Genomic DNA, 144,179 nt, shown 5'->3' with positions numbered 1-144,179 from the left:
GAATGCCTAAATTATATAACTTGATATATAAATGGCCAACCTTATTTAGACTTTGTGAAACCCAACGGATTAAAATATATAGAAAAACAGGGAAAGACTTTTCAACTTAATTGGAACTCCATTCTAGAATACCTTGCTCTTTAAATGAATTTATGTCACAGTAAAAAATAATTTTTAAAAGTCTACAATTTTATTTGATCATGAGTTACTTTAGTTAAAGAATGCAAAAAGATACAATGTAAAATATTTTACCTCAATAAATAAGTAGTAAGCATAACATTTTTGATTCATTCATTTGAATTCCCTTTTTCTAATTTTAGGACTTGTATGAAGAACAGTTGACTTTCTAGGTTATATTTATGCAGAAATATTGAACATTCAAAAGGATTCACAAACTTTGAAATACCAAAGTACAAGTAAAACAAAGAAATAGCCAAAAGAAAGAAAAAAATCAATTCAAATCTCCTGAGAATTTATAGTCTTCCAGAAGAATTCAAGTGAATATTTAGCCCAGTAAACTTTTCATCTTAAATTCTGAACAATTCTGCTAGCAGTACAATAATAGAATAAAATGCAAACAATACAATTTAAAAATGAAGACACTCAAGTCACAAAATCAGTTAAATCTTAAAATGCATACATAAAAACATCATTTTTTCTGAAAGTTTAAACTGTATACAAAACTGTTCAAGTGTCTGAAATAGTAAGCCCCATTATGAAGCAGTTGGAGATTAGGGGTCATATACAGTACTACACTATGTGGTAATGCAAACATTGATAGAGTGTTTTGTAGTCTAGGCTTAAAAAAATTTCTGGCTCTGATTTATAGTAAGCAATCTGTTTTCTAAACTTTGATTAATGGTTTAGATTCCATATAGTTCTTGGCAACATAGGTTTATTAACAAACTCATATGACATTTCCTGGTTGAAGGATTCTTTAAAAAACAGAAAAGAACTGAAGTTTATTTATTTATTTATTTTATTTTATTTTATTTGTATACCGCCCTTCTCCCGAAGGACTCAGGGCGGTGAACAGGGACATAAATATCAAAATGCCCAAAATACAGAAATTGAAAACAAATTAAACCCTAGTGCCCAAATGCAGAAAATAAATTACATAAAAACAATAATTAAAACAAAAACCCATCAAACCAGGCCGGCCTGTTCAAACAGATAGGTTTTTAGGTCGCGTCGGAAGGAGCAAAGGTCGGGAGCCATCCAGAGCTCAACCGGTAAACGGTTCCACAGGTCAGGCGCACCCACAGAGAACGCTCTCCCCCTGGGGGTCACCAGACGGCATTCTCCGAACGGCGGCACCCTGAGGAGGCCCTCTCTGTGGGAGCACACTGGGCGGAGGGAAGTTGATGCTGGTCGCAGGTAATCCCTAAGGTACTCCGGACCCATGCTATGTAGGGCTTTGTAGGTCATAACCAGTACCTTGAATCTCACCCGGAAGGCAACCGGAAGCCAATGCAGCTCACGGAGCAGAGGTGTAAGTTGCGTTTGTTAAAGTAGAAATTAAGAACAAAACTAATCCAAAGGTCTGGAATGTATTTGTAGAAATATAGCTACTCTACTATTTTTGAATTTTATGCAAAAAGGTAGGGAAACTATATTCATTCTAGCTGAACTGACAACATTTCTATCTTATTTAGATTAGTAGTAGTACTGATACATATGTCACAATTCCATTCACCAGAAATTTATCAAAGGTATCTGGAATAATATATGCCATGACACAATGATTGATAGATGGATATTCTATCAGGGCTTTACCTAAATGTTGGAAGACAAAATAACCTTTCTTTCTCTTGTATCCTGTTTCCTTTGAGTATTGGACTGAAGCCAAATAAGCTAAACTATCAGATTAGTTACACAAGCATACAAAATCATTTTTTAAAAAAGAATGTTTTTACTCATAACATTAACAAGCCAACTAACAATGAAAGTTAAAAACTATGGAAATTATGAAGTGTTTATCACAAAGAAGTCAATAACAAAAAAAAATGATACCAGTGACAGTGTTCCAATATTTGAGGGGAAACCACAAAGAAGAGGGAGTCAAGCTATTCTCCAACGCACCTGAAGGCAGGACAAGAAGCAACGGATGGAAACTAACCAAAGAGTCAAGCAACCTAGAACTAATGAGAAATTTCCTCTGACAGTGAGAACAACAAACGGTTACAGAAATTGTGGGTGCTCCATCACTGGAGACTTTTAAAAAGAGAATGGACAGCCATTTGTCTGACATGGTATAGGGTCTCCTGCTTTTGCAAGGGGTTAGACTAGAACAGACATGTCAAACACAAGGCCTGGGGGGCAGATCCGGCCCGTGAAGTGGTTTCATGCGGCCCGCAAAGCCATCCTGGAAACAGTGAGGGAACGGCCTCCACTGCCTTGGCCCTGGCCCAGAGACCCTCCTTCTGCCAGAGACCCTCAGATCTGTCCCACTCCTGCCCAGGCCCCCATAGGCACCGTTGATGCGAACAATGTAGAGCTGGCCATGCCCACCCAGTAGGCCATACGCACTCTAGCCACACCCACCCAGTAGGCCACACCCACCCAGGCCACACCCACCCAGCCCCCTGAGGGCAACCACAATACTGATGTGGCCCTCAATGAAATTGAGTTTGACACCCCTGGACTAGAAGGTCCCTGCTAACTCTGTTATTCTGTTATTCTGTTGTCCTATTTTAATAGTAATTTTTAAATTGCTTGATTAGCACTTTTCTGCAGGAAGAATTTGCCTCCTGCCACAATACAATCAATTTATAATAAAAAATAGTAACACGTCCAACTTGTTAAAAAAATTACCCAGTCAACTATTAAGTAATATTATCAAGTTAGATACCATGTTGTAATATATATCTTAATTAGCTAACCCAAGAAATATTTTTGTTTTCGAACGAGATTGTTTTACATTCACATTTTCTTTCACCGGCTTAAGATCCTCTTCTTTCCAGTTGAGCTGACCCCTCTAATGATGACCAATACCTTCTAGTGCTCTTGGTGCCGGGCAATACAAGCCAAATTACAACTCTATGGCTATTCATGGCCAACCATCACCTTGATGGGCTATGAATGGGCACTAACTGATTTTATAGTGTGAGCCATTGATTTACAGCTGCAAGCTGATTTCTCCGCCTTACCCAGAAATGCCTTCTTGAGCCACTCTGCACATTCTCCCCAATCAGCCAAGTATCTCAGGTGTGACATAACAATCCCAAAATTCAGAATGGTCTTTTCTTTAGCCCGATTCAATTCCCCTCCACCAGTTACTGAAGAAAGATACAAAAGCAAATCCCTTCAAACAAAGATTGTGTCCATGTGGTGGTATTCCAATTGAACCATTGGAATACATTATGCTCTATTGTACCAGCAGCATGCCAGGAGCTATTATTTCAACTTCACATTAAATACCCTGATTTATTTTACCTAAAAATGCTATTATCAGATCAATCTGACTCCATTTCTCTGTCCATAGTCAAGTACTTGCTCAGTAATTTGCTCTTTACATTGTAGAATATATTCTAACCCCTTTTAGATATTTTAGACATTTTGTGTACATATGCATGGGCATATGTACATACATATATTCTGTTTTTGCTATTTTAAATAACTATGATTTCTGTATTTTACCTGCTGGCCTGTGACCAAATATTTGAAGTTGAAGATGGATTCAGATGAGGCTATTCAACTGCCAAGCAATTACATTATACTACCATACCTGGCAGAGAAATACTCCAGATTTCCATGACCATCTTTCCTTCCCTCCTTTAATTTCATCATGGCATCACCATGTAAGGCTTTGAAGAAAATTAGAAATGTCATTTATAGACCATCACCTATTTTGTTTGACGATGATGCTCTGTGGAAGCATTTTTCTGCATGTTAATAGTCACAATTAAGGAGTCAAGTATGGCTGCATTCTTGTCTTCTTATTTGACATTTGTACTGGTCTTCACCAAATGGGAATTACATTCCATGACCAAGGTCTACCAAGCATTCATTGTAGATAATCATAACACATTTTATCTGGTTTGTAAAGTTATGTCCAAAATTGGTTTGCAACTATGTATTATTACTATTATAATGAGCATGGTTGTCCAGATACAAACCAGTTCAGTTTAATGCTTGGGAAGTGGTCAAATCTTGGCTTTATATATCCTAGACCATAAACTTGCAGAGATGAAAAAAAAAACCCTGCATATATATACCACATGCTGTATGGTATTAATTTAATTTAATTTAATTTAATTTATTAATATTTCTATACCGCCCTTCTCCCGAAGGACTCAGGGCGGTGTACAGGGCAAGAATAAAACACAAAGCTACAAAAATTAAAAAGTAATTAAATACATGCCCATAAAAAACAATAAATACATTAATAAAACCCCAATAAAATGATAGTAAAAACCCCACCAATCCCCCCTCAGGCCAGGCCGGCTTGTTCGAACAAGTATGTTTTCAGATCGCACATATTTGCCATATTGTATTTTCCACAATAAAATGTAAAGTTAAGAAAACATGGTATGTAGTCCTGGTATCATCAAAACAAGAGCTGTTGTGTAATTCAACTTGTTTCTTTTTCTGTACTGTACAGGAAAGAGAGACGGTTGGTATTATTCAAGTATTGGCTAGATGCCCATTATATAAGCAATGTCCAGCATGAAACTTAATGCATCCTTGCCCTTGCAGTAGTTATGCAAAAATGAATCTTACACCAGCACCATTGCCATTCATAGAGTATATGCTGATCTGTAAAAATAAAGAATGCAATGTAAAACTCTCTGAGTGCTAAGACCAATGGTCACTTCTTGCCCTTTGATTAAAAAACAGGTTTTACCACCAATGAGGAGAGAAAAGTACACTTAAGATGTTCATTCTGATAGGTGAGTGGTGCATTAATGCATTTCAATAAAAAGGCAAAAGGCAACCTTGCCAGCTCAACTGTAATGGAAGCCATCATAGTTGCTGGACTTACAATTATTAATTTAATGAAAGCTGTCAGCAACAACTTTGCAAAACATTTTTTAAAAAATCTTTCAGCATTCTAGCCCTTATTTCATGACAGTTTATTCAAAAGAAAAAAAGGGAAAAACTCATAATAGGTAGAAATAGGATTTGAGATAGATATTGTTGAGCCTTAATCATACTTAATGATATATAATTGCATTCCCCTGCCACATTTACAATTACCATTGCACCAGCTTTCAAATTTGAGAAAAATAAAATAAACTGCAATTTATCTCTCTGAAATTCTCCTTTTTTTTTGTTTTGCCCTTCATCTGAATCCAAGACAGAACACTGACAATGTCTAATTTCTGCCAAGCCATTAATAGCACGGCCAATTTCTCTTGCACTCAGTCACAAATACAAAATAACTTTACTTCATTGCACTCTGCAGTGCCCAACATTTTCTTTCTCCCACCAGAAATTACCTCCTGGGTCAGCCGTATCAATCATCTCCGCCAGAACGTTTAAAGAGATTTGCGAGCGGAGTGGCCAGTAGGTTTCCTTGAGGTCATCCAGACTGACCCTCTCTGACTTTCAAAACACGCCGATAAACGGGGGGAGGCGTCACTGATGGTACAGTACAGGGGTTTCTCGGGAAAATTGAGTGTATTGTTTGTGGAAGGGCAATGAACCAGCCTCGTGGGGTTAGGGTGGTTCAAAGCGCTGGGCATTGGAATCACCGGGATTCACCAGATGCGGAGCCGGCATTCACTTGAATCTGTCTGCAAAGATTTTGCAGATGTGTTTGAATAGCAGTTAGAAAAGTACACAGGTCCCCCAATATCATTTAAATTAAACCCCCAGGTCCAGCCCATCAGAATGAAGGCTAGAAGAGTTCCATTTGCTTTAAAGCACAAAATAGAGCAGGAACTGGACAAGCTGGTAGACCAGGGGGTGTTAACTCCAGTCAATGGTGCGGAATGGGAGACCCCCATCGTGACACCTCTCAAGGCAAATGGCGAGGTCCGTATTTGCACCGACTATAAGGGGACAATCAACTGAGCTCTGAGCGCACATTCCTACCCGGTCCCCGCTGTTAGCAGCATCCTCGCGTCCCTGCAAGGCGGGTTGGTGTTTGCCAAGCTGGATCTTGCCCAAGCTTATCAGCAGCTACCGGTCAACCCGGAGGCTGCTAAAGTGCAAACGATAGTCACTCACAAGGGGGCATTCCGGGTAGACCGGCTGCAGTTCGGGGTAAGCGTGGCTCCTGGGATATTTCAAGAGGTTATGGAGAAGACTCTCAAGGGGATACCTGGGGTTTGCCCATGCTTCGATGATGTCCTAATTGCAGGTAGCTCCAAGGACGTTTTGGCAGACCATCTGAAAGCTGTGTTAGAAAGGTTTAGGGCTGCAGGACTGAAACTCAAGAGGGACAAGTGCAAGATTGGGGTGACTGAAACAGAGTTCCTAGGGTTCAGGATTGATGCTCAAGGCATCCACCCATCAGCAGCAAAGGTCAGGGCAATCAAAGAAGCCCCAATTCCACAGAATAAATCAGAGTTGCAGGCATTCCTGGGCCTGCTCAACTTTTATCACACCTTCCTGCCACACAAAGCAACTATAGCGGAGCCTTTACACAGGCTTCTGGACAAGCAATCACCATGGGTCTGGTCTACCACACACACGAACGCATTCAACGCACTGAAAACCCTGTTAGCAGGCAATGCTACAGTCACACACTTCAGGGAAAACAAGCCAATCTGTATTGCGTGTGATGCATCCCCTTACGGGATTGGGGCAGTTCTCAGCCATGTAGAGGAGGATGGAACTCAAGCCCACATCGCATACTACTCCAGGACATTGTCAGCTGCAGAGAGGAATTACGCACACATTGATAAGGAGGCACTGGCAGTTGTCGCTGGAGTAAAGAAGTTCCATGATTACCTGTATGGTAGGGACTTCCTAATATACACGGACCATAAGCCACTGTTAGGATTGTTCACAACTGAAAAACAGACACCACAAATTCTGTCACCCAGGATGTTACGTTGGTCCATATTTCTGCCAGCATATGCATGCAAGTTAGTATACAGGCCAGGCAAAGAGATGGGGCACGCAGATGGCCTCAGCAGACTGCCCCTAAGGGACACTGAGCCAGACCCTGCGCCTGCTGCCCAAATACTGGCAATACAGGAGCTGCCTGAATGCCCTCTCAATGCTAAGGACGTTGCCACAGAGACCCCCAAGGACAAAATCCTGAGCAGGGTGTAATCGTGGGTAAGCAGTGGGTGGCAGGACAAATCACCAGGGCAGGAGTTCATTGCATACTTTTCCAGAAGGCATGAACACACAAGGGGTGTCTGTTGTGGGGAAGCAGAGTCATTATTCCCAAGGGGCTAAGGGAAAGAGTCCTTCAGTCACTGCACGAGGGGCACCCAGGGGTGGTAAGGATGAAGGCTCTGGCAAGGAGCTACCTGTGGTGGCCAGGGTTAGACAAGGAAATAGAATAGTAGCAGGGTGCTACACGTGCCAGAGGTCACGGCCCGAACAACCACATGCACCAGTACACAAGTGGGAGGAAACACATGGTCCATGGTCCAGGGTGCACATAGACTATGTGGGGCCCTTCCAGGGACACACATTCCTAGTAGTGGTAGATAGCCATTGTAGATGGCTGGAGGTGGTCCCCATAGGCAATATGACCTCAGCAGGAACCATTCAGGCGTTAAGGGGGCTGTTTGCAACCCATGGTCTTCCAGATGTAATTGTGTCAGATAACGGAACGCAATTTACTTCATCGGATTTTCAGGTGTTCCTGAGGACCTCGGGGATTAGACATGCCACCTCAGCCCCCTTCCACCCGGCCAGTAATGGGTTGGTGGAAAGATTCGTGCGCACAACCAAGGACGCCCTCAAGTGCATTGTTCAGGGGGAATGGAAGAAACGGCTAGCCACCTTCCTTCTTCACCAACACTCAACACCCTGCTCCACAACTGGGAAAAGCCTAGCTGAACTCAGATGGGGCAGACGTCTGATAACAACACTGGACAGGCTCCACCTGAGACATCGGACCCCCAAACATCAGGAAAGTTTTTAACACTGGGGATTCCATCTGGGCGAGAAACTACAGCTCAGGTCACCCATGGGTGCCAGGGGAAATACTAGCCCAAACAGGGCCCCTGTCCTACAAGATAAGGGTGGAGGGGGGACTCCTGTGGAAAAGGCACCTAGACCAGCTAAGGAAAAGGGCTCCTGAAAGGGTTTTTGAGGACACACTGGGATCCGATGAGGAGGAGGAAGCATCAACACAAGCACCCAGCAGGGCTATCAGAGGGTCACAAGGCAACCCTACGCCAGGCAGGAAACCAGCAGCAGAAACAGGGAAACTCCAAACCCCAACAAAGGAAGGGATCAACAATACTATCAAAGTGGCCAACTAAACCCCAGCATTACACAAGCCTCTGGAACAACACACACTCACACACACAACAATCCACCACCTCCACAGCAACCAGGAGGAACAGGAGACAGCACATCACCACCAGTTGGAGCAGTCCTAAGATGGTCAAGCAGGGCCCACAAGGCCCCAAGTTATCTCTCTGACTATGGAATGTCAAAGAAATTAATTGAAGGTAACAAATTGTATATAGTTAATAAGTTGTATATAGTTGGAGAGAGGGGATAAACCCTCACTATGGGGGAAGGGGTGTAGTGTATGCGACTAAAAGCATACACAGGATGTCAGCACAGCAGGGGGCTGGACAGCTCCAGGCTATAACCGCTTTTGGCGGGAAAGCTGGTTTGCAAACAAAGCCTGACAGCCCGAGGCATGATCAGCTCAGGCGGGAAGCCAGGGTTTAAATCTATTGGTCACCTGCTCTGGTGGGAAGCCCAGGTTTTAATCCATTGGATGGTATTCACCTGGGCAGGTATACAGATACGCTAGGTAACCCCTTTTCCCCAGTCTTGTTCCTGACCCCAATAAAGAAGTTAACACTCAGCTGAGTGTCCGTCTCTGTGTGCGACCACGCGACTTAACAGTTATATTTATATTAACAGTTGTCTGAATATTAAAAACAACTCTTATATAGAACTTCAATTAAATTCTCTATTGGAGGCAAAGATTTTATAGCTGTTTACTTCTGGATGGCCAAACATTATATCGGAAGAACATGTAATTCATGTAGAATTTTTCCCCAATAGTCAATAGTTGAAATTTAATTATTCTATCACTCTGTGCAAATATTAATTAAAAATTAAAAATGTATTACTTTGAAAGGTTGTATGATCAGTGTTTTAACCTTAAACATTACATATGTGTCAGTACAGCTAATACCATACTAAATCAGATATGTTTATATTACTTTATCAGGTTAAAGGTATATTTTTTCTGACAAAAAAGGAAAAAATGCAATTGTAACACTTTAAGTTGTTTGAATTGGATGTAGGCTAGCAATTTGCCAGTAGGGGGTATTTTTTTGCTATTAAAATGAGTATTTTTATGAATACAAAAAAATTAATGCTGCTCATGTAAAAATATACAATCTACAATAATTAACAGCAAACATTTTTAAAAGAGTATTATTAAGAGGCATTAAACTAACTCTCTGTATTAAAATAAATTATGTTATAAAACAGCAACAGATTGCTGCTTAAGCATTTTTGTTGCCAACATTAATCTAGTGTTATGTGCAAATTAAAATGTAAACATTATATTTACAAATTTAAGACATTGTCATCAGATGGATACAAACACACATTTTGTTCTTAATATAAATAATTTATTATCAGTAGGGTATTTTTAAAAAATGCTTAACACAATTTCTTTCAGTTGATGTTTAAAACATATGAAATTTTCATTCACAACAGACAGTGTGAATGACTCTAGAACTTAAGTTTCATTTGCTTTGTTCATAAGGTAGCACTAAAAAGACACAACAAAGCCAATAAGAAGATTAGTAAACTAACATATTTTACTAATAGTATACAGACTAGGAAAAAGTACTGGTTTAAAGAATACCAAAAATGTAACCATAAAAGACAGATTAGAAACAAAAATTAAAATAAACAAGAAAAATGTAAGAAAACACCTGTTTGATCTTGACAGATATAAATCACAGGGACCTGATGGATTACATCCCAAAGTTCTGAAGGAGCTGGCAGATGTTATCTCAGAACCATTGCACTGTATCTTAATGGTACTCTATCTACATGGAGAGAAGTAAGCAGTGGGGTACAACAAGGTTCCATCTTATGCCCATTATTCTTCAATATCTTCATAAATGACAGATGAGGGAATAGAAGGGGAATTCATAAAATTTGCAAATGACACTAAGCTGGCAGGGTTAGCCAATGCCCCAGAAGACAAGCTCAGGAACCAAAAAGATCTTGACAGACTTGAATAATGGGCCCAAGGCAACAAAATTAAATTTAATCTGGAGAAAGGCAAGATTTTACACCGAGGCAGGAAAAACCAAAGATACAAATATAGATTAGGCTCAAAAACAGTAACTGTGAGAGGGACCCAGGAGTCCTAATGGACAATCACTTAAATATGAGCCAGCAATATCCAGCAGCAGTTCAAAAAAAGTGAATACAATCCTTGGTTGTATAACCAGAGACATAGAATCAAAATCACATGAAGTATTAGTACTGCTTTATAAAACTGTATATTGCATCCAGTTTTGGTCACCACATTACTAAAAAGATGTTGAGATTTTGGAAAAAGTGCAGAGAAGATCACTAAGATAATTAAAAGCCTGGAGACTAAATCATATGAAGAATGGTTGCAGGAATTGGATATGACTAGTCTAGAGACAAGAAAGACTAGGATGACATGATAGCAGTAATGCCACAAAGAAGCGGGGGTCAACCTATTCTCCAAACCACCTGAAGGCAGGACAAGAAGCAATAATTGGAACTAATCAAGGAGAGAAGCAGCCTAGAACTATGGAGAAACTTTCTGACGCTTAGAACAATTAACAAGTGGAACAGCTTGCTGTCAGAAGTTGTGGGTGCTTCACTACTGGAGGTTTTTAAGAAGAGACTGGACAGCCACTTGTCTGAAATGGTATAGGTTCTCCTGCTTGAGCAGAGGTTGGACTAGAAGTCTTCGAAGGTCTGGTTTTTGGTTCGTGTTTGTAGCCCTGGTGGATGCATGAAGGCGAGCCTCGTCTCCAGCATTCAGTTTTATTCCACTGAGGGACCCTGGAAAGGTTGCCCTATAGGGGCGACGAGCAAGGAGAGGATCCCCGCTTGACTGCAGAAGGGTGGCAGCCCTTTCGCTTGATCCGGAACAGCTCTTCAAACCGACAGAGAAAAGACTGGCCATAGTAATATGGCTCGTCACTAAGCTGCTGACAGTTGAAGTCAAATTTACTACCAAGCACTTTGAAAGCAACGCGGATGAAAATGGGTGAGATCTTCTCTTTACCCTAAGTACCTTCTTCCTGTGAAAGCTCTTTGAAGTGTCTTCCCCTTGTGAGGAGAGAGAGGGAAGGGAATTTCTATCCCACCCTCTAAGAATGGCGGTGTCTGACTACCAGGGGAATCAAAGCTTTAAAAGAACAATTTTAATCTAATTGGATTCATATGTTTCTGAGATTTGGGGACCAAAAATTTTCCTACCTTTACTGGAGGCTTTTGTTTTTATCTGCAAAAAAGAAATAAAACTGGAAAAAAAAGAATTAGAAAAATTCAGGACTTTTTTTTCTTAAAAAAAAAAAAGAAAATCTTAAATGGTATCAGTGACATCTTGTGGTGAAGCTTGGCATGGCAGTTTATTATTTCCTAAAAAAAAGACTTGGCTCAGAGCCCAGAACATAGATAAGACTTTTGAGACCTTGGCAATATCTGTGAGAGATTCAATTGTAAGAGAACAGCTGGGCAATAAAATTGGCCTTCTTGAACTGTGAATATAAACTTTTACTGACTATTGCTTAACAAACAACTTTTAGTAGAAAGATTATTTACAAACCCATGAAAGATGGATGAAGACCAGGAAAAAAATCTTGCCATGTTGAAAGCAATACATGAAACTATTCTTTCAACTTGTGATAAAATGAGATCCAAAATAAAAGATCTAGATGGGCTAGTCCTTCCAGAAAACTGGCAGTCAAATGGTCTCCTTTAATTCAACTAAAATATATAAGAATGGAGATTTATTTGATGATTTAAAAGCGTTGATATGGAAGCCTAGTTGGCAAAGGAAGAAAGCTAGAATAAGGTTGAAAAAATTTGGGTTTTGATTCATTAGAGGGGATTTTATATTGTCAATTAGAGGATTAAAGGGAGATGTTGAGATAAGGGGAATTTTGGTTATTAGATTTAAAATAGCTGGAAACTAGTAGAAAATAAGGATTGGATCTGTCTAATATTGAAAAATTAGATCTAAAAGGGAAAAGAAAATTAATTATCATGAATATGTTTGACTTATTGATCAACCCAGGCAATATATATAATGGTTTTGATTTATTAAAGGGGATATTGTATTATTAAGTAGATGGGAAGTGGTGGGAAATGGATAACTTTTAGAAAATAGAGTAAGATTATATTAAATAGATAAAATGTGTATTTTGGACATCATAGTTCGTTATGAAGTGAGATAAGGGAAATCTTGGTTACCCAAGGTCTGAAAATTATGGATATCAAAGGTTAAATTGGAATATTGATGAAAAGTTAAAAATTATATAAAAATTAATAACAGGATATGGATTGTTTCTGAAGATAGAGTGTAATTAAGATATGTATAAGCTAAAAATTTATTGATTAATGTCTCAAATGTCTTGAGTTAATATAATTAGAAATGTACTAGCTTGAATACGAGATAGTAAATGTTAAGGGAAAAAGAGAAGAATTATCTGATGTTGTAACCTGAGGTTCGCACTAAAGTTTTTGTTATTAAATTATTGATTAACCCAGTCACCACGTTGCTTTTTGAATGCTCAAATGTAAAATTGGGAAATTAATAAAATATTAATTATATTATATAAATAATAAAATAATATTTTTTCAGTACCCCCCAAAATCTTTATACTAAAACTAATAACTAAATGAATATTGCCAGCAGAAATGGAATTATGTATCATTTGTTCTGTTTATTTATGAATGTATAAATTACTTCGGTCAAACTATTACAACTTACATTACATTACAACTTTTTCAAAAAAGAAGACCTCAAAGGTCCCTTCCAGCTTTATTCTGACTGTCTTAAATGCATGTAAAGCATTGCCTTCCAAAATAACATCTCTGGTTCTATGGGCCTGGTATGGGACTGGAATTCATTTTCCAACAAAATAGAATTGTAATTTTATTATTTGTTTGTTACATACATACATCACATTTCTACATCACCTATCTTATCTAAGTGACTCAAGTGGTTTACAATAAAAAAATATAACAGGGAAAGGAGAGGAGATTGTGATAGCTAAATGGTTATTTGGACATCCACTCAGTTTTATGCAACAAATACTCTCACACCAACATTATACTCCAAATCTCAAATTCCACACAATCAGAAAATATGCTTTTTAGCAATATTTTTCTTCAATACTTTGTAATTTTTAACTTCCATTGGATTTAATGCCCTTTGCTGAATCTCTCTCTGTCTGCTTATTGCTTGGAACTTTATTATCATCATGCAGCACATTTTGCTACCCACATCAGCACCAAACCTGTCTCTGTTCTCTATCCCCACTCCCACCGCAGCTGAGATACCACTGTGCCTCAAACCTGGCCTTCATCTCAGCTATTAAGTTGATTCTCTTCATTTACAAACCATCTGACTAACTCAGTCAGATAATAGCCAGTCAAGATGACTTTTCAAAATTTATTGGAACCTTTGACCAATCACATTCCTTTTAAATCTCCTAACAGCCATTCAAACTGGCAAGTCCTTGACCAATCCAAATTGTAATGTATTATGTTTTGGTTAATTTAAGGTGCAGAGTTAAAGCCTGTCTTCCACCACAATTATAACCAAATCACATTAAATTAGTGCCCACTGCAAACTAGTAAATCTAGTTCTCTGAGTTATTCCATTGCATCTTAACTTGAACTATCTACAGAAATTACACAGATTAAAAACAAAGCAAAAATAATAACTGTTTCCTAAAAAATATAAACTGACAGAACTTTCTAATCACCATAGTTTGTAAACACTGTACTCAGATTAGCAATTTCTCTAATCAAGGATATACATGGATTAATTTACAATTTGTTTATCTTCAGTGACTCCGAAACTGATTGTAGACACCAATAGAGATTTTCCACTGGGATCCTTGGTTTAACAAATAGAACAGATAAACCTCTCTATAATCTATATACAGGTAACAAGCCAAACTTAGAAAAGTGCTAAAATATACTGCTCAGAAAAAGAAAGGGAACACTTAGACAACACAATGTACTGTATTTAATAGTAGGATGTCTTATTTTCTGTTCCCTTTATTTTTTTGAGCAGTATGTATGATAGGGAAGCTGGAATGGTGAAATAGTTAAGCAAAGCACTCTCTGGAATTCAATAACTTGCCTTCAATTTGGGTATGGGTAGTTTAGGACTAGGGTGATATGATAGCAGTGTGCCAGTATCTAAGGGGTGTCAACTTTCAAACAAACTTGATTGCAGCCATTTTAATTTCATTTTTGCTTGCCTCGGCAATGAGAGGGGGGAGATGCATTCTTTTAGTTTAGACATAATAATAACTGTTCTGTGAGAACCAAGATCAAGCTATTGGTGGGCTGAGGCTTTGTTAGAAAGCCCGCCAAAGTAGATAATAGGGGATTGTGATTTATGACATATTGCAGGGGTGGGAAGTTCAACTTGTCACTTTGCAACATGGGGGGGGGGACTTTCAGTCTTGGTTTCACTTTTGTTCATGCCGATACTATGTAGCCATTAAATGTGTTCTTTGAGGAAAGCAAATGCCTTGGAGTTCTTATTTTTACTGGTCTCATCTATTGGAACCACGACAAAGTTTGCCACAAAGAAGAGGGAGTTAAGCTATTCTCCAAAACATCTGAAGGCAGGACAAGAAGCAATGGATGCAAACTAATCAAGGAGAGAACCAACCTAGAACTAAGAATAAATTTCCTGACAGAACAATTAATCAGTGGAGCAACTTGCCTCCAGAAGTTATAGGTGCTTCAACACTGGAGGTTTTTAAGAAGAGATTGGACAACCATTTGTTTGAGATGGTATAGGGTTTCTTCCTGAACAAGGGGTTGTACTAAAAGACCTCCAAATTCCCTTCCAGCTCTGTTATTCTGTTCTGTTCTGATTTCTACTCTTGGAAGAAAATTAGGACTTATATAGTTATTATAGCTATGAAGCTATATCTATATCCAGGTAGTCCTCAATTTATGACTGGTCACTTAGTGACTGTTCAAACTCAACAGAATCTTCATAAAAGCTATTTATGAACCATTTTTGAAGTTACAGTAGCCACACACACCATCATGGTCACAAGACTGCATTTTGGCCTCTCGGAAATCAGCTGACATTTAAGGCCATTTGAAGCATCCAGTGGTCATGTGATCATGATTTGTGATGGGGTTTTTTTGTAAACTGTCATTTACTTCTAGTTTTGAGCAAAAAATACTCATTGGGAAAAATTGATTTAGACTACCACAAAAAAGAGCAAAAAACTAGATCTGGTCACATAATGCCTCAATTTCTACCCACAATATCTTACGATTCCAAGCTCAGTTATGGTTGTAAGTCAAGGGCTACCTGTATACAGAATTGTATTCCTCCTTTTCCTCTTCCCCCAAATCATCTTTATGCCAACCAGGTTAATTTCAGTCCCATATTTAGGCCAGAAATCAAATTAAGATGAAGTTTGAAGTCCAGAGCCAAAAATTCATCACTTGTTCCAACTTCTTGTGCAAAACTTCATGTCTTAGACAACAATCAAATAGTAAAAGAATTTAAAATATCTTATTGAATATATATGACCTTGTTCATTCTAAAAAAATACTTACACCTTTTATCTCCCTGTTCATGTGAAAAAATGAAATTGGAAGCCTTTGTTGATTTGTACAGTGTACTATGAGACAGAAAGAATTCTTCAAATATTAAAATAGGTTTAAGGCACAAGTGGATAAGAATGTACATACATACTTGGCTTAAAATACTTAATTAAAAAAATAATGTTTATTGAATATTGATTATTTATAATCAGTATTTTATCTCCCTATTGAAAATATTGATGTTTAGATGAAAGCAGAAAATCAAGACTTTGAAAATGTAAACACTGAAGACAGTATTCAGCATTTTCAAAGGTGTGTCTTCTTGCTATTATGCATTTAATTAGATCTAATGTCTTTTATATTAAATACCAAAAACGTTGGAGTTTATTAAACATCCTGTAGTGACTTTCTTAGCATTAAATGTTTGTGAACCACAGCTGAAAAGAGAACAGGTCATAAAGTATTTTTCTTATTCAAATAATTCCAATGAGATACAAATGCTTTATAGATGGCAAGCATTTCTGTACATCTAGTTGAACTTTATTTTCCTTCCTACTGTATTTTGTGAAACTATATATTGAAACTATATATTGAGTGCCACTGGTGCTTCCAAACTTTTGAAATTAAGCTTTCAATGGATAACACACCACAGTTATATTATCTGGAAAATCTTTCTCCACAAAACAGTTTTCACTTCAAATATATAAATATTTGGCATGCACACAGCTTAGGTATGAAAAGTTAAGAGAAAGCCAAAGAATTTCCTTCAATTTTATTCTCATTCCCTTCACCATCACCATCTACTCTGCTTCCTGGTTTTCATCTTGTGACACACCCAATTCACTTTTGAAAAATGGTGTATTCTTTTTATATTTGCAAGTTTTCAGGTTCTCAGAAAGCCTAATTTATAACATGAAGGAGGTTGCAGTTTTCTGGCACAAGCAATTGTGCAGATGTTATTCCTTAAGGAACACTATCTTGATTGCCTTTGTGAATAATGGCCCAGAGCTGGCTGGCATAGTGCCAAGAGTTCTTTCATAGCTGAATGTATAAAACTACTCTCCTACTGAAAGAAGACCCCCAGTAGGATAATATATTATTACGCATGATTCAAATTACAGGATCTGCGGAGGGGAACTAGTGGCTGAATAAGGATAAGCGCACATGGAATACTGATGATGGCATGATGGAATCTATCACGCATTGAAAGAGACATCGGGGGGGGGTGTTTTCCATTTAAATCCTGTATATCTTCTTTTTTTTCAAAAGTTTCTATATAGATGATTATATAAATAAATACTGTAAATTAATCATTTTACATATCCGAATGATTTCTGCCACATTTTTATTTCAAAATAAAGCTGTGCTTCTTGCCAAGCATTGCAATCCATGAGCTCTAATTTAATAAAATAGTGTGGAATTAGTCTCCTATCTGATCCAGTTACAGCTGTTTGGATATTGTAGAACAAAACTTGCTTTGTTTTTAATGGAAATCTCTGTATTCCACATCATTGCACAACAAACTACTATACCTACGAAGAACTAAATCCACATGTTTGACACATCGTTGGTTTCTCAAGCACTTTCCTTTTTAAAGAAGCTTTGTTCAAGAAACTATGCATGAAAAAGGAAGGGAAAGAAATAAGGCATTGAGTATATTTTTCTATTTGCTATTAAAAAAACCTCATCCAAGGAGACAGCTATTATTTGGGATATTAATATGCAAGTGTTAAACACACATAGCCAACTAGAGTCTATCTATCCCTTGCTCAAAATAGCCTCAAGCCAGTTCTCTTCTTAACTTCTTTTCACACACACACACACACACACACACACACACACACTGTTGTATTCAGTTATTCTAGCAAAAAGGATGCTAATCAGGTGCATTGTGTTGGAGTAGGAGGAGTGAGAATAAAATTTGTTCAGAAATGGCCTCAGTCCCATTCATTAATAAAGTGACATCTTGGCTGAAAAGTGGCAGAAAATGAAACAGCACTGAACTTGGTTTAGATGTGGCAGATGCTGCTAAGAGAAAGCACAGCATGTAAGAGGTGTGTGTGTGTGTGTGTGTGTGTGTGTGCCACAAGAGAAGTCTGAAAGCAAAGATATGTTTAACTGCAGTTGTACGAAGATGCAGAGAATGTCTGCGGCAGCACTCGCGTTACCTTGCATTACCTTCAAAGCCTTGAAAATACTACAATGCAAGAAGCTGAAGCAGAGTGGGAGGGTGGTAAACTGCATGTAAAATCAGATGCTCATTTCATTATATACAGAGAAAAGCCATTGTTAAAAAAAGAAAAGAAATAAATGCTCTCTGTGGAAAAATAAATAAATACACAGTACTCCCGTTATCAGCACCTCCCTCCTGAGACAACAATTTTCACAAAATCCCAGAGCATTTGGGAAAATGAAGCCACCATTTTGCATAGTGATTCAAATTATGCTAGTAGAATAGTTAATTGAGCGACCTAATCTTAGGGAAGGAGAAAGGGGGGTAAAAAAGATACATTAAATAAAGTTCATTACTCTATGATGTAAATGAGTTTCTCACCAATGATGTCACTGATTGGCTGAGATGTGGAGCTGGTTTTGAAGAGTGCAGCATGGCCGGATTGGCTGCTAGCTCTTCTAGTGACTGCCTGCTTGGGCAGCTCTTGAACCAGACACTTTTCTCCCACTCGTGTTGTCGTACGAAGGAAATCTTGTTCATCCCAGCTGTGTCTCCATAGTAGTGGCACCCTAAGAGATTCTCCCTCCTGCTTCCCACAGCTCATCTGTAAGGCGGTCGCTGCTGTGAAATACCAGCCTTTGGCACAGAGCCCAGACTACGTTGTTAGATCCGTCTATAATACAGAAAAGACATTTTTTTTTAAAAAAAATAGCAGTTTGTTCACCAAATTACTTTCACGGAATGATTAATAATGCCCCAATTGGAAATGGTTTGCGTACTTTGAAATTATGCCATACACAAACTTTCTAAAATACACGAGACAACCTACAGTATAAGAGAGCAGCATGAGCTTGCATAGAGAAATCACAAAAAAAGCAAGCAGGCATGATGCCTCTTTGTTTACCTTGATTATAGAATTCTTCATTTTGTTCTAAGAACTGTGACTGATTTCTTGGCAGAGACCCAACCATTTTGATTATGACTGTTGTTGCTTTACAAAAAGAAAAAAGAAAACGGGGGGGGGGAGTTAAGTCATCATCATTCTCCTACTTGCATCAATGTGGGTATTTCCCCCCCCCTCCCTCTATTCAAGAGAGGGGATTCTCAATTAGTATTCTGTTTCAGTATGTCACCAAAAGAAGGAAATGATTTCCAAGCCACCCCTGCAAATAAATAAATGAATCTGAAAGGCAGGAGGGAGAAACCTACAGCATTTACATCTCAGCTGTCAGAGAGAGAGAGAGGAGAGAGAGAGAGAGAGAGAGAGAGAGAGAGAGAGAGAGAGAGAGAGAGAGAGAGAGAGAAGAAGAAGAAGAAGAAGAATGCAGTGATATTAACTTTGCCAGACAATAGAGTACCTTACAGGCTTTCCTCCAGACAAGTCTTTTATAACCACTGAGTATTATATGCTACAGACAGTGGCCAATCAGAAAGCTCCTTTCTACAGCAGTGCACAATAGGTGCAACTGGCCATTCTGTCCTCCTAGTCCCTGACAGCAGTTCAGGTTCATTTACGGTGCATGGGAATCTGGGTCCCCCTTTAATATTTCAATCTAAAACGCCACCACCATCAGCATCTCCTTTTGTCTTTAATGCAATTATATCAGTCTAATTACTGAGTACGAGCAGCAGCACTACTGATCAGAAAACGGCAAATTGGCATTGCGTCATACAAATGTGCACGAATCTCCCTGATTATTTCATTAATAAAATGCATTAGTTGCTGATGCCCTACCCACATCCCAATTCACTAGCCCCTTTTCTTTTCTGGCTTCCACACCTGGATTAATCACATTTAGGCAGGGCTTTTTTTCCTCATAGAACGCTCAGAACGGAGTTCCGGCACCTTTTTTGGATGGAACCTTGTAGGACAGGCAAGGCGGATTTTATGACATGTGTGAGTTCCGGCACCTTTTTCTTATACAAAAAAAGCACTGCATTTAGGGATAATTTTGGTTTTTCAGTCATATATATTTTGCCAGTCTTTCTTTCTTTTTCTTTCCTATTCCTTCCACCATTTTGAGTTGTTCTTGGTCCTAGAAGAAATGAAAGCTAGTGAGGTTTCACATCAGCAAAAATGTAGATGGGAAAGAAAATTCCATTTCAGTCCTCAACTGGATCTTGGAAATAAATCTACAGATTTAAGAAAATATTACTACCGGCAACAAACTTACATTAAACACCTTATGTCCTTGATAATTAACTGCCTCCGTAATAGCAGCCTGTGAAAGCACTCATGTAACCAAAAGATTAAATCATCACTTTTTACATATTAGTTCAATGTAATTGCTTTTGTTCAAGGGAGAGAAAGGGTGGGAAGAAAAGTTGTAATACTAATTTTTGTTTTATTCATGGGATTTACATATTCATGAAGAGAATAGCCATTATGATCACTGATGGAGCAAAATGAACAGAAAGGGCAAGATTCTCCAGCATTCACATTATTAGCATAGCCTCACATACAGATCTAGAAAGAAAACAGTACACCATAAGGAGAAATTAATTGCCTTTTGTTTAGAATATCAAAATTGTTAAACACAGGAGGAAATGGCATTACTATTAATCACCCTTGCCAGTAATAAGAATGTGTTTAGAGCCTTTTTCCCTATGCCTTTGTCATAACCAATCCCATCATTCCAGAATAACAGATTAACATTTCCTTTTTTGCTTCATTTTAGAGACCATTTTAAATGGTTTTTCCAGTCAAGTTCTGTCATTGTATCTTGAGTTAATTTCACAGCATGAATTGTTGCCAACTCATCCGATAATTTAAGCATTTAGAAAATAACCTGAATTACATTTCAACTCTCTGTCAAGGTATACAATCCCTCTTGTGCATTTTGTCTCACAAGCAGAATTCTTGGTTTTTGTATAATTTATACAAAAAGAAGGTACAATAGCCATGTTTTTATTTCAATCATTCTATATCAATGATATAATTACTCAAATTACAGTTCAATGAAACAATTAAAAGTAGAAGTAAGATGCATATTAATCCAAATACTGAATAACACAAAAGAAAGCTAAGTCAATGTGTGTAGCAAAAATTGGAAATACTATTCTAATTAGTCGTTTCCCAAGTGATTAGAACCATGTTAATGGCTTTCCAAAAATCATAACAAGATTTGTGAGGCTATAGCAAGTATGCCTTTTCTTTTTTACTTTTTTATAATAAAAACACTGTCATTACCCCAACTAATAGCAGAGCAGCCCATGAACATCTATCTTAATATTGAGTGGAATACCCCAGTGGGAACCATACTTCATCATGACATAGCTTAATTCCTACAAAAGTATGTGTGTATTCTATTTTGCTATACTGAGCCCTTAATAATACCCAACTAAATGGAGGACATAGGTCAGGTAAATGAACCCGGAATTTAAAGAAATAATTTTATATGGGATTGTACAAATTACTCAAAAGTCACAATGGAGTTTGAAAACTTTGCTGCCTCCCACCCTACAGTTGTTCCAGGAGGCACTGAAAACTTGATTATCCTCCCAGGACCTGCAGTAGGATGATTGTCAGCTCCCATAAGACTTGGTTCTGTTTGTCATAGTTCCCCTTCCTCTCTGAATGTTTCTCTTTGTTCTATTGTTTATTGTTTTAGCTTTTATAAAGATCCAGTGGGAGTTGAACTGTTTTTAAATCTGAGTAGAAATAAATTTTAAAATGGGGGTGATTGGGTTATTAACAATGAAGTAGGAGGCTTAGTCCTTAAAACAAATAAGATACTTTGTTTGCTCTTTAAAATCTTCCTTTATATCCCACACACCTCCACTGCAAAAAGGGATGACAACTTGACTTCTCCAACTTTGGAGAGTCCTGGGATTGCAACTTTTGTACTTAAATTTTTGCATCCTTATTCATAGAAATAAAGGCTCAGACACATTGGTCTATGACAAAAAAATAAAAAAAAATCCATTCCCTCTCTTTGAGGGAATGCCAGAGTTGACATTTGTTCAACTCTGATACCCAAATGCTTGAATTAATATACATCCTTGGTAATATAATCTCTCTAGTAACCAGGAAAAACTATGTATGAAGTTTAATATTTCCAAGGCATTGTTTCTAATAAACATTTATCTAACATTTTATTTATGCAGAAAATATGGGCATTACCTAGACACTCACATTTTACTTGATCTTCGGCATTCAAACTACATTCTTTCTATTCTATTATCATATGTATAAAATTTTGTGCTTTGAGGAGCAGGCAATTGTACCGTTTCATTGCATCTGTAATCAATAACCACATTCTATCTTACTGTATATGTAAAACTAGACATAGATATGAATGCAGCGACAAAGCCCCAAATGCAATAAATACCATGTAATCAAATATTACAGTAGATTATAAATCCAAACTGCTGAAGAACTAACTTCAAACTCTAAATATCAACTACCTTAAAAAGTTTATGAATAGTTAGTAAGGAGACGAGCACAACAGTACTCCTGTCCCATTAAAGACACAGTGCTGCTGAAGCTAAATTTAGTTACATATGAGCAATAAATCAACCATTAGTTGAGCAAAATGATAGATGTCAACCAATTTCGATCTGCCTTCAAATAAGGAAGTCAGAGCTGTTATTTTAGGACCAATTTTTACCTAACCCGTAGTTAAAATATCACTGTAATTGCATGCTCCTTTGCTATACTGTTTGACTTATTTGAAACTTTACAGACAACTGTAAACCTTTACAGTCAGGTATCAGTCAACCGGAAGTTACCGTATTGAATTACTAAAGGTGAGCAGCAGTAAGATATCTCTATACATTTAGTGATGTTGCCTCAGTAGATTACTCTGCATCTATTTTTCATCCCAATTTATCTCACAGAGTGCTCACTGGAAGCATTTGACAAAAGCATTGCTATATAAATTGCTTTGAGTCTTGGATATCTTTAAGTACATTGTTAAAACAAATGAGAATGTCAGTCAGAAAACTAAATGATAAACAAAAAAACAGTTATACTTTGTAAAAATCCTTGACAGGATTTTTTTTAATTAGCAAGTGATAAAAATTAAGCTGATTAATTTTTTAAAGGAGAATGTTGTTAGTTGCAAAGTTGTGGTCCGACCCATCGCGACCCCATGGACAATGTTCCTCCAGGTCTTCATGTCCTCTACCATCTTCTGGAGTCCATTTAAGCTCACGCCTACTGCTTCAGTGATTCCATCCAGCCACCTTATTCTCTGTCGTCCCTTTCTTCTGTTGCCCTCAATCTTTCCCAGCATTAATAATAATAATAATAATAATAATAATAATAATAATAATAATAATAATAAGTTGGAAGGGATCTTGGAGGTCATCTAGTCCAACCCCCTGCTCAGGCAGGAAACCTTATACCATTTCAGGCAAATGGCTGTCCAGTCTCTTCTTAAAAACCTCCAGTGTTGGAGCATTCACCACCTCTGGAGGAAGGTTGTTCCACTGGTTAATTGTTCTAACTGTCAGGAAGTTTCTCCTTAGTTCTACGTTGCTTCTCTCCTTGACTAGTTTCCATCCATTGCTTCTTGTCCTGCTTTCAGGTGCTTTGGAGAATAGCTTGACTCCCTCTTCTTTGTGGTAGCCCCTGAGATATTGGAACACTGCTATCATGTCACCCCTCACTCTTCTCTTCGTTAAACTACACATACCCAATTCCAGCAACCGTTCCCTATATGTTTTGGCCTCCAGCCCCCTAATCATCTTTGTTGCTCTTCTCTGTACCCTTTCTAGAGTCTCGACATCTTTTTTACATCGTGGTGACCAAAACTGGATGCAGTATTCCAGGTGTGGCCTTACCAAAGCATTGTAAAGTGGTATTAGTACTTCACTTGATCTTGATTTTATCCCTCTGTTAATGCAGCCTAGCACTGTGTTGGCTTTTTTGGCAGTTGCAGCACATTGCTGGCTCATATTGAAGTGATTGTCTACTAGGACTCCGAGATCCCTCTCACAGTTACTACTATTGAGCAAGATACCACCTATACTATACCTCTGCATTTGATTTTTCCTGCCTAAATGTAGAACCGTACTTTTTTCACCATTGAATTTCATTTTGTTAGATAGTGCCCAGTGTTCGAGTCTGTCCAGATCCTTCTGTATCTTAAGCCTATCTTCTGGAGTATTGGCTATTCCTGCCAGCTTGGTGTCGTCTGCAAATTTGATGAGTTCCACATCTATCCCCTCATCCAAATTGTTAATGAAGATATTGAAGAGCAATGGGCCCAGAACAGAGCCCTGGGGCACCCCACTACACACTTCCTTCCATTGAGGACCACACGCTGAGTACGGCCTGTCAGCCAGCTATGAATCCATCTGGTGGTGATGCTATCTAACCCACATTTTCTATCTTATCAAGTAGTAGGTTGTGATCTACTTTATCAAATGCCTTACTGAAGTCCAAGTAAATTATATCTACAGCGTTCCTCTGTTCCACTAATTTTGTCACTTGGTCAAAGAATGTAATAAGATTTGTCTGGCATGATCTGTTTTTGACAAACCCATGTTGACTTTTACTGTAGTGATGACTTTGTTTGCATCAAGGTGTTCGCTGATTTGTTGTTTGATTATCTTTTCCAGAATCTTCCCAAGTATTGAGGTCAGGCTGATAGGTCTGTAGTTTCCTGGATCTATTTTTTCCCTTTTTTGAAGATGGGAACTACATCAGCTCTCTTCCAGTCCTCTGGTAGTTCCCCAGTGCTCCAGGATCTATGAAAAATATAGTTCAGTGGTTCTGAGATCATGTCTGCCAGTTCCTTGAGAACTTTGGGATGTAATCCATCTGGTCCTGGTGATTTGAACTCATCTAGGCTGGACAGGTGTTCACTTACCATTTTTTTGCCTATCTTAACTTGCGTTTCTATTCCATTTTTTATGGCACTGGTTTTGGTAGGTTGAACTGTTTTTTCCCTTTGTGTAAAGACAGATGCAAAAAATGAGTTAAATAGTTCTGCTTTCTCCCTGTTGCTTGTCACCTTCTTGCCACTTTCCCCCACTAATGGACCAATCATTTCCTTAACTTTTTTCTTGTTCTTTATATGCTGAAAGAAGCATTTTTTGTTATTTTTGACTTTGGTCACAAGCCTTAGTTCATTTTGAGCCTTAGCTTTCCTCACTTCATCTTTGCAGGCACGGGCTATTTGCTGATATTCTGACTTAGTTATGTGCCCCTCTTTCCAATTCTTATACTTGTCCTTTTTATCTTTCAAATTATCAGAGAGTTCTTTATGCAGCCATGCTGGTTTCTTCTCCAGTGAGTCCTTCCTTCTCATTAGGTGGCCAAAGTACTTGAGTTTGAATTTCAGGATCTAGACTTCTAAAGAGCAGTCAGGGTTGATCTCCTCTAGGACTGACCAGTTTGAACGCCTTGCAGTCCAAAGGACTCGCAGGAGTCTTCTCCTGCACCATAGTTCAAAGGCCTTAATTCTTTGGCACTCAGCCTTTCTTATGGTCCAGCTTTCACAGCCATACATTGCAACTGGGAAAACCATGGCCTTGACTATACGCACTTTTGTTGGCAGGGTGATGTCTCTGCTTTAATTTCATCCTCTTCAGCACCATGTAAATTTTGCCTTTTGGTTCTGTCCATGGGGCTTTCATGCCAAAAATACTGGAGTGGGTTGCTATTTCTTTCTCCAGTGGATTTGTCAGAACTCTCTGCTATGACCTGTCTGATTTAGGTGGCCCTGCATGGCATAGCTCATAGCTTCATTGAGTTACGGAAGCCCCTTTGCCGCGACAAGGCAGTAATCCATAAAGGGGTAAAGGAGAATAATCCTCTAATATTACCCAGTTATATCCATTTGTACAGCTGGGCATAGAGGTAGACCTTGCTTATTGATCTTGTTCAACAATTATTTGAAGTTACAATAGTGCTGAAAAAAATAACTTTAAAACTAATACCCACATTTAGGACTTTTGTAGCAATGTCAGTCATGTGAAAGCCTTTGCAGTCAGTGCTTGACTGCATTGCTATCCTGTGCTTGACCTGTAGTTTTTTCTTTTTTTTCTTTTCCACTAGGGCAGACATGTCAAACTTGCGACATCACGTGATGTCACGCAACATATCAGTACGGTTTTGCCATTGCCGGCATGGGGTGGGTGCGGCTTCCAGATGATGCGTCTGGCCCGCAGGCCGGCAGTTTGACACCCCTGCCCTAGGGCCTAGGCAAAGTGGACAGATTGGACATGAAGGAATTACAAAGGACTAAACAGCTCCTCTATGGGAAATACACCAGCTGTTTGTGTAGCATGCTTGGTGTTGCCAGCCACCATATTCTTTTTAATCTAGTATCTTATTCTCTTGTAATCCTTTTCTCTTCAAAGAAAGTAAATTATAACACTAATCCCCTTTTGGGTATTTATTTCACAACTGGGGTGAGCATTCCAAAGAGCATCAGTATGGTCAGGAGGCAAACAAAAGCCGAAAGTAAAAAACTGATTAGCTGTGTCAGTTTAGAGCCAACTATCCCAATTCTGAAATGAGCTTTCCAAAAGAAAGTAAAAGGAAAGCAGAGCTGCAGTCAGATGATTTCTCACTTAATAACTGCTTTGCTTAATGATAGAACTATCAGTCCCAATTATGAGCACTAAATGAGGATTACTATATATCATTTTTAATCTGTGGATGTTGTCTTCAACACCCTGACAGGAGACCTGGGGGGCTGCCTCTGACTCTTCTTTTCCCCCTTTTCTCTTTGCTATTATCTTTTAACATATTATTTTCAAAAGAGGTTGGGATGAAATTCACTTAATTCACATTTTAATCTAAACTTAATTTTTATTATGAAAGCTATACAGAAACCAAAGTGTTTCCTGATTTTGTGATGCTGTTTGCACCTAAAAAAAATAAAAGGTATACAGTTGGGGGGAAAATCCTATAAAAACACATTATGATAAATAGTCTGTAAAATGCATATACTAAGAAGAATATATTAAAAGACGCAATTCAAGAGAAAGTGGACCAAAACCACACATACCCATTTCTGTGCAAATTGCAAATTACTCCAGAACAGGACAAAACCAACTTTAAGCTGGAAAACAGTAAACTGAACAAAACTGAACTTACATGATAAACTACAGAAATAGTGTTGATCTATTTCATACTATCAATGGATTGTTTAATATATTGGATATAGAAAAGGACTCAATAAATTAGTGTGGGTAAAAATAAAACAAAACACTTTGATAATCTTGGCTTCAAGTGATATTTTTGAAGAGATTCAGTCTAGAACTTGTTTGTTTATTATATTTGCAATCAATGGGATGCATAATACCTACCTCCAGCATCACAATTCAAAGACCTCTGGTATTGTCCTATTTGTCTTTTTTCAGAGTCCAAGTTTCTCAGCTGCAAGTAGCAGTATATATTAAATTGGGCAGATATGCCAATTTAATCAGCAGATATGCCTAGGATAAATAATGTTACTTTAGACTAAAATGGAAGAACAAATAATCAGTAGAAAAAGATTTGAGAGCAGTTCACACCAAAGTGAATGGTATATAATACATTTGGATTTTCTAAATGCTGTCAAAATCATACCACGTAAGAATAAGCAGTGCTTTTTTTGTAAAAGAAAAAGGTGCCGGAACTCACACATGTCATACAACCTGCCTTGCCTACCCTACAAGATTCCGTCCAAAAAAGGTGCCAGAACTCCGTTCTGAGCGTTCTATGACAAAAAAGCCCTGAGAATAAGTATTAAGTATTCATATTTATCTTTTTGAGTGATTAGCTTGTTTGCATGGGAAGTATAAAGGAAGAGTGGGGTTTACAGTGCACGATGTGTAATTATAAAGGAGAGTCAAGAATATTAAGTTCTAGGCAAAGATCCATTTTAAAGTTTAGAATGGCTTCATTTGGCCTGTTCTATAGAGATATGATATGAAAATTACAAATTTCTTGGGCCACATAAATATCAAGTTCTCATCAGAAGTCATTTTAAGGGAACTAAGGGACTTCATCTGACCTATTTCAAAGCCAGACTGTATAAAGGAAAAGGAATGCAGAAGGGCAGGAGAGAAAAATATGGAATATATTGTTCAAAACTTTCTGCCAATAATTATATTGCCAGAGAAAATAGTGAAGAGTCCATGAGGATGTTTGCTAAAATCTCTTTTTGATTTCTCCAGTGATATACATTAACAATATCAAATCAAGAGCTTAATTTAAAATCACAGTATATGCAAATGATGCTGTACTTTCTATTATTCACCCAGAGTTTTAGAACCTATAGTGAATTATACCACTGTATATATTCCATTGTCAGAAAAATAGATAAAGTAAAACCTAAATGACAACATGGATCTGTATGTATGAATGTTTGTCTGTCTCTGTGTGTGTGTCTGTGTTTGTGTCTCTCTGTGTGTCTGTGTACATATTTACTATGGCAAGTATTTCATGATGGAAAAACAAATTGAAACTGTCCTGCTTAAGAACAATATCAGTAGTAACATGATATCTCTCCAAGGCATTACATTTTTTTCTAAATAACTTAAATGAGAATTGAAGAAAAGACAGAGACAAACAACTAACTTTATTTGGTCTAATAAAATACCAAAAGTGAAGTTCAAAATTCAGCAAGATTTGAAAGAATGAAATAGACTGGTAGCATCAAAGTTTAAGTTGTATTACCAGACAAGATCAGTTATATCATTTTGATAAAATATTTGATTATACAATTTTACAGCTGGACCATCTCAACAGAAGGAGTAGGATTGCCAAAGAGTTGCACAGGTACTTTTGGTTTGACAAAAAGAGAAAAATGCAATCTGTTAGACAGAGGTCTTCAAACTTGGCCCTTTTATGACTTGTGGACTTCAACTGAAGATCCCTGCTATAAGAGATCATTCGTTAATAACTAGTAATAACTAGTTTCTTAAAAGAGTGGGACAGAGAAAATTAGAATTTGAACTATATCTGTTATAGCTCTTAATTATTGCATGATAACCTAGTTTAAATGTCGAAATTAGCAGAAAATTTTAAATTTCATATCCACAGAATATATTAAAATTTTAATATATTCCAAGATACAGATTTATATACATTTTTAAATTGTTAATGTTTGTGGAAAATATTTTAAAAGCTATTTTCTGTTTCTTTTCTAATTTTTGTTTTGTCCTTTTATTGTCATTGTAAAATTATAAATTTATTTTATTTATTTATTTTATTAGATTTATATATCGCCCTTTCCCGGAGGACTCAGGGCGGTTTACAGGGCATTTTAAAATCATAACAATACAAAATACAAGTTAAAAGACAAATAAAAGATTAAATTATCCCTGAAAATAAAACCTCAGGAGCATATATTTACATTAAAATGGAGCACTTGCATAGAATATAAAAATGTATTTAAGCTATCATTGGCTGCAGAACTGAAATAGAAACTTCTTCCTCCCTTAAAATTCAATCATAATCATTCTTTAACAGCAATTAGAATTATATTTCTCATAAATATCATAAACAACTTTAAGAGCAAATATATAATCAACAGGAACTGAAACCAATCAAAGCAGAAAATGTAATGGAAGCCTGCATTTGGTTTAAAGCGACATATGGTTTGTTGTTGTTGTTAGTTGCGAAGTCGTGTCTGACCCATCGTGACCCCATGGACAACATTCCTCCAGGCCTTCCTGTCCTCTACCAACTTCTGGAGTCCATTTAGGCTCACGCCTACTGCTTCAGTGACTCCATCCAGCCACCGCATTCTCTGTCGTCCCTTTCTTCTGTTGCCCTCAACCTTTCCCAGCATTAGGCTCTTCTCCAGGGAGTCCTTCCTTCTCATTAGGTGGCCAAAGTATTTGAGTTTTAGCTTCAGGATCTGGCCTTCTAAAGAGCAGTCAGGGTTGATCTCCTCTAGGACTGACCGGTTTGATCGCCTTGCAGTCCAAGGGACTCGCAGGAGTCTTCTCCAGCACCATAGTTCAAAGGCTTCAATTCTTTGGCGCTCAGCCTTTCTTATGGTCCAGCTTTCACTGTCATACATTGCAACTGGAAAAACCATAGCCGTGACTATATGCACTTTTGTTGGCAGGGTGATGTCTCTGTTTTTTTTAGTGTGCTGTCTAGATTTGTCATGGCTTTACTCCCCAGAAGCAAGTGTCTTTCAATTTCTTGGCTGCAGTCCCCATCTGCGGTGATCTTGGAGCCCAGGAAAATAAAATCTGTCACTACCTCCATTTCTTTCCCATCTATTTGCCAGGACCGCTTCATGGATTACTGCCTTGTCGTGGCGAAGGGGCTTGCGTAATTCAACGAAGCTATGAGCTATGCCGTGCAGGGCCACCCAAGACAGACAGGTCATAGCAGAGAATTCTGACAAAATGTGACCCACTGGAGAAGAAAATGGCAACCCACTCTAGTATCTTTGCCATGAAAACCCTATGGACAGTACCAAAAGGCAAAACGATATGACGCTGTATGAAAAGCTAGGGCCAACTGGTACAGTTTCTTTATACCTGTACATTAAACTGAAAAGGCACTGAAGAAATCATAACCCCATTTTCACAAATATTATAGCAACAAACATCCATTTAGTAATTCAGCACTCTAGTTATACATAAGTACACCTTCACGCTACTGGCTGCAGTCAAATTCTAGAGTGTTCAGAGAAGCCACTACATTCACAACAAATCCATAAGACTACTCACTAACATGACTTTCATCCAAATTTATAATATTCACCTTGGGTTAATAGTTAATATTAGTCCATATATCAAGTCATTGCAGTGCTCAACACAATCTATAATATGTAAACATGAATTAGAATTCAGGGTGCACTGCCCTTTCTTTTAATATATTGGAGGCAATAATAGCAGAAAATGAGATGTATGCCATCACATATCATAAAATGATAGTACAGCACAGAGGTGAATAATTGGTGCAAAAAAAAAGAATTCAAAGAAAGCTGAGAAAGTATCCACATCCATCTTAAGTAAAAGGTAAAGCTACATCTTAAATAAATAGAATTCATTAGATCTAAACCCACTGAGAATTGTGCTTTTTTCCTGATTTTATGGTAAGGTACCTAGTAGACCCTTACCAAAAATTTCTTATACTCAAACACTCAAAAGAAATAGGTGCTATGCTGATCTTCTACTGATAAAATAGAAAACTGAGATTAGCAACAGTATGATATTAATGACTTTACTAAGTTTACAGAGCAATCACACAAATACAGTATACTCAGACTCACTACCTATCTCAAAAGGCTACCTTACCATGTAGACTGCAGATAAAGCATCAGTGCTGATTTCATACATGTTTAAAAATCACAATAGTGGTTGAAAGCAGAATTTGGAGAAAATTGGAACTATGTGGTTCTAGCTGATTGGAGTTCTTAGGGTTTTTAACGTTTTCAAGTCAACAAGCTCCCAAAAAGATGAGGATGGTTTGCAAATATAGTAATTTGTTAAGTAATTAATCTAAAAATCATACCTTTTTTTGATAGTCTGATTTTAGGTGTATTTTGTTTAGCGATAAAAGATGGGTCAGTGGCATCTGCATGTCGTAAAGAGATGGACAATTATTTTATTTAAGAGCGAATGAAGGCTCTTCCCAGGATAATGTTGCGGGATCCAATCTGGATTGGTCACCAGAACACAGGTTTAGTCTTCGGAGATTTCAGACTTGTGCTCAAGACCATCTTCAGAGAACTTCTCTGAAGTGTGTGTGCTCTGGGCTATTCTGTGTGTGGTATTTATATGGTGCCTGTTGTGTGTGGCTTTTTAGAAGTTGATTGGAGTGTAGATAAGAGTAATGAATGCCAAATTTACAAAAGGGGACAATGCTGGAGAAAAAAACACAGAGGGTAGAGAAAACTAGCAACTCGGGAAGTGCTCATAGAAGTGATACGTAGTACATTGCTCAGAGGTGGTATTCAACATTAAGCATGCATACAAGCATACAGATCTTAGTTTTATAACTTTTTACTCCATCAGTGAATGAGAACATACTGAAGGATACACTAATTTAATCAGAAAGTTTATATAAACTGTTTATCAGATCCACTGGTAGAGGGGAAAAAAATGATGGATAAATCAGTAGAAATCTGAGAAGAGGATTTAAGAGATGAAGATTTAGGAATCTATCAGAATCATTCAGACTGAGGTTCTTTATGGTTTGAGAGAACTAGCCAGCCATAGCCATTATTAGCATAATGAATGGGGGACTTGACCAATCAGAAATGCCAGCATGCCTTGAAATTTGGCCATTCAGGAATGAGAAGGTAAGACAACCAGGGCCTGAAAAAATATATAAGATCAACAGCACAGACAAGTAAATCTTTAGAGAAATTTTGCCTCTTGGTTCTAAACTATTCTTGTCACTGCATTTACTCAATTCTACAATCCTCTATTTTCTCTTGCATAAGCCATCTAATTAGATGAATCAAGTATTAACTGGTAAAGATCCTCTGTTTGCTTTTCAATTGCGTCCGCAGATAATCGCCCGGCCGCCCTGTTTAGGGTGACTCGCTCACTTCTTAATCAGGAGGTGAGGGAGGATCCCTTGCAGGGTCGTGCCGAGGAATTTAGTCAACATCTGTCGGATAAAATCGCTCGGATTCGGACCGCTTTGGACTCCAGCTGGGCAGAGTCAGGCGATCAGGACACGGACGGTCTTGTCAATGTTATCTGGGAAGAGTTTGATTCTGTGACCCCTGATGAAGTGGACAGGATTATGGGGAGGCTGAGCTCCTCCACATGTTTGTTGGACCCGTGCCCTTCCTGGCTGATTTATGCAGCTAGGGAGAGGACACGAGGCTGGCTCCAGGCGGTTATATCTGCTTCTTTGAGTGAGGGTTATTTCCCCACCGTCTTGAAGGAGGCGGTGGTGAGACCTCTCCTCAAGAAGCCTGCCTTGGACCCAGCTGTATTGAACAACTTTCGTCCGGTCTCCAACCTTCGCTTTCTTGCGAAGGTTGTTGAGAGTGTGGTGGCGCATCAGCTCCCTCTGGTCCTGGATGAAGCGGATTATCTGGACCCCTACCAATCGGGTTTCAGGCCCGGGTACAGCACGGAGACGGCATTGGTCGCTTTGGTGAATGATCTCTGGAGGGCTCGGGACAGGGGATATTCCTCTGTCCTAGTCCTATTAGACCTCTCGGCGGCTTTCGATACCATCGACCATGGTATCTTGCTGCGGCGTCTCAGGGGATTGGGAGTGGGAGGCACGGTTCTTCGGTGGTTCTCCTCCTATCTCCTGGGACGTTCGCAGTCGGTGTTGGCAGGGGGGCAGAGATCGACCCCGAGGTCTCTCGTTTGTGGAGTTCCTCAGGGGTCGGTTCTCTCGCCTCTCCTGTTCAACATCTACATGAAACCGCTGGGTGAGATCATTCGTGGTTTTGGAGTTGGGTATCATCAATATGCTGATGATACCCAACTTTTCTTTTCGACCCCAAACCACCCCAGTGATGCCCTCGCTGTGATGTCCCGTTGCCTGGAGGCGGTTCGGGTCTGGATGGGGAGGAACAGACTTCAGCTCAACCCTGACAAGACTGAGTGGCTGTGCATTCCGGCATCCCGGGACATTCAAAATGTTCCATCTCTTTCTATGGGGGGGTGAGCTTTTACCCCCCGTGGATAGGGCTCGCAACTTGGGAGTCCTCCTAGATTCACGGCTTACCCTAGAAGATCATGTAGTGGCCGTGACTAGGGGGGCTTTTGCCCAGGTTCGCCTGGTGCGCCAGTTGCGGCCCTATCTGGACCGGGATGCCCTGTGCACGGTCACTCATGCGCTCGTGACCTCTCGCCTTGACTACTGTAATGCTCTCTACATGGGGCTTCCCTTGAAGACCACTCGGAGGCTCCAACTGGTACAGAATGCGGCCGCGAGAGTTGTCTTGGGAGTTTCCCGGTACTCCCATGTTACACCTTTGCTCCGCGAGCTGCATTGGTTACCAGTTGTCTTCCGGGTGAGGTTCAAGGTCTTAGTTATGATCTTTAAGTCCCTACATGGCATAGGTCCGGGGTACCTCGGGGACCACCTGCTGCCGGCTTCAACTCCCCTCCGCCCTGTGCGTTCCCACAGAGAGGGCCTCCTCAGGGTGCCTCCGGTCAGGGAATGCCGACTGGCGGCCCCCAGGGGGAGAGCCTTCTCTGTGGGTGCCCCGGCTTTGTGGAACCAACTGCCGGTGGAGCTCCGGACGGCATCGGACCTCCGAACTTTCCGTCGTGGTCTGAAGACCCATTTGTTTGAATTGGCCGGTCTGGCCTGATGGGGGAGTTGGGTTTTAAATTGTCATTTTAGATTGTATTATTGTTTTTTAATTGGGCACTGATTTAATCTTTGTTTTAACTTTTGTATAGTATTGTATTTTTATTTATATGCCCTGTGAACCGCCCTGAGTCCCCAGGGAGAAGGGCGGTATATAAATTAAATAAAACAAACAAACAAACAAAAACAATTGTAACATCCATTTATATCAGACTTTATCCAATTGATAAAGATAGTTATCTGTAATATTTTTGCTTGCTTGTTTATTTGGTTTATTAAATAAATACCTGAGATAGCTATTTCAGATTGCTATGGATTATCTCTCAGATTATCCAACAAGACAAAAGACTAAGGAATGCCACTGAAAATTCAAGGCAGCTGCTAGAAGAAGCTTTAGGAAACAGTTAAAATATATCATTATATAATGATAAAATATATCATTACTAGAGCACATTGTTGTAAGCTTCTTAAAAGAATCAAAACCCAAGTTCTGTGGATATGTACTCTACAAATGCTCCTCAATTAAGAATAAGGATATTCTGGGAAAGATGTGTTTCCCATTCTCGAATGTAATTCATTTCTACACATAAGACATTAGTGGTTAGTATTGCCCATCCTTGGCTTACATGCTGAATACAATATTCAAGAATTAATTAATTGATGAGCAACTAATCATGGCAGACCTTGGCCAGTCAATTATGCTTCTGAGGAGTGGTCTATGCTCCAAAGAAAGATAGATTCCCTTCAACACATTTGCCAATAATTATTTTTCTACAATTATTTAATTGTGGATGTTAAATACAAAATGAATTCTGAAGAGAAGCTGCATAAAAGTGGTAAGAGCAACTTCTCAAGGAATCAGTTGCTGTTAATTGTTGATTTTCAGCCTTTCAGCCTATAGAGAAGGAAACATGGCAGCGTTTCTTCTCTTCCCATTACTACAAAAAGGACCAGTAAGGAGTCTACTAGGTGGTATCATTTTAGCAGGGCAAATAACCAAGATCAGACAGCATCAAGGACTCCACAGCTCAACACTGAGTTACATGTATCCTCTTCTATTGGAAGACTGATATATACATACAAATCTATACCTAGAGGAAGGGGTATTATCTTGTTGCGTTGGTCCATTCTGGGATGATAAAGGTGATAAACTGCCTCTATAAAAAGGGTTCCTGTTTCTTTGATACCTGCTTACATTGATAGCAGTGACATTCCCACTGTACTCACTCATTTAGGCCCACTAGCACTGGATTTTATATATCATCCTGACTCCAGAGCCAACAAGATGGAGAGCCTATTGTACAACAAGAGAGAGAGCCTGAATTAGCTGATGTATCTTCACTGGAGTAGTAAGGTCAAAAGCTGCAATGGCACTCGAAGAAATCCTGAACCATGACTCTTACAAAGGCACATCCTTCAATGGGAAAAGCCAGCTAAGTTTCTTTGCCTCCCCCACCACCACTACCTTTCTCCAGTTTAGAAAGTTGCAAACTTCAGAATTATTTAGATAACCAGCTGAGAATATTGGGAAATTATTTCTCAAATATTATGCAGAATTCTCAATATAGCACAGAAATAGGAGGCAGAAGATTAAGTAAATACGCAATTGTATCTTAACAAAAAATCAGGAGTAGAATTCAATCACGTTCTTACTTTATTTAATACCAATATCCTAAAATGTTTATGACCCATTCAATGAACAAGGACATTGATAATTCATAGAAAGACTCATTTGCACTAATACTTATTCTTCCATTGATTATCCCAAACCTTTGGTTTGGCATACAGTATAAGCTGAGAAAACATTATTCACAGAGTTATTAAAATGCAAAAGTTCCATTAAAATAAGTACGTGTATAATATATCTTGCATTCAGCAAAATGTTAACTAATTTTATTTATGAAATTTAGAAACTGCTGTCCCTGTCACAGACATTATTGCTTTAAGTAGTTACAGAATAGTGCTAGGTGCACACTCTAAAGTACCATTTTGCTTCTCACTGCTAAGCATTGGAAACTCTAGAAAAGAGGCCTTTGTTTTATCAGATTTTGTTCATTTTTAATTTCTAGCTCAGTTAATTACTTTAAATGCTTTCTTGCAGAAAGGCAATATATAAATTATACAAATAAATTTTATTGAATACTTGAGACATAGAGGATAGTACTGGAGTACTGCAAAATAAAGAATTGTCACACAAACTTTTAAGTGGTACATCGGTATTTTAAGATACATTATCTGAATGTTTTAAATGGGTATGGAATTTATGAAACTGTTCGTATTTATGAAAATATATTCTGGAAAAATGTTTTCAGAAACTTCATACCAAATCAGGCTAACATTATAGAAGAAACACAATAGTGATATAACAAACATTTGTATATGATACAGATTAATGATTTAATTCCAGTATTAAATCTAGGAGTGAAAAAGTATTTACCAAAAACAAGTAATTTATTCCTGATTTCTTTTTGCTCATTTTCCAAAATAAAAAAAAGGAATGAGAAGTATTGTAAATATTTTTCTTGCTGATATTGTTTTCTAACAATCTGCATTATTTCACAGTGAATAATAAAATTTCTGAAATATGGTCACTCTTAATTAACAAAAATATCTGGTAATTTATTAGTTTGCTAATTACTACAGTAGAAAATAAACTGTTAAAAACTTTTAGATTACAACTCAGATTACATTATTTAATCCCAACTCTGAAAGTTTGGTAGATAAACCACAAATATTGAAAAATAAAAAAGGAAAATACTAAAAACGATGATTAAACATACATTCTAGTAGTTGAATATCACTTATGTCCTAATATGGACCAATTTGGTCATATTAGGACATGTGATTCAACTACTAGAACATCTATTTTTTTAGTATTTTTTATCTTTCAGTATTAATTTGGCCATATTTGGGGTTTAAATTGATTTTGATAATGTGACTTATCTCTTTGATAAAATTCTACTTTGCAAATTGATGGTAAATCATTCTATTGAAAAGTTTAGCTAGATGCTGGGATAATGACTTTAAATCAATTATGATAAAATAGCTTTTTATAGGATTTTTATCTTTACTTCAAATTGGTCTTCCTAACTTCCTAACAGAGTGAGCGCCTGTTACTCGTCCCAGCTTCTGCCAACCTAGCAGTTCGAAAGTACATAAAAATGCAAGTAGAAAAATAGGGACCACTACGGTGGGAAGGTAACAGCGTTCCGTGCACCTTTGGCGTCTAGTCAGGCCGGCCACATGACCACGGAGACGTCCTCGGACAAGCACTGGCTCTTTGGCTTTGAAACGGAGATGAGCACCGGCCCCTAGAGTTGGAGACGACTAGCACGCATGTGCGGGGGAACCTTTACCTTTACCTTTACCTTTAACTTGCAATAGTGGAGGTTTCTTAAATTTAAACATGTTCTACTGGATCAGAAAGGCACCTGAGTTGCTTTCTTGCCTGTTGGAATCCATTGCAGAAATAAAACCTGCAACATATCTCTATCACAAACTGAATATATTTAAGGTGGACATTTCTGAGATACTTCAAATATGGTCTAAATAGCTGGATTTTCCAATAAAGTCCCATTGTTGGTTTCAGGATGGTTATTTCTTGTTTTATTATTAGTATATATTATTTGCTTTAATGTTGTGAGTTGACTAGAGTCATGAACTAGAATATTGAAATGGATGGCTATAAAAAGTTAAATTGGATAGAATTCTTATTTTGGATATCCTATACTTAGCAACAGAGCAGTCCTTGAAAGAATTTACATTGGAGTTTTAGACAGAGACGGTGATGCACGGAGGCTGGAGTGGTGTTTACCCTGGGTAATGGATGGTGCAGGCCAGACAGTAATCATTGTACGGCAATTTAGGGGTGACCAGGAAGCTATCCAGACAGACAGCAATAAGTGTGAAGTCAAATTATTGCTGCCAGCATGCTGATTAGCTATTTGACACTTGGTATAGTGCAGGGGTAGGGAACCTTGGCTCTTTTATGACTTGTGGACTTCAACTCCCAGAATGACGGAGTCAGTATAGAAGGCTCAGGAATTCTGGGTATTGAAGTACACAAGTCATAAAAGAGCCCAGGTTTCCTACCCCTGGTATAGTGGTACAGCAGTGATGGAGAAAGCAGTGTTTACAATGAACCATTCTGTGTGTCAATTAAGCTAAGTACAGCACTGGGTAAAGTACCATGACAATGTGTAACTTGCAGCTTTGGGTACCATAAAAATTTGGTTTAGCCTCTTTTCTTTTTTTCCAGTCCTGCAAATAGCAAATACTTAAAAGACTGGACTCTACCTTTTCTGTCCTTTAATTATCTCTTTAACAGAGTCTGCAGCTAAAGCAGTTTAGTTCAGATGGTGGTGCTACTAAACTTAACTTAATTTCTTATACTAGGATTTTCAGTTTCAGTATGTGGTGATTTGAAGCTTCTTAGTGCCTCGTGTCCTTTAGATGATTTGGTCTTCAGCTCCCATCAACCCAAACAAGATGTTCCACTGAGAAAGGATTGTATCACCAGCCATCATATTTCCTTAATCAGTCTATTCCCCCCACCCCTCATTAGGCTAAGGTAAAAAATCATTACAGGCATCTGGAAATGATGTGTGTGTTTTGCTTTCAAATTTGACTAATTCAGGGGAGGCAATAGTGAATATATGTGGGAGAGATCACTCCTCCCATTTTGTTTTAGCTTCCTCCTCCTGCAGGAATGGAATAATGACACAGAAAAGTACATTCAAAAGAATGAGTTAAACAGATATATAATATTATAGTATTTCCTGATATATATTTCATTGTTTTTTCTCCAGAAGGTCAGTCTAGTATACTTAGTGTTCCCTTTTCCAATTTACTTCCTCCACCCTAATTCTATAAAATTAATAGGTTTTATAAGTTAAATTGCAATACCATAACTGCACTGAAATCATGAGTTTCCATGATTGACAATTGATTTGAATTAACCTGACTCTCCCTGATCTTAATCACACCATCATTTTATCCTTCCTTTTTATTCTACCAGTTTTGCACTTTGGAGTAAATCCTTTTGAACTCACTTGAATTTACTTTTAAGTCAACCACTGTAAATGCTTGGATTGTGGACCTTATTTGAAGGACAGATTTAGTATGCATTTATTTCATTACAGCTTCATTGGATAGCATTAAACGTATTTTTCTTGCACTATAGTCTGCCACCAATACGCCACCTTTAAGCTTTCTTCTGAAATGGCTGTATTTCTTCTAGCAAATGAGCATTCATAACTCACATAGTTTTCCAGATCCTCTGAATAGGAGAGATGCAAAACATGCAGCTTTGACATATACAACCATAGAGAGACATTCCAGTCAACAACACCGCTATTTTCTTCAGCGTCCTCTTCCCCCACCCTTCCTTGCAGACATCGCACAGTTCGACTAAGAAACCTGACAGCTGTGTCATTGGACTTTAGAAAGCAGCTGATAAAACCTGACAAGGACAAGAAGTATATAATGGTCTAGCTGTGTTTAAAGGCTCAGATGATTTTTATGTAGCTATAATGGGAAAAGTTGCAGATTTCCCAAGGAGTTTCATAATTGCATTTATCCTGCTATACTATTCTACCCTCTACTGGCTAATTTGTAGGTTTGCAGAAAGACACCCTTAAGGGAGAAACAAAACCTTCAAAGGCCCATATTATGAAAATGTGTTAAATTATAGATCTATTTTATCAAAAATCATTAAGTAAAATAGCTACAAAAGACATAAATATGTTTGCAAACATGTTTTTATTTGGGAAAAAATGGTTTCCTTTCATTTATAGAGATTGGGGGAAAATATTTGCATTGTGCTTTTCTAGTGAGTTAGCTAGGTAGAAGCAACTGAAATACAAAATAGCAATTAAAAACACACGGGCACGAATTAGCTAATGACTAAAAGCTAGACAAAATAAATGCCATAATTAAGACAATTTATTGTATTTTCAAAACACAATAAATTGTATTAGGACTATCCTGTCCATGTTTTCAGTCATGTGAGCTCTGGGATGTAAAGGTTATATATTTACACAAAGTTATTTGTGCAGCCTTCTCTGAAACCTCTACTAAAAGGTTTGCGAGAAAAGGCACCACATTTTTATATATGTGCTTACATCAAGCCATAATCAAAACATTGTCTCCCAAGGCCCTTTTTTTCCTGTTGCAAGGAGGTTTTATTTGCAAATAAGATCATAGCCCTTTTGAGGCCACTTAAGTGAGAAAAGTCTTGCAGTTCTGATTAAATATATACAGTATGTTTAAACTTCTACATATATTTTATTTAAAGTAGATATATCCAGCCATAGAACCATGACATCCTTTTATTGTAATCATCAGGAATCATCTCACATTTCTAAGGGTGTTGAGAAAGTCTGCTCCCAGATTTTACAAGCTCACCATGTAGAAACACTATTGATCAACACTATTGATTACTGGGAATCAGTATTTATCAACTTTATATAGCCACCCATTTTATGGAAAGTGACTCTGAGCAGCGTACAATTCAGTAAAAAAGTAAATAAAAAAATTAGCTTAAATTATTATATAAGAATAATCAACAAAAAATAGAAATTCTAAACGCAGAGCTAAAATAGGAAAAGAGAATAATAGTCTAAGGAATATTATTATAGTTATTATAGTTAATAATAAAGCCACCTAATGAGTTCATCTGTTCCCAGGATATTCAGGTATAATCAGGTCTCGAGGGATAGCAATATTGCTTAATTGATGATGATAATTGTTATGTAATTTAGATTATTCAGTTGAGGCACCACCTGATCCCAAAGTGACAAATAATATAGTAAAATGGAAAATAAGAACTGATGGCAAGTCTAGCTAAAACAGCCACGCCTCCAAAGGAATCCAGCAGTGGGCCCTTTTCTCCAATCCAAGAACAGTAAGAACAGTGAGATTGTTGGGTACTGGGTTCGTGGCTTCAATGACGAGACGAGGCGAGTGAGTTCAGCAAAGATCATTGTTTATTTGCTTACAGGAAATGAACTGAGAAACAGGGCTGTGAATGCAGCAATTTATACCCTGACCTCTAGGTGGCAGCCAATAGGTTTAAAGCAGCCTATTGCTGCTCTAGAGGCAGCCAATGGCGGTGCTGGAGACGGGTTGTCTGAGAGCTGGGATCCGTTAGCCAGCTTCCCTGCTTAAGCAACCTACCAGCAATTAACCCACGTGATGTTCCCTTAACAAGACAAAGCCCAATACATTACACCCCTCCCCCCTAGAATGTACAAACATTATAACAACAAAAGGAGAATGATTACAAGTTTACAGAGGTACAACAGTAATGTGCAATATACACGTTTTTACATACTGGCTAATACAGAGGGTCTCCTAGCTAGCAGCACAATAATGATACAGACAACATCACAGCTCAGTTATTTCAGAACAAAATCTTGTAAATATGCAGGAGGCTTGTGAACCTTCGTGGAATGCCTGGGAGACCCAGGAACTTCCTGGCCTACCAGCTTGCCCGCCGGGCTGGGTAGACTAGTGTCCATAGGTTCAAACGAGTCTGGTTGACTCAGAATTCTCTGGCTGGCCCTTCCAGGTCGGCCCACTCCAGAGTCCAATTGCTCCGCAGAGTTAGTGCAGCGGCTGTAATGTTCTGGTTGGCTTTCTCCATCAGGGGCCCCACGTTGCACTCCTGGGCTTTCCTCCCCTATGGCCACCTCCCCGTTGCTCTGACTGCTTGGAACCTCAGAGCCTATGAATTGATCGGCCTGACTGCCAGTTTGCGGTCTGTGGATGGGACCTGGGATAAAGTCCTCACTTTGTGGCCATTCTGGAGAACGCTTTCTAAACTGATTGATATGGTGACGGACGACTCGTATGAGAGAGGGCCCGATGTTTTGGTGATTTTCCCTGGTACCCACAAGTTCCCATGCCCATAGTTCCTGGCCCACACCCCGTTGCCCACTTGCAACCCCCTCAGGAGACACATCGCATGCTAGGCATACTGGCAATGATTCCTTGAAATGAGTGATCGTGGAACTGACCGATAGAAAAGCCTTCAATTCCTGAAAAGTTTTTTCGTGAACACTAGTCCACTTCCATGCAGCATTTTTGTCCAAGAGCTGGTGTAACGGCTCTGCCACTGCGGCCTTGTTAGGAAGGAATGTGTGGTAAACATTTAGGAGGCCTAGGAATGCCTGAAGCTCTCCCTTCATTTGGGGGCTGGGTGCCATCTGAATGGCTTTTACTTTAGACTCGGCAAGGTGGATGCCATCAGCATCTATACAGAAACCCAAGAACTCAGTTGAAGGGACTCCAATACTGCACTTATTCTTTTTAAGCTTGAGGCCTGCTTCACACAGCCTTTGAAGGACGGCTCTGAGCCTTCTTGCTAGCACCTCAGTGGATTCACCGGCGATGAGTATGTAATCAAAATAGGAGCAAACCCCCGGAATGCCCTTGAGCATCCGTTCCATAAGGCCCTGAAAAATGCTGGGGGCTACACTGACCCCAAATTGCAGGCACTTTACTTTAAATGCCCCCCTGTGGGCTACAATTGTCTGTGCTGCGACTGTGGCCTCATCAACAGGAAGCTTTTGGTAGGCCTGAGCCAAATCTAATTTTGCAAAAATTGTGCCACCTTGCAAGGATGCCAAGATGTGGCTTATTACTGGCACCGGGTATGCATGCTGTTTGAGTGCATGGTTAATTGTGCATTTGTAATCGGCACATGTTCTGACCTCTCCATTGGCTTTTAGTGGCGTTACAATCGGGGTCTCCCATTCACCCCCATCTACTGGCTGCAGTATGCCCTGTTCAACAAGTTTATCTAACTCAGCGTCTATCTTGTGTTTAAGAGCAAATGGCACCCTACACGTTTTAATCCTGACTGGCACTACAGTAGGATCTAGTTTAAATGTTATTGGCGGGCCCGTGTATGTCCCTAGAGCTGAATCAAACACATCTGTGAATTCCTCGCATACTGTCACTAGACTCACGACTTGTGTCCGGTCAATTCCAGTTACTTGGATGCCTAGTGCATCAAACCAATCAAGCCTGATCAGGCTCATTCACTGACCCCACTACTATGACAACATCCAGGTGCCCAGAGAACCCCTTAAATTTAATGGCTCTCTTACTGTGATTACAGATGAAATTAAATGTCTCAACTGAAATAATAGATATGGTGGAGCCCGTATCCAGCTCCATCTTGCAGGGGACCCCTTGCAGCTCCACCTGAAGTCTAAACTTTGGCTTAATGGGGTGGCGAGCTCCTGTACAACAAATGCTTCTGTGGTTGGAGCAAAACCCCATGCTATACTGTCCTGGGGCCCCGGTACCTCTCCTGCTCGGAATGTCTGACTGGTGATTCGATGGCTGGTCCCTCTGGCAACCTCTGCAGACGGATGCAATGAGGCCAGTCTTTCCGCAGGCAGCACATGGTTGTCCGGAACCTACAGTCCAAATGTTGGTGGCGGCCGCCACACCCTGGGCACCTAAGAAAGGGATCTGCCTTGTAAGTCGCCCCTTGTTGTCTGTTGCTGTGACGCTGTTGGTCATTGTGCCTATGTAGCTTGTTGACTTCTGTGTTGTCTTCGGGGTCTTCTGTGTGTTTGCCGTCCTCGTAGTGGATGGCTTGTGTGTGTTTTGGCGGGCTGCATGGCTCGTATGGCCCCACCGGCAGCTTCGTCCACTATGATTTCTTTCAGCATGTCTGGGAATGACATAGTCTCTTTAGCGAAGAGTTTTTGCTGTAACTCTCAGTTCCAGAGACCGCAGACAATCCAGTCTTGTAGCCTCTCCTCGACATCGGAGAACTGACACAGGTGTGCGGCCTGCCTGAAGGCCGCAATGAATTCAGATGCTGTTTCACCTGGTTGCTGAACTCTCTGTTCAAATGCATGGCGCCAAGTGACTACCAACAGCTTGGGCTGAAAGTGGTCTCCGAGCTTCTTCTTCAAGTCTGTGAACGTTATGGACTCCAATGGCGTTGGCGCGAACAAGTTCTCCGCAATGTCATACGTGGCTGGGCCGCACTCATGATTGAAAACATTTTAACCAACTGCATCACTGTCTGCTTTGGTGGCAGCAGTGCCTCATATAGAAAGTCCATACAGAGAATGGTAAGGACAGCCGAGAAGTTCATAGGAAGCTCGCTTCCTGGTATTCAGGATGCTGCTTATAAGCGCTATGTGCTTAGAGCTCAAAGCATTGTTAGAGACCCCACATACCCACTTTATGATCTGCCTCTGTTGTTCCCCTCTGGGAGGAGGTTTTGAAGTATTTCTAGCAGGACTACCTGATTCTGTAATAGCTTTGTTCCCTATGCCATCCATCTTGTAAACTCACAAGATTTGTTTTTCTTGCCATGCACATGTATACATAACCTGAACTAGACTGTTGTTTCTCTGTGTCATATAATATATGTGGGTATATGCATAATTCTGTATTTATTTATTTATGTCATATTTATGTAGTGTATATCAGAGGTGGTGACCCTTTGAGAGCTGTATGCAACGAAATGTCATTTTAATGCATGCTGATTAGTGTACATTCAAAGTGACAATAAAGTTATTATTCTATTCTAATACAGAAACTTCTGTACTCAACTTGTACTTTATTACTAAACTAAGTATTTTTTCTTATTGCAGAACCTAAGAGATATTAGGTTTAAAGCTAGTTTCTGCATGTAAGGCTATAGTCTTTATTTCTATAGGGTTTTTTCCCCCAACTGATATAGAAACTTTACCAAATATTCTTGCCTTCTGATTTGTTTATGTATTTATCAGTGCCATTTTTCAAGCAGTGTAACTAGATAGGGTTGGAAGAGCATGAATTTCCATTCAGCATTCTTGTAGTACATTCATCCCCTTTATGACATATGTACTTCTATCTTATCCTGGATAGCAGGCTTTGCAAGTGAAAAGTTTGATGCAACTGGGAGCTTGATAGCTTATAGAATAACTAATATTTCACACCAAAGCTCGCAGAAAAACTATTGCAAAATGAATAGTGACAGAGACAAATGATAGATGCTGTAATATTATATCACAGTTCTGATGATCTTAAACCTCTAGAGCATTATTTCATGTTTACAGTACAGTATTATTGCAATCCCTCAGAAGAATTAGAGCCGTTCTAACTAATCTCTCCCTACTGGTTACATGATATGGAAGCTATGAAGCTCAGTTACAAAAAAAAAATACTTAATATGAATGATAGCACACAGCTTTCCCCCCCTCAACTATATTTGTAAATCTTGGAATGATAAATGGAATATAAATTATAAGTGAGCAACAAGGTCATAGCAACTAAAAGCAGAGAGTTCAAAGAAAAGTCACAATTTCACAGAGTTCATGAAAAGGCCACCGACTGAAGTTGTTCAGTGCTATTTGATAAGAACTAAGGAAGGTGAGAATTAAAAAAAATAAGATTCAGGGAACTGAAGACTCATGGCCACTAGCCAGTGGTCTGCTAGTAAATATTAAGAACTGTTTCTGCTAGTTCCATTGCCACCACCCTGTTGCTAGCTGCAGAACAACTGACTGATGCTCTAGGGCTAGGCAATCACTGTTTTAGTTCTGCTTTCAACCAACCCACTTTGCTAAAAAAATTAACCATCACAAGCCAATACAATTCATATAATGTACAGAAAGGAAAGGAATAAAAACAGTCCAGATGGCTACTTTAGAATAAATATTGTTCCTGACTTCTTGATCAAATCTACACTTTGGCTAGGAACCATTTCAGAGCATCGTATTCACATGAAAACAAAATAATAATAATAATAATAATAATTCACACATATCAACTTCAAATGTAGCAATCACATTGTTCTCTGTTCTATTCCTTTCCTCTGGAATAGCATCCTCCACATCCCTGTCCCTAAGACAGGGATAGTGGTCTCTCTCCTAGTGTTCCAAAAAGCTATTGAGGTCTTAATGTGTTTGTGGGGCCTCTGGTTTGGTTTAATTTGTTAATATTTGATTGTGGGGTTGTAGATTTTCATTTTTTTCCCTGTTTTGTATTCGTATGTGGGAGTCACGTAGAATCTGTGAAAGGTGACAGCTGTAATAAATTTATATAAATTAATATGAGCCAGCAGTGTGCTGCAGCTGCCAAAAAAGCCAACACAGTGCTAGGCTGCATTAACAGAGGGATAGAATCAAGATCACGTGAAGTGTTAATACCACTTTACAGTGCCTTGTTAAGGCCACATTTGGAATACTGGATCCAGTTTTGATCACCATGATGTAAAAAGGATGTTGAGACTCTAGAACAGACATGTCAAACACAAGGCCCGGGGGCCGGATCCGGCCCGCGAAGTGGTTTCATGTGGCCCGCGAAGCCATCCTGGAAACAGTGAGGGAATGGCCCCCACTGCCTTGGCCCTGGCCCAGAGACCCTCCTTCTGCCAGAGACCCTCAGATCTGTCCCACTCCTGCCCAGGCCCCCATAGGCACCCTTGATGTGAACGATGTAGAGCTGGCCATGCCCACCCAGTAGGCCATACGCACTCTAGCCACGCCCACCCAGTAGGCCACACCCACCGAGGCCACACCCACCCGGCCCCCTGAGGGCAACCGCAATGCTGATGTGGCCCTCCATGAAATTGAGTTTGACACCCCTGCTCTAGAAAGAGTACAGAAAAGAGCAACAAAGATGATTAGGGGACTGGAGGCTAAAACATATAAGGAACGGCTGCTGGAAATGGGTATGTCAGGTTTAACGAAGGATGAGTGGAGACATGATAGCAGTGTTCCAATATCTCAGGGGCTGCCAGAAAGAAGAGGGAGTCAAGCTATTCTCCAAAGCACCTGAAGGCAGGACAAGAAGCAATGGATGGAAACTAAACAAGGAGAGAAGCAACCTAGAACTAAGGAGAAACTTCCTGACAGTTAGAACCATTAACCAGTGGAACAACCTGCCTCCAGAAGGTGTGAATGCTCCAACACTGGAAGTTTTCAAGAAGAGACTGGACAGCCATTTGTCCGAAATGGTATGGCGTTTCCTGCCTGAGCAGGGAGGTGGACTAGATGACCTCCAAGGTCCCTTCCAACTTTTTTATTACTTTAATAATAGGTGATACATCATTTACAGAAACCCATACCAGATCAGTTGTCAGCAAGGTCCTGGCTAGCTGTTGGAGTTCCTGGGTAACTGGTGACAAATGTGCTACAGCAGGGGTGTCAAACTGCTGGCCCACGGGCCAGATGCGTCATCTGGAAGCCATGCCCACCCCATTGCCGGCAATGGCAAAACCATCCTGATATGTTGTGTGACATCACATGACATCACGAGTTTGACATGTCTGGGGTACAGGATATAGGATTGTTGGCTGAGCAACCAGGTCAGTAGCTACAGGACTACTGGAAGAAAATTTGTTTATTTGTTACAAATATAGAAAGACCAATAGTAGCAGATACCTTGAGCATAATCCCAAAACATCTGGAGTACTATTTGAACACCACAGCTGTCAATTATAAAAGGCAGCATTACTTGGAACAGTTTATATCCTGCGACAATACATTTAATACCATCAAAAGCAACTGCTGTCTATCCAGATTCTTGAGAAGGATTTATGACAGGTACATAAAAATGCCAAATCCAGTCTAAACTTCTGTCTGACTGTGTGGCCAACCATGCCGCCCTGAGTCTTCAGAGAAGGGCGGGATATAAATGGAATTAAAATAAAATAAATAAAATAATAATCCAGCAAAAGTTTCACGCACATATATTTGCCCTCCAAGGTATATTTATGGGAAGAAAAGAGTACAGGTAGTCCTCAACTTACGACCTCAATTGAGCCCAAAATGTCAGTTGCTAAGTGAGACATCTGTTAAGTGAATTTTGTCCCATTTTATGACCTTTCATGCCACAGTTGTTCAGTGAATTACTGTAGTTGTTAAGTTAGTAACACAGTTGTTAAGTGAATCCCATTGACTTTGCTTGTCAGAGGGTCACAGAAGCTTGATACATGACTTCAGGGTACTGCAACCTTTATAAATGTGAACCAGTTGCCAAGCATCTGAATTTTGATCATGTAACTATGAGGATGCTCCAACGGTTGCAAGTGTGGAAAACAGTCATAAATCATTTACAAATTAATGACAAACATATGCAAACAATTTATTCCTAAAACTGATCTGAAGGGAAAGGTTCAGTTCATGTATCTTTGTAAATATTTTGAAATTTGTTGAAGTACATGTAGCACTTCTATTTACATTTTAACTATTGTCAAAAGCACCGAAAAGCAACTCTTTTCTGGTTTATCATCCAGAAAATTATATTTAATGCTCAGGCAAAATTAATATGAACTTTTAAAGCTCCTTTTCTGTCTTTGACTACTGTCATTCCTTTCTAACTTTGCCTTTTCAAACAAAATATATCATTGTCATGACATAGGTTAGTACCAGCACTCTCACTGAAATTCTCATAGCATTGTTTAATATAATAATCTTTCAAATCTTGCTAAACTACAATTCCAAGTTATACCAAGTAGCATCACCAATAATAAAGGTTATTAAGAGTACCATTTAGCAACCACTGAATGGTTCAAGATGCCATTGTGCAGCTGTGAATGTGTCATAGAATAATATGCTATTATGATATAGAATAATTTAATGGAAATTAAATGCCATTGCATAAAAACAATAGATATTGTTGAGAGATACTTTTTATTTCTAACAAGCCCCCCCCTTGAAATATACTATGTAGCAATGTATCATTTAGAGCATAAGGGATGAAAGTAAAGGGATACTCTGAGGCTTCCAGATGTTGGAAATCTGTCACTGATTTTTTGGCAGACTCTCCAAAAATTAATGAAATGATATTTTTACTGCCTATGAATAGAATAGAAAACCTAAGTTGTTTACTTAAGCTCAGTTACATACACAATAACAATCCATTTATGACTGAAATATTTTCATAAATAAAACTAAGATAATATAGTTCATCATTTTAAACTTATATCATAGAGGTGGCATGTTTTGTATCTCTCCCAAGATGAGTTTCAAACTGGATAAAAATATATTCATTTTAATTTAATTTATGCTTCCAACATCTGGATCAATATGGGAACAATCCCATTGTTTTTCTTTTTCAATTTGGAAGGATAAAAATATAGCGATAGATGCTGTAAAATATACACTGCAATTGGTGCTCCCTATTTAAACATAAATTGGAAAATTGATAAAAAAAGCATGAATATAACCCTAATGCAACTATAACATATGCTAAAAAACTTGATATAATACATGAATATTAATTTGCTTCTTAGAAATACTTGAATTGCTTTTATTATTTCTTGACAATACAATGAAGAAATTATGGCTTTAGTTAAACATATTTTAAAATATTTTTTAGGAATTCATACACTTTTATATGAAAAAAAAATCCTTGTCATTTAGACATACACATTAGGAAGTTTGCTATAAATCATGCTGATCCCCCTTTTGGTATAAGCTTTTAACTGACTTTCAAAAAATATGTATGGTAAATCCACTTGGAAAGAATACTTACCTTGAGAACACATGGATTAAACAACCACATGAGGACCTCTGTCTATTTTCTTTATAAGACAAATATATGCCCTCTTTCAATTCTGTATTTCTATGTTCTCTGCTGACCTAACTTATCTGTAATAACTACCAGAGATTGACTGGAGTCAGTTCAGCTGCTGTAAGAAAAGAATGGAAGTCAAAAATTAATGCACTCAACATTCCTCCTTGACAGATGACTTGTCAAGAGGCTAAAAGCCTTGAAAAGCTATAGGTGAGGTAAAGCATTAGAATACTCATCCTTTAAATTAAATTGAATTTCAGTTTCTAACTAATTACTTCAGACTCCAATAATGAAGTTAAATCTCATTCAAACTGAAAGACCTAGCATTTTACTTCAATCTCAAGCATATTGTATTAAGCAAAACAACAGGAAATAACCAGCCCATCAACAATCAGACTAGACTTTGGATCAGAGACTGTCTAAGCAATCCTGTTCAACAATTTATGTCTAGACAGATATATGCTTTTGAGTTTATGCTTTTGAGTTTCTCAGCAGGTTTTGCTAAGATTGATTTTTTTGGGGAGGGTCTTAAGATTCTTTACTTTAAAAAAAATAGTAAAAAATAAAGTGAACTGGACAAACTTACCAGTCAGAGGAAAAGTTTAAGATTTTATACACACCTACGCCTACATGTTTACAATGTTTATGAAGCTGAATTAGACTTGCTAACTCAACATGAATGAGCCCATTCAGTGGGAAAAAAGTAATTGAATAATTTATTCTGATCCAGCCACTTTCATGGACATAAAGTTCCTAGATTAGGCAAGGTCATTTTATCATGTACTATCAAATCATATCCTTAAAATCAGTAATTCTTCCATTTGTTTATTTTGACTGACGTGGCATAGCCATTCTGTTCAGCCATTCTCTAACCTTATTATGGCTAACAGAGAACAAACTGAAACTGAAGTTTGACATGAAAAATAATTGAAAGAGAAGCATGGCTTGATCTTGTGAGCTTGCTGGTTCTTAAACATCCGCATATATCCTGACTTCTAGTGAGGATTCATAGCCAACTATGAAGGGGTGGGTTAGATTGGCAGCCAGACAACAAATTCTAGTTAGTGAAGTCTCTCTGTAAAAAGAAGAGACTAGTTAGATTGACCATTTGTTCTCAGAACAACTGAGTAGACTGTAAGATCTGATGTTGTTGGGTTGACATGTGAGTTGAACAGCTGGGAGTCAAGGATTCAATCAAGCTCATAGCCATCATATAGCCTATATGGACATAAGGTTCATGTTTCTTTTTCATCTCTGGAAATTGCTCATTAACAGCTTTTCAACTTTTAGTAACTTTTCAATTAACAGGTTTTAAAGCAATAGGAAAATTTCCTTTAATCTTTACTGAACGATTAAGAAAAAAGTTCAAGGACTTAGTTTAAAAAAATAGTAAAAGGTTGATTATAATCCAAGGAAATAGACTGTGATTGGCAGTGACTAAATTTGATAAATAAATAAAATAATATTGATTTTAGAAAGTTACAAACAGACTGAAGGTACAGATGGATTTGAAATAAGATTTTGAAATTGATTATAAGAAACCTTCTCATGAGAAAATGCTGTTGTTTTGAATTCTTAAAAAAAAACTTGATAGGATGCGAATTTGAAGGTTGGATGCTAAAGAAAACCAAAAGGAAATAAAGGTTACAATTAAAAGAGAAGAACACAAGTTTGACTTACTAATACAGAATAGAGCAAAATGTTGGATACATTGAAGGATATTTGTGGACCATGTACTCAGAAGTTAATTTTAAGAGTAACTTCCACTATAGATAAAGTAAAGGTAAAGGTTCCCCCGCACATGTGTGCTAGTCATTTCCGACTCTAGAGCCGGTGCTCATCTCTGTTTCAAAGCCGAAGAGTCAGCACTTGTCCGAGGACGTCTCCGTGGTCATGTGGCTGGCATTGTATTTAAAAGATGTTATGGAAGAGGAAAAATTTTTACCTGACAAGATAGAGATTGATTTGGAAGCATGTTTAAAAATGACAAGCTATGATAAAGATATGGAAAAAAGATCGTAGAGTGGATATCCAAATGAAGCTCGTTTATATTTTAATAATTAAAATGACAAACCAAAAGAGTAACCTGGAAAAATTTCTTATATTGTATTTACAAATGAAGCTTGTTAAAGTCATGAAGGATTTTGTGAAAAGGGACAAAAAAACCGAAAAGTAATCAAGTTCTAGGTCTAGGACATTAGTTGAAGGGAACAGTGGAACAGCTTGCTTTCAGAAGCTGTAGATGCTTCATCACTGGAGGTTTTTAAGAAAAGACTGGACAACCGCCTATCTAAAATGGTATAGGCTCTATACTATAGGGTGTCCTGCTTGAGCAGGGGGTTGGACTAAAAGACCTCCAGGTGCCTTCCAGGTCTATTCTGATTGATTGGGATTAAATATCAAGATTGTTAAAAAGTAAAGGGAAGCAATATAAAATTGGTTTATTTGATCAAGGTTGAAAGATATATTATCTCTGCTATTTGTTAATTGACTGTTGCTGAACAGGACTGATGAGGCTTTAAGGATTTGCTTTGAGGGAAAAGATCATTTGTTGTATTTTAAAAGCAGGTGGTAAGTCCCTTTTCAATTCCTTTTCTATGAATTATTTTGTTGTTGTTAGTTGCGAAGTCATGTCCAACCCATCGCGACCCTATGGACAACGTTCCTCTGGGCCTTCCTGTCCTCTACCATCTTCTGGTGTCACTTTAAGCTCACGCCTACTGCTTCAGTGACTCCATCCAGCCACCTCATTCTCTGTTGTCCCCTCCTTCTATTGCCCTCAATCTTTCCCAGCATTAGGCTCTTCTGCAGTGAGTCCTTCCTTCTTATTAGGTGGCCAAAGTATTTGAGTTTCAACTTCAGGATCTAGCTTTATAAAGAGCAGTCAGGGTTGATCTCCTCTAGGACTGACCAGTTTGATCACCTTGCAGTCCAAGGGACTCGCAGGAGTCTTCTCCAGCACCATAGTTCAAAGGCTACAATTCTTTGGCGCTCAGCCTTTCTTATGGTCCAACTTTCACAGCCATACATTGCAACTGGGAAGACCATAGCCTTGACTATATGCACTTTTGTTGACAGGGTGATGTCTCTGCTTTTTAGTGTGCTGTCTAGATTTTCCATGGCTTTCCTTCCCAGGAGCAAGCGTCTTTTAATTTCTTGGCTGCAGTCCCCATTTGCGGTGATCTTGGAGCCCAGGAAAATAAAATCTGTCACTACCTCTATTTCTTCCCCATCTATTTGCCAGGAATTGAGAGGGCTGGATGCCATGATCTTGGCCTTCTTAATGTTAAGTTTCAAACTAACTTTTGCACTCTCCTTCACCTGCAACAAGAGGTTATTTAGTTTCTCTTCACTTTCTGCCATTAGAGTGGTATCATCTGCATATCTTAGGTTGTTGATATTTCTCCCAGCAATCTTAATTCCAACTTTTGATTCATCTAGCCCTGCCTTTCTCATGATGTGCTCTGCATATAAGTTAAACAGGCAGGGTGACATTATACAGCCTTGCCAGACTCCTTTCCCAATTTTGAACCAATCAGTGGTTCCGTGTCCAGTTCTCACTGTTGCTTCTTGACCCACATATAGGTTTCTCAAGAGACAAATAAGATGGTCTGGTACTCCCATCTCTTTAAGAACTTGCCCCAGTTTGTTATGATCCACACAATCAAAAGCTTTAGCATAGTCAATGAAGCAGAAGTAGATGTTTTTCTGGAACTTCCTAGCTTTCTCCATGATCCAGCATATGTTGGCAATTTGATCTCTAGTTTCTCTGCCTTTTCGAAATCCTGCCTGTACTTCTAGTAGTTCTCAATCCACAAACTGCTGGAGTCTAGTTTGTAGGATTTTAAGCATAACTTTACTAGCATGTGAAATGAGTGCAATGGTGTGATAATTTGAACATTCTTTGGCACTGCCTTTCTTTGGAATTGGAATGTAAACTGATCTTTTCCAATCCTGTGGCACCGTTGAGTTTTCCAAATTTGCTGGAAAATTGAGTGTAGCACTTTTACTGCATCGTCTTTTAAGATTTTGAATAGCTCAGCTGGAATACTGTCACCTCCACTAACTTTGTTGTTGCTCAGCTTTCCTAAGGCCCACTTCACTTCACATTGTAGGATGTCTGGCTCAAGGTCAGTGACCACCTCATTATGGTTATAAGGGATGTTAAGCTCGTTCTTGTATAGTTCTTCTGTGTAATTTTGCCACCTCTTCTTAATCTCTTCTGCCTCTGTTAGGTCTCTGCCATTTTGGTCCTTTATCATGCCCATTTTTGCATGAAACGTTCCCTTCATCTCTCCAATTTTCTTGAAGAGATCTCTGGTCCTCCCTATTCTATTGTTTTCTTCTATTTCTTTGCACTGTTCATTTAAGAAGGCATTCTTATCTCTTCTAGCTATTCTCTGGAATTCTGCATTCAATTGGGTGTATCTTTCTTCTTCTCCCTTGTCTTTCACTTCCCTCCTTTCCTCAGCTATTTATTTGCAAAGTTTCCTCAGACAGCCATTTTGCTTTCTAGCATTTCTTTTTCTTTGGGATGGTTTTAGTTGCTACCTCTTGTACAATATTGCAAACCTTCATACATAGTTCTTCAGGCACTCAGATCTAATTCCTTAAATCTATTTGTCATCTCTACTGGATATTCATCAGGGATATGATTTAGTTCATATCTGAATGGCCTAGTGCTTTTCCCTACTTTCTTCAGTTTAAGCCTAAATTTTGCAAAGACAAGCTGAGCCATAGTCAGCTCCTGGTCTTGTTTTTACTGACTGTATAGAGCTTCTCCATCTGGCTGCAGATCACATAGTTAATCTGATTTCTGTGTTGACCGTCTGGTAATGTCCATGTGTAGAGCCATCTCTTGGGTTGTTGGAAAAGAGTGTTTGCTATGACCATGGTATTCTCTTGACAAAATTCTATCAGCCTGTGCCCTGCTTCATTTTGTACTCCAAGGCCAAACTTGCCTGTTATTCCGGTTATCTTTTAGCTTCCTACTTTAGCATTCCAATCCCCCATGATTATAAGGACATCATTTTTTGGTGTTAGTTATATAAGGTGCTGTAGGGCTTCATAGAACTGGTCAATTTCATCCTCTTCAGCACTGGTGGTTAGGGCATAGACTTGGACTACTGTGATATTGAATGGTTTGCCTTGGATTAGAACTGAGATCATTCTGTCATTTTGAGGATTGTATCCCAGTATTGCTTTTCCTACTCTTTTATTGAGTATGAAGGCTACTCCATTTCTTCTGAGGGATTCTTGCCCGCAGTAGTATACCTGATGGTCATCTGAATTAAATTCACCCATTCCTGTCCATTTTAGTTCGCTGATACCTAAGATGTCGATGTTCAGTCTTGTCATCTCGTTTGACCACGTCCAGCTTTCCTTGATTCATGGGTCTTACATTCCAGGTTCCTATGGAGAAAAAATCTTTACAGCATCGGACTTTCCTTTCACCACCAGACATATCCACAGCTGAGCGTCCTTTCAGCTTTGGGCCAGTCATTTCATTCTTTCTGGCACTATTAGTACTAGCGCTCTGCTCTTCCCCAGCAGCATATTGGATGCCTTCCAACCTGAGGGGATCATCTTCCAGTGTCATGTCCATTTTCCTTTTGGTACTGTCCATAGGTTTTTCATGGCAAAGATACTGGAGTGGGTTGCCATTTCCTTCTCCAGTGGATCACGTTTTGTCAGAACTCTCTGCTATGACCTGTCTGTCTTGGGTAGCCCTGCACGGCATAGCTCATAGCTTCATTGAATTACGCAAGTCCCTTCGCCACAACAAGGGAGTAATCCATGAAGGGGTTGAATTATACTATACAATATTTTTATTTCCATTTTAGTTATAAGTAAAGCTTTTCTTAAACTTAGTTAGAAAGTTTTATCTTCATTCGGTGATGTATTTCTAATGTTGAATTATTTTATAATTACATTATTGTATTAATATTTGAGTATTTCAGAAGTAATACTTCTGAATGGTAAGCCACCCAGGGTCATTGACTAAGATAGATGGCATAAAAATTTAAAAAATAAAGATAGACAGACAGACAGAGATTTTATCTAAAGATGATGCTGGCTGGCAAAAGAACTTTGCAATATTAGTTTCATACAGTAGTTCTGTTTTTTAAAAATAATAATTTGAAATAATTTCAAATCCTTTTCTATGCAAACATGTTATTAACCATTACATTATGACCCCTTTCTAATTTATAAAGACATAAATGTAAATGTAAATTCCTAAGAAATAGGAAGCATAAATAAATAAACAAATAATAAATAAAATAAAATAAATAAATAAATAAATTGCAGAAGGCAGAAAGTAGAAGCAGAAAGCACAAAGATTCACACCAGTCTGCTAGATCCTTTCCTGAGTTTAATAGTCTAATACCTAAAATCCTCTGGATAGTTATATACGATGAAAAGTATTGGCTGCAGTCAAAACCCCCACATAGAACAATGAAGCATCTTATTTCTTCTCTCATTGAACTCCCCCTCTCTCACTGAAAAGTATGTTTTCAATATATGAAAAAGTTTCCCATGTAGTTTGCCGGCCATCTAAAACTAAGAATACTCTTAATTCACTATGCCCAGTTAAATATTGAAACACTGAAAAACCTTTGATAAAAAGGTATTTACATATTTAGCAATGTGAAGACATTATGAAATGGTAGAAAAAATTAAAAAGCGAATGTTCAGATTTCTTCATTCAACTTCATTCTTCATCAGTATTTCAGACTGCATCCTTATGACCGCATTTTTTTTAACATTCCACCCATTCTTAAAAGCAGAGTCCTTAACCTGTCAATATTTAATAAGACATATGAAGCTTCACCTTCAATTTTGTAAGTGCCCAATGCTAAAGAAAATCAATATTTAAATGTATTACATAGCAATAAAACATTGGCAGCAAAATCTGCAAACAGTTATTAGAATGGATACTTCCATTAAACTGTGTATAATAAATATATGTAAATTAGAATAGATTAACATAAATTACAGCGTTTTTCAAAGTTAGATTTGTTTAACTTAATTGATTTGATATGATTTCCAACTAGATTTTCAAAGTTTTCAAAGCCCTACATGGCATGGGTCCGGAGTACCTTAGGAATCACCTGCTGCCAGCGTCAACGTCCCTCTGTCCAGTGCGCTCCCACAGAGAGGGCCTCCTAAGGGTTCCGCCATTCGGAGAATGCCGTCTGGTGGCTCCCAGAGGGAAGGCGTTCTCTGTGAGCGCACCTGACCTATGGAACCGTTTACCGGTTGAGCTCCGGATGGCTCCCGACCTTCGCTCCTTCCGACGCGACCTAAAAACATATCTGTTTAAGCAATCCGGTCTGGTCTGACGGGTTCTGTTTTAATTATTGTTTTAAGATAACTATCTTCTGCATTTGGGCAAAATTAGGGTTTAATTTGTTTTTCAATATCTGTATTTGTGCATTCTGTTTTTTGTCACTGTTCACCTCCCTGAGTCCTCAGGGAGAAGGGCGGTATACAAATCAAATAAATAAATAATAAAATAAATAAATAAATAGATATAGTTCTTTCAATATATTTAAAAATAATCCAACTATACCACTGAAATTGAAAACAATTGGCAATGAACAGAATTTTGTAGTGAAGGAAAAAAAAATGAAGTCTTGTTTTTGAAGCACAAAAAGTTAATTCAGAGCATAGTATTCAGCCAAAGCAACCACTGCATTTATAACTTATTCTAAAATTTTAATACTAATGGCCAGTTTTATATGAAGAATGGAATATATGGATTGCAGGATAAATACTATTAAATATCAATCAAATATTACAAAACTATTTCTAACTGTCTTATACAAGGTTTAAATTAAGCAGCACAAATTCATTTAACAATGGTATTTTTCAGGGCCTCTTCCGGTTCTATTATATTCCTTACTCTCCCCCCACACTCCAGCTAATTCAGATTTAAACAGATGTTCTTCATTCTTCCAGTTCTCTACTATATTCAAGGAAAGGATACAAAAGTGAAATTCCTACTTTTATGACCATACTCAGTGTGATATATAGTTTTTATTGGTTTTGCCATGTTGTGTTGCCTTGTCTATATTCTCAGTTGGGTTAAGAATATATATCATAATCAATTGTGAGATGCCTGCCATTTTGAATTTCTCATATTGCGATAGACTCCAGAGACTTGAACAACATCACAGTGTATTGCTTTTTACTGTGGTGGTTAAGCTGATAGAAGTTGAAGTACGGTACAAAGTTCCTGGAAGATTGGTCCATATATAAATGGGGAAATGCTCCTGTTGTATGAAGTAGTTTGAGAATAGTCATATAAAGTTACAACTATCTTTAATTTTGAGATTAGAGTCTTAGGTGATTCGGTCAAATCTCCAAATAAAATATATTTTCCAAATCAGGTTAAATTGTTAAACAAACCCGGATGCCTGTCATAACTGTGATGACTTGGAAGGACATTTCTGAAAATATAGAAAATGGAATTAACTTAAGACACATCAAGAATCTGAACTAAAATGATGATCTCAATCTGACTAGGACTGAAAGGCAAATTCTTACATCCTAGTCTGAAAACCTGTCTGTCCTAGGTAGTGAAAATGATTGCATTTTGCTTATCATTTGAAAAATATGGCTAGGAAGTTTTTTTGCAGGGGAAAGTCTGTTATGTATAACTTTTTAGAGGGTGGATTCAAGCAGGACCTGGGAATAGCTCAGTTTTTGCCCCCCAATGCCTTAGTAATTATGAATCAATGGCTAATAAGTATTGTCTGTCTCACTCATGCCCTACTCACATCAAGATTTGATTACTGCAATGCACTTTACGTGGAGCCACCCAGAATGCAGCATGGGCAGTAATGGGTATCTTACTTTAAGCCAAAGGACATCAGTGCTCTTTGAGTAGTACTGGTTGCCAGCTGACTTCCATCTGTGATTCATCTTTAAGGCTTTGGACCTGGTTATCTGAAGAAGTGCCTTCTCCTGTCTTCATCTGCCCATCTAACTAGATGAGATAAGGTAAATCCCTTTAGGAGGATCCCTACCAGATTGCCAGCTGGCAGAGCCTCCGAATGGGATGTTTTCAGGAGCTGTCTATTTTTTAGGAATTTTCTTGCACAGGAATTTGTTATAAATTAAGGGGACATTTGAGGGTGCGTGAAGTTTGTAGCTTCTATTTTTTATTTTTATTTTATCTTTTGTACTTGAGGCTTGAGCGTTACCATTGTATTTTATGTTATCATTTAACATACAACATAATAAATAAGGAAAATAAATAAAAATGTTAAGATAATAAAAGATCGAGCCTTCTATCTCAGGGATTGCTTCATTTCTTTCATATTTTGTGTGTGTATTTTTCACTGCTCTGTTAAGCTTCAAATAACCTGAGATAGAAGTTCAAAATAATAAACATGTTTACAGTCCTTTACACTGACATTGCAAGCCACAGCTATATGATGATGCTAAAAGTATGAAGTTTTTTGCCTTCTCCTGCATATGATATACATTGATTTTTTTTCCTTTTTCACTAAACAACCATTCTTTTGTATATAGGAACGAAATACCTTAGGAGTTAAATAATATATTTTTGCTAATGCCCAGGCTTTGTATCACACCCTCTGAGGACAATGATACAAAGTAAATGGACCGGAGGGAGCTATAAAGATGCAACAGTTTTAAACATATTAAGGTTGAATTGTAATTTTCCACTAGTGGAAACAACTGTCTTAATTCAGTGGAATGTGACAATTTATGATATAGACATCACTATCCCATTATATAAAAGGGACGCGGTGGCTCAGTGGGTTAGGACGCCCAGCTTGTCGATCAGAAGGTCGGCAGTTTGGCAGGTCGAATCCCGAGTGCTGCGTAGCAGAGTGAGCGCCTGTTACTTGTCCCAGCTTCTGCCAACCTAGCAGTTCGAAAGCACGTAAAAATGCAAGTAGAAAAATAGGGACCACTATGGTGGGAAGGTAACAGCGTTCTGTGCACCTTTGGCGTCTAGTCATGCTGGCCACATGACCACGGAGACGTCCTTGGACAAGCGGAGGCTCTTTGGCTTTGAAACTGAGATGAGCACCGGCCCCTAGAGTTGGAAACGGCTAGCACGCATGTGCAGGGGAACCTTTACCTTTTTTATCCCATTATATATAGCGAGGTATTTAAATAATTTTTAATTCACTTTCACAAATGGGTTTTAATAACACATTGATTTATCAATTATTTACTTTAATGGAACAAGCCATGAAATCAAAGCAGTTGTAATGAACCAACTGTCTAGTTTCAGATATAGTAACTGCCTGGAATCACATAAGCAGACAGCTAGCAGGGCTCTAAATGCATCAGCTTCAACTAAAACCTTATTGTTTAAGGAACAAAAGATAGATACTGAAATAATTATAAAAGCTATAAATGGAAGATAATTTTATTTGTAATATGAAGTTGTCATAAGAATTGGAATTGGGCTTGAATAGATTTATTACATAAAACCAAGCTAGTTTTATCCTAACCCCAGCCATCTACAGTCAAGTTTCCTCATTAACCTGTTCTATTTATCCCAATCTCAATTCTTGTGAATGTTGAAAAAAACTGTCCAAGTTACTTCTCTTATCATAAGATGTCAAAAATAGCTGTTAAGCAAAACAAGGTTGTTCACCACAGTTTACTTATTTTATTTTAGTTGTTGTGTCACTCATTGATGTGCAAACACAATAGATACGTATTACACTATTTTCTTGAATTCCTAGGGTTAGAAATTATGTATATGGCCACTGGATGTCACTCTTCCTCCAGTGAAAAGGTTTGAAGCATTATTTTCCACCACTAAATATAGGCCAAGAGTTGCTCAATGTAATTCAACCAATATAATTTTGGAAGGAGGATATACTGTATAGAGAATCAAGGAATATAATATAAAAATAATATAGAATATATAATATATACAATCAAAGAAAATAATATGTAGTCTAAAGAAGACAACATTTATTGTCATTCTTCTGTGAACACGCTGGCACACATTAAAAAAAATTCTGATGCCCGCTCTCAAAAGAACATATAGCCCTCATAGTTCCTTTCACAGTTATTGTACTGGGTTTGTTATATGACACCTGATCTTTGATTTGTTTCTGTTGGCTCTTTAATTTTGATAAGCTCCGTCTGAAAGTTGAGGCTGGTTTGTGGGCTACCGTGAGGTCGTGTTGGCGTAGTAGTCTTGCCGTCATCTCTGAAATGTTCTGTAAGGGACTGTGATTTTTTTGGTTGTTGCTGTTCTTGTGTTGTTTTGGGCGTTCTCTGATGGACTTGAGATGATACAATGATCTCAAGGTTAAAGTGTTTTTTTTTCTAATCTGTGGACCCAAATTAAGATTCTGTGATAGATACTGAGTTCTATGCCTGATTACAACAGTTGAATGCAGCACATATAGCTGAAAACATTTAAATGACAGAACAATTAACTAATGGAGCAGGAGGCTGTTTGGCATTCTTGGAGTTTTTATACAAAACAACAGAATTGAAAGGGATCTTGGAGACCTTGTAATCCGGCTTGCCAAGCAGAAAACCTTTTCGGGAAAAAAATCTGTCTAATCTCTTCTTAAAAACCTCTAGTGATGGAACACACCCTCTGAAGGCTCGGCCAATTGTTATGTCAGGAAATTTTTCCTCAGTTCTAGGTTGGATCTCTGTTTGATGATGTTATCGGCATGGGCTGATAATTCTGTACTGAGGAAGAATTTGTAGTTTGCGATTCAGAAGAAGCAAACTGATCTGCTAAGGCTAAGCAAAATAGCTGACAGAAAGGGTTATGGTTTTCAGACTAGTTTGGTGAAGGTAGTTTGTCAATGGTGATGAAAAACTATTTCCCCAGCTTCTTGACAGAAACAGAGGCCAGAAGTGAAAGCACAGAAAGATGCTGTGTGGGAGACAAACCATAACTGATTCAGCTTTAAGATTGCTAAGGATTATTTCCATAATCAGTTGAAAGTGGGATTAAATAGTTCTCTCCAGCACAAAATACTACTAGAGGTAATCCTTATTTAATCACACTTGGGAAATCCATTGGTAAGCACCACAGATACTAGATAGAAAATCATGTTATGGTAACAAGCTTACAAGCTCTTTCGGTTGTTAAATAAAGTGTTGTGATTGTTAGGTGACACATCATGTGAACACAACTTGTGATTTTACTTCCACTTTTGCTATTAACTCTGCTTTCTGTAAGTCAATTGTGAAGCTCAGAAATGACAATCATGTGACTGCAGGATGCTGTGATGGTCATAAATGTAAGGATTGCTTGCAAAGCTACTTTGTTTATAGCATCATAATCTCAAAGGGTTGCTAAATTGAAGGCTGCTGTAAATTATCTATGAGTGAAAAATAAAACGAAGGCTGTCAAGGCCTTTTTCAATGTCAATAAATTATTTTGTTCTATATTAAAAATAGGTCTCTCACTGAAATAAAACAGAAAATAATAAATAATAATAAATAATCCAATAAAGAACAACTCATTCATTAATCTAACACTAGTAAAACAAAAGCAAGGAATTATGTAATTCAAAAGAACACCACCAAAATACCACTGTTATTGTCCATTAAGATGGATTTTTGGATTTTAAATTTTAAGAAATCACAAGAAGTAGGGATGGGGAATTGAACAATAAAGAAAGCATTTTGGTTCAGTTTGTCTTATCATTGAATTTTTAACAGATATTTAACAAATAAGCACTAGAGATTCCAGAACAAAAGTCTAATGTTGAGATAACATAGTACTTATTTTTTAAAAAAACTATTTTTCTCCTCTTCTATCAGGAATTTGTTATTGATCACTTAAATTAGGATAGCAATAATACATATCTTGAACAGAACTACAAACTAGCAAATACAAAATAGTAAAAAGGATCTAAAGCAGGAGTGCCGAACTTGCAACGTCATTTTACGTGTTGTGACACATCACGACTTTTTTTCCATTGCCAGCAATGGGGTGGGCGCGGTTTCGCTATGACGCATCCGGCCCATGGGCCGGCAGTTTGACACCCCTGATCTAAAGGATTCCACATCCCAGACTTAATCTTAAGTGACATGATGTAAGCAAATTTTATGAAAATTAAGGCCATTTTTTTTTCTTGAAAATATTATTTGTTGATTTGCACTCTTATGGAGAGAAGGAAAGGGGTAGACGAAAGAATAGTTACAGAATGAGTCTGTGCCTTATTCAATAGACCTATTTAATCCCTATTATATTTTACTGGTTTTAATAGAATTTCCCTCTGTATAGTCACCCAGAATCCTGGGAATGGAATAATTTATAAAGATGTATATATAATAAAATTTTGCTGATTTGTTACAATATACCTTTTTCATATAATCAAATCTCATAAAAATAAAATTGATATCTAGAAATTAAACAAGTTACCAGCAAAAATAAAGAAATTGTGATGTTTCATTCCTCAAATTTGAGGTTACCATGTTGTTGTCTTGGATAGATATACATTATCAAAATATTCTGCACTACTTGTTATAAAACACAGATATTTAGCTTTGCTTGCTTAATGACATTATTGAAAAAACTAATGTTTAGGTGATTACTGAAGCATTTTGACTTGTTTATTTGCATGTATTTGATAATAACCCAATCACTGCACAAGTTATTTGCAAAGGAGTCTTGAGACTTACATGGAAATATAAAAATGTTACCTCTTGACCACATAAATCACTTATAAATTAAAGCAATACACTGATTTTTTGTTAGTGTTATTTAATGTAAATAAACATTTCTTTGCACAGGAAAAATTGGCAACAAATGCAGTTATATATGTGTAATTTAACGTTTTAAATTATGACTAATAGAAAAGTGTTTAACTATACTATTCATATTTGTAAATTCATAATCTTAAAAATCCCTATCAATTTGTGTTTTTCTAATATGTCAGCCATGTATTTCTAGCAATAGATGAGAAATAATGTAAATAACCCTTAAATGGAAAGTTCAATTTACCTTCACATACTTTTTTATACAGAGGACATAGAAACTACATTATAGAAAACAGCAGTAGAGGTAGTCCTCAACTTACAACCACAATTGAGCCCAAAATTCTTGTTGTTAAGTGCGAGACAATCATTAAATGAGTTTTGCTCCATTTCACAACCTTTCTTTTCACAGTTGCTAAATGAATCACTAAAGTTGTTAATTGAAACTGGCTTCCCCAATGACTTTGCTTGTCAGAAGGCCACAAAAACATGATCACATGACCTCGTCATAAATATGAGTCAGTTGCCAAGCATCTGAATCTTGATGATGTGACCACTGGGATGGGGAAAACGGTCATAAGTCACTTTTTTCAATGCTGCTGTATCTTTGGATGGTCACTAAATGAACTGTTGCAAGTCGAGGACTACCTGTAATTTCTATTGCCCTTATTCTGACTTGCATCTGCTATCGAAGTCCTAAAGTTCTTTGTGCAGTGATTATTTTTCCAATTTAAAGAACTGAGAACATGCATCCTGCAAAGTCTGTGTGATTCAGATAAGCTAGGTAGACAGGTAAGACCAATACCAGGGTCGCTTATTAGTTTAGACAGCTACTTGGTTCTGGAAATGGAAGCCAATGACCACCAGAGAATTACAACTTGATAGGCTGAGAACACTAGAGTCCAAATGCCTAAAACTTTCCTGTGTGCTAAGTATTCAACATATAGTTTAAACACCAACAATTTTCCAAGGATCTTATGCCTGCCTGCACTACTTATCATATCAATAAGTCAATTATGCTATATACCTTATATAAAATGTAGGTTTGTAATTCACAAATATAAATTTCTCATTAAAAAAATATAATTCATTTGCAACCAAAGTAGCCATAAATAAAACTTTTTTATTCTTTGATGTAATTTACAAGCTACCAGGTATCATGTATTTTACACTGGTCACTTTAAAATTGATGGAGTCACAGAATAGTCCAGACCGAACAGAAAACTGTTCATGAAGTAAAGGCTCTTAAGTTAAAAGTAAAATAATACTGTAACAGGTAAGTGGCAAAAAAGCAGGTTTGCCAAAATAATGTTGTAATGTTGCGCAAATTCTGGCTGACTAGGAACTGAGTACCATGCGATTCTCAGTAATATTGCCTGCAGTCTGGCTAATTTCTGTACAGTCCTCTTTCTTTTCTTACAGTTATTAAAATGAAAGAGTTAAAAACTATAGCAGCAACAAGCAAATCCTGTGATAGGAAGGCAAGGATTAAGAATTAAAAAAAACAGTTTATACAGTGTGCTTAATGAAGGTCTTCAGTGTTTATCTTCCATCAGCTGGAGTTCGACTGAGTGACAACATGATTCGGGCAAAACGCTCACACAGTTCATTGGTGGAATAAGAAGGTAATTTTGGTGAGTCATTGAAACCTTTAATTTCTGTAGAACAATCTAGCAATTTTGGCAGGAAATCTGTCAATTTTTCTTGTAAGTTAGCTGTAAAGAAAAAAAAAGTATTTATCGATAAATAGTTTTTGGAACTCTTTTTTTTCTGTTATCAAGAAACAAGCAAAATATCTTACAAGATCTCTCAGTGATGACTGATTCTAGCTAGTTACAAAACTGCTTTCCTGTGACTGCAAATCCCTATGGGTGTCTCTGGGATGAAAAGAATTATTGCATTATAAAGAACAAGTATAACAAGTATAAAGAACAAATTTTATGCTTTATGGTCAATCTGATAGTTAACATTTTCACCATTACAACCCAGTTTCTCTCCCTATTTCCCATATATTAACTTTAAGGATACATTCAAATTACTCCTACCTGAATAGAAATTCAACGTATTTTGCTTTCAAGGGATATGTGCAAATCCAGAAATGTAATTCATTTGAGTTAATTATAAATCATATAATTATTATATACTGTATGTCTAAAAAAAAATCCAGAACTTACGCTCCATTTCTTGTCCAAGGTATGAACACCACCTGTTTCTCATATCTTCCACAGCAACAATATCCTTTTCCTCTGTTTCATCCACCAGCAATAATGGTAGACAAGGGACGATCAGGTCATTCATAATTTCCAATCCCTTATTCACCTGTTGATCATCTCCAGATTCAAACTGTGTAGCAGCACACTCATTCAATTTCTTCATGCAATATTAAAAAAAACAATCACAAAACAGTAAATATTTATACTAATTCCAAAGAGATCCAGTTTTTCAAACAGACTTTTCTCCCCATGCAAAAAGGTATAGATGTAACTTCAAAATAAGTAATAACCCCACTGAGAGACTTCCGGGTGGCAAGGCTCCGTTGCCGGCAGCCATTTAGGCTGTCAGCCCCGTCGCTCCGTAGAACCGCCGAAAACAGCGCCGATCAGCTGTTTTGGCGGCTCGGAAGCCCGCTCCTCGGGAGAAGAGGGGGTGAGCGCCCAGGCAGGGGTAGAGCTCTCCCAGACCGCCAGAGTTGAAACTCTGGTGGTTGAAGGATTGAGCCCCCCCAAAGCCTGAGTTTGCTCCGGACCTCGGGACGCCTCTGCTCCAGGGCTTTGGAGCAGAGCAGGACGCAGCAACCATCCCTGCCAGCGAGAGTGAACTTTGGATTACTTGGATGCAGGCAGAGCTGTACAGGAGAATCATGTCAGAGCAAGTATTTGATCTTTAACTCAGTGGATTTTGTGGAGATTTTTAAAAAGTGAAAGTACGCAACAGAATTGAGTGGGTGAAAATGGCTGCCAAATCATCTAAAGTTCCTAGAAGCATGGGGGCTTCCCCAGTGCAGCAATCCTCGTTACAGGCTTTAATGCCCCCTCCCCCTGCACCAGCTTTGACAGTAAAAGATTTGCAGGATGTTTCGCTGCTGCTTTGTCAGCGATAAGTGACTGGTTTAACTTAACGCAAGGGAGATTATTAAATCTTGAGGGTCATGATTTGTTATTTGGTTGGCATGCATATTTATTGTATGATAAGAAGGTGGATAATGTATTTAAGATACATATTTTAAGGTATGTTCTGTTGCGGGTTTGGAAAAAGTACAGACATAAGTTAAATTATAAGATACCCATTTGGGCAATACCTAAACATGCAATAGAAAATATAAATGTGGGATTTAAACATGATGTGACTACATATAAGGAAATTTTAAGTTTAGAGAGGAATGTATGGAAATTAAAGTCATATAAAATTTTAAAAGAAGAAAAAATTGTACAAACTTGGTTTCAGTATGGGCAATTACAGGCTAGATGGAAAGAGGACCAGAAAGTTGGTTTTTCGATGATTGATGAAAATTTGGTAAAACAAATTAGATATCAAGGTCAAGCACATATAAAAAGGATATATAATGCATTGATAGAAATTGATTCAGAAACGGAACTTGTCAAAGGCTGTATGATAAAGTGGGCTCAGAATTTTCAAGAAGTTATAACAATGGATACTTGGGAAAAGATCTGGGTTAGAAATGTAAAATTTACACAAGCCCAAAATTTAAGAAAGAATTTTTATAAAATATTTTATAGGTGGCACCTAGACCCTAAAAAATTAGCAAGTATGTATCCGAATTGCCAGCCCAAATGTTGGAGGTGTGGTTGTGAGGATGCAACGTACTTTCATATATGGTGGACTTATAAAAAGGTTAAAGCTTTTTGGATTAAAATTTGGTGGAATATGCAAAAGATATTTAAGAAAAGGATAAAGTTTTCTCCGCAGTTGTTTTTATTGGGTATTATTACAGATACTACTGTTATAGATGTTAAGTTGATGTTGAATTTAATTACGGCAGCGAGACTTTTAGTAGCTCAATATTGGAAGAAGGAAGAACTGCCGACTATAGAAGAATGGACTTTAAAAGTTTCTAACTTGGCGGAAATGGCAAAGATTTCAGCGTATTTGAAAGACCAATCGCAACAGAGATACATTGTGGAATGGAGGAGATGGACTGAATATATTCAGAATAAATATGGGACTAAAAAGTTTCATTTAGCATTTGAATAAGTAGTGGATCTATATGATGTATAATTAGTTAATAGTTATTTTATTAATAATTTGACGGAGAGTTAAAGTGCGATAGAACTTAATGTTTTATTGTTGTTAGCATATTTTAGATTATGTTTGTTTGTATTTTTATACCCTGTATTCAGCTCTGGGAAGTCGGGGAGGGGGGAGGGTAGGGTAGGGAGGGGTTGGGGAGAGGGGAGGGGGGGCTTTTTTGTATTTAAAAATGTATTGTAAAACTTTTCAATAAAAAAAGTAATAACCCCACTGTCTACAAAGAATACAATACAGCTCAAATAACATGATTGTATATATGAGAAGTCTTCTGAAACATATTATCATAAAGAAAGATTAATAAAACCAGGGATTCTCAAACTCTGTAGTGTCATGATCTCCTAAAATAATTTATATAATCCCCATCCCCATGAATAAAACTATTAGAACATGCAGTAACAATAGTTCCTCTCTTTAACAGAAGTTCTGGCTCTGCAGGCTTATCTTAAACAAGTGCAAGTAGTGATCTATTGGAAATTAGCTCAAAATCTATTAGATACAAGATAAGGTAGAAGGAATACTTAAATAACTCAAGTTAATGGGGGAATTTAAACATTTGGGCTATGTATCTACCTAAAACAGTAAAAAGCTGAGCTTGTTTTGTATACTGAAAAATATTTCATTGTCTCACCCTTGTTCCTTTTTCCAAATAGACAATAAGATCATTTATTGTGAACTCTGAACAAAAATTGTGCTGTATGTGTATGACAGATCTTACCTGACTCTGTTTTGAAAGTGGAACTTAGTAGTTTAATAAAAAGCAAACTAAATTTGTTCAATCCTCTCATATTAATACCGGTAACAAGACTAGCATTAAATTTGATAAAATTATCAAGTGATTTTTTAAACTGATTATGATTTTATTAAAAAAAATTAATGGGAATCTCAAGTATGATTTTTTACTTACTAGCAAACATTCTCTTCTGTAATGGGATATCAGTTCTTCATCATGTCCCCTATACAAACCATTTGATGATAGCTCTTTGTTCTTGTGATATGCACATATAAGATATAACAAAGCTTCTTTAAAACTAGAAAACAAATTAAAGATATTTTCAAATGCCATTAAAATAATGTTAATAAAGTATATACATCTAGTGCATACCATCATATAATCAATAGTTAAAAAGTAAAGGTAAAGGTTCCCACGCACATGCGTGCTAGTCGTTTCCGACTCTAGGGGCCGATGCTCTTCTCCGTTTCAAAGCCGAAGCACTTGTCCAAGGACGTCTCCGTGGTCATGTGGCCGGCATGACTAGACGCCAAAGGCGCACGGAACACTGTTACCTTCCCACCATAGTGGTCCCTATTTTTCTACTTGCATTTTTACGTGCTTTCGAACTGCTAGGTTGGCAGAAGCTGGGACAAGTAACAGGCGCTCACTCTGTTACGCGGCACTTGGGATTCGACCTGCCAAACTGCCGACCTTCTGATCAACAAGCTCAGCATCCTAACCCACTGAGCCACCGCGTCCCTTTGAATCAATAGTTAAGATATATACCAAACATTGGAATAAAGCAATAAGATTTCTTAAATTTTTATGTTGTAAGGAAAAGGTACAGTGAGAACAACTTATGTAAGATTAATCATCCATCCATCGATCTATCCATCCATTTCCACTCTGCTCTAATGAAGATCAGTCTTGGCTGCTCACAGTATGTATGTTATTGGCAATGTGTGAAAAGCTGGCATTGTATATAGAATGCCTAGGAAGTCTATAGAATGTATGACATTTTTAGGCAAAGTATGAAATGTCTGTGTTGTTTTAATATACTATATACTTTTCCTAGGCATTGTATACAATACCTATGCATTATGCAGAATTACAAGAACTATTTAAGCAAAGTATGAAAAGAGAGTCATGAAAAGGGTTGGTGATGATGATCTTATTCATTTAGCCATGTCCAACTCTTGGCAATTCTATGAGCCAATTCACATTTTCTGATTTTGCACTATTTGAGTTATTCAAATCCTAGCCCTAGCCCTTTATTGAAAAGATGTCTATGAAAATGTGAGAAGAAATGCAAAAATAAAGAACAGGACTTTCTTATAAAAAAAAGAGAGAGAAAAAGTTAAGTTCCAACCTACTCATTGCAAAAAGGAAGGCTAGAATGGTATTTTACCAGGAGTATTTTATACTTTACCGGTTTGCTTTTTGGCATTGCAGAGAATGCCTAGGAAATGTGTGACATATTAAGCGTTTCATACTTTGAACTCCCATTTTTGACATTTATACATTTCCTAGGCATTCTATAATATGCCTAATTTCACACAATGATAGTATCATACAAAATTTTATCATCTCTCTCTCTCTCTTAGTACCAGCACCTGAAATTGTACTTGCAAAACAACCAGTGTAGGAACAATATTGTACAATGATCCTTAAAAGCTTCTGAATTGTTTGAATTTTAAATAACCTAAATGAGTTTTCTTTCTTTTTAACCATTTTACTATTTTTGTGAATGAAAACTGAACCTGGGTTTTGTTATAGTCTTCTCTATCCTTTTACATATTAATTTATATTTGGTTTGGTTCTGTTCCAATATTTAAAACAATTTCTTTCACAACCATTTTCTTAAAAGTATAATTTTTAAAAGAAAACATAGAAAACAAAAAAGGAAAAGAAGAAAAAGGATTCATTGGTCATTGTTTATAGAAGAAATTAAAGTTTGCAAGCTCTGGAATACTATTCACTTATACATCCTCATCCTTCTTTAAAGAGTATAACTGACACACTGTGTCTACAGTAGGAATCCTCCACCATTAAGATTAGTTGTAATGGAGAAAAAACTGAAAAATTTGTACTATCTTATAAAGTTCCTAGATTTAATACAATATTTATAATGTTTCATTATAGTTATCTTTTCTTCGGAGTAGAGAATAGCTTCAAGTATATTGTATTACTTTTAATTTTAATAACAGTTTTTGATTCTCTTACTTCCTTTTTTGAAAAAGTTCCAATCCCACCATGAGATATATTGTTGTATCTCTGAAATTTCTGTACTCTTGGTGCCACCACTGCATAGAAATGACAAAAAGATAAAAAAATATTAAATTCACTAATGTCACTTGCTTACTTAAGGCAGATCTGTAAAAACTCTGTAGCCATTCACATCAATGAGAAAAAGCAATAGTTTTTTAAGTATAACACACTTTACTGACTTTAATTTTTTATATATGTTTTCCATTCCTTTTTAATTCCTGTTTTACACATAAAGATGACTGCAAGCAGGTTTATAATTAAGTCCAGATAGCTCTAGCCACTAATTTTATAAAAATGTCCAACAATTGGTTATAAAATAGTTGTGGCTGTACTGGAGCTTTTGCCTGTTCTGTAGGTTAAAATACAACTTTTCTTTACAATTTATTGAACCAGTTTCAAAGCAGAAGCCTAACCTCATAATCCTCCATGTTGACTTCATCTGGCTTTATCATTTGAATTTTGGCTTGAGCCACTTTCATCACATTACGGCATCTTAGAAAGTAAAAGTAAATGAATTAATGAAGATCATATTAGCCATGCTTCAGAGCAACAAGCATGAGAGTAATATTCCAGGCAAAGAATTGATAGCTTTCGTTTCAGATATACCTGCTACTCCCTACATTTATTTAAAAATAAGATCAGCCTGTGTGAAATGATGGTGCAGTGGTTAGAATTACTGGCTGACTGACTCTGCCCACTGCCAAGAGTTCAATCCTAACCAGCTCAAGGTTGATTCAGCCTTCCATCCTTCTGAGGTTGGTAAAATAAGGACTGATTGTTGGGGGCAATATGCTGACTTTGTAAGCCACTTAGAGTGCTGCAAAGCACTATGAAGTGGTAAGTGCTATTGCTATTGGGAGCAAGGCTTTAGATCGAAAACTGTATTTTGATGTGGGGCGGTGCCAGCTTGACCTCTGGCATCTATATGGACAAACAATGCAATTTTATAACAAAAATTTTGGCAGTGGTTTACAATTGCTTACTTCTGAGGGCTGAGAGGGAACTAATAATTAAAGATTTCAGTTTGTTTTTCAACTGAATTGTACAGCTTTTATGTTGTACAATTATATAGTTATACTGAAGTTGAAAAAAATTCTGAATTATCTGATTTTTTTACATCTCAAAAACTTGGTATTTTAACGGGGTGTGTATAGTTTACTTTTTATATCCACTGTGTGATCAAATGAACACCATACACTTTTCTTTGCTTCATTTAGATAAAGTGGGATAACTCTTACCTAAAAAGTGCACCAGACTATTTCTATATTAAGTTATACATAATGAAGTGTCACAAGATGGAGCTATAGTACTGTTTCTAAACAGTTTAAGTATGATATTATAGTTTTTCTTAAACCTTTCAGTATTACTGAATATGAAACAGTATTTCTTTCTACCAAGAATACATATGATTGTTTCATATATGTTCCTGAGGCATGGAAGGAATATTCAAATAAAATATATTAATAATGCACTTTATTTCACTAACATTTAGCATAAATGAAACATTAACTATATTCAGATTTTGTAATGGAATATAGTCTGGTTTACTATGAATTAGAAAAATAACTATTTTTACAGAATGTTCTTTAAAAAAAAATCTGAACCATTTACACCAAAATATTTAGATAGTTTGATATTCCTTAAGAATCTTTGTTTAAATATTTTTCATGCAAGCCTCCTTACATAGTTACCTTTCATCAAAGCTCAAATTGTGATCTGCAAACTGCTCCAGCAATGTTCGCTCAATTATTTTCTTTGGCGCCTGATTCTGGATGAAGTATACAATTGCATGATGCAAACGATAATCACGCTCAGGTGGTGTGTCTTCTTGGGCCAGTTTGAGTAATCTTGCATATTCAAATTTTATTGCCTTATACAAAATAATGAAATTAAATGTTACTGAATTGTCCACTTTCAAAACTAAAGATCTTACTAGACACATTAAAATTATATATAAATGTTAAAATAACAAACAGAGGTTGAATTGTGTGATTAAACAATCCTTAAAACAGGCTCCTATTTAGCATTTCTTTAGAAATAATGTTTGGATTGCAAATTTTGTTTTTGTGTTGATCTATAACAAAAATCTATTTAAGTTAAATATTAACTTTTATTTCTAAGAAAAACGGATTTTTTTAAAATAAGAAAGCATAGTATCAGATTAATATTTTGTATTGCACTGTATAGTCCAAACATTTAGTTCTATATTAGCACTGGACTGCATCCCAACAGTGCTTAATAAATATGCATCTGGTAGAGTACAATTAACAAGTTACAATAAATATAATCTTTATACGCAAAGCATAGAAAAGAACTGAAGCATTTTTAAAGAAATCAAAAATGTTCCTTAAAAATAAACAGGATTCATAAGAATGTGCTATCATTGTTTCCTATAGAAACATAAAGTCATATATAATACTAATACAGTTAAAAATGTGACACAGAGACATAAAACAAAAACAAGGTAATGTATCATTGAATCAATATAATTTGAAACATGCATCTGGAATCTTATTTGTTTAGGAATGTAGGTCAGTTTCATAACATATATATTTATAATGAAAATAATGTAATAATTCCCATGCTATGTTTTAACTGAAAAGCAAGTATATTTTGGATTTATATGGTAGTCTACACGCAAGTTTATAACTATGCATATGACTCTTTTATCCATCCCTTTGTGCTGCTATGCAAATACCAAGATCTTAATTATTTAGGTTTCATATTAAAACTGAACCAGGAAATGACTGTTAACAGTTTTACAACTATGCAAAATATAATATATATCCTTTATTATATTTTGAATTAAATGTATCCAGATTTCAGTAAAAATAAATAAATATGTAATAATATAAAATGAAAGTGTGAGAGGAAAAGCTGTGAAACTTTTAAGAGATACAGCATTCATCTTTATATTATATAGCAGGGGTGTCAAACTCGCAACGTCACATGACGAGTTGCGACATATTGCGACTTTTTCCCCATTACTGGAGCTGGAGTGGGCACGTTTTTGGCATGATGCATCCGGCCCATGGGGCAGCAGTTTGACACCTCTGTTACATAGTATCTTCTATAATGGAGCACAAACAAGCAAATAAAGAAAATTTCTTGTTTTATGGGAATAAATCCATATCCCACCTGCTCCAGTCAGCTTTTATTCTCATTTTATTTACAAATACAGCTTTTCTGAAGTCATAAAAGTTTTACGGATGAGTAATTTTTTCTCTTTATTAATTTCTTTAGCTATCTCTAATACAATTTTCTTTATTTAGGTTCCATAGTTACAAGAAGAATATGAATTCTACCATGTTACAGGAATGTTGAATTCATTGTTCTTCTACTTTAAGATACATTAACAAGAAATTTTACACTTAACTTTCAGAATGATCTAAACCCACATCTGTTTTTGGATCAAAACAGTTTGTATGCTTTGCATTTTACATATATGTGTTTTTATGTTTGTTATCAGCAGAAAGAAAAGAGAAAAAAATCTTATCGGTTGTTACTTGTGCTAGGACAGATGTAAAATGTAATTCAAGCAATATTGATTGATATATCTATTAATCTATTGACAGATCTATGTGCCTAATTAAAAAAATGAGAAAAGAAATGGGAGTCACAAATTTAACTGTTGGATTTTGAAGTTACTATAAATGTAATGCAAGAGGCAGGTTTAGGCAATTATAATAGAAAGCAAGTCTACGTGTAGTTAAGTTTAAAGGACTTAACTTTATAGCATAATAATTGTTTCTCCTAATGAGTAAATGTACTAATATCATATGTAATTTCATCAATTTTCTGTGCATAGTTTACTAGATAACCACCAAACCCCTCTTTTTCTCATTTAGTAAATATACTGTATACGCAGCCTACTTTCTTAATGGCCCTGAAAGTTTAAAAATAGTATTAAAATAATCATATTAAAATAATCATATTAAAAACAAACTCCTATTATTTAAACCATTATTACCAGTGAATATCTGAATTAGGTATTAATTCTTAAGCAGTATCATTTGTCCACCTACTGAAATGTGTACTGGTTTCCAATTTTACTGATCTCAAGGAAAAGTAAAAATTACATTAACAGTTATAAAAATACTACCAACTACGGATGATGAAATTTCAACAAAATACATTTAAATGTACACAAACTAAAAATTCAAAGAACAAATTAAAGTACAAAAACAGTCAGAAAATGAAAAATTGAAAGTATTGATTGTACCTGAAAGAACCCTGCTTCTGGCCCACACCTGTCATATATATGCGTGGCTTTACCTATAGCCATTATAATACCTTGCATGTTCGGGGTCAGCATAACCTGTCACAGGAGATTCATATATATATATGTATATATATGTATATATTGAGCAATGAAAAATATAAATTCAAGTCAGTATGTGCCTTCACATACTCATGTCATATAGAACTGCATGCACAAACTGCAGCGGCAAATGTTTAGATTTTTCTTCAGTGGTTTCAATATTCTAGGTTATATCACCTTAATTTACCTGATCTAAATTTATGTCTAATTAACCTCAGACATTTAAAAAAGTGTTTATCATTTCATGCACATGCAAATGGTCTTCTAAAGGGAAGTTAAATTTATTAGGTATCAGGGAACAATGAGGCACAGTGTAGGTTGTCTTTAATCATTCCACTCTTAGTCTGACTCTACATCACTCTACCAATAACTATATGAGCTTCAAAGTGAGAGAACCTATGGAAAGTTAGATGTCCCTATGAATATCTCCATGGGTGGGAACTGAGCCGTGGTGATTACTTTCATGATCAAAAACGCTGTGTACTGTTTATGGACACTTGATCTACAAAAGCCTCATTTTCTTAAATACTTTTCGATGTATACCATTAATTTATAATTTAAGAGAGATCTGGTAAATTCCATGAAACAATAAAGACACTTTGTGACTCACCTTGTTTTGGGAATTAAGAAGAGGGAAAAAAACTAATCTTAAAACAACATCATCAACAAGAATGATGTTGATGTCAATACCACTATCTTAAAGGATTTCGACTTACCAACACAAAGCTTAAAAATATTATGATTTAAGAAGATTTTAGATTTATAAAAGGATACTAATTTTTAACTATATGACCACCATAGCTGGTATATATAGAAAGTCCAACATTATGGGTAAAATTTTGGGGGATGCTAATATATTACTTGACAAAGAAATCACTTTTTTTGCATATTCTATTGTGACTGGTGTATGACTTGGGAGACATGGGACTGGCCCTTCTTATGTACAATAACAGAGTATTATTCTTAAAGCCTAGGCTCAACTCTTAATTTTTGTATCAAAACTGGCTATGCACTTTTTAGCTTTAATAACTAAAGCTTTATCTCTGTATGTGTCATGTTTAACTGTTTAGTCTTCCTTAGTTCTTTATTGTTTTTTATTTTTTATATTTCAAAAAAATTATAGGTGAGAAATGTTTAGATAATAATACTCAACTGAATTTGTGGTTTGTATATTGAAATGTCGTGACAGACCTTTTGGCAGATTTATAGTATCACAAACACAATGTGCAAAGTCTAAATTTATATATATGGATAAACTAAGTTTAATTTTATATCATGCAAATAAATGTGCCATTAGAAACAAAGCAGCAGCAGTTTCTGGTTTGGTCAATATCAAAAACAAACTGAAGTTAAGTTTGTTAAAAAGCAAAAGCTAGTTAACTTCCATCATGTGCAAGCATGCCAAAGGCTTATCAGGCACCTATGTACAGCACATGAAAGATGTAATAGTTTGTGACCAAGTTGAAGATGATACCTCATCATCATACCCCCCTTCCTCTGACTCAACCACGTACGTCCCTATATCAGGAATCGTCACGTCTACAACTTTTTGATTTGGAGTTGTTCCAATTGGGTCATTATGAGAATTCTGTAAATTAAAAAAATAAATGAAAACAAAAATAAATTTGATAACATATTTATCAAAATATCTGATAAATTGCAGTCTCAGTGAGAACATTATCAATCTTATTCCATTTTTATATGTATTCTTAATTTTTAATTATTTGTTTTTTATCAGGGAAGTCTTTGTACGAAATATTTTAAGAAGCCCACATCATCCAAAAGGACATGAAAAGTTTTTGGGGAAAAGACTTACCAAAGAAGTAATGGACATATTTCATGCACATGGATTTTCAAGGGCAGAGATGGGTTAATTTGCTTGGTTGGGGGTTTTGGTCTCTGGGTTTTAGATTTTGTGTTTTTTTTCTTCAAAATGATGAGAAATCAATCAGAGAATTTTATGTTACAGTTTTAAACTTTGTATTAATTTTTGCTGTCAGAGTGCTCATTTAAAAATGCACTTTAAAATGAAAATGCTTGCAGTAGTAACATATATTTCATATTCAGACTATGAACAACATTACTTTGTCTTCCTTTTTCTTAACTGTTTATGAAATAGAATAATCAATTGCTGTTTTGTCAGTCGTATCCGACTCTTCATGATCCCATGGACTCCATGGACCATAGCACGCGAGGCTCCTCTGTCAAAATCATTAATAGATAACCCCAAATAAATGATGCTATATCATTCTTAATTAGTACCAACAAACAGGCCTGCTTGTTGTAACCCACATGAATATGAACAATTTTTTATGTATAATGACTTCCAAGGTCCCTTCCAATTGTTATTCTGTTATCTCCCTGTTCATTGGTATGCTATTTATTGCTACATTTTATAAACAGCTCTATTTCCAGATGCTCTGAGCATATTTTGTATCAACAAATTTAATCAAATATAACTCCATCCTGATTTTATTTATAATTAGTTTATAATTTGTTATTTGAAAGTACATATAAGCTTTTGTTATGATACTGAATCTGGTTAAGGAATGCTACCCATATTTCCTTATTAATTTTTATTTGTTCTTATCTATAGTTTCTGAATACCTTCCCCTTCAATACAACTTCCTCCAGTACTTCTTCCTTTGAAGCATAAGATTAGTTTTAAAATGAAGTAATATGAAAGCATTTTAAATATAAATTTCAAAGAAACTGGCACCTTGCCATTTGCATCTATAAACTGATATTGCTAAGAATATCAATCCAAGAAAGTAACGCTTTTCTGTTTCAACAATTAGACATATAAGACTTTGATTTCAAGTTCATCAGCATCTGCAGCAAGGTCATGTCAGTTCATTTAGTCTTTTGGCCAGCTATATGTTCCAAAAGCAAGTTATTCTCAAAATTCACTTTTTGTGATATCTTGGCTACTTCAGGAAAATAGCAAATTACAGAGATGATTTTATACAGCATTTTTTCCATCTTGTGAGAAAATAAGTTTAATATTTCTTTTCACTCATGCAAGGCACTTGAATGGCCTTACTAATATCTGTATCAAAAAAAAACCCTTTCGCTTTGTACCAATACAATGCTCAATGCTCTTCTGAAGAAACTGAGTCAGTGGAACATGCCCTTTTGTACAGTCCTTCTTCTGTAACCTTGCACAGTAGCCTCTCCTAATTAATTACTGGCTCTGAACTTACTATTGGACTACATCTCTGAGATAATGACGATGGCAAGATTCTTTTCTGTCAACACAGTTATTTTGTAGCTGACCAACTGTAAAATTGTTTCTGGATGTAACATCCAAGGACATGATTTTATTATTTATTTTTCTTATTCTTGTCTTTGAAATTAGTTAACAGAAATAATCTATATCTACTTGCCTGTTCTTTTCACTTAAAATTATTTTACATACGTTATCATTATGCAGTAACAGAAAATATTGTTTCTGTTGTAACTTATAATAAAATCATAACTTTTCTAGTTACTTTCCTATGATCTTTAACAGTAGAAACAACTTAGTACTCATATCCAAGTAATGCAACATAAGAGGGCTTTAAATATCAATCTCATACGAAGGCAATTTTGAAATAAACCTGTTTGCTTATCAATGACACTCGCAGATACAGAACTTTTATTATACACATTAAAAAACTACAACTTTACACTACTTTTTGACATAATCGCTATTCAAATTGAGGCACGTCATAATGTCTTACAAAGTTTTGAAATTCCTTAGTAGTAGTCAGTCGCTCGGTGCCAAATCTGGGCTATGGGTGTGTGTGTGTGATCAAAAACTTCCCAACGGAACTGCTTCAAAAGTTCTTGGGTATGTCTAGCGGTATGCGGGCGAGCATTATCATGAACCAACACACTGGAAGTGGTGGCATAGAAAATCCCACCAAATGTGAAGATGCCAAAGGAGTACGGCTAGAGAAGTTCATGGAGCATGGTTCGACCATCCATTCAGAAGTCTATTGTGAAACGTTACAAAAACTCAGATGAGTCATCTATAACAAGCGTCGGGGCATGCTAACTTCCGGTGTGTGTTGGTTCACGATAATGCTCGCCTGCACAACGCTAGACGCACCCAAGAACTTCTGAAGCAGTTCCATTGGGATGTTTTTGATAGCCCAGATTTGGCGCTGAGCAACTACTAAGATATTTCAAATCTTGTAAGACGTTATGACAAGTACCTCAATTTGATTGGCAATTATGTCAAAAAGTAATGTAATGTTGTAGTTTTTTAATGTGTATAATAAAAGTTCTGTATCTGCAAATGTCTGTCATTGATAACAAAACGGAGGTTTATTTCCAAACTGCCCTTGTATTTTTACCAATTCTTTCACCTATATGCAAGGTCAAGAGATTTAAAACATTTGCTGAAAGCCTAATTCAAGCCAATTTTCAATTTCATCTGACAAAAATATGCTGTTATTTTATTGTCTAATAAGATACCAGTACTTTGGTCTCATCAAGAAAATTTTGCCAAGAAAACATACGGTAGTTTTTTCTTGAAACATGATGAAAGGAATCAAGTAATCTGAAGGCTTGCCATAAAGTGACATAATTAGCTAGTAATACCTAATGTAAAATAATAATTGTTCACAATCTTCTACAACAGTTTCTATCAGTCAATTAGGGAAGGAAACAACTCTCTGAGGGGACTGAAAAAACAAATGGAAGCTCTTGTACATACAAAGTACTAAAACAGAACTAATGGGATTGTTTTAATGCAAGCCAAAATTAAAGAACATATATATTAAGGATCTCACCATATGCATAATAGTTTCAGGATTCTTATCTTCTTGTTCAGTAAATGCTTTTGTGATTGCTCGTATAGAGTCTTCTTTTAACTGTTTTGAGAAATCAGCTGTTGAGGGCTGTTCCAAATACTCAGGTTCTTCTCCATGATTTTTGGGGAACAAAAAGGAAAAGTCTATTATAAATATATTAGCATGGTATCTATTTGGGACTTGATTTAATTAGTAGCAAAAAGAAACACACTTGAACGTTCTATTTGAAGTATTAGCTGCTATTAGGCGTAGACAGATTTAAGGCAGTATATATCAAGTACAGATGAATACTCTTGTTCTTGGGCATTCATGGCATAGCAGATTATGTGTGCTACTATAGTTTGATATTATTAATTATAATACTGATAAAAGAAACATTATAAAATTGTTTTCTTTACTAACCTTGGGCAGTAGATGATATAGGCACCCTGGGCATAGGGGATATTTTTTCTTGTTGAGCTTTCAGAGAAACCTGTGCATCCCATTCTTCCAACTCTTTTTCAAAACGTTTATTGTCTTCTTTAACAAAATCTTTTAAATCAGGAGGTAAAGTCTCCAATCCAACAATCAGATGCCCAGTTTCCTTGTTAAATTCCTCTGTAAGAGATAAATGTATAAGGTCTTTCAGAATATCAAATCTTTATGAATTTCATCTACAGGTGACAGTTCAGACTTTATAAGTAAAGGGGAGACTAAACCTTTTTAAGTCCTTTTTTTAAAAAAAAAACTTGACTATTATTTAATATTATTCACTTCCTTCCATCTCTACCAGAGGTCCCCAACTTATAGGCCGTGGCCCACCACCGGGCCATGGCCTCTTGGCCACCAGGCTGCGTGAATAGCTGGCCAGCGCTTGTGCATGCTCAACCCCCTTTGCACCAGTGCTAGCCAAGCTGTGAGTTGTGTCGTGCTGGCGCTAGCCGAGCCATGAGCCTCGCACGAGCGGTAGAAGCCCCATTTACAGAGTGTGCATGCTTGCGTCCCCGTTCACATGCATATGCGCAAAGCCACATTAGCATATGTGCACTTGTGTGCATAAAGGTGCCTGCCCCTCCCATTCCCACTGGGCTGCCAACCCAGAAAGGTTGGGGACCCCTAATCTATATAATGGTTTGCAGGTGGGTTAGTCAACCTCTTATTCATTCACTATCAATGCTTTGAAAAGCTTTAAGTGAACAATTTTTCAGCAAGAATTTGAGACCAGAAATCAGCTGGTTTAGTTTCTAAAGTATATGTGGGTAACTGTTCTTTAGGCAACTGTATGGAAAGGATTGAAGAAAATGGAAGCAATGCAATAAACAGGACATTTCTCCCCTGCCTTCCCCTGTAGCTCACAATGTATTTATACATGTACATACCTGCTTTACAGGATTGTTTTCAATAAAAACTCTTTTTTACAGAGGCCTTTGTTTACAATTCAGCAGTACCCAAAGTGAATTGCAACAAAAAATTTAGACAGGCATGTTCAGATTAAACTATAGTTTCCTTGCCTCTCTAGATCTCAAGCAATATTAAGTATTATAATGTGATTTGTTAAGTAATATGAATATTGTAATATATTAAATTATTCCCACACAGGGAGAAACATTATATATTACCTTGTATAAAAAGTGGTTCTTTATCATTGATATACATTAAACAATAAGCACTTGCATTCCTATAACCACCAAATGAGTCACGCTCAAGCTCTTCCCAAGTAGATTTTGTCACAGATATATCGTTGTACTTCATCCACCTCTGTTGATAACTGTCATAAATATATGCCCAATAATGACCTGCATTAGCCTGGCCCTCATGAACTAACACCGCATGTAACCGATAAGGAACCTAAATCAAATAAAATCAAGATACAATGTATCAGCAACATAATAAAAATGCAAGAATGTTTTTGTTTTTCTGCTCATGCAAAGCTGTGCAACTACATTTTGGCAATAATAGTGATGTTTCTACTGCAGACTCTCCAGAATTTTGTTATGCTCCCATAGAGAGCATTGTATCTCCCTTTGAACTTATATACTGATTATGAATGGATGAGACAGGCAATATAAAACACATGAATGAGGTATTAACTATATCTGATAAAAAAGTTTCATGCATTTTCTTTCACTCGCCAATACCTGAAGTATTTCACAATAATTGACCATTGTCATGTTTAAAAAGAGTATTAAAATCTATTTTATTTTCCAGTTTGACTCTGCATACGAATTTAGCAGACTGCCTATAAGCAAAAGGATTCTTGGAGAATAATTGATACATTTTGTATTTTTGTTGTTAACTAGACTCTATTACTTTCCTAATATATCATTTCAGAACTGTTTTATATCCACACAAATTCAACTTCAAGTTATGAATGGTGAACTAAAATAAATTACATAAATATCGCTACAAACTGAAAGTGTCAGAATCACTCTTATCTCTTGAAAAAATGGGATTGGAAAGTACATGACTAGGACTTGTTTGTGCTGAAGATTCAAATCTTAATCTCCAAAAACATAGGCATTTTACTTTAGACTCTTAACATGTACAAAGTATATCACTAATAAATGTTGTATTATACAGAAAGAGTACTTACTTGCAACATTGATTTGTCAGAGTACATTAGCTCAATTGTTCTCTGTATTCTAGCTATGCTTTCCTGCAAATCTAAAGTAAAAGAAGAAATGTCATCTTCTAAAATAATTATTGTGAATGATCTAAAATTGAATTTCTGTAAATAAATTGTATCATAACATTAGCTTGTTCAATATCAATCATGTATCTTTAACCAACCAGCCATCCACTCACCCATCCAATTAATAAAGGTGCTGCCCATTTATCCAGTGAACTCTGGGTGGCTATATAAATTTACTTTTTATTCAAATACTGTTTTTTATTACATCATCCAAATGTTGTTTCTGTCAATGCTGCAAACATTGACATGTTTTTGCACTGACAATATAAGAGGCAACCTTTTGCTTTGTTTGGTTTTGAATCACTAAAGCGCAGGAGGAATGCAACCTGGATGTTTTGACGAGATAAGGGATAGCCGCTTCAGAAGGGAAGTGAAACTTCGTGTGTTAAATTAATTGGTAAATGTGATTCATGACGTGTAAATAAGGGAGGGAAATTCTGTATGATGTGGTGTGTTAAGGGGAGGAGAATTCAGATTCTGGCCTCCACCCATGAGTGTCGATGCTCCATTTTCATTATTATAGACTTTTTTGAAATACACAATCATGCAGTGTACTTCAATCTGTCTTATTAATCGGAACCATGACAGTTTCATTCTTTATATGTAATTTCACAAAATACATTATACCTTTGGAAAACAATAGGAATATCTGACTTCCAGGTTTCCCTTTCGGATTTTTTTTTTATTAAGGCAAACTCCGAATTTGTACCTCTAGTGTCGTTTTCCACCTCTTTTCTCCAACGGTGTAAACAGCCTTCTAATACTGACAGCTCTTCTTCAGTTATGTGCCGTGGTGCTGGATGCATGGGTAGGTCTGGAGGAATCCGTGACTGTGTAAATGGCTTGTGTATAACTGATCGCTGTGCAGGTGATGTGCTCTGTGTTTCTGTAGAAGGCCCCTGTTGTTCTGCTGTGCTACATTTGTTAAGAAAATGAAAAAATCATTGAAAAGTAACAAAAGCAATGTATTTTTCCAAATTTTAATATTATTAATTTAATTATACTGTATTGATAGAATTAAACCACCAATAAATATACTTAATATTTGTACCAATTGTTCATATATATATATATATATATATTTCCGTGAGATCCAAACCAAAAAGAACAGTTGCTATTATTTTTATTAAAAAAAACTAAAAATATGTTCCTGGTATTCCATCCCCATCCTTCATTTTTCTCAACATTTACTATTTCAGCTTTTGGAATCCTTTTGATCCCAACTATAAAGTTATTAATTTTCACAAATTAAGAAAGTTAAAATACATCTTTATTATCTTTAATTGTGAACAATTTCATTAAATGTTCAGTAATGTGATATCTTTTTTGTTGCAATTTAAAAATATATTATGACCAAATCCATTGGTAGTACCAACCGCATAAGGATGCACATACAACAAAAAAGTTTTCAAGATCAGTTTTACAAGATGAGGAAATGTTTATATTACTTACACATTTAGTGACTATAGGTAGTCCTTGACTTACAAAAGTTCATTTAGTAAACGTTTAAAGTTACAACTGCACTGAAAAAAGTGACTTATGAAAATTTTTCAGTTACAATCTTTGCAGCATCCCCATGGTCATGTGATCAAAATTCAGATGCTTGGCAACTGGTTTGTGTTTACGACTGTTGCTGTGTCCCAAAGTCATGTGATCACTTTTTGCGACCTTCTGACAAGCAAAGTCAATGGGGAAGCCAGATTCACTTAATAACCAAGTTACTGACGTATCAATTGTTAATTATTCACTTAACAACTGAAGCAAGAAAAGTCGTAAAATGGGGCAAAACTCACTTAACAAATGTCTCACATAACAACAGAAAATTTGGGCTCAATTGTGTTCATAAGTTGAGGACTACCTGTAAATGATTCAGGAAATTTAACAAGAAATATTCAACACCTCTGAGGCAGTTTTACCTTGGTATTGCATGTGTTGACAGAGGACCACTAGGAACAGCACTAGTACTAATATCCTCAATAGGAGATGTGCATACTGGTTTACTTGATGCAAACTCCAGCGCATACTGTAGGACATCTACCAAAGGGAATCGTTTAGGACCGGAACCATAGCTTAAATATCTGCCAATATATATCAAACGTTCTCATTAAAAGTGTTCTAAACACACTCATTTTATCAATCACACACAACTGTGATTTCTAACAATGGACAGTACAGGTCTACAAAATTTCTACAAAACAACACAAAGAAGATAGATGACTTACAGCCAAGTAAAATCTTTGTCATAAGTAGCTGCTCAGCCAATCTCAATGTATACATGTTGTACTTTGATAATAAAGGTTCATTCATTCAGCTGCCATTTAGTACTTTTAATCTGGATTAAAAGATTATTTAATTGATACCCTCTTGGTTTATTTTAATGCCAAGAGGCATCAATTAAAATTAGCCTAAACTCATGAAAGACAATAAACACAAATAACTTCTGGCAGAGAAAGCTACCTATAAGATATGAAATTTAATTTTTAAAAAGTCAGTAAACTAACTTCTATTATTATCTTCTGCTGGAGAATGTTCTATGTTACCTTTCTAATCGCTGCTGCAATACTGTGAGGTATTCTTTCAATCTCTTGATTTCATCTCGTTTTATTCGTGTAGTTTCTCTGTTTTTATGCATATACCTGTTAGAAAAAAAACAATTATGATTCATCTGCAGCATAGTTTAGCAATGTGGGTGATTAACACTTCTGCTTACCATTAGTGACATTGCTTAATTCTGGAATTCTGTGCTTAATTGAAATAGGTGAAGAAATTCAAGTCTGTTCCTTGCTTTCCAAATATGATAACATTACATTTTCAATTGGTCAAATATTATATATATAAATATATAAAAAGGTGGCCTTCATATGTTCAAAATTGAAATATATTCTAAAGCAAAAGGCAACTGCTTCTGAAAAGCTTTTTAGAGGTATGACAAGGAGGTTGCAAACTAGTAAAAAAAATCCTGTTTATTGTTTCACCTTTATCCAGATCCAAAGCTTTTATTTCCAGGGTCATATCCAATATATTTACTTTCAGATATTACTCATCTAAAAGAATGATTAAATTTTTATGTTTTAAAATTTTCTTTATGTTTTAAAATAAAGTTTTACAAAGTGTTTATAAGTTTTGTAAGATTTGTATTTTTTAAAAAATTACATTTCTATGTACCAGAGTGCGTACAATTAGAAGCCATAGCAATGACTGAATGAACAAAAGCTCTAGTTCTCTTGTAATTAATGCAAGCCTCCTAATTCATCAAGTTTTCTTTTAAATTTTTTTTTGCCTCAATGAAAGAACAGTCACAAAAATAACCCAAGTTTATGATGTTATTGACCAACAATTAATTCCCCCCTAACAGAAAACACAAAGAACAATATAAAAGCATAGCTGCATTTCATCCTTCCATAATCAGTGACACTTTTGATGAGCAGCCAAAATTTTGGAACCTGTTATATAATTCTAAAATTTGTCCATAGAGGGAACACAAAAGTCTCCTAAGCAACAAGATATTTTATGAATCATAGGATATGACAAAGTTATCGTGAAAATCCGTAGAAAAGATTCAGTAAAGGAAAGCATTTACTTTCAGTAAAGAAATGTTCAATTATACCTCCTCCACAAAGGCAACCCTCCCCAAGTCCTGCCGTGCTTCTCATCATGGCAGAGCTGGTATTCCTGGGAAGGATGAGTGAAGTGTTACAAATATATGCTAAGAGGATATACTGTATGTCAGGTGGGGACATCCTAGTTGCCCAGCAAAAATAAGCAAACACCTATATTGGACAGCAGTGATATAAGGCAGATGACGACTTTAGATAATGACAAAGGCATCAATCCACACTGCACAGAATATAATGGTAAAACATTCCTGCAATTTTACCAAGAAAACCACATGCATGGAAAGTATAGAATGATTTAACAATATAATGCTGGATGATGGGGCTCCTTAAGTCAGATGGCAATCAACCCAATACTGAGGAAGAGCTAAGAATCTTCCTGAATATTAATTACGTTTATATGAGTGATTTAAAGCTTTCATAATTTGGCATAGGGGGGGGGGGAAACCCTGAAAGCTGCAAAGCAGAAACGTGAAAGCATGAACATGGGAAAATGCAACAGAAATGTGAAATGAAACAAACGTAAATTGACATCTTAGGCAATAGCGAAATGAGATGGGCTGATCAGAAGTTTCAATCTTTCAGTCAGAAAGACTATTTCACACTATTTATTACTAAGGATATAAAAAAAAACAATGAAGGAACGTGTTGCTTTTATAGTTAACAAGTGTACAGCAAGCACAGTACTTGGTTACAATGCAATCCATGACTAAATTCCGTGTTGCTCTGTGATAACCCTTTAATATGATGATCACTCCAGTTTATGCTCCAATTCAAAGATGCAGAAGAAGAGTGTTATGACCAAGCTCACTTTGAAATCAGGAGACAATATATCTGTTGCTTGTGACTGAAGACTAAAATGCCAAAGTTGGAAATATTAAAAAGGGGGAAATGTAGTTAGTTGGATTGTATGCTTTATGAAACTGAAATGAAACAGGAGAACAAGTTATCAATTTCTGCCACTCCACTAATTTCTCCGGTTAATACTGTCTTCAATCATACAAAACAAATGGCATATATAAGAAAGAAATATATTATTGCTATATGATTGCTACAAGGAGGCAGAAAAGCTCAGCTATAGCACCAAAGACATGGCCAGGTGCTGGCTACGGAACAGATCACAAACTGCTTGCTCATGTAGAAGTTTCGAGCTAAGCTAAAGAAGAGAAAGAAAGCCCGTCAATTTACCTAATCGGATCTTGGAACATATACCCACCATCGTCAAAGAAAACACGAGGATCATTTCAAAGTCCTGAATCTCATTGATAAAGAACCAGAATTATGGAATGAATTGAAGTCATTAAGAATGAATGTGAAACAATTCATTGAAGGAAGAAAAGAAAAGAAACTGAATGTCAGAACAGCAGAAATTGTCGAGGCAGAAACCTCAGAAAGGAACGGAGAAAAAAAAAGAGTTTCAGAAAACTCTTAGAAAAGACAACATTACAGCAATATCGATAGAGATACGGAAGAGAGAAACACACAAGGAAAAACAAGGAATATCTTTCAAATTTAATAAATAAAGATCTCTGAACTCAGGAGGAGTTTCCAACCTCAAATAGATATGCTAAAGGATGCTAATGGACTGATAATAATCTATTGGAAGAGGTCAATCTACATTCCGATACCAAAAAAAGAAGGCTAAACAGAGTATGCAAACTATTATATAATACACTTAATTTCACATGCTAACAAAATAATTATTAGGATCATAGATTAAAGCCCTATATGGAAAAGAGATGTTCAACCTCTAATTTTTGTCACAAGAAATAATGGGAATAAAAAACAAACGGAGAGTATATTTTGTCACAATCCTATATCTAACTGTAGCAACTAGATTATTCTCTGAATATTATATCCCAAATTATATTACCCTGCTATCAAGTTCTATAAAGAGCTGTACCTGTCCAGGTATAAAACCGGAGGGAATTCTAATTTGTTGTGTATCTTTTCTGGCCTTCCCAAAGCTTGATTGAATTCAAATCTTGAGAGCTCAAAGGTCAAGACCGGAGGTAGCTCAGTAAACCAGTGCTGGCAGAAAACAGAAGAAAAAAAAAGAATTTCAATCACATCAATTTTTTTTAAAAATTAACTGTCCATATAGAACATATTTCTATGTTCTAAGAACAAATGTATTTTGCAGCACAGATTGATACACTTAAGTCTTACCCAACTTGGTGACCTTAGATGTGCTGGACTACAACTGTCATCCTCAAACAATACATTCAAGCTATCCATGTTACTGGCAGATGCTTTTTTTAAATGTGGGGGAAATGATATATATGCTTTCAAATAATGCTTCTACTGTTAATAAGATCCAGATCTTAATAAAAATGGCAGTCAATTAAATATATGTTTGAACAATGATATTAAGGAAATTCATAACAATTACAAACTATGTTGAAACTACAATTACATTATAATTGTAGTCCACATACGCTGAACTGTTAGCATATATTGTTTACCTTCCACAACTTTCTGAAACTAAAACCTGTTTTTAGCTTCCCATCTACTAATCTTTCATGTTAGATATGATCAAAATGACTACACAAACATAGTGTGGTATCAGTACCTACATTAATATTCTTATTTATGAAACTGGTTTTATTAAAAAAAGACTATACCTTGTCCAAGGTAATAATTGGTATTTCTACAGCAATCTATTTTTATATCATGATCAACAAATATATTTGTTTATTCAGTCCCTATTGATAGTTCTGTGAATTGATACTATGCAATCTGACTTGTGTTCAAAGTTAAAAATTGATTAAAGTGCTACAATAACACGTTAAAATTGAAAACAGCACTCCATACTTTTTCTTTTTTTTAGACATATATTTAATCTAATTTACTGACCTTGGAACATTATATCAAAATGTGTCAGATGCATACAAATTTCAATTTTGCAGTGTCTGTTTTCTAGAAAATGAACAGATCTGTTCTCTTTATTCCAACTCACTAGGCTGAATTTTGGATGGAGTAATTGCACTGAGAAACTCTTTAGTAAAGGTGTTGTCCTAGAACCTTAGAGAAGACCAGGACAAAAAAAATGGGAAAAATGTTAACTACAAAGAAAGCCCAATAGTTGTGGAGATATTTTTAGACACATTTCAGAAACTAACTCCTATTCAAAAAGTAACTTGCTAACAAACTTATCCACATACTTCCTTTAAGTAGCTACGGCATAATAGAAGGTAGTCCCTACAATAAGCTTAACCTGTGATTAAAAAGTGAACATTTCCACTAGTTGAAAGATCCAAAACATTGGTCTGGGATATTACAGATAGGAGACATTTCCATATCTATTCAGACATGAAATTTTTTTATCAAGTATGACTGCCGATTTGTTAAGACAAAAATCTATGTTTTAAAATTCTAACGTCATATTCCATATATTACAAAAATGCACATAATTCACATACAAAAATATATATCCATTGTCTGCCAAACAAAACTATTTGACCAACCTTTAATACCAACCATACACAACTGAATGTATTTTTATACAAGTGTTAAATATTACAGTAAACAGGTGGGGATTCTTCTTAAGTCCAATATTATTCATTTTATTAATGCATTCCTACCTGAACAACCTGGATTTTTTATGCTGGTTCTAATAACAACCCTGTCCTTAAGATGACACTCTAAGGCTCTCTATCTACATAAACAGCAAAGAACAAGAAAACATTCTGACTTGGACACATTTAAAACTCCAAAATTTGCATTTCTCAATTTCTCAATGTACGGAAGGCTACCTTGCTTCTTTAATACAGTGGATATAGAATACCCTGTTTTCAAATGTAAAATAATACGAGCAAGATAAATAACCATTTTTACCACCTTTAATACAACATAATTCCACTGAAAAACAACCTATAATCTTTTGGAGGGAAAATAACAATAAAAAACTTACAATAATGTGGTTGCTTAAATATGCATACCCTCTTATAAATAGGAAAGTGACTTTCAGAGTTAACCAACTGAAGGGGAGCTGACCAAGCTGAGCCCAAGGAAGATGTCAAGCACATCATCAGTCTCAAGTTTCTTTGTCACCCACACGAGATTTAAATCCAGCCACCTTGAATTCCCTTGACTCTTATCTAAAGCTTTGACCATTTGCTTTGACCATTAGTGGTTCAGATTCTTGTAGAAAGTGTTAGTGTCAGGACCCAGCCCAATCCACATCTTAGGAAGACAAAAATTCTTGGAGTCAGTTCTAGTCCAAAAGGAATCTTTACTAGGACATGCTTGGTTGTGGGAATACAAGACAGGACTTAGTATTGTTTTACAAATTGAAATTTTATAAAGGGTACCAGGTTCAACCTCACTTCCCTCAACCTCATTTGGTCAGCCCCCATCCTTCTACTTCATGTCATCCCTTTCGTGGGAAAGAAAAAAAGGAACTTCGAATCTTTATGGTTATTGCCTTCTTCCTCTCCCAAATTAAAAGAAAACACAAGCCAGATACCTTCCTCCCTTTTGATCCCCCCCAGTTCAAAAGGTTTCCTTGGTCTTTGAAATAACCTAAGGCAGGCTGAATCCACATATGCTCATCCTTCCTCGGGAGATGGCAGAATCCGTATGGGGGGGGATAATGTTTTAAACATACATTTATGAATGTGATATAAATGGATTCTGACATCTAGAATGCATTAAATCTATATTCATTTCAATCACTTTGGTTCCTGATTTCTTGCACCTGACACCAACCACATTCAAACTGGCATTAAAATAGAAGTCAGTACGCATTTGCCATCAATTAAAGTTCAGCTGCTCTAATGGGATTTTTCTTACATTTATTGAGTTGCCTTTTATAGCTAAAGCCATGATCTGCACAGAGCTTACAAAGCATCAAAGGAATTTCATTGTTGGAAGGTATTAGTCAGGAGCAGGGTACAAAACAATTCCCAGGCATTAGATATACTACAGAACACAGTGAAGACAGTCATCAACAAGTAGAAAAAATTATGGCACAACAGTGACATTACCAAGAATTGGATGTCCCTTCAAAATTGATGGAAAAAAAACAAGAACACTGGTCTAAGAGGGTGGCAAGAGGCCTACAGCAACATTAAAGGAGTGTGGCAATTTCTACACGTGACAACAATCTCCCAGGTTCTTCATATGGGGTAGGGTGGCAAGACGTAAGGCTTTTCTTACAAAGAAAAACATACAAGCCTGCAAAAACCTGACAAAAGCAAGTGGAAAAATGCATTATGGCTTGATGAGACCAAGGTTGAACTTTATGGCCATAATTCCAGAAAGTATGTTTGGTGGAAAAGTCAAGCACTCTGGTGGCAGCATTCTGTTTTACAGCATTCTGTTTTACAGCTGAAGCTGGAACTGGAGTTTTAGTCAAGGTGGAGGAAATTTTGAACAGTTGCAAATATCATTTTGGCACAAAACTGTCAGGCCTCTGCTAAAATGCTGAAGATGAAAAGGAATTTCATCTTTCAACACGACAACGACCCAAAACATACTTCCAAATCAACAAAAGAATTGCTTCACCAGAAGAAGATGATTCAAGTTTTGGGATGGCACAGTCAGAGCACAGACATGAATCCAATTGAAATTCTGGGGGAGTGACCTGAAAAGGGCTGATCACAGGAGATCCTCTTGCAATCTGACAGATTTGAAGTGCTTTTGCACAGTGGGCAAAGATTCCCAAGGCAAGATGTACCATGCTGATAGCCTCCTACCCTGAAAAACTGAGTGCTGTTAGAAAATCAAAAGGTGATTCAACAAACTATTAGTTTAAGGGTGTGCACACTTATGCAACCATGCTGTTGTATGTTTTTATAGTTATTTTTCCTTTTAAAAGTTTCAGTTTGTTTTTAAGTTGAATTATACAGCTTAAAGGTGTAAAAAATTCTGAATTGATCTATCTTGGTCTTTATTTTTTATATCTCAAAAACCTGGCCTTTTAACACATATCCTTTAAGTCTACATATCCACTCTATCTTTTTGAGTGAACATTGTGTAGTGGCCCATCAATACTTAATAATAAATAAATAAAGCTGGATGAGAAGTTAACAGAAAAACTAGCTGAGGTTATGGATGAAAAGCTGGATGAGAAGTTAACAGAAATAAGGGCAGACATCTTACTTGCATTTCAAGGCATGGCTATATGTATTGAGCGTTTGGATGAAAGAGTGGAAGATCTCAGCCAAAACAACATCAGATTAGCAGCAAAAATGTCAGAGACTGAGAATGTGGTGGAGAAAATTGATAGTGATTTGATCTTGGTACAGTATCACGAGATGGAGTTTGCTGTGAGAATCAGAGGCTTAAAAGAGGATCCTAAAGAAAATTTGAAGGAGATAGTTTCTGAGGCTCTGGAAGGGGTGCTGGGGCGACCAGCAGATGTAATCATGGAAGATATAGATAAACTTTTCCGTGTTAATTCGTGGATTGCAAGACAAAGGAAATTACCCAGAGATGTGGTGGTTTATTTTACAAAGAGAGCAATTAGAAATGAGGTCATTCAAGCCTCTTACAATACTAAATTTGCTGAGCAAGAAGTCTTGGTTTTAAAAGAGATCCCTCCAAGAATCTTGAGGAGGAGTTTGCTTTTTTAGCACAAGAATTAAGGCGACGTGATATTAAGTTCAGATGGGAGATACCAGTGGGTATGGTGGTGATGCATGAGGGTACGAGACATCGTCTTACTACAGTGATGCAGGCACGTGATTTTTACAGTAATGTTTTAAAAGCAACCCCCATACCACTTTTGGAATCTACAAAGAAAAATGGCGAGGGAGAGCCTCAACTACGTAGTGAGAATTTACGAGGTGCCGAAGGAACAACGCAGATAGAGGAGAAAGCTACAGGAGTGGATCAAATTTCAGTATCATCGGAAGAGGCTAGAGACCAGAGGATGACGCGTGCTGCTTCGAGACGAATGAGACGAGAGCAAGAACAAGACCAGCAGAAAGTCATGGGACCTCCAAAACGTACCTATAGCGAAGCTGTGGGAAGGGCGCGACCTAAGAATGCAAAGGGGATCTTGGAAGAAATGCTCCAAAAGCTTTGGGTTGCGAAGGATGGCGACAAAGTTTCTAATTTGGAATGTTAATGGTTTAAATTCACCGTAGAAGAGAAAGAAAGTTTTTCAATATTTAAAACAATTTAAGAATGATGTTATTTGTTTACAAGAAACACATATTAGAGTCATGGACCAAAAGTACTTATTAAATTCAAGACTGGGTGCACAATTTATTGCCTTTGCAACAGACAAGAAAAATGGAGTGGTTGTTTATGTTAAGAATACCTTGACAGTGGAGTTAATTGAAGCAGATAAACAAGGAAGATATGTTATAATAGAACTGTTAATAGAAGGTAAAAAAATACTTTTGGTTGGACTATATGCTCCTAATCAACAACAAGCAGACTTTTATAGTTTACTACACAGCAAGATTACTCAGTTGGATTATAAATCTCTTATTTTTATGGGAGATTGGAATGGTGTTTTGGACGTACAAATGGACAAGAGTGGTTCTTTTGAAAGTATTCCAAGTCATGCTAAACTGCTTAAATTCTTTTTTGAGATGAAGGATGACTTGGAACTGCGAGATATTTGGAGAGAAAGAAATTTGCAAGAAAAGGACTATACTTTTTTCCCCCGATAGATATTAATCTTTTTCTAGGATTGATTTTATACTAATTACCAATGGTTTTTTTGAAATTAATATGTATAAGGGTACTACTATTGAAATGGTCTGGGATGCTAGTAAAGCTTATATGAGAGGTGTGTTAATATATTTGAATAATAAACATAGATGTAGTCTGGAATTTAGTTATTACACAAGAATAAAAGGAAGAGATGAATCAATTGATAATTGAGGAAGAAAAAACTGCTTTTATTTCTTTGATACCGAAGGAAGATTAGGATGTCACTCAAGCAAAAAATTATAGTTAACAAATTAATATGGGACTAAAAAGTTTCATTTAGCATTTGAATAAGTACTGATGTGATATTTATATTTCTTGCAGTTATTTTATAAGAGTTAAAGTGTGATAGATTTAATAGTTTATTGTTGTTTGCATATGGTAGATTATGATTGTTTCTACTTTTATACCTTGTATTTAGCTCTGGGAATCATTTAGCATTTGAATAAGTACTGATGTGATATTTATATTGCTTGTAGTCATCTTATAAGAGTTAAAGTGCGATAGATTTAATAGTTTATTGCTGTTTGCATACGGTAGATTATGATTGTTTTTACTTTTATACCTTGTATTTAGCTCTGGGAAGTCGGGGAGGGGGGAGGGGGAGGGAGGGAGGTGTTGGGGAGGGTTGGGAAGAGGGGAGGGGGTTGGGAGGGGTTTTGTTTTGTTTTGTTATAAATAAAATGTACTGTAAAACTTTTCAATAAAAAAAAATACTTAATAATAAATCTCAAAGACAGAACACTCATAATAAGAGGATAGAATTACTTTTTATCAATTATCCTGCTGAATTTTTTTTTTTAAAAAAAAAAGCTCCAGGAAGGTTAAGGAGCAGAGAATTGTTACAAGCTTAATACAATCTCTTACCATTTTGTTCTTGAAAATATTTATTTTGCCCATGATAGTTCAAAGAAACACTATGCATAAATATTTCAAACAAAAATATTTTATTTTTCATTAAATAAGTTACAAAAATATTTTAGAAACCCTCCTCCTCTTTTTTTGCTACTGTGAAGAACAAATATGGAACAATGATGGGGTATATTCAGATATAGGTCAAATGAAGCCATACTACACTTAAGCTTTAAATATGCTGTGTAAAAGGAATTAGGTTTAATGGATGATAGAACCTGAACAAGGCCAACCTGAACTAGATAAGATAGCTTGAAGCCATGGCTTGAACTAAATATTGCTTAAATGATACAGAAAACTTTCTCTGAAGAGCTGTGGACTGAATATAACATTATTATATAAAGTTTTCACTAGGCTTTTCTCCCAACTCAACTGTGACTTATATACAACCAACATTCATGGAATGGTTTAATAGATCACAAAGATATTACACATTCTGAGAAACTACTTTAAATTTTAGATAACTATTTTGAGACAAACTATATAGACAGCTACGTTATAGTGCATCAATCAGATGTGGAAAAACAAGCTTTATTTTAACAGAACACTGATGCAGAAATGAAGTTTAGTATGTAAATTTACACTATTATATCTTGCTTTATGAATGTATTTTGTGTGGAAGTAAAATATGGAAATACGAATTGTTTCTGCTTTATTTTCTATTTTTTAAATTTTAATAAATGCCATAATAAAACCAATCACTCTTAAAAATAGTTCGAAACTCTATAGGAACATAAGAATGAAGTGCTTTGGGGAACCAAGGATAGAACATTTTGAGTAGACTAATTTATTATTTGGTTACTGATAAAGAAGAGACAATGAAAGCAAATCCCATTAAGAAGAATAGAAGGAAAAATTGGTTTAACAATTCACAAATACTAGTTTTAATTCGAAGAAAAGTGATGTAATGAACAGACAATGAGAATCCAATCAAATAACAATCAATAAAACTGGGAATGACGAGAGCCAGTTTGTTCTAGTGGTAAAGGCACCAGGCTAGAAACCAGAGCTTATGAGTTCTAGTCTTGCCTTAGGCACATAAGCCAGCCAAGTGACTTTGGGTCAGTAGTTCTCTCTCAACACACAATGTCAGCCCTGGGGAACAGGCCAGTCCATTCCTTTCACATACATAGGTTTATAGATCAACACCTGGTTGATATAAAAAAGCAGCTCTCTACATGCTCAAATGTTAGGAGAAAGAAAGAAGGGAAATTAGGGGAACATATGAAGCAGAATGTCGAGAATATAAAATATGCTGATTCAGAAAAATGGGGAGCTTTTTAATATGTCAGGGACCAAGCTGCTAAATAATGTATAGCTTTAAGCCTTTAGCCTTTGTCCCAAAATATCAAGTCATTCTATTCTTTAATTTTTCTTATCTGGTAACATAATTTTTATCTTTAGCAATGTTTTACCTTTCTTAACTTTTCTCTGCGATTTTCTCTAAATCTGAAAGCCATCTAGGAATTTGCAACTACTATTAAGAGTCAAAATATTTTCTTTTATGCTTAAAAATTTATAATTTTTAAGTATGCATATGTAAGTGCAAGCTGGATGTTGTGGTTAAAGACATTGTTAGACACCAGGAAACTGCGAGTTCCAGTCCTGCCTTAGGAATAAAAGCAGCTGGGTGACTGGCCCAGTTATATTTCTCTAGGAAGAGGCAATGGCAAACCACACTGCCATGAAAACTGCATGGACTTGTCAGCTGCCAAAAGTAATTTAAAGGTACCAAAGAAAAAGTACAGTCACATTGGAATGCAAAGAAAAAACGTTTTAGCACTTTAAATATTGTATCATATAAATTAATCTGCCACTGATTACGCTCTGACTAGTTTATCATTTATTTGAATTTAATCACTAAAATTATACAATTGTCTCACCTGATTTAATCTTTTGATTTTATATTATAAATGGTATGAATAGTTTTATATCATTATTTCAGTGTTTTTCTCTGATGTCACCAGTAGTATGCTTGTGGTTTAAATACTGATTTTATTTACTTTTTTATGAAATTTTGATTCAGTGATCACCTATCAGCTTTCTGGAGCTGAGGATAAAGGAGATAAAGGAACCCTGCTTCCACATTTCAGGATATAGACTTACGCTCTTGAAACATAAATTTTAGAATTGGTCCAGGTCCAAATAAACATAAAGTGCATTAAGCTCTTCTTTGTTTGTGTAAATAAATGATGTGCCAAAATATGTTGTGTCATCTATATTTTAAACTAGGTGTGCTTCATGGAAAGGGTTATTGGTATTGCTAAATGTCTAATAATATCACTTACCTCCTGACCAGATTTTCCAGAATTTTCTGAGTGTAAAGATTCAATCTCTCCTTCAACCATGGCAGCTTCTAGGCACTCATGAAGATCTTTGAAGCCATTAACTTGAAGTGGATACTGGCCAAACATCTCTGTATTTTCAAATTTCTTCCCTTATCAGAAGAGGGAGGTATAAGGTTTCAATAGAAAAGATACAAAGTCAACATTATTATCTTATTATAAAGCTGTTTAAACATGACCTAACTGATCTGTCAAATATGATTTCAAATATCTGCTACTGTACATGATATTAGAAGTTGTAATTAAATACTAGGTTCCATCCTCCTCCCGCTCCCCCCACTCCAAAAAATAAATAAATCCCAGAAACGTAAGAATGTTTAAGCTGGAAAAATGCATGTTTCTTCCCAGTATATAAAAAGAATGTTAAGTGGGACATTTTCTTTGGGTGGGATAGTGGATGGAGGAATACTTTTTAAAAGCTTTGTTAAGGCTATTTTAGGGCTTTATTATTAAACTAGTATTTAGTACTACATTTAGTATTAAAATATTAGTGAGAGAATTGAACTACAAATATATGCCCACTCAAAATTAATACCTTCAAGAAATCCAGCTGCTAAAAATCGTCCATAAAACAGTTCTACCATTGGGTTCTTTGGCTTCTCTCCATTCCTAAAGACACAATTACCTTTGTTAAAATTAAATGCAAATTATTCCATATATTTTAAACAAATGGTTCCACATAAATATTTGCATTCAATGGAACTCCCTCCAATATATTATATTCATAATCTATAGTAGTCAATTATAATTATTTTGAGGTTAATTTTATTATCATCATGAAATTGGTATCCAAATTTTCAACCAGAATCCATGAAATGGTTTTCAACTGTATTCAAATATTAATTTCTTTGTTGTTGTTGTTAGTTGCGAAGTCGTGTCCGACCCATCGCGACCCTATGGACAATGTTCCTCCAGGCCTTCCTGTCCTCTACCATCTTCTGGAGTCCATCTAAGCTCACTCCTACTGCTTCAGTGACTCCATCCAGCCACCTCATTCTCTGTCGTCCCCTTCTTCTATTGCCCTCAATCTTTCCCAGCATTAGGCTCTTCTCCAGTGAGTCCTTCCTTCTCATTAGGTGGCCAAAGTATTTGAGTTTTAGCTTCAGGATCTGGCCTTCTAAAGAGCAGATTAATTTTTTAAAACATTTTAATTCAAGCAAGGTAAATGATTTCTCCACATAAGCCAAATATTTATGATAAATCTGATAGTGACGCAAACCACTCCTAAACTGATCTTGAAATAGCAGCATGATGAGTAATTTCATACTATATTCACAATATCTAGAAGAGGAGAGAGCAATCCAGATAATCTAGGACAAAAATATGAAGTTACATCTGCCTGTTTTACTCTTCTACCAGTTAATCTTACATGACTGTACAGATTAACATTTTTCATCTAAGCTACCCATATTCAAAAATATTGTGTTGGGGGGGAGGGGTAAGGAGGGAGGGATAGGGGAGGGGTAGGGGGGTTTGTTAAAGATAAAATGTATGATAAAACTTTTCAATAAAAAAAAATATTGTGTTGTGTTGCATTGCATTTCAGTATCATAATAGATTACAAGAGTTGAGCTACGTAAGATTTCTGATGCTAAATATTCAGTGAATGACATGTTAAAATACACTCAATTATAAATTAATCTTTATTACTACAAGAGTTACTTACTGTTCCTCTTCAGCCTGGATCTGAAAGGCATCTTCTAACCAATCCAACAGCTTATGTGTGAATTCGCTCACATCTTGCTGTTGAGAAATAATAAACAAACACATGAAGACAGGAATACAGGAAAAGTCACTGGAAAATATGTGCAAGAGTTGGAAGTGCAAAAGGCACTGTAATACACAACATGAAAAACAAACAGGACTTTGTCATTGGAGAACTAACAGAAGTTTTACATTGGAGTTTGCTAGGAAGTTCCTGACATATTTTCTAGCCTGAAATTGGAGGGATAAAGTATAAATAGAAATATTTCATTAATGGTGATGAAGTGAGAAACATAATTTCAATGGCTACAATCATGCCATTTTTCTTTGCCAAAATAGCCCAGCATATATTTGTAGCAAGCACAGGACTTGAAGAAAAATTACAATGAATGGAGCACTAAGCGACCAACTCACTAAAGTGGACTATATTTTACTAAACCAATAGAAGCTGAAAGATGAAGCAAATCTTTGGAAGGATGAAAATCAAGTCGATAAACAAGCTCAGTGGACAAGACCAACAATCAGAAACAAGACAACAAGATATTCTGTACCTTATGGGAAAAAAATGTCAAGCTTTTAAGAGGAAAAAAAAATACAGGAGAGGAACAGGGAGAGAGAATAGAATTTGCAAAACAGGAAAGGTAACTGTACCCTGAATGAATAGTTAGGATAACTGGCGCCTCACTGGTATGAGGATCAGATTATGTGAAGAGACCTCTCTATAAAAAGCAAACAGGGAAGTCACCGAATTATTAAATCAATTGCAAATACATTTGGGTAAAAATGATATTGTATAATAGTCTGTGAAAATGTCCTTCTTGATGGAATTTACTAACGCAATTAAGAAGAGGAGATGCCGCAGACTAGGCACTGGTCAGATAAGAGGTAAGTTACCTCCAGAAGGAATGGAACTGTTAATGTCAGCCCTTCAAGGCAATTAGAACGAAACATCAAACATGGATGTTTCTTTATTGTAAGGTTGCAAGTAATTGTAAGTCTGAAAGTATATCTTTCCTCTCCCTCACTTTTACAATCCAAGAAAGTAGAAAGGGTCCCTTCTAAGATGTTTGCCATGCCTCATTACTCCTGCAAGCTAAATTGCTTCTCCTATGATTGTTGCAGCTCCTCCTTCTCCTATTTGTCAAAGACATTCCTACAGATGATTACATGCTGTAAAAAGTAGCCATACTCACTTCGTAATAACTTGAAATATCAAAGAAGCTACAGTTCTAATAGCTTAGGTCCATGAAAATGACAACAAATGAAAGGAATGTAACTACTACTTTCAGAAAGGATGTGAAAATGAGACACATGGACTGTTATCTAAAAAAAATCCATGGGAATAATTGATATAAATTGGATTTCACCTCATATGGATTGGTAAATGATCTTTGGCAGACAGATGGAAATCTAAATTGTACCTTGTTATTGCACTGGAGATCATCCCATGCAATAAGGACACAGATTCATACTCTGTCCAGTGTTATTCCATTAGGATAAATCTACTTAAATCAGGAAAAACATTGGTCTACCAAATTCATAGCCTTTGTTGAATGTATACCACGTTTCCCTGAAAATAAGACCTGGTCTTATTTTCTTTTGGGCTCTGAAATAAGCACTAGGACTTCTTTTCGGGGTAGGTTTTATATTACCAGCAAGCGGCAAGCAGGGGGGCGGGCGTGGCCTGCGCAATGGGGGGAGATGCAGTGTGGCGACAATGGACCAACCTCAGAGCATGGTGGCGGACCAACTAGTAAAACTAAAGTACTGTATGACAGAGTTCGGTCGGGCAGGAAGGCACGTGTGCCCTTCCCAGACCAGCCTCTGCAGCCCCATGGCAGCCAGAAGGCTGCTAAGGTGGGGGCAGTCAGGCCATTTCTCTGGGTAGAGGGGGGGCTTTGCCCCGGGGATGCTGGAAGGCCATCTTACTAGCATGGTATGACCTGTCAGAGAGGTGAGCAGGGAGGCGGCAGCCCAGGGCCAAAGCAGCAGGTGGAACACTGGCCGGAGGGTCGAGGAAGGAGCAGGCATCCTGCCATCAGCAAGCGGGCGTATTGCTGTCAGAAGACATACTGGCTACTCTATCCCCGCCAGAGCAGGAATGCCGCCACATTTACCGTAGATGCTGCCGGCGAGCTTGAGCAGATGGTACAGAGCAACCCCCTTAGGGGGTTTACCTTGGCACCTGCTTTCCAGCTCTGTCGCATTTCTCTGTAGCTGCAGAGCTGGAGAGCTTGCCCCACCACCGCTCAGATGACCTCACTTTCCCCAAGCATTTCTTTGCTTACTTGATTTCCAGCTCTGTCACATTTCTCCATCGCATTCCTCCATCACCGTGTGCAGTCCCACTAACAAAAGAAGTTTGTGGGACAAAAAAAAAAAAAGGTCAATCAATCAATTCCAAATTCTTGCAAAAAAAAAAAAAGTCGCAAAGCTGGAAGTGATTGACTGAACGGTTGTTTTTAGTCCCACAAACTTCTTTTGTTTGTGGGACTGCACACGGTGGTGGAGGAATGCAGTGGAGGAATGTGACAAGGGTGGAAATCAGGTAAGCAAAGTAATGCTTGGGGGAAACAAGGGCATCTGGGCGGTGGTGGGGCAAGCTCTCCAGCTCCTTATACTCAGAGAAATGTGATGGAGCTGTAAAACAGATGCTTTCTAGCTCCGGCGCTCCACCTGCCGCTTGGGTTCTTGGAAGGGGCTCGGGAGTGAAAGAGAAGAGAGTGGGCAGGTGATGGGGGATCTGCCTCACATCAGCTCACTTGTTCTGTGGCCTGCCTCACCCCACCCCACTTGTGCGACCGGTCACTTTTAGCCAAGCCACATCGTGTCTACCAATGCTGTCAAGATACTTGACAGATCCCCATCTGACCCACGTAGCACCTGCTTTCCAGCTCCAACACAACCCTAACCTCCACTCCCCCCAACCCTGCCCCACCCTAACCCCCATTCCCCCTCCAGGGCAACCACAATACCTAACCCCAACCGTAACCACCAACCCTCCCCAGCGCAACCACAACCACAATGGTGATGTACAACAATCAACAGCTAAGTCATCTTCTGTAACATCTTCACATGGTAACTCTCCCAAACCCCGAATTCTGGCCTTAACCTCTTGTGACTCCAGTTCCTGTAGAACTATTGGCCCCAATCTCTCATGTCCAGCAATAGTGGTCTCCTTAAATGAGCACTTCTTGTCCGTGTAGCCTACTCGTAGTGCATTGGCAACAAAGCTGTCAGTGATTTTATCCCATGAATTGTTCACCCAGGTCACGACCTCTGGCAGGCTAGGCTTCACAAAATTTCCATGCTGATTTCTCTCAATCTGTGTTCAATGTAGTCACTGATTTCCCTGTGCAAATGGTCCTTGAATGGCTTGTTTATCACAATATTCAGAGTCTGGAGATAGGCAGTCATTCCTGCAGGAATCATTATTTGATCTATTCTTCTCTTTCCAAGGAACTTCTTCATGTCTTTTGTGTGGTGAGTACTGGCTGAATCCCAGACTAGCAGACCTCTTTGGGCACCTCTCAAAACAAGTGGCAGCATTAAATTGACCCACTTCCTTAAAGGGTGGATTTGATTTAAATCAAGTCAATTTAAATCATGATTTAAACCACTAATAAAAAGGCTTGATTTAAATCATAATTTTTAAAGAACAACTGTCATCTCTCTCCTCTGATCTGCTGTTGACTCACCGACAGTCCCATTTAATTTAACGGGACTGCTGGTGATGCTGCAGTGACACAACAAGGTGAGGGACGTGGCGGGCAGCAGGTGAGTGGATGCCCGCTAACAGGCGCTGCCATGATGGATCTGAAATGACAGGTGTTCTTTAAATGTAAGGACTCATTCTTGCTGGTAGTTAGAATCTTAATTATTATTTGCAAACAAAATGAATGTTTCTTATTTAGAATGATGAACTGTCAAGTTAGTAAAACAGCAATATCAGAACCGATTTTAGGTTAATAGGTTAATCACACATAGTTGGAAAACTACTCAAATTCTTTTAATTAAAACACTTAAGAGCATAGTACAGATGCATTTCTCTTCAAACAATCATAGTTTGTAATGTACATAGATATGCAAAACAACGGGATAAAGGAATATTCCTGAACTTTGTTTTATGATTTAACTCATGGTTACTGTGAAAATATTAACAAAAATGTTAATATTGCAGAATATACAGCCTCACGCTACATAACTAAGCTCCAGATTGTTGGGGGCAATTAAGCTGACTTTGTAATAATGCCACTTGGGGTGTGTGTGAAAGCCCTAATAAGCAGGCATATACATAGAATGAAGGCTACTGCTAAGATTGTAAGCCGCCCTGAGTCTTCGGAGAAGGGCGGAATATAAATGGAATTTAAAAAAAATTTCATGCTGAATATAAATTATTAATGTATCTTAAATAGAAAACTATATTTATATAGGTTTTTACTCCAAAAGCATTTTATTAAATTTGATAAAAATAAAAAAAACTGATTTAAATTAAAAAATCTGATTTAAATTTTAAAAATCCAATTTTTAAATATTTTTTTAAAAATCATTATTATCCACCCTGCTTCCTTATGTGCACCAGGCTTTTTCGGTTTCAAGGACATAAATGCCTGAAACACCTTCAATTTTACCTTTCTTGCCCTTAGTGATAATTAGAGGTGGCACTTTCGTTTCATCCAGGTAACGAAATATAGGTAACATACAGCTAACACGTGCACTGTCATAACCAGCGGAGGGAATGTAGATTGACGAGGGACCTCTCTGATCAATTATTGTTTGAGATGGCCCATAAACACTGCCGTGTTCTGTACCAACCTGCTACCGGCCCTGCAGAAAAAGCAGGGACAACCCCTTTACAAACGGCAAGAGGCTGGAATAAAGCTTGCCAAATTTATTAACATAAAACAGACACCAACCATGAAACAGGAGCTATGAAACAGGACTATTCAAGTGGTTGCCTTCAGCAAACCAGCCCTCCCACACATTCCCCTTTTATACAGTTCAGGGCGTGGCTTCTCTCTGCCTCCTTCCGAGGTGCCCCATTACCTTCCTCTGTTTACTCCTGATTGACTGCCTCCTGCGTCGGGCGTCCTTGAACAGGGCCAGCTGTGGGTCATCTTCATCCACGCTGTCAGGCTCACACAGCTGGGTCTCCGTCGTGACCAGGTGGGAGGGGCCTGGCTGAGGGCTCTGCGGAGCCTCAAGGCCATCATCAGCAAGCTCTTCAACACCCCCCCTCCTCCTCTGAGTCATCCGACCCAAATGCTGAACCCACAGGCTGACCCTGAATCACAACATGCCATTTCATCCATGGCAATCACGTTGGAGAATTGGTATTTTGAAGTCGATGCCCTCAACAAAGGACTTGAATGCAAGTGCACGTTTAATAAGTTCAGCATCCTGCAGCTTGAACAGTATTGTCGATCTTCTTAGCGAGAGTTCATATTGCCGAAGGAAGTCATCCAGCCAGTGTTGTGATGCTTTGAATTCTTTTGGGGATATTTCTAACTGTGGTGCCAGTGCAATGGCAAATGCTTGAATATCAGCCCTACACACAACCAAAGCCTTTGCTCTCCTGTCAGCAATCCAGTCACAAATGTTGTGTTCCAAGTTCAGGAAATAATGGCTGCCTACCTGTTCTACACTTTCGCTTCTTGGCATTTCCCTCGTCCATCTGTTGACTGAGGTTTACCAATATTGTACTCTGCTCACCATTTTCAGACCATACGGAGATCCAACTTGTTTTCTTTGCAAAAAGCTTGTAAGATTCTTGCCCTGAGGGTCCTCCATGATTCCTTTCTTGAACTCGACGGAATAGCTCTTTCTTTTTGAACTCATATTGTCAGGGGTGAAAATATTCCCTCTGAATCTGCATGATGCACAATGTGGTCTTGGGCCGCAAGCAGCTGAAACCAGCCGCAGAACCATTGGGTGACATGAGAGGCTGTGGCAAGGTAACGGTAAGCGGGGCGCATGGATCATATCCCCCTCCCCCACCAGCTTCGCCTCTTTGCAGCGGTACTGGCAGCTCCCCCCCACGTGTCTATGGTAGCAACCAGATGGAATCGGTGGGTGGCCAGCTGCACAGACTCTTATGTAGAGCTTACTTTTGGGATAGGGCTTATATTAGGCTCACCCACGAAACTCAAGCTAGGACTTATTTTCAGGATAGGTCTTACTTTCGGGGCAACACAGTACTAATTGCCCAGCATCTGGGGAATGAGCAAGATAAACATGAACTAATAGCACAGAAAGGTAATATGATTTAACATAACTGAAAAATGGTGGGCAGACTCCCATAGGTTATATCAGGGGTGTCAAACTCAATTTCATTGAGGGCCGCATTAGTATTGCGGTTGCCCTCAGGGGGCCGGGTGGGTATGGCCAGGGTGGGTGTGGCCTCCTGGGTGGGCGTGGCTAGAGTGCGTATGGCCTACTGGGTGGGCATGGCCAGCTCTAAATCGTTCGCATCAAGGGTGCCTATGGAGGCCCGGGCAGGAGTGGGACAGATCTGAGGGTCTCTGGCAGAAGGAGGGTCTCTGGGCCAGGGCCAAGGCAGTGGGGGCCGTTCCCTCACTGTTTCCAGGATGGCTTCGCGGGCCACATGAAACCACTTTGCGGGCCGCATCCGGCCCCTGGGCCTTGTGTTTGACATGTCTGGGTTATATCAACTGAAGAACACAATTTGTTAAAAAGGATAGAAACAGGAAAAAGAAAGGAACGGCCCATATCTGAACCCTCCCTCTAGAAATCTCTATGATTTTGCAGTTACGTCTGGATTTTTTAAAACATGGAAGAATACATAAAATGAAAGTTTTGATGGAATTTACTAGCCGAATTAAGAAAATCTGTAGTCTTCCATAAGCAAAACAAAAACATGAAGTAAAAGTGATAGGAGATGTATCTGATATTTATATGTAGATTTATATGTATTGTCCAGAAAAAGCAAAAAATAAATTCTCTCGCAGAGATGGATAAAGGTATAAGACAGTAACCAATATGGAAATGCAAGTTCATTGCTAATAATAGGAATGCTAGCATAAAATGTTATTATTTTAAAGAAAGTTAAAGTCTACTATGGTTGAAGACATATTGTGGATATCTGGAAATTGTTTGTATTTGATCAACCTTTAACTTCTTTTAAGATTACACAACAAATGTACTTAACAAGAAACAGCCTAGAAATTAGGTGGAAGTTTCCAAACAGAAAGTATTACAAATGCAAACAATTCCAAAGAGGAGGGAAGGGAAAGAGGAACAGAGTAGCAGAATTAAATGTGACTGAGCAAAATATTTGGAAGCTGGCGTTTCCAAAGAATGCTAAGCTAAAGTTCAAAAACAATGTTACAAGCAACTAAAAATACATTTTCAGATAGATTTCAAGTAAGGGGAGCTTATATACAGCTGCATCCCAGAATACTGAAGGAAAGTGCTTTTGATATGGTTGAAGATTTGTCATCTTTGTGAAATCTGGGGAAACAGCAAGGTTTCCCTAATTACTGGAAACCAATTTTTTTCTATGCTCAAGGAAAGATACTGACTCCTAAGAGACTCAAGAGCAGATCGTAAAGATATAGATCTGTAAGCACTATGAAAACAAAGCATTAACATATCATAAACAATTCTTCATAGAGTAAACAGCTCTCTTTTTAACTGAGCAAGTTCCTAATAGATTATAGGAATCCTGTAATTGTAAAATATATTGGTTTTAGCAAAACATGTAATAAAGTACTGCACAATATTCTGATTACAAAGCTATTTATATCACAGCTGGTTGGCATGTCAATAAAACTAGCTTGCTTTACACTCATAAAATTCCTTATCAAATTTGAAACATGTATATATTTGGGTGACATAAAGTTCAGTCCTAGATGAGTATTTTTCATACCCATGGACATTAATTACTATAGTAATACAACTATGAATAACCTGGGAACATGATAGAAGGAAAATTTAGTAAAACTGCAGATTTGATTAATGTTATAGTATAGATAATATCCTGCAAAGCAGAATAAAAGTCAAAATATTGGAACCACTCAAGATTTGAGACAGATAATCTTCTCCCATTTATTGCATAGGGTTGTGGATATTTTTATCTGAACATAGATTCCTGGAAAGAATAGAATGGTGGACTTGACTTCCACCTCTGTGGTTTTGTTTAAAAGAAAAAAAAAATGATTCCACAAAAAGAAAATGAACATATTCACAAATCTTGTAATTTCTGGACAAATTGACCACCTTAGCTAGATCCCTTATTAGCTACAATTAACTGATACAGTTTTTAACAAAATACCCAGTCTGAAAATTCCATGAGGTAAAAGTACTTTTGTAGCATTTTATTCGGAGCATTATTCCAACTCCATTTTTATTTAAAGTAAGGTAGAAAGCTCTTAAATTACCTGCTGAGAATCATTTGACTTAAACGCATCTTTAAGAATTTCAACAGCTCTTGATGGGTCAACGTATTTTCTTTTCGAGCCAACAAGAAGTGCAAAGAGGTATCTTAATTCGCGCATAAAAGGTAAATTTCTATGTTCCTGTATTTGAAATAGTTATAAACAATGAATTTTGTAGTTTATTATTCTGTAAGAAGTACAGCTATAAATATGTTCTCATCACAATATTAACAAACTCCATTACAGTTATATTATTTTAGAGCAAACCATTATTTCTTTTTCTTCCCCTCACCGGCAAAAAATCAACGTTTGATGAGTTGATGAATCAGTAATTGTATAAACTAGTATTGATCTACCTGCCTACTCCAGGTCACACACAAAAGCTAACAGCCAGTAATAGTCTATAAAGATGTTAATAAGCCAGCAAAAAAACATCCCAAATTAATAAATTTCATATCACAGATCTATTCAATGTTGTATTCCCTTGCTTTACAATAAAACTTCATGTTTCCATTAATTATACCTGGACTACCGTTTTAATAGCTTGCTAGTTATCGATCTACTATCATCTTAGTATTTTTATCAGCAGTAATTTCATATTAAAAATCTCTGGAAAAAATGGAAACAAATCATTTTTCTCATTAGTGTTAACTCAAAATAAACAGGTACAGCTCATCAGCATCCAAAGGAAGATTTTATTTATTTATTTTATTTTATTAAATTTATATACCGCCCTATTCCCGGAGGACTCAGGGCGGTGTACAGGGAAGATTAAAACAAACATACAAAAATTAAAATCAGATTAAAACAATTAATTAAACAAAGTCCCCGAAATTTAAAACTAAAGCCTAATAAAAATTAAAACCCCTCAGCCTGGGCCAGACAGCTCAAAGAGCCAAGTTTTCAGGTCCCTGCGGAATGAGCGAAGGTCGGGGGCAGTCCTAAGTTCCATGGGGAGCTGGTTCCATAGGGCCGGCGCGCCCACAGAGAACGCTCCATTTGATGAAGGTCAAATGGATACGGCAAGGGGTGCAGGCTGGTAGAAATAGGTGGAAATGGAGTGGAAGACAGCCAAAAAAATAGAGATGGGGCAGAGATATGCAGGCCAGGGGACTTGAAATGGAGGCAAGTGGGGCAGCTCAGGAGAAGCAAGAGGTCTTTGCCTAATGATTGCAACTGGGACTACTGTGACTAAGTGGTGCAGTCATGGGATGTTTCACCTAACAACTATGTCACTTAGTGACTAATATTCTGGTTCCAACTAGTTATCTCATTAGCCTCTAAAGTGCTGTAAAATTCTTCTGTAAACTTCTGAGCTAGTATATTATCAGCTATAACTTCTTTGAAACATTTATGTATGCATATACATATACACATACCTAAATATAATTGAAATATAATCAGAAGACTACTTTTCTTGTCAATACTACACAATAAATCCACCAATAAATTGCAACTGCCTAGTTCCGGAGTTTATTTATTGTTCACATTTCTGTACCATCCATCTTCCTCAAAGAAGGACTTCTGGGCTGTGTACAATAAAAGGCAGCCTATATAATTATACCTTTTGGTTTCGGGGGAGATCTTGAGCACTTGCCGGTAGATTGTAATTCAAGACTAGCCTTCGAAATTCCAACAAGTTAAATAGTGACTGAAACAAAAAGGAAATATAAATTTAGCATTACTTTTTAGAAAGTTATTACATATACAATGCATTCAGAAAGTATTCAGACCCTTTTCACTTTTGTCATTTTTTTAATACTACAGCCTGATTGTACACTTGTTGAAATTCATTTTTTTCTCATTAATCTACACTCAGTACCCTGTAATTAAAAACAGAAGTTTAGAAATGTCTGTACATTTATTAAAAAGAAAAAACTGAAATATCACATTGCCATAAGTATTCAGACCCTTTGCAACACTTGAAATTTAGCTTAGATGCCTTCCAGTTCTCTTGATCATTGCTTGGACATGATTTGGAAAGGCACACACCTCTCTACAGAAGGCCTCACAGCTGGCACTGCATACTGTGGGAGAGCAAAAGCCATGAGGTCAAAGGAACTGCCTGCAGAGCTCAGAGACAGGATCACTGAAAGGAACCGATCTTGGGAGGGCTACAATAAAATTTCTGCTGCACTGAAGGTTCCTAAGAGCACAGTGGCCTCCATAATTCACAAATGGAAGACATTTGGCACAACCAGGACTCTTCCAAGAGCTGGACATCCATTCAAACTGAGCAAATGGGGGAGAAGGCCCTTAATAAGAGAAGTGACCAGGAACCTGATGGTCACTGACTGAGCTCCAGAGAACCTGTGTGGAGAGGGGACACAGTTCTAGAAGGACAACTATTACTCCAGCCCTCCATCAATTTGGGCTTTATGGCAGAGTGGCTAGATGGAAACCTCTTCTCAGTGCAAAACACATGAAAGTCCACTTGGAGTTTGCAAAAAAGCACCTGAAGGACTCTCAGACTGTGAGGAACAAGATTCTCTGGTCTGATGAAACCAAGATCAAACTGTTTGGCCTCAGTTCTAAACATCTGGAGGAAACCAGGAACCGTTTATCATCTGCTCAATATCATCCTAACAATGTCACCCTAACATGGTGGTGGCAGTATCATGCTGTAGAGGTGTTTTTCAGCAGCAAAAGCTGGGAGTTTGGTCAGGGTTGAGGATAAGTTGAATGGAGCAAAGTACAGGGATATCCTCAATGAAAACCTGTTCCACAGTGCTCAGGCCTTCAGACTGGACTGAAGGCTCATTTCCAACACGATAACATAATCCTAAGCACACAGTCAACAGAGGAGTGGCTTAGGGACAACTCTGTGAATGTCCTAGAGTGGCCAGCCAGAGCCCTCACCTGAACCTTATTGAACCATCTCTGGAAGGACCTGAAAATGGCTGTCCACTAATAGTCATTATCCAACCTGACTGAGCTTGAGAGGATTTGAAAGGAAGAATGGCGGAAAATCCACCAATCTAGGTGTGCAAAGCTTATCGCATCATACCCAAAAATAAAATAAAATAAATAATAAATAAATAAATAAAAAGACTTGAGGCCATAAATGCTACCAAATGTGCTTCAACAAAATACTGAGTGAAGGATCTGAATACTTATGCCAATGTGATACTTCAGCTTTTTTTCTTTTTAGTAAATTTACATTTCTAAAATTCTATTTTCACCTTCTCATTATGGGGTACTGAGTGTAGATTAATGAGAAAAAATGAATTTCAACAACTGTAGAATCAGGCTGCAGCATAACTAAATTAACAAAAGTGAAGTTAGTCTGAACATTTTCTGAATGTACTGTAAATTACAAAAGAACTGAGAAGCAAATAACTGGTTCACAGGTTGTAACCCATATGATACTTTCTATGTAAAAAATATGAAAAATTTAAACCAACAAACAATGAATACGACCTTCTTACTAATTCACTAATTAGTATATTGTGACTTGGAAGCAAACTCCATTATTTGGGGTATTGGGAGACATACCTACAAACAGATAACAACTCTGCATTTTTATGTGGCACAAAATCTAGAAAATTGAATTCTGATCATGCAAAAATGCACTAGAATGAGTGACAAAGGTATTAAAAACCACTTCAAATATAGATATAACACTTATTGCTTCTATTGTTCTGTTGTAATGCTGACTGTGGCTGCCAGCATTTTATATGCTAACTAGGGCCTACATGAAGGTTACAGCCTGTATTTCAGAAAAAAAGCAAGCAACAAGAAAATATGAATTATTCATGGTTCTGCCTTTCCTGCTTTCTTTGGTGAGAAAAGAAATGAGTGGATTCAGAAGGAAAATACACACAAAATCTACTATGCTAACTTATAACTCTAGCCTATATATACAGAACCTTATATATCTATGCATGTAGAGTCCAAATAAACTCGTATCCATGTACATGAAAATAATTCATTTAATTATTTTATTCATCCTGGACATAACAAATTAGGAATCCATTTTTGTCACTAATATTTTCAATAAGATTACACATACATTTGCTTAAAAAAACCTGTTTTCTGGTTGCTAAACAAATTAAAACCAAAGTGGCAGAGGAAGTATTGAAAAAGGACATATGACAATATTATATGCATATTAGCACTTTTAACTGCCAATCAATGTATACCAAAAACATGCTCCAGTACTTTTAAAAATATTTTTACATTTTCCTACATTAAATGTAAAAAAGGGAGTCAAAAGGGGAAAAAGTCAAGAAGCTGAGACTGAAGTCAAATATTATCTATGATCAAAAATTGGAATTATTGTTGATTGCATATTTATGAGGGACAAAAATCTAGTTAGAGACTGTATAAAAAGGAGAATTTAAAACACATTTTAATATAATATTTGAAAAAAATCTTAAGAAGATATTCAAAGTAAGTCCTGGTTACATATATGGCAAAATTAGATATAGATACGTAAGTTGTAAGCTTTACTTATGTATAAAATTTACACAGAATCACATGGTATTAAGTGTTCCAGAAGAGTATACAGATTCAAAGATTTGTGCTGCCACATGGTATAACAGAATGTTGAAAGCAACTTTGGTTATCTGGCACACATGAACCTAGTGTTGAATAAAAATAAATCTTTGGCTCATATTACAATGGTGAAAAACAAAGGACACAATTCATAAAAGCACATGCCAACTAATATTCCATTAAGCCACATATATTAAGGGAAATCTGCATCTGTAGAATATGTTTGTTTTGGTTTTAACTTTAGTACTTTTCCACATCACAAGTCACTGACTAATAAAGGTAATGTTACACATTGATGAGCCCTATTAGAATGTATCAGATTTCAAGAGACCCGACGAAAACATGAAATATTATCATACAGTTGATGCAACCTAAGCAGTCTATCAATCCTGTGGTTAAATAAATACTGTAGTAGGTAATATCCAAATTTATCACAGATGAAGTAAATTAGGATAGTTAGCTAAAACATTGCCAATATGCTAGGCAAATAAAAAGGAAGAAACAAACCTATATATATTACCACAAAACTGCAATAAAAATATACTTTTTTCAAGTATTAATTTTTGAAATTATTATTGAAATTATTGATTCCATTTTTACCATATCATTTTTACCAACCAGACAATGGCTGCTATAAATTTTCTATGAGTCAAATATTAGTTCTTAGTAAATTTAAAAACTTCAGTTTATGCTTCTTAGCTATACACACATATTTACAAAATGTCATACAAAAATCAGGCAATAAGCTTAAAAATATTGCAATTTGCTTTTTAAATAAGATGACAAAGACATCAAAATGACAGGAACCATTGTAAAATTTGAATTAATATATAAATGATAATTCTATCACAAGAAAAATGTTTATACTTCATATGGGAAAACAAGCAGACAATTATTTATAGGCAAGCATGTATTTCAGCTAACCCACACACACGTACTATATCTGTATCACATATATACATACATGCTATATTTATATCATACACATAAATGCCCGCAAGGCTTCATATATAGTTGTAATTAATCTATTACATATTAAATATTAAATATGTATTACATATTAAGCCTTTTCTCAAAAAAGCTTACAGCAAGTATAATTCATGATATTACTCTAAAATAAGTATATTACTTAGTATTTGATTTGATTGATAGTATTCAAATAGCCTAAAGCTCAAAAACAGGTGATATCAAAGTTATTATTACCAGTGATCTCATTCTTCACTCTCAAACAGCAAAACCTTTGATACATGTCCAAACTGGCTATGGCATCAGAGTTGTTCAGTTTAGCATGGTAATGATGCATATTAAACTCTAAATTGATTATTGAAGCAAAGCCTTAACATAGTTTCTGGTCTTATCCTTTACCAATTTCCTATAATATGCATCTTGCTAAGTGGAATATATTGAGTCACTTATAATTTTGATGACCCAGTATTTCAGGGTCTTAAAAAATAAAATAGGTATACAGAAAATAACTTCTGGGAGACTTTTTATATTAATTTCTCCATATCATTAATTTTATTATGATAAATCCCAACAGCTTAATAAAATTAATACATATATTACCTGTATAACGGCACTAAACCAGCATGTGTTACCAACATTTTTTAATCCCACTGGACAGATATCTTGACGTTTTCTATCGTATGGATTTGGAGAATCACTCCAGACTTCTGGATGTGTTCTTTTCAGACTTGCTTTGTTTTCTGCAATGCTGGCTTCTAGAACTCTTAGAAAACAAATAAAATAATTAGAAGAAATAGTTTAACAATTTGTATATATATTTTCACAAACCTTCACCATGCTTATGCCTTTTAATAAAATTTATTAGTCAGAAAGGTATTATTAGACTCCTGATTTTTTTTCTTACACTACAAAATCTAAATTATGGGGTGGGGGTTGGAGTTGCCCCATGTGCCCCATACCTGCTTACCTTGCAGCCAAGTCTCTTCTCGCCGGCCCACTTCTTCTGCGGCATGCCCAGGCCTGCATCTCATAGTCAGGTCTTTCTGGAAGGCAACTGCAGCCAAGAACCGAGCTATGGATTCAATCCATAGCTTGGTTCTGCAAGGCTTCTGCAGACGAGAACTGGGCTATGAATTGAATCCACTGCTCAGTTATTGGCTGCAGAGGCCTTTCAGAAAAGCCTGACTGCAAAATGCAGGCCCAAGCTCCATTCTGAGATACAGAATGAAGCTGCTCCTTTGGCTGCCAAAGAAGTGAGTTGGCTGGGCAGGGCTGTCGGTGCCGGAGATGAGTGGAAAAGACACCACGCCCAAAAAAAAAGACCTGGTGCCTCTTTTGGAGGCAAAAAGGACTGGGTCCTTTTTTGGGGAAACACAGTAAAAAGATCCCAAAATCAAATCTGGTCTTTTTAAATGTAATAGTGTGTCATTTTACCCATTGTCAAGCCATGGATAAGAGTACTGGACTCTATAACCTATAGCAAAGCATCATTGAACAGCTCACTTTAGAAAGAGGCAAAGCCACATCTAATTCTTAGAGCAGCAGTTTTAGGTGGTGTGGTCATGCTGCAGCAAAAGCAGTATCAAAACAAGTACCATAGCAGAAATACTTGTTATAACCACAATGTGTTTTAACTATTATATAACTATTATCGTTTATGCAGCTTTGAATAACTTGCTTAATAAATAAATGAACAAATTTTCCATGGAAAACAATGTTTTAAATCATATTTATACAAAACATTAAAAATTCAAAGAGTTCACAAACTGTTAAGTATCACTGTATTTACAAATCACTGTGGGAAATCATTCAGAATATTAAATGATCCTTCTATAATATAAACTTTCCTGATAATTATTGCCTATTCACTGTACTAATGCATTAAAAACGACAAAAGATGCACAAAATTTGTTGATCCAAGAATGTATTTTTCTGAAGAACTGCTGTTCTGAAGAACAAATTTTCTCTCTCTGCCTGGACCATGTCCTTCTTGGTGGATGGTATAGCAATTTCTGGGAGTAAAATTTCCAAACCAGATACAGTACAACATGTACTAGATATATGGTTCTAGGTGAAAGTAAGATTGAGTAAGAATGATACCTGACTACATAATACCATTCCCAGTTATCAATCCCAGAATTGGATAGTTCATGTCCTAGATGGGAAAGGAATATTCAGCAGGACAATTCATTCTGAAATTGGCATAGTTTGCATATTCCTAAAGAAGAATAAGTGCAGTTTTACCATATGACCTGCTGTAATTTGTATTTAAAAAATAAATAAATTAGTAGAAATGTGATGGAATATATCGGCATATGTTCTTCACATTACACAAGAAACGTCTTACATCTACAAAATAAACTCTCCAAGTCCTTTTCCCTTTCATTTCTCTTGAATATTATTGTATTGTTGCAATCCACAATATGGATTGTTTAGATTTGATTTTGGGAAATCTTAAGGCCATGAATGAAATATGAAAACCATGGTTTACAGATTTCTCTACTCTAATATGAATCTAAATGTTATGCTTCATTGACAACCGGGCTTAAGTGCAGTAGGTGATGTCAGACAATGATCTGTTTCAGAAAGCTTAAATCTATTAAAAAAAACCGCATTAAGGTAAGTCTAAGCTAAATAATAAGGTAGAAAAACCATTGGCTTTCAATGCCAGTAGAGCTGAATTTACTTCAACTTTATTTCAAAAAAAAAATAATAATTAAAGAATAACTTTCAGAATTTTCAAAACTTGGAGCAGGATGCAATAAAACAAATTTAAAAAGACCCAAAAACAAATATAATTTATCCCTGTCTAGGTACATTATTTCCTTACCTGCTAATAGCCTGTTCCTCATCTGTTATCCCAGTCTCCCTGAATGTCCTGCTTGATTCCTCTAAACTGAGGGCAATAGCTCTCTGTAGATCATCTTTGTCATCCCCTGTTAGATCAATTACATCTGGAAAGCAAACCTATGTTCCTCAATATTAAAAATGCACAGAATGAAAAGTGAACTATATTAGCAATGATAAACAACTAATTTAGATTGGTTCTCCAGTTTTCTTTTAACTCAACATTTTATTTATTCCTAGCACTGCAGTATCACTCATTTGCATAACTTGAGTTAGTAACTAAATTAGCTATTGTACTTGCTATCACTTTACCTCTTTACTGGCGTAATGTTTGCTGACTCATGAAAACTCTCATCTGCATTAAGCCAGAGATGTCTGCCACTATGAAACTGAAATACTGTAATTTTAAATATGAATGTCAATGGCTTTCGGTTAGGCTGAAACAGGAAATAAAGATTTGTCCCATGTTTGGGGCCTAGCAAGGTAATCTAAATAGTTAGCAAGCATTTAACACATATCTCCCTTGCTTCTCAGCTAACAAAGTGAGATAGAGCTTGTGGCCTAGAGGTAAAAACAACTGCCTAATGCAGGGGTCGGCAACCGGAAAAAGGAAAAGAGCCACTCAGAACCGGTTCCATCACACAAACAAAAAAGTGGGAGCCGCAAAAAGTGTGCGCGCATGCATCCACACATGCGCATGCACAAAAACATTTTGCACATGCGCAAAAAACATGGGAGGCACCTGCACAGCGACGGGTCTCCCCTTTGGAGAGGTGCGCGCGCACCTCCACCCAAACGGAGTTCTCGGCACTAGTGGCTTTTGTAAAGCAGGAATTGCTTCCAGCGGAGTCTTTTCCCTCTATTTTTTTTTTACAATAAGTTTCTCCTCCATCTCCCCTCCCTCAAAAATAGAGGGATGCAGTCCGAAGCGCTAATTAGAAACATCATTTGAGCAATAAACTTACCACTTTCGAGCAAATAATGCCTGTGGAAAAGAGAGGGAGCGAGCCAGGAAGCTGGTCCTTGCCTACAGTGGCCGGGCCCCGGTGGCTTTTAAAAGCCCGGGGCCTCGCCGGGAACGGAATTTTTAAGGGAGGGCTGTGAGAGGGAAAATGGAGGATTTTCACCTGGAGGTTGCAGGGGATCTGGCAGCTTTCCAAACGCGGCGCCATTGTCCGTTCGGGCGGAGGTGCGCGCACAGCTCTCCAAAGGTTTGGAGAGGTGCGCACGCACCTCTGCCCGAACAGCGGTTTGGAGACCTGCTGGTGCCGGTTTAGAAAGCTGCTGCGGGCCGCGGCAGCTTTCTAAACCGGCACCAGCAGGTCTCCAAACCGCACCTCCACCTGAACACCAGCAGGTCTCCAAATGGGTGTTCGGGCGGAGGTGCGAGAGAGGTGCGCGCGCAGCTCTCCAAACCTTTGGAGTGGTGCGTGCGCACCTCCTTCTGTTCGGAGTGGTGCACGCGCACCTCCACCCGTTCGGAGAGGTGCACGCGCACCGGGCAACTGGGAGCCGCGGGTTGCCGACCCGTGGCCTAATGTGCAATCAGCCCAGGTTCGAATCTCAGAAGGGTATGGCTGACTGATGAAAACAAATAAGTTTGAAATGCATATCAGTCTCCCTTTAATTTGTCCCATGTTTGGGGCCTAGCAAGGTAATCTAAATAGTTAACAAGCATTTAACATACACACACACACACACACACACACACACACACCTTTAAAACAATATAAAATCTGGAGATATAAAAAGTTCATTAATTATACAGTAGAAACTGAGAGGGTGGCAGGTTTTTTGAGTTTTTTTCCCCAGTTGTGTAGTTATATAGTGAGAAAAAAGCACTTACTTGTATCTGCCTGGCTTCCTACACTTATATATCTGTCATTACCAGGAAGTGCTGTTTGATAGTATGTTGTTTCTTCTTGCTGAGGAATCTTGGCATTCTTTGCAGTTAGGAGGGCTACTGCTAATTCTAGGTTCCCATTGCTGTCCTTTAAATGCATAAGAATGAATGATCAGAATGCCATTTTATGGTCAAGTCCAGGTACATTTACATTTTACATGTTGCCGTGAATATAATTTATTAGCAACCTAATCAATTTAAAAATAACTTAGTACTAATGTGAAAGATAAGCAAGTTTAAGACAGAATGCAACGAAAGCTGAACTTTTATCCAAATCTACTGATTTAATATATTTATATTCTACAGTTGCAAATGAAACTGCTTAAGGGCTGCCCATTGTATACGTTTCCTAAATAAAACATTTTCAAGGAGGTTTGAAATCAATTTTTTAACTTCAGTGTTCAACTTGAATTAGAATGAACAGTTAAGCATGTAGAAAAGTCATAGCTACAAATACCTATATATCGATATTTAAACCAATTGCATAAAGTTTAAGGTTTAGCTGCATAATTAGGAATGGGGAAATCCTGTTTCTAGTCCATGCTCAGCCCTGGATGTTCAATAAATGATTCTGGACCAGTCACTATTTTCAGCCTATTTGCAGGCCATTCAAATCAACCTTACAATCTTGTATTGAATTGTATTATATTAAGCTCTGCTATTTAAAACATACTTTAAAATTTTCAATTTAGAGGTCTAAATATCATTATCTTTCAAAATCACTGTACCTTCAAGGCTTGCTGCAGGACTTGAGTGTCATTGATACCTGTGATTTCTCTCAGCTGGTTCAGAAACGTCTGCTGGTGCTGAAGAATTAAAGAGCTGATCAGCATAGAAGATAAATTAGAGTAAACAAACAAGCAAAAAAGCTAGTTAGGGGAAAACACTAGGGTTTATTTTTCCCTCCTCTTTAAAGCAATGTGTCTAACAGTATCAATGTGTACAATTTTAAAATGGAGCATACGGAACTTAAGTTTAGAGTAGCTGCTATGAATTCCATTATCTCCAGACAACATAATCATGATAAAGTACAACACAACCAACTACTATGATTGTTGCTACAGATATACAAACTTCCACACCACCGGTAGTAGCTATATATACAAGGACAATTTGGAGATAAACCTCCATTTGGTTATCAATGACAGGCACTCGCAGATACAGAACTTTTATTATGCACATTAAAAAACTACAACTTTACATTATGACATAATCACCATTCAAATTGAGACACTTGTCATAACGTCTTACAAGGTTTGAAATTCCTTAGTAGTAGTCACTCGGTGCCAAATCTGGGCTATTGGGGGGGGGTGTGTGATCAAAAACATCCCAATGGAACTGCTTCAAAAGTTCTTGGGTGTATCTAGTGGTGTGCGGGCAAGCATTATCATGAACCAACACCACACTGGAAGTGGTGCCATAGAAAATCCCTCCAAATGTGAAGATGCCAAAGGAGTACTGCTAGTGAAGTTCATGGAGCGTGGTTTGACCATCAGTTCAGAAGTCTACTGTGAAACGTTACGAAAACTCAGACAAGCCATCCATAACAAGCGTCGGGGCATGCTGACTTCCAGTGTGGTGTTGGTTCACGATAATGCTCGCCCGCACACCGCTAGATACACCCAAGAACCTTTGAAGCAGTTCCATTGGGATATTTTTGATCACCCCCCCCCATAGCCCAGATTTGACGCCGAGCGACTACTACTAAGGAATTTCAAACCTTGTAAGACATTGTACCTCAATCTGAATGGCGATTATGTCGAAAAAGTAATGTAATGTTGTAGTTTTCTAATGTATATAATAAAAGATCTGTATCTGCGATTGTCTGTCATTGACAACCAAATGGAGGTTTATTTCCAAATTGCCCTTGTATTTTTAAAATCAAAAAGAACTTTGAGGTTTTAAAATTGCTTTTCCAAAATTCTAAATCATCAGCAAGCTAAAAATAAACTGAAGTTGCCGAAGAGCCATAAAGTATCAAAAACAACATGAGAAAAAGACTGGTTCCAAGAAATCTTTTGTTTGATTTAAAATTTATAGGCCTTTTTTTTTTCAAAACACAACTTTTCTTAGGGTAGCACTGAATTTCTATCTGCATTAAACTGTTAAATAGGATAAACACAGAGTTTCTACTGTATGGAATAAAGTACTGCATGGCAAATAACACTTTTCAAAATAAGTTTCAACTTATTTCACGACAAATTGCGATTCTTCGGGGAAAAAATGAAGAGGAACTAATGATGTTGGTTGCATCTGTAAAGCAGGGCTTTTCAACCTTTTCACCCATTGTACCACTTTTAGGATATGGCAATATCTGAGTACCACCAGTCGCCTAGCAAGCTGTCAAAAACTTGATGACCAAAAAAAAAGAAAGGAAAAAAGTGATGAAGTACAGGTAGTTCTCGACTTACAACAGTTGGTTTAGTGACTGTTCGAAGTTACAATAGCACTGAAAAAAGTGCCCCATGAGCATAGGACACTGTGGCCTTCATAAATATGAATCAGTTGCCAAGCATCTGAATGTAAATCACAAGACGTGGAGATACTGCAACATTCCAGCAGATCGGAACTTCTTCTGGGCTCAGCAGAAGCACCAGGATCAGCGCCGAGCTGCAGTTGGAGCCTGGCACTGATCCTGGCACTTCCACTGAGCCCTGACAGCTCTGCAGCTCCAGCTGTCTCTCGCTCAGGCTTGTGTGGTGCTGCCATTCCCCTCCCCCACTACCACTTTTCTAGGATGGTCACGTACCATCTGCCAGGTGCCAATGTACCATAGGTGGTACCCGTACCCTGGTTGAAAAGCCTTGCTGTAAAGGATTCCGAAAAGATTTCAAAAGCATCTTGTGAGAAAAGGAAATACACTATTGCCTTCTTCTGATTGAAATACAAATATGAAAATTTGCTAATACAGGTAGTCCTCACTTAACAGCATCATGTCCAACTATGTCCAACTCCGATTGTTAAGTGAATCACTTGTGGTTATTTAAACAGAATGACATTTGACCATGACTTGCAACTTACCACTAGATTCCTCACTTGCTTTGTCAGGAGCTGGGCTATAAGGGTTGCAAATGATAATACATGATCGCAGGAGATTGCAACTGTCGCAAATGCAGGCCAGTTACATGCTGTTTGCCAATAGCCGAATTTTGATCATGTGACTATAGGGATGCCCACTCAGACTGTCGGAAATTCAGGGATCAATCAAAAACCTACTTTTTCAATGTCACTGTGAATCTGAATGGTTTTTAAAAAGGGTAATCATTAACTGAGGACTACTTTATTAAAATTAGTTACCTATCCACAAGATTAATACAAAATCTATATTTCAATGTGCAGTTTCAACAATCTTTAAAAGAATTATTTTCTTCCAGTCTTGATTGTATTACAAGTAATCTTTGACTTATGACTGGTCACTTAGCAGCCATTCAGAGTTATGATGGACACCCCCCCAAAAAAAAGATACTTACAACCTGGTTTTGAAATTATGATGACCGCACGGCCATCAGCAGTCACAATATGGGCACTTGGCACATCTTTATAGCCATTTGTAGTATCCTACATGACTGCAATTTTTTGCTTGCTTCATGCAGTTGCTAAATGTAAATGTAATTGGGTAAAGTGTAGTTGCTAAATGTAATTGTAATTGGGTAAAATGGATTCGCTTAATGACTGAGATATTTACTTAACAACTGTCAGGTATTTTATTTCTGTCATTTCTACTTCTGCTCTGTGTTCATCTAACTGTATAAACCAGACATGTTAGACACAAGGCCCGGGGGCCAGATCTGGCCCGCGAAGTGGTTTCATGTGGCCCGCAAAGCCATCCTGGAAAAAGTGAGGGAACGGCCCCCACTGCCTTGGCCCTGGCCCAGAGACCCTTCTTCCGCCAGAGACACTCAGATCTGTCCCACTCCTGCCCAGGCCCCCATAAGCACCCTTGATGCGAACTATGTAGAGCTGGCCATGCCCACCCAGTAGGCCATATGCACTCTAGCCACGCCCACCCAGTAGGCCACGCCTACCCAGGCCATACCCACCCGGCTCCCTGAGGGCAACTGCAATGCTGATGTGGCCCTCAATGAAATTGAGTTTGACACCCTTGGTATAAACTATATCCTCTGCCTTCACAATTATTAATTCTTCAGTTATTTCCATTAAATATAGATTGGCATAGATAGAAAATTATCACAATTTGTCACTAATGCTGCAGCTTCTATTTTCTCGACTTAAAGTCTAACTCTATGAACTGATAAAAAAAATCCGTCTAATTATGGCTAGTTCTTGTTTACATTAGCTAGCACCAATTTATAAACCTGAAATATTAAGCATAGCCAAACAGATAGTTTGAATAGGTAGTAATCAGGTAAAATGTCAACCCAGTATAAAAGTATCATAAAGAGTTTCATTTTCCAGACTCCCTCAAGACTTTGCTAACTTTGTAACTGTGTACTGCTTGTGACAAACTTTCCCACATAGATTGCCAAAAGAGAATCAGTGGATACTAACATTATTAATCCATTCTGAACTATATGAAGCAAGTTCAGAACAAAGATAAAAACAGAACACTGTCTCCATTGTCATAATCATAAGTGACCCATCTAGCCCTTACTTAACAGCTATGTTTGAATACCATTTGCGAAAATCCAGAGGGGGGAAGAAGTATTGCCTTCATACACCCACTTTTATTTTCTCATATACAACTGTAAGAAACTGGAATACCAGAGAAAATCAATGTGAGGGGCAACCAAGAATGCTGACCTTGGACTGATCAGTGTGAGATTTTTGGACAATATGAGTATAGGATGGACTACAAAAACTGGGAGAGACCAAACATTCTATTTAATCATTTATTATAAAAACTACCCTCGATTGATTTTTTGCTATGTTACAATTCACAAAAGGCAAAAAAGGTAAAATGACTACAGAATTTATTTGAAATATATAATAATAATAAACGGGAACATCTACAAAGAGGCGCTAGAGACAAACGGTAGATCACTCAGAAGATGGAGGGAATAGAGACTCTAGGGACAAATGATTGGAAAGTTAACTGTCAATCTATTTCAGGACCACAATCTCAACTCACGAACCAGACATCCAGATGGCTGATAAACGTGTATTTGCTAAAATGTACAAACTTTTGTCGAAATTTGAAATAGAAGAAGAGGTCACACAATGTAGGATAGAGTGAGCTAATACCTGGCAGATTTCCCAGCAAGATCTCTTTAAAAGTGTTTTGATCTTATGCCAATGTAGCCTAGTTCCATTTTGAGTTAAGCGGAACCCATCTGTTTAGTATTGGCATCTCCAAAAGTATCCCAGGGCCTAACAAATTTAAAAACCCTTTGTCTGGCACCATTGCTCTATACGTGCACTAAGATCCTGGAAACGTTACATAAAATTGCTATGTTATGGACCTCTGTGGGAACAGAAGACTAAATGAATCTTTTGATATTATCTAATGTAGCTCTTCAAAATAATAGCTATATTTATCTCACTTTAAGCCAGAAATTCCTATATTAACATATAAATTATATGCTAGTATATGATGCTCAACACATACAAGCCAAGAAAATAAAGGGTAATAAATTATCAAACATTTGAATAAATATTTTTTCACTTTCTTTTCTTTTGAAATGACATTTTTAAAAAAGAAATGGAACAAAATATTTCTCATGCACAAGAAATTATTCACAGCTTTGCAAATTTAATGTTTTTACTTGTAAATACAAACTCAAAGGCCTCTTTCTTCCATTAAAGCATGAACAATGCAAAATTATCTGCTCTTTCCCAGCAATAGTAACAATCATAGAACAACAGAAATTATAAAGTTTCAGAAGGTTATGTTAATGAAAAGTATAGCAAGACAAAAAAATAATAAACCTCTAAAAGGGGTCACTGTTGATACAGACAGTGCAAAGATGATGGATGATGAATTGTCTTTTTCTTCAGTGATCACCATCACAACAGCTTCACAACAAGAAATGTGAAAGTCAACTGAAAATATGCAAATTACCATACTGCCTTCTTAATAAAACTAGTCTAAAACTGTCTATTTTGCAAAAAAGAACGATAATTTTCTAGACGCTGGCCGAGGCATAATAGATCTATAAGAATTTGTCATAAAGGAAATCTAATGATACAACAGCATAGGTAAACTAAGATGTACTGTATGCTCTGGACAAAAATAAAAAGCTTCTAGTTTAATTCTAATCAAACCATTCTTTTATTTTTAAGAATTTCAACACTAGAAACAAAAGTTGGATAAAACGACAAAACATTAAAGAATAACTATTCTGGCAAAGAAAACATTCTTGTAATAGTGCTGGTACAAGTTGACAAGAAGAAAGAAAAAGGCTTCTGAATTAATTAGAACTCTCCCATGTACTAGAGATACCTCAAATCTGGTGAAATTGCTAGCGAAGACCATCATTCTGACAATCATTCTCCCCAATAGGGTTGAAAAAGAGCCTGAGTTTCCTGGGTGTGATGAAAGGTCTGGCTCCTCTCCTTGCCCTAACATGCCCAAGACACCTGGTCCTTCCCTCAACCCTGGTGCTCTAAACAACCACAACTGGAAGAACCTTCTTTTCCTTTGCCTTACTCACTGTTCCTATGATTGCATAGCCAGAGAGTGACAAGCAAACAAATTGCAAGGTCATTAGTACTGCTTAATGAAATCACCAGAGGCAACAAGGACGCTGGATATGACAAATCTCAATTTAGGCGAGGAAGCAGCGATCATCAGTTGTATCAGCTTGAAATGGTTGATGTTCAGCACTTTCTGAAGGTCAACCTGGGTCCGGGCCTGGGTCCGGGTTATTTGAGGGAACACCTGCTGCCGGCATCAAACGCCCTTCGCCCAGTGCGCTCCCACAGGGAGGGTCTGCTCAGGGTTCCGCCGGTAAGAGATTGCCGGCGGGTGACACCCAGGGATAGGGCCTTCTCAGTGGGAGCGCCTGCCCTCTGGAACCAGCTGCCGGTGGAGCTGAGGACTGCCCCCGACCTCCGATCATTCCGCCGGGGCCTGAAGACCTGGCTCTTTGAGCTCCCGGGCCCAGGCTGAGGAGAAAATTTTTAACTGGGGTTTTTAAGAGTACAGGGTGAATTTAATATTTTTTAACTAGGTTTTTAACTTTTGTATGTTTGATTTTTAATTCCCTGTAAACCGCCCTGAGTCCTCAGGGAAAGGGCGGTATATAAATGTAATAAAATAAAATAAATTAATTAATAAACCAAGGAGATGTTGTATTGCTCATCCTATGAAGACATAATTGTGCTAGTTTTCCAGTCATCCTCTCTTCTACACTCAGTAATCCATCATGTTATGCACAGATGATGGAATAGTTATTGAATAAGCCTGATCGATGCCATTCTAAGCAAGTCCCAGTAATCAGAAATCAGATGAGGTGTCCAGGTTTGCTGAGGGTGCAACATTCAATATGGTGGGTAACTGATGCTTCTAAATTACCAACCACTGATATCACTAATGCATTCCCTCTTACAACTGGAGCACCTGCTGAGATTAGAGGGACTACTGGGACATTCAGAAGACAACAAAACTAAAACACTGAGGTGACAAAAACTATGGCGTGTAGCTCCAGGGATAGGGACAGCCAAGGCCGAGGCATTCTTTGCTTCCATATGCTCTATCACAACACACATGCAGGACTTTGTGCATATGTCTTCAGCATTACGGTTAGCAATGCTACATACAAAAAAGTAGCAGCAGGCCTGTACTATGAGAATAGTAGAGTATCTTGATTATTATACCATGGAGATGGAAATATGTTTGTTGAGAATGATTACTTGTGAAAATGCTAGCCATGTCCACTTTGTACATCAGGTGTGGGTTGTGGAATACTCAAATTGCCATATCGAGCATTGAGCAGTTACACACATTGGTGAGAATGCAGTGATTCTGGATCTATTTCCACAGTCAAGTTGCTTTATAGCTGTGCAACTGCTCAAAGACTAATTTCAGTACAACTAACATTACCCAAAGAACACAGCTAAAATCTGCTATCATTACTGAGCACCGTAGTTACCACCTTGCAGTAAGTCTTCCACTGTTGCCATTTAGACAACATGCTATTACATGTCATGGAGCAGCAGTGAAAAGGATCAGAGGAACACATAGCACAGCTGGCAACTTTATGGTTCTTCATGGCATGACATGCTGGTGACTTTCTTATATATGGGCAATGATGCTCATGGATAGACAATCATTCCTAACTCTAAGAAACCAACTCAAGTTATGTTGTACAACTCTGTCAGCAAGGTACCTGTACAGATCAAAGAGTTTTTCTGAAACAATGCACAGGCTTTGCCTCTGCAACCAGTCTCATATCATCCTCAACACTCTCTCTGATCTAAGAACTTCAAGGACCTCAAATAGCCATCAACCATGGATCAGCCTGCTGCCAGAGGTAAGCTGTTTTGCTCAACAGCAAATTTTTAATCATGCTAGCCAGCTTCAAATTGTTAGAATGACAGAACCAAAAAGTCGTCCATCAATGTAAAGAACCTCAGGTTACGATGCGGAGCCGGAGCACCCCTCTATCCAACTCCTATGTGTGCTAGCATACCTAAAAGTAGAATTGTTTTCTTGCCTCCTTTCCAAACTGACTAGAGACCATCAGTTGGTAAACACATCCACGACACTGTTTACATTTATAAGTCTGGCAAGGAAGCCAACATGAGTCTAATACTGGATTTTAAAAAAAGGTCTGTGGACATAGCTTCTCAACTCTTGATATATATTGTCTCTTTCTTGTTCCTAAAGTGTTGTGTTGAGAGTGCTAGTATTTACAGCACTAATAAACTACCGCAACTGAAGATTTCATGGAAAAAAGCACAGAGGCATGTTGTGTTCCAACACTTTACAGTCTCTTGCACACAGGGAGTCTGAGCAGTACTCTCCTGTTCAATATCTGGCAACTTACAAGCTACTTTAGGTACACGTCTAGAAAACTAAAGTATTTATTTACATGATGCTATAACCTCCACACTGGGTCTAAAAATCAGTTTACGAAAATGGGTATTGAAGATATTCATGTACTTGCTTGATTGCAATACCACATACTAGCAATTTCCTAGAATACTAAGAGCCCATTAAGTTGTCCAATGTTGCTCAGGTTGCAACAACCAAGGACATAATGTAAAAAAAATCATTCTGGAGGAAAGTGTTCCCTTGGCACTGGGGCAGGGTGCATTTTATATGTTTGCATCACTAGGTCCTACAAGGTTGATGCTGAATACCCTCCCCCAGCTTTTGGACCCACAAATGAAACAAAGACAGATGGCAAGAGTGGCTCTGGGTCACAATCAGAAGGAAACAATATCTCAAGCTGGTGTCACTGCTCTATGCTCAATTCAAAACCATAGGAACCCTTTTAATATTTACTTCCAAATGTGGGGTGCTGATACCTGAACAGCTCAGGTATTATACACTTGTTTCTAATGTCCAATTGTACCATTTTGCCTCTCACAGCATTTTTCTTTCCCTGGTTTGGTCCTAGAAGAGTTACATAACTTTCAAACCTCATGGGAATGGCAAACTATTGGGGGGGGAATGTGCAGTAGACCTTCTATCACTTCTTATACATTAAGAAAAGCCAATACATCATTGCCATAACAACATCCAGTAGTGAATGGATGGCAATTAATTTACTAGGAGAATTTAACACAAGATAAAACAACTAAGCTTCCACATCTTCTCTTTCATGTGGAGTGTGATATGCTTGGCCACACAATTCTTAATTCATGCTACAGTACTTCCAGTTTCTGACACTGAAGGATCTGCAAAAAAAAAAGTAACATACAGGAAAGAAATGCCACTTGCAATGACCCTAGCTCTCAATGTCAGCACCAATGTGCTGGCTGCAATTGCTGCTGAAATGGAAGAAGAATCAGATGTGGATGCTGTGGTTGGAGGTATATGAGCCAACTGCTTAGAGCAGGGCTTTTCAGCCTTTTCACCCACTGTACCACTTTTAGGATATGGCAACATCCGAGTACCACCAGTCGCCTAGCAAGGTGTCAAAAACTTGATGACCAAAAAAAAAAGGAAAAAAGTGATGAAGTACAGGTAGTCCTCGACTTACAACAGTTTGCTTAGTGACTGTTCGAAGTTTCAATGGCACTGAAAAAAGTGCCCCCAAGCCACAGCCAAGCAAGACACCTGCCTGGCCGCCTGGCAGCGCTCTTCCTCCTGTCCAAGGTTTTCATTGTTGTGAGCATTTCTGTTCAGCATTGGTAGCGGGGGTGGGTGGGTGCGGGGTTTTTTTTTGTTTTTATCCCCCCCCCCTCTGCTGGGTGGTTGCAGCAGGTTTTGGTCACTTCACATGACCCTGGGACACTGTGAGCGTCATAAATATGAATCAGTTGCCAAGCATCTGAATGTAACTCACAAGACCCTGGAATTGCTGCAACATTCCAGGTGATTGGCGCTTCTTCTGGGCTCAGCAGACATGCCGGGATCAGCGCTGAGCTCCAGCTGGAGCCTGGTGCTAATCCTGGCACTTCCACTGAGCCCTGACAGCTTTGCAGCTCCAGCCATCTCTCGCTCAGGCTTGTGCGGTGCTGCCACCGGTTCAGCTCATTCCCTTCCCCTGCTACCACTTTTCTAGGATGGTCGCGTACCACCTGCCAGGTGCCAATGTACCACAGGTGGTACCTGTACCACTGGTTGAAAAGCCCTGGCTTAGAGAATAAGGCTCACTGGGAGACCTCAATTAATTCATGAGGCAGTCCAAAGGCAACAACAGAGGTGGTTCTACCCTCCACATGTTCATTGGACAGATGAATGATGGCTGACAAACTCCAGAGTGACTCATGTTTAAGTTTCCAAATTTTGGTGGGAGGTGGGGGGAGGAGAGGTCCTTAAAGCCCCTAATCCAAATAGATGGAAAAATAAACTGCCATCTCAACCATTAAACATTTAGAATGCTAAGAAATCCCTATCTGTTCCATACCTATCAAGATTTTGAGGCCTTCTACCATAAATGTTTTAAGTCGAGTTGCCATTAATGGATCTACCTGCACCATTTGGAAAGAAACTGTAGGATGGCACTGTTAAAGAGGCCAGGGTCAATTTCTGCAGTCCCACCAATATCTACCTGTAGAACTAAATAGCAACAAGGCACTATCCCAATACCTAGATACCTGCCGACTCCTGGCTGTGGTACAGTGACTGTAACTGCTATTCCTATTCCTCCAGCTGCTCTGTCTGTGGATGAAAAAAGCACTTTCAGTTTTGTGGCCCAATATAATTATGGAATCTTTTTGCCAACTGCATGCTAATCTGCTCCATTATCAAATGAGAGATCAAGACCACACAGAGCTTCTGTTGTGCGTGGACTGCAGCGTGTCATTTAAACACACATGGGAGGAAACATTAAAACAACTCTCTGGTTTCACTACTTTTGTAAATCTCACTGCAAGAACAGTACACACACACACACACACACACACACACCCCGCCCTATGGGCATGAGTAGAGACAAGGGTTTGTTAGCAAGAAGGAGAAACACAGCTCCATGACTTGAAGCACCAAATGTGGACTAGATTTTCCAACATACAGCAGTTGCCCACTTCTCAATGTAACACTGGGAAGCAACCTTTGCCTGTGGAGGGTGGGGCAGAGAGGAATGCATACCATCAACTTTCTTCCAGATACACAACTTCATTCGAAGCCTTCTCTCCCTAAACAATGAAGGCTGCACCAGTGAGACATTAGATAGCTGTAGTTGATAATCAGTTCCTCTCTATCTCATTCCAAGATCAGCTGAACAAAACTTCAGATTCCTTAGCCCATCGGCATGCCCCAGCCCTAGCTGCAATGGAGAGGAGAAAGGCTGTCTCTGGGAAACCATATGATAGAATGGAAGAACAAATCCTTGCTGAAAGCTTTCTCTAAAAGCATATAAAAAACTCCCAGTAAAGGCCCATTGTGAGGGCCAGTAATATTGCAGGTGACAAGAATTACCATCACAATGGCTACAAAGAAAGCAGAGTGTAAATGTGTGTAACTCTACTCTTAATTAAAACCAACCATCTGCATGAGCACCTTATTTCTGCTTTTAAACAGAATAACTGATAATTCAATTCCTAGACAGCAGTATGTTAAAATGTCCAAATGTTCTGAACGTTTCTGCAGAAACTGATAGAGATAAGTTAGGTCCTACAAAATAAAGTATGCCATATTTCTAAAAAACAGGACTATGCGATATAATCATTGGTGCAAAATAGGCAAAAATAGATAATTTAATTCTATCTAGAGTAATTGTGATCGCTATACAAGTAGATTTTGATCAAATTATTAAAGGGTTTTTTTTTGAAAAATATATTTCTAAACCTGTGTTATCTTTCAATGTAAATATTTTTATGTACAATTTTTGGAATTAAGGATAAATTAAGGATAAAGGGCATAAAGAATCATGACAGCAAAAGTAAATACAAGGGGAATGCACTGTTAGCATAATTGTTAGAATGGGAACACACTGTTTACAAAGCAAGCTGGATCATGAACTTCCCTACATTTTTTCACATTATTTCAAAATAGTATCTATTTTATTGATCACCATAACAAAGGGTCAATCAAGTTCAATTTATAGAGATTCATACCATTTTATATCACCAAATGATATTTCATTATAACAATCTGTCCTTATAGCAACAGCAATAGCACTTAAACTTATATACTACTTCACAGTGCTTTACAGCCCTCTGTAAAAGGTTTACAGAGTCCACATATTGCACCCAACAATCTGGGTCCTCATTTTACCGACCCTGGAAGGACAGAAGGCTGAATCAACCTTGGGCGAGTCAGAATCAAACTGCTGGCAGTCAGCAGAATTACCCTGCAGTACTGCATTCTAACCACTGCGCCACCATTGCTCAACAAATCCAAATCCCGATACATACATAGTACAATGCATTATTTCCTATTATATTAAGAACAATAAAGCACAGATTTCCCAGATTTTAATCAAGATTAGATTCAAATCTATGTTTGAGTGCAGTTAGCTTGGGAGAGCCGCTCTTTTTCAACCTGACCTATTTCACAAGGATTTTATAAGAAAGCTTAAGTAGCAACCAAACCATATAAACCAGGCATATCAAACTGCCGGCCTGTGGGCCAGATGCGTCACATCGAAACTGCACCCACCCCATTGCCGGCAATGGGGGAAAAGTCACGATATGTCGCACGACGTCACGTGACATTGCGAGTTTGACATGCCTGATATAAACTGTCCTACATCTTGAAAGAATAACATTCAAAGGTAGACTTTTATCTTTATTTACACCCACAAATTCTTGTCAATCACAAAGAGTTATTCTTGAACATGGACCCTTGTTTTTGAGAAAATTTTGTTTCCAATATCTTTGATACACTAACAGAACCTTCACCAAAATGCAACTGATACTTTTGCTGTTGTTTTTCTTCTATCCAATGTCAGATTCTTGGAGAAGTCCCTGCAGTTTTGTGGGGGTTTTTTTGGCAGTTTCTCAGAAGTGATTTGCCATTGTCTCCCTCCTAGGGCTGAGAAAAAGTGATTGGCTCAAGGTCATCCGGCCAGTTTCATAGGTAGAATTAGAACTGTTGCCTGCTTTCTAGCTTGACGCTTTAACCATTATATCAAATGTTCTCTTCCTTTATTAATTAGGACATTCTTTATTAATTAACAAGCCTCAACTTAAAACTAGGTACTTTTTAGCAAACTCTTGATTAGAATCCCGAGTCTGATCCACTTGGCATCAAACAATTTGATCTTCCAGTTAAGTAATAGAAAGGGGGAAAAAAGTGGCATTGCTTTTAACACAATCTTCTTTCAACAGACACATTACTTGGTCCCTTTCAGGGCCAAGCGCATCTCTCTCCCGTCCATGTTTACCAGGAGTCTGTTAAGTATTACAGAACTTGCAAGGAGGAACGAAATGACTCGGGATTTACAAGAACTTAGTGGAGAAGGTGGTGGACGAACTTCTCAGTTCTTCCGTTTTAGAAAACAGCGTCACTTTGGAGACAGGAGATAAATGCAGTAGAGCAGGGGTCTTCAAACTTGGCCCTTTTATGACTTGTGGACTTCAACTCCCAGAATTCCTCAGCCAGCAAAGCTGGCTGAGGAATTCTGGGAGTCGAAGTCCACAAGTCATAAAAGGGCCAAGTTTGAAGACCCCTGCAGTAGAGAATGAGCCCCCCCCCCAAAAAAAAACAAAGGTGGGACCGAAATGCTTAATTAGGCACTTCTTTGACCAGGTTAAGGTGGGAGTGGGGAAACGGAACAAATGAGGGGACAAGAAGCGCTTTACAGCGCCCCCAAAAGGGTAGGGACGAAAAGGGAGGGGCGGGGTGGGGAAAAGAAAAAAAAAGGCATGGCTCTCGAAAGGAACTCTGCCCAGTTTTACCCCCCTCCCAAAGCCCCCCACTACCTTCCCTTCTCTTCTAACCAGGTCGGAAAGAACAAGCCACTCCAGACGCGAAGGTCACGGAGGAAGCCGGAGGGAAAAAAAAAAAGGGGGCGGGAGGGCGCAGAGCCGCCTCGGTGGAGGCTTCAGAACGCGAGGCCCTCGCGCAGCTAAAGGGCCCGCGGCGGCGGCGGCGGCCTGAACGAGGCGGGGAGGGGGTCTCTCCGGGCCCCCCCTCCTCCTCCTCCCGTCGCCTTCCTCCTATTCCCTTCCCGCCCGTCTCTTCTTCCTCTTTTTACCTTCTGGGAGTTGCTCTGCTGCAGCACATTCTGCTCCACGGTCATGGCCCTTTCCCGGCTTCGGCTTCCCTCCCGGCCGGCCTAAGGGAGTGACGAAGACGGCGGGGCGCGGGCGGGTGGAGGGAAAGGCTGAGAGACCTGGAGCGAGCGCCAGGCCTAAGCGGAGCCCAGGCGGAAAAGGAGGAGGAGGAGGAAGGCCGGAGGAGGCTGCCGCTGAAGTCAACGCAGCTGTGACGCGACGCGACGCCCAAAACAAGCAGCAACCACCCCGGGGCGGGAGGGCGGGAAGAGCAGCGCCGCTTTCGAGCCGGCCTCTACGCCTGCCGAGCGGAAGGCGAGCCCACGGCGTCGCGGCCTCAACCAAACCTGGCCGGCCCTGCAGTGGGAGTTTCGGCTCCTCCCATTGCCTCCGTCGTTTCTCTTCCCTTTTACGTCGTCAGAGCGGCGGTCCTGCGCGGAGCTTACTCGGCTGAGGGATAATTGAAACTTCGCCTCAAAGTAGCGCCGCGCGAATAGGTAGATGAGTGGAAGAGAAAGAGGAAGTTTCCCTGGAAGCGGATATATATCAAGAAATTTTATTCATTGGGTGCAATGGACATTCCTCCGCGCTTAGTTTGTGTGAGGTTTACCTTCTCTTTTTCCCTGATGCTAAATATAGTGGCAATTCCCTTCTCCTCCTCCCTCCTTCCCTCCACCACTTCTTTCTACTCTACCCGACTGTCAGCGCTTTCCTCTCATCCCTCTTCAAGTTCTTACATTGTTAAGGGCGTGCCCGCTTTTGAAAAATTAAGGAAATGATAGTGAACCCTTTGGTTGAATTTCGAAAGAGAAACCTTCCTTTTCATCGCATAAACCAGGGGTAGGCAACCTCGGCTCTTTTATGACTCATGGACTTCAACTCCCAGAATTCCTGAGTCAGCTATGCTGACTCAGGAATTCTGGGAGTTGAAGTCCATGAGTCATAAAAGAGCCGAGGTTGCCTACCCCTGGCATAAACAAACATCAGATACGATCGTGTGCTCCAAGAGGGCTGGATTTTTTTTTCTGTTACAAACACCTGGCAAGAGAAAGAGGCTGATGAGTGACTGTGTGGAGATGATGCTGTTCCTCCAAAGCAAGAAGACTTGTTTTGCTTTCTGTGGGGAATTTCCCATTAAAGCGTTTCCCTGTGCAAGCAGGAGCAATCAGAAGATGCGGCCGTTAACTTGCTTGATCCTTGCTGTTAAAAAAAGAAAAGTCAACTTCATACTTAACGATGAACTGAACAATGGTTTACTGCATTAATAATGCACTTGCCTGGTTTTGCTCTACGCATTTGATTCTCGAACTTCCCAAATGGGCTGTCTTGATGTGTCACACCGAACCACAAATTTGCTAATCTCAGTATTCTGCAAACTCATCTATAAAATGTTGTGTTCTATGAAAGACACTGATTGGAGTGTTATGCGCTCCTGGCTACTTTCCTTCATGACCAGAGGCAAGCTCACCTGACCAATAACCAGCCAAGACAGTGAAGGCCTTTTGTTTCCTTTATTGCAATAAGTGGGGAGAGAAGCTATCAAAGCTTAGTTCTCTCTAAAGTTTCAACCCCAAATATTCCCTCTTTATACAACCTTGTCCCAGCCGCACATCCCTCCTCTTTTCCCATTGGCTGAGGTACTATGAGGTTACACTCTTTCCGACCGCCTCCTACGTATTTCCTGCTACATACTAAATCATACACACCATGTACATTAAAATTAAGAGATAATTTATGCAAGGTGTGTCAGTTAATATTAATCAACTAATTGCACATGCTCCGTTGCCTGAATTCTGGCCCCACTTTTTATGACTTCTTAGAAAAATAGGTTCTTTCCTGTTTTGCTAGTTATCTTCTCTTACGTATGTTTTTATAGCTTGTCTTCTTCCTTTCCCACTCTAAGACCCACCTAATTTTTGCCTACGTATTTCTCTTACATCCTTTCTTTATGTTATCCTTTCCTGTTTCCCATCTTCTGCACTCAGTAAATTTCCACTGCAGCAAATTCAATTTTAAATTTCTCTTTCAATATTAAATTTCTGAAGACTTTCCCTTTACTTCTATCAGGAGGATGGGTCCCAGTCTCTATTATAGTACCACACCTCCCATTCCTAAGCATAAGGACCCAAGTCGCTATCATGTTATTATCCTAAGGCACAGGTCGGCAACCCGTGGCGCTGGAGCCACATGAGTCTCTTTCAGCTTTCTCCTGCGGCTCCCAGTTTGCAGAGAGAGGCACTTGTGCTTCCCTTCTCTCTCTCTCTCTCTCTCTCTCTCTCTCTCTCTCTCTCTCTCTCTCTGTGTGTGTGTGTGTGTGTGTGTGTGTGTAACTCATGCTGTTCTCCAAGAAGCTGACAAGCTTATTGGCCGGAGTTCCTGCCTTTGCTGCGTCTCCACAGGAAGCAGGAAACAACAGAAAGCAGGGCAGGAGAGCCAGCCCAATAAGAATGTGTGTCAGCTTGTCTGAGAACAGCGTGAAGCCAGCTTGCCAGGTGAGCAGAAGATCGGAGAGAGGAAGGGGGGGGAGAGAAAGAGAGAGAGAGAGAGAGAACTCATGCACAGCAGCCTCTATTTCAGGGGTGTCAAACTCGCGACGTCATGTGACGTCGCATGACATATCGGAGCTTTTCCCCCATTGCCGGCAATGGGGTGGGCGCGGTTTTGTTGTGATGCGTCCGGCCCGTGGGCCGGCAGTTTGACACCCCTGCTCTATTTCTTTTTAATTAAACTCTTCAATCGAGCTCCCCCCTCGTGCGCGTGTGCATTTTGCAGCTCCCAGTGTTTTTTTTTCCTCTGGCAAACAGGTCCAAGTGGCTCTTTGAGTGTTTAAGGTTGCCGACCCGTGTCCTAAGGTAAAGCATAAGTGGGTGAGGAGTAAGAATTCTGCTTGGTATGACTGGCCAGTAATGTTGCACTACTAAGAGAAATTAAAAGGGCCACTAAAAGTTTGGTTGTACTCCTGAATATGTAAGAAATGGATCAAGATTTACAAAACAGGTATCAGCTATCAGTCTATTCTTTTCTAGTTAGCGGCCCTAGGTAGTATGCAGAAAAGAAATAAGCAGTAGTAAGTAGCAATACTACTTTGGTTTTAACTATTTTTAATGGACTATTGCAAGGGTAGGCAACCTTGGCTCTTTTATGACTCGTGGACTTCAACTCCCAAAATTCCTTAGCCAGCATGGCTGGCTCAGGAATTCTGGGGGTTGAAGTCCACGAGTCATAAAAGAGCCAAGGTTCCCTACCCCTGGACTATTGTGAGCTGCCTAGAGTTGTTATATGATATAGATGGCCATAGAAGTCCTGTAATTAAATAAATGAATGAAATTGGGAGGAGGGGGAAGGTAATGTCTACATGCCATAATCATCACAAGATGGGCCCATAGACATTGAGGTCTGCTACCCCTTGGGTTTTCATATATAGATAGTTCTTTGCAAACAACCACCTGTTCAGCAACTGTTCCAAGTTACAATGGCACTGAACAAGTGATATTTACAACTAGTCCTTGAAATTCCAGCCATTGGAACATCGGTGGTCACATAATTGCCAGTTGTACCCTTCCCTGACAGGTTTCCACAAGGGGGAAGCCAGCAGGGAAGGTCTCTCCCACCCTGCAGCAGCACCCCCAGTTCCACTGCATTGGCACCCGTGATTCACTGGCCCGTCATGCACCCTCATACATCCTGCAGCAGCCATCCCAAGTTCTTCCATGTGCTAGCCCCCTTATGTACATGCAACAGCCACTCCCAGCCTCCTCGCGTTATACCTCACTGGCCACTCACACACCTGCCTACCAGTTTGCTTAAGAAACCACCTGGCTCTTGCAATGTCTTGTTGGCTTCCTCCCTGACTTTGCTTGTTGGAAGGAAATTGTGAGGGGGGTCCTCATTTAACGAGGGCAACAGGGAATGCCAAGATTGCTGTTGCTAAGCAGTGCACCTACATGATGTTGCAGCGTACAACCACACCTCTCAGCAACAGAAATTCCAGTCCTAAATATCATTGTTAACTGAGGACTACCATTAATGCTTTTTTAGAGCAAAAAGGAAGAAATAGACTAGATTTCCACCTTAAGTGTATCTATGCCACATCACCATTCCTTTTTAATAGTAAAGACTATTTCTTTTGGCTAGTGTGCTACAAGTGCAACCAAAGCCCAATTTTACTTCAAGCTTGTGCACACTATTTTCTGCTATCTAGAATCTCTAAACAAGAAAGTAGATTGCAAGCTAATATATTTTTGTCCGTGCCCCACCGTTTAGAAGACACGTGAAGTATACTGACACACTTAAGATACAAGATCCCAAATCAGCCACTTAACCCATGAGAGAAATTATTTTAATAAGTGCTTTGAGACTTGACATTTAGTTTACCAGTTTTCCTCTGGTTTCCATGCAGTAGGACCATTCTCAGAATCTTTAAGCACATTTACATCACAGCTGTGAGCATATAATATCTGCATGCATCCTAACAAATGTAAGTTTCCAGTAGAAAATGTACAAAATAAAAAGAATAATTGTGGATTTCTGCCACCTGGGATCTGATAATGATTCAGTTCTGTTCACAAGCACGTGAGGTAGAATTTTATTTTGTTTTCTGAGTCTTCAGATATCACTGTTATTTGTAACAAGGGCAACATGAACAAATAGCTATAATGTTAGAGTTTTGGCAGCAGTAGATGAAGTTCTCAAGTGTAACAGTTCCTTTCCAAATTTGTGAAACATGCCAAGTTTCATTGTGTGTGTGTGTGTGGGGGGGAGAGAATACAAAGGAAGCTTCTATGCACTGGCCCTTCTTTCCTACCACAAGGATTGCTTGTTTTTATATAATGCTGCTTATTTCTCAAGTTCTTTAGATTAAGCTCTTTTCTCTATCACCATGTCAGTGTCCTTACCTTTAAGCCAAGAAAATAATACATCAGCATAAACTTTGCTGTCCCCATAGCTTACCTCTTACAATAACTCAGCTATGAATCTAGACAGAAATGCTAGCCCCACCCAATTCAATATAGGGCAGTTTCAAGGCAGTGATTGGTAAACTTCCTTCTACCTTTTTTCGTCCCATTCAATTTCATTTACTTGTGGGAACCATATGCTGATAATTCTGACTGTGTTGAAGTTGGGGAATCAAGATGCAATTAAATTACTTATTGATTTAGATGGATTTTTTTTAATGTTTACTGTGTGCTCTCTGATGGCTAAATTCTGACAGTTGACAGTCTGAGTTCTGATTACAATGTGTAGTAATCCAGTTGATCAAACATGGCAGCATCTGTGAAAGCTTTCATAGAACTGTTAGTCTCTTGGGTTAGACTTCCCCACCTCAGAAATAAAGAGAAATAGGATGAGTACGGTAGATGAAGTGAGTGGTTTTTCTCAAGGGTTCATCAATAGCCAAATACCTAGGAAATCAGTGCCCAGCAATAGGATGGAAGGGAACAGATCAATAGCAAACCTGCTGGGCTAATTTTAGTTGAGCAGATTTGTGATCCTCTCACCCCAGGGTATTTCATTCATATGCACTGTATTTTTTGCTTGTGGTTTTTATAGTAAGAGGGAAAATATCATTTTAAACTGAAACATCATAGCCACTTCGAACTGTCAATTTTGAGAAAACAAAGCCTCTGCATAGACTTATTATTGTTTGATGGTGCCATGGTAAGCAAACCATTGTAGAGCATTAAAAATGTCAGCTGTCAGCTTCTAAGTTCTGGATGTGTTTTTTTTCTTTTTGGGAGATACAATTCCATGTTTTCTTTACTAGTTAGTAAGGACTATTAATTTTGCTGTGATTTTTAGCCATGTACCCATGTCTGGCATGAAGATGTTTACTAATCATTTTTAGAGAAAATATCCTCACAATGTTACTTCCATTTTTTGCTGGCCAACCAGCAAGGCAGTTCTAAGTCATCTTTACCTGATCTGATGTGGAAGTATTGTTTTTCTTTTCTCTTGCACAAGATTTATTTGTACATGATGTAGGAATATAGGGAATATTCTTTATAAAGAGCAACAAATTACTCATGTCCAGATCACTTGGCAGGTCAGCTATGGGAAAATATCCTCCTGTCTGGTTGCCAGGCAATGTTCTTGTTCTGCAATGTTGTTATTGGCTATGAGACAGACTAATACCCCAGCTTCTGCAGTTGCTTTATTAGCTGGGGTTTGAAAGGAATATCAATTTACTGAACTATTGAATAATTGTTGCTGATGCTGATATATCTGAGAGAAATTAACCCATAGAAATTAACATCTTTCACACAGACCAAAACTCCTTTCCTGAACAATTGCTGTTCAGTAGCAATTACTAGTAGCAGAGTGAGCGCCTGTTACTCATCCCAGCTTCTGCCAACCTAGCAGTTCGAAAGCACATCAAAATGCAAGTAGAAAAATAGGAACCACTACGGTGGGAACGTAACAGTGTTCCGTGTGCCTTTGGCGTCTAGTCATGCTGGCCACATGACCACGGAGACGTCCTCGGACAAGCGCTGGCTCTTCGGCTTTGAAACAGAGATGAGCACCGGCCCCTAGAGTCGGAGACGACTAGCACACGTGTGTGGGGGAACCTTTACCTTTACCTTTTTACAGTATATCTAACCTGCACAGATATGGATGTCCACTAGAAAACTCTTTTAAAACTTTGATTTCATGTAGTTGTCAGTATATTAATAACTTTTGGAGAAGGATGAAGAGGAGGAGAAAGAGGTGGAGTAGGATGTGATTTTGGCTTCAGTTCATGAAGAGTACACACTGTTCCAGTATTTGAGGGGCTGCCACAAAGAAGAGGGCATCAAACTATTCTCCAAAGTACCAGAGGGCAAGACAAGAAACAATGATTGAAAACTGACCAAACAGAGAAGCAACCTGGAATTAAGGAGAAACTTCCTAACAGTGAGGACAATCACCCAGTAGAACAGCTTGCCTTCAGAAATCGTGGGCACTCCATCACTGGAGATTTTTAATATAATAATAAATATTAATAGCAATAATATTCAAAATAGGAGCTTGACAACATATGTTTTCATATTTCAAGCTAATAATTAGAGCAATATGTTGAAGATGTCAAAAGGTAAGCAGTGTTAGGCTTGCTTAGTATATGGATGGAATAGTGCTGGGATATCAGAGGTATTGCAACACTGAATAGCAAATTTTACTTCTTTTGTATATACATGCAGCATTGCAACACATGTAAAAAAGAGAGGAGCCTATACAACACCACCACAATACGACTGTCATTTTCAGCACACATTACTCACAAGCCATGAAGAGCTCTGACTGTGGACCAGACTGAGAAGTAGAGGAAAAAATATATGGTAGATTGCAGTGGTGAACTGCTTCCATATGGATGCCAAGAAAACTGAATGGATGTTTTCATTAAGCCAGCAAAAGTTAAGCTTAAAGACCTTGTTGTAACTTTTCCACAAAAGACATCTTTCTTTGAAATAATAAAACAACCAGTTTGCATGCACAGAGAATACATCTGCCACCAAAACAAAGTCTTGTATGCATGCAAGTAGAGAGACAATTAGGAAGAGCTCTTGAATCAGGTACACAAGGCTTGTAAAAATATCATTGACTTCATAATTAAAAAGGAAGGGTTTCGTGGGTACTTCATTTTCAAAGCATTTTCTTTGCCTATTTTACACACCTGTAATACTGATACTTTTGTCAAACAATAGTTTGCATATTTACTCAGAAGCAATTTTGACTATGTTCAAAGGAATCTACTCTTAATAATTGGGCATATATCTATAGCTTTTATCTGTCACTGGCATTTCTATCTAAAATCTGCCAGAGCAAATTTGAAATCACTTATTGAAGGTTCATAATGTGATAGTAACTTGATGAATAGTACTTCCACGTACTCTACTGGAATCCCCTACTAAGGACATTTTAAAGATAATTAATTTGAAATAATGTGTCCAAGTGTCAGATGCAGTAACACATCTTTTTCTTGATCTTCTGTTTCATGCTTCACTAACTATAAAGTTAAATAATATACTGGTTGATAGTCTCTCAAGATGCCAAGTCAGGAACTTCTTCATCAAAGTATTAATTGCAATGACTTTATTAAATAATGTTATGACTGTAGTTGTATGATTACTTAAATAGAAATAAGATTTGTAATTTGTTGCAATGACCCTTGAAGGGCAAATAGAAATTTGTAGAGTAATGATTTACAGTGGTAAAACTATGTGGGGGGAAAATCAGACACACTTTTGGCTATTATTTATTTATAAATAAACAAAAATCTATTTGCTAAATGATGGCACCACCAATAATCTTTTCTATATCATTCAGTCTTATTGACATTTGTAGTTGACTTTCTTTTCACACTAACTCCTAAAGCACAGTTTATTTAATATACCCAGTTAGTGTAAGTATATTCACATAATATACCTTGTTTGTTTATTCGTATCAGAAGCATCACAATTAAAATAAGGGATAAGGTAAAGGTAAAGGTTCCCCCGCACATGCATGCTAGTCGTTTCCGACTCTAGGGGCTGGTGCTCATCTCCATTTCAAAGCCGAAGAGCCAGCGCTTGTCCGAGGACGTCTCCGTGGTCATGTGGCCGGCATGACTAGACGCCAAAGGCGCACGGAACGCTGTTACCTTCCCACCGTAGTGGTCCCTATTTTTCTACTTGCATTTTTACGTGCTTTTGAACTGCTAGGTTGGCAGAAGCTGGGACGAGTAACAGGCGCTCACTCTGTTACGCGGCACTCGGGATTTGACCTGCCAAACTGCCGACCTTCTGATCGACAAGCTCAGCGTCCTAACCCACTGAGCCACCGTGTCCCTCAAAAATAAGGGATACTGTATGACATAAAATTTAAAATAGAAAATCTGAGATTAAAATATGTGCAAGTTAAACAGATCTTGCCCAGAAACTAGCAACATTAATTGCCTGTCAGCCGCCATGAAGTCCTTAAGTGTAGAGTGATCAGGACAAAAAGAGAAGGTATATATGTGTGTGTGTGTGTGATGTTGTCTGCATGTTACCACAGTCATAAAGGGCAGAAGCCACCAGGTAGCCCCATTTGTTCAGAGTGTCTCTGGATTTTGTTGCACCCATGTGCAATCTATTCAATGATTTCCAAACTTCCCAGCTTTCACCAGACCCAGGTGCCAGCTCCATTGTTGGTTCTATCTGATGTTGTTTATTTGTAGCTTTCTATAGTTCCACTCTTTCAAATTCTTCAGAGTCTTCTGTTGACCTAAGGACGCTTTTCCTGGGTTTTAATTTGATAAGCTGGTTGTAGGCCATTGAGGAGGGGTTGTCTAGATCAGTGGTGGGATTCAAATATGTGAACAACTGGTTCTCTGCATGGACGCCACTTTCGGAAGTCTGTTCTGAGTTTGGGCCTCTGAGACCCAGAATGGACTTCCGGAGGTGGCGTCCACAAACTTCCAGTGGGCTGTTCTGTACCTGGGAGACCTCCCCCAGGCCTCCGAGGCTTAGAATAAACCTCTGGAAGTGGCATCCTCACAATTCTGGTGGGTCGTTCTGGGCCTGGAAGGCCTCCCCCGGGCCTCCGAGGCTCAGAATGGACTTCCAGAAGTGGCATCCATGCACTTCTAGTGGGCCGTTCTAGGCCTGGGAGACCTCTCCCAGGCCTCTGAGGCTCAGAACGGACCTCCGGAAGTGGCGTCCACACAATTGTGGTGGGCCGTTCTGGGCCTAGGAGGTCTTCCCTGGGCCTCCAAGGCTCAGAATGGACTTCCAGAAGTGGCATCCATGCACTTCTGGTGGGCTGTTCTGGGCCTTGCGAAAAAGGACTAGGGCTTCAGCCAGTTCACTGAAGTCAACAAAAAATTAGCTACCGGTTCTACCAAACCGGTGTGAACCAGCAGAATCCCACCACTGGTCTAGATATAGATGATGATAAACCCCTCTCTCTATATGCTGGTGCTTCTCTGCAAACAGCAGATGGGGGAATACCTGATAGGTGGTAGATCTTATTAATGGGTAGGTTTAAGGCATCTGGTAATTATTCTGTTAGCTTCATTTAGAGCAACAGCTACTTTCCCAGCATGTGCTGATTTATACCAGACTCAGCAGGCATATTCACCTGCCAAGTAGAAAAAGCTAGAGTTGTTGTCTTAAGGACCCTTGGTTTGGCACCCCAGATAGAGCTTTTTACTTTCCTGAGGATGTTATTTTGTCCACTGATCTTCAGTTTATTGTTAGTAAAGTGCTAGTTATATCTTAGGTCCCTATATAGAGTAACCCCTAAATATTTAGGGTTGTAACAATGTCCCAATATCATCCCTTTCCACATAATATGCAGGTTCCAAGCAGTCTGTTTACTGCAAAGATGGAAGGCACATACCTGAGTTTTTCTTAGATTTGGACTTAACTGGTTATCAAATACTATCGATCCAACTCTACCAGAGCTTCAGTTAAATGTTGTTCAACCTCCTCAAATGTTTCTCCCTGTAAAGCCGTTGCTCGATGATCAGCATAAATAAAGTTGTTGGTACCTTCTGGGAGCAGCTAATCATAGCCGTAAATATTAAAAAGAGTTGGAGTCAATATGTTAGCCTGCGGTAAGCCATTTCTTTGGTTTCTCCACCTATTTTGCATTCTACAAAAGCTCTACAAAAGATTCTGAAGCAGATTGCTGATGATATTTGTAAGTTTAAAATCTTTAGTCATATCATAAACTTTCTGCTTCAGTCTTCTAAGATTGATGGTATCATACGCAGATGTAAGTTCTATAGATAGAGTTCCTGTCACATTGCCCTTTTGGAATCCAATTTTGATATATTGGGTTCAATTCAGGATCTGTGCAGTGCAATTTTCTTTCAATTTCTCTTTGCCCATCAAAGAACTGAAGCACTGTGGTCATACATTCTGATTTACAAAATATATATAGCAATAATGTGAATTATTTACATTATGTCTAGACATGATTCTATGCTAACAAAATTATTTTTCAAAATTACTTGCATATACACAGGTAAATCTGTACCTGTAGAAACAAATAATTTCTTTAGTAGAAGCCAACACATTTGAAATGTTTTTTTCACAGTTGTTCAATCATAATTATTTTATAATGATTATATATTTATAATTTAAGAAATGTAATATGTCTTGCTTTGGAATATAAAATAAGGTGGCTCAGGATTTTGATTAAAGGGTTATAAGGGTTAATAATGCCCATAAGATTTAATATTTTGCACATAAGCTAAACTATTCTTTAGAATTTGTTTTTAGGAATGTTTTCATTTACAAAACTTTCTGCAGTCTTTCTGTTCATCCATGTTGATAGCTTTGTTCTGTATCATCCTTTATTTTTAAATTCCAACCCTGGATTTTCAACACAATCCTGGCCTTCAGAAATAATAAACTTTCAAAAACACAAAAATCATACATACATACACATACACACACATTAATATGGAATATGGATATACAATTGAGAAATAATTTAAAGGCTGTGAAGGAAAACACTGCAAAATAAAAAGTTATTTAGTTCTTTAAGTGCCCAAACAGATGTGGCTGAGCAATTTATGTTGCAATTTATATAATTATTTAAAATCAATTGCTGTGATCTTTTTGCAGGAACTGAAGCTAATGAACTACTGTTTCTTCTGCTTCTTTGCACAGGATGAATTTTGAATAATTTAATGATTTTTTTTTCAGATTTGGTCTTGATTGCATTAATTCAAATCACTTGCTCTTGAGCACTCAAAATCAAGTCTTCAGTTTCTCTTTTTAATGTTCCAGTTGTAAACCATTACCAAGTTTTATTTTGATCCGCTTTCCCCTCAATCTTTTGTGGAAACTGATCATATAATGTTTTTCCTTGCCAGCATCCCATTTGTGTTTTATTACATTATTTCAATACTCACTTGTTTCTTATACATTTAGTAAGTTCCATTTTTTAAATTGCATCAATGCTTATCCTTGGCTGCCTTTTACATAATCAGCCAATGCATGCTTTTCTTCCACAATATTTTGTTTGATTTGAAGTAAGCATCTG

General features: G+C 37.7%; 1 protein-coding gene across 7 annotated transcripts; it reads right to left on the bottom strand.

The window, feature by feature from the left end:
* Positions 1–64,666: 64,666 nt before the first annotated feature.
* Positions 64,667–132,535, bottom strand: USP25 (ubiquitin specific peptidase 25). 7 transcript variants are annotated; one of them, XM_083361972.1, is made up of 26 exons: positions 132,170–132,535; positions 118,184–118,261; positions 117,399–117,543; positions 115,536–115,659; positions 113,306–113,468; positions 108,807–108,893; positions 107,246–107,383; positions 98,809–98,885; positions 97,678–97,751; positions 97,086–97,234; positions 88,121–88,248; positions 85,144–85,239; positions 84,520–84,681; positions 83,313–83,518; positions 82,505–82,575; positions 81,531–81,759; positions 80,335–80,529; positions 79,912–80,042; positions 76,608–76,721; positions 75,035–75,130; positions 72,504–72,682; positions 71,226–71,304; positions 70,768–70,847; positions 68,737–68,860; positions 65,738–65,933; positions 64,667–65,278 (listed from the first exon to the last, which is right to left on the bottom strand). In XM_083361972.1, the coding sequence occupies exons 1-26, from the start codon at positions 132,212–132,214 to the stop codon at positions 65,106–65,108; spliced, it is 3,339 nt and encodes a 1,112-aa protein (XP_083218098.1). In that variant the 5' UTR covers positions 132,215–132,535; the 3' UTR covers positions 64,667–65,105. The 7 variants fall into 7 exon arrangements, with proteins under 7 accessions (XP_083218098.1, XP_083218099.1, XP_083218100.1 ...); XM_083361973.1 differs by having other exon boundaries at positions 79,912–80,039; XM_083361974.1 differs by lacking the exon at positions 75,035–75,130.
* Positions 132,536–144,179: the final 11,644 nt, after the last annotated feature.

This window comes from Vipera ursinii, assembly GCF_947247035.1.
Source record: "Vipera ursinii genome assembly, chromosome: 4".
Lineage (NCBI taxonomy): Eukaryota > Metazoa > Chordata > Lepidosauria > Squamata > Viperidae > Vipera > Vipera ursinii.
This window is presented reverse-complemented; position numbering and strand designations above follow the sequence as displayed.

What these genes read in the sequence shown, in the direction of transcription:
- USP25 (XM_083361972.1), bottom strand. Translation starts at nt 132,214, where the DNA reads ATGACCGTGGAGCAGAATGTGCTGCAGCAGAGCAACTCCCAGAAG. An exon ending in TTGCAGCAGCGATTAGAAAG is followed by an intron (nt 84,682 to 85,143) that starts GTAACATAGAAC and finishes ATATATTGGCAG; the next exon opens with ATATTTAAGCTATGGTTCCG. An exon ending in CTGACAAATCAATGTTGCAA is followed by an intron (nt 81,760 to 82,504) that starts GTAAGTACTCTT and finishes TATTTGATTTAG; the next exon opens with GTTCCTTATCGGTTACATGC.